General features: G+C 36.4%; 3 protein-coding genes and 1 long non-coding RNA gene across 9 annotated transcripts; all 4 read right to left on the bottom strand.

Moving 5' to 3' along the window:
* Positions 1-6,792: 6,792 nt before the first annotated feature.
* Positions 6,793-17,319, bottom strand: LOC119779118. Its single transcript, XR_005280184.1, has 3 exons — positions 17,194-17,319; positions 11,728-11,796; positions 6,793-7,632 (listed from the first exon to the last, which is right to left on the bottom strand). It is a non-coding gene; the product is annotated as an uncharacterized LOC119779118 (long non-coding RNA).
* Positions 17,320-19,916: 2,597 nt separating this feature from the next.
* LOC119779171 (chondroadherin-like protein) lies at positions 19,917-23,917 on the bottom strand. Its single transcript, XM_038278731.1, has 3 exons — positions 23,795-23,917; positions 22,720-23,717; positions 19,917-21,003 (listed from the first exon to the last, which is right to left on the bottom strand). Exons 2-3 carry the CDS (start codon positions 23,713-23,715, stop codon positions 19,984-19,986), a joined length of 2,016 nt encoding a protein of 671 aa, XP_038134659.1. The 5' UTR covers positions 23,716-23,717; positions 23,795-23,917; the 3' UTR covers positions 19,917-19,983.
* A 4,266-nt stretch (positions 23,918-28,183) lies between these two features.
* Positions 28,184-72,642, bottom strand: LOC119779147 (rho-associated protein kinase 2-like). Of its 4 annotated transcripts, none has more exons than XR_005280188.1 (34): positions 72,157-72,642; positions 64,059-64,140; positions 61,721-61,821; positions 60,993-61,130; positions 57,495-57,755; positions 56,197-56,341; positions 55,976-56,114; positions 52,908-52,999; positions 49,187-49,346; positions 45,529-45,625; positions 45,368-45,447; positions 44,872-44,920; positions 44,636-44,771; positions 44,452-44,543; positions 42,213-42,459; positions 41,481-41,587; positions 41,236-41,395; positions 40,344-40,504; positions 38,531-38,715; positions 38,315-38,384; positions 38,036-38,139; positions 36,127-36,313; positions 35,093-35,186; positions 34,153-34,247; positions 33,687-33,878; positions 33,027-33,195; positions 32,642-32,854; positions 32,149-32,216; positions 31,946-32,034; positions 30,989-31,067; positions 30,639-30,903; positions 29,887-30,163; positions 29,447-29,537; positions 28,184-28,709 (listed from the first exon to the last, which is right to left on the bottom strand). XR_005280188.1 is itself a non-coding variant. In XM_038278687.1 (34 exons), the coding sequence occupies exons 1-33, from the start codon at positions 72,250-72,252 to the stop codon at positions 29,154-29,156; spliced, it is 4,521 nt and encodes a 1,506-aa protein (XP_038134615.1). In that variant the 5' UTR covers positions 72,253-72,642; the 3' UTR covers positions 28,184-28,709; positions 29,139-29,153. The 4 variants fall into 4 exon arrangements, 3 of the variants coding, with proteins under 3 accessions (XP_038134615.1, XP_038134616.1, XP_038134617.1); XM_038278687.1 differs by lacking the exon at positions 29,447-29,537 and adding an exon at positions 29,139-29,244; XM_038278688.1 differs by lacking the exon at positions 29,447-29,537.
* A 5,872-nt stretch (positions 72,643-78,514) lies between these two features.
* LOC119779146 (sine oculis-binding protein homolog) lies at positions 78,515-90,403 on the bottom strand. Of its 3 annotated transcripts, none has more exons than XM_038278683.1 (6): positions 90,070-90,403; positions 87,488-87,617; positions 87,027-87,221; positions 84,193-84,344; positions 83,124-83,219; positions 78,515-82,965 (listed from the first exon to the last, which is right to left on the bottom strand). In XM_038278683.1, the coding sequence occupies exons 1-6, from the start codon at positions 90,160-90,162 to the stop codon at positions 81,025-81,027; spliced, it is 2,607 nt and encodes an 868-aa protein (XP_038134611.1). In that variant the 5' UTR covers positions 90,163-90,403; the 3' UTR covers positions 78,515-81,024. The 3 variants fall into 3 exon arrangements, with proteins under 3 accessions (XP_038134611.1, XP_038134612.1, XP_038134613.1); XM_038278684.1 differs by having other exon boundaries at positions 78,515-82,944; XM_038278685.1 differs by lacking the exon at positions 90,070-90,403 and adding an exon at positions 88,081-88,605.
* Positions 90,404-120,400: the final 29,997 nt, after the last annotated feature.

Raw genomic sequence — 120,400 nt, 5'->3', positions numbered from 1 at the left:
AATGCCCCTGCGTTATAGATTCTGAAAGGCCTTACATCAAAAAATACTGCAAGCGGAAAGAAGGTAGTGGCTAAAGAAAGCGAGATAGGAGGGCAAAACAGGTTTAGCGCCACCGCAGGAGCAAATGGATAAAAATAGACCGGAGGGAAAAAAAAAATGAATCGATACTCTTGCGGACGAGTCGATGCATCGGATCGTCGGCTGTTGGATCGATCCATGGATACAAAACCATTTTTATTTACACCCCTAATTGCAATGAGTTATTTTTGTTTGTAAGACAATCACTTTTGCCAAAAGGATTTGCTCCTTTAAGTTGTTACTTTGTAATGAATATATATTTTAAATGTTTTGGTGTTTAAAAGCCTAAATGACTCCTTGTGATTACATATTGCACAGATATATACTTAACAGTAGGCCGATGCGGTTTTAGCCTCATCTGATTAAAGCCAGCTTCAAACTGTGATCGGTTGATATCTTGGCAAAAATCTTTTGCAATTAAAACTACAAAATAACATTTTGTTAGCTTTGTCTGTGGTTAATTGGAGTGAGAGAATCATCAACAGCTTATTTAGGAAACACACTATTGAAGGCAACCTATAACAAATACCAAGCAGTATAATGTTATTTCTGGAAGTATTATGCATTGTCTGATTCTTGTGTTCGACAGCACGTCCAGTGCTGTCTCCTTTACCTTCTTCCAGTTTGTGTCTTTTCAACATCCTGCTCTAATAATGGTCGGATCTACAAGATCGGTCAGACACCGTTCTATACACCATTCTTATACACTGATATCTTTTGTTGAACATTGAAACAGAAGTCACTATCACAAAATGAGAAATGTTCCCATCCTGAAAGATTTGAAGGCTTAAAGCATGCAGTTCCGTTTGATTTCTGTTTAATGCTTAGCAAACTCCACATGGTTATGTTTTCGATCAGTGGTGGATTATGGAAATTTGGGGCCCTAGGCAAAGACAGGCCCTCTGAATTGAGAAGACAACACATAAAACTGTTTGAAACTGGTTTGCTTCCGTGTGTCTAGACCTTTCTGCACGTGCGCAGAAATGGACTGATCCAATGTAGTGGACACTGAAGAGGGGGCCCCCGAGACACTTAACATAATAAGCATTCTAATGGCATTTTAGGAAAGGAATTTTATGAAAAAAATTATTAATGTGCACAAATAAACAGCTGTATTAACCATACATGTAAAAGGAGTTTTATGGGGTCCCCCAGGAACTCTGGGCCTTAGCCAACTACATATGTTTGCCTAATGGTAAGACTGCCCCTGTTTGTGATGGTAGAACAGAAGATATATTTTTAAAACTAACCCAAACAGAAGAGTAGCACAAAAGAGGCTGTGACAAGGAACAGGAAGTGTACAGAACAACAAAACCTAAAGAATGGGTAAAAACAACAGCAGTTGTGGGGGGTAGCATGGGATGAGGAGCAACATGGAATTTGGGCATGCAGGAAACAGGAAAACCAATTAAACACAGGGAAGTACTGTACAGAGTTAGATATCAAACACAAAGATAATCTAAAACATAAATCTGGGAATCATGTTTATTACTTGTAACGGTTGTTATGGACAACCCCTCCTGGACCCCCTACAGTTTGCCTACAGAGTCAATAGGTCTGCAGACGGCTGTCAACTTGGCTCTTTACTACATCCTCCAGCACCTGGATTCTGGCGACCTGGTGCAGGGAGAACAACCTGGAGCTCAACTCTCTAAAAACAGAGGAGATGAATGTGGCCTTCCGGAAGAACTCATCCCCAGCGATCCCAATCACCCTCTGTGACCCCACAATTGACACTCCTGGACCTAAAGTGGGAGCTGAACATCAACACCCTCACCAAGAAAGCCCAGCAGAGGATATACTTCCTGTGGCAGCTGAAACATTTCAAACTGCCAAGGACAATGATGGTGCACTTCTACTCCTCCCTCATTGAGTCCATCGTCACCTCCTCCATCACCATCTGGTACGCTGGTGCCACCGCCAAGGACAAAGGCAGACTGCATCATGTCATCCGGTCTGCAGAGATGGTGATTGGCTGCAATCTTCCATCTTTCCAGGATCTGTATACCGGACTCTGAAGCATGCAAGGAAGATCGTGGCTGATCACACGCACCCCAGCCAGAAACTATTTCAGTCACTTCCCTCTGGCAGGAAGTTGCGGTCCATCAGGGCCAAAACCTTACGCCACCAAAACAGTTTCTTCCCATCTGCTACCAGCCTTAACAACAAGACCCAGAGACCCTTGTGACACTTGACACTGCTTCTCTCCCTCCCCCCTTCAGGAGCTTTAAGCTACACCAACGTAGTATCTCCAGACCTCCTGTGTTACATTATGGCACAGTCTACTGTGTATATAGTATATAGCTATGTACTATATATTTTATATAATATATTTAATGTTTTATATTGTATATAGCTATAGAATCTGTATTCTGCATATATATATATATATATCTAATTTGTCTCATCAAATAGGTCAAATCCCTTTTAATGGCAAACCTACTTGGCCTGATTCTGATTTTGACTCTGATTCTAAGATATTGCATTTTTTTTTACAGTTCTTTAGCAGATAAAAAACAAATGGTGTACACGATAAAAATAAAATAAAAAGTCTGAATTTTTTGCAAGTTAATGTGCATTCTTAATGAGAGATTTCTTACTCCTTGGACAGGTTTGTTTCCATCAAAGGTTTTGTTTTTCTAAATCATTAACTGTGAGATACTATAAGATTAATGTGCCTGACAATACATGCAAAAGAGATTTAGCACAATTTTTCAGCACAATAGAGGATATATGTACTCAATTAACCTGTTTCCAAAAGGGTTCCTGTGAAAGCCCCCACATTTTTTCACAACACACAAAGGGGTCCTTACCTTCAACCTTAAAGGGGCAGCTTAAAACATCTATTTTAGTATTTTCTGTGACAGTGTTTGCATTTGCCTGTCTTAGATTTCCACCGACAGGTGCATGTAGAGAAGGCTGAAAGCAGTCAGTGAATGCATGTGATGTTTGTTCAGTACCACACCACTTCATCACACTTGCACGTGATACCAGTTTGATCTGTACATAAACACTAAACCTTAATGGTTGTATGCTGTCTGCATATGTATAGTCTAAGTAAGCAGAGTATCATAAAGAGGGATAGAAGTGGTTGTCTTTCAGGAAATCGGAGTGATTCCTGAATTGTCAAACATTGTGTCCCACCGAGGCTCTGGGCTGATTGTTGAGCGCTGATGTAGATGGTTTTGAGTGTCACCCAATAGTTTAGATGACAGATTGGAGGCATAGACATGTTTCCCTTCTTCTCAACCTTTAGTAGAGGAGGATTGTCAACACCTGTTCCCTTCTAAAAATAGGGAAACCCTCCATGCGCAGATAGATGGGAACAGACAAACAGAGATTTTGTGTTGCAGAGTGGTGCTTTTTGTACGATACGGAAAAGAAATCCATCATACTAGTTTAATTTAACAAACTTTAATATTATCATACAGTCAGAAAATAAAACCTACCTTATATAATGCCTATGGCTTAGCTGAGTGCCCCTCTTAGCCATTTCTTCATTCAAAAGATATTCACAGCTGCTGGTGAGCCAGAAAGTAATCTCAGATTCTGAAAGCGACCAGAAAGAAATTTTTTTTTTTTTTTCCTGAGATGCTGTTGCTTTAACAAGGAATGTTTTTAAAAGCTGCGTAGGTGCACCCTGAAGCACTTAGATTCAGGAGGCGGCTGCATCAAAATTGCCTGACAATAATTACACAGATTAAATATGACCTTTTATGAAGTGATAGGAGGAGATCCACTGAAGCCAGAAAAACACATCTCCCCAAAGTGGATTCAAATCTTTATCTTCGCCTCTAACCAGATTAATTTTAGAGCTTCTACCTTACAGAATGTTCTCCAGGAAAAATAAATAAAATAAAGTCTGCATATCTGATGTGCCTGTGGGGTTTTGGATGAGGGGATTAAAAATGTATGAAATGCATTTGATATAATACATCCACTGGTGGGAACTCTAAAGTTTAAAAGCAGTTATTATAGACACTTTGCTGCATATACTGCAGCACTTTGAACTGAAGCAAAGAACAGTGCGTTTATCTGAAATTTGCACATTTTGTTAATATGTTATTCAAAAATGGTTTTAAACAAATGCTCACCCCGGATTTCATTCGGGGGTATCAGATGAAAAGAAAAACAAAACATGTATGATTTTCCTTCCATCTCACAGCCATACACTACCCTGAGTGATTCATCAAATAAAATAAAAAAAGAAACAATATAGTTTATCTTTGTGGTTTAAAAAGGTTTGTGTGTGGATTGTTTTTGGATACTTTATAAATGATCTGACCTCGCCTTACTTTATAATCATAGCACAATCAGAGTGAAATATTTACAACTTATTTTGTATAAGCAGCAGTTTCAGTCAGGTGAATGCACTGAGAAACATCAATTGAATTTAGGTTTTAACTTTGACTAGGCCACTCTAATAGAGCAACTTCTGCCAGAGGGTTGTCATGTCCACTTCATGAGTTGTGGCAAACCAAAATTGTAATTTACTTTTATGGGTTTTTTCCAATAATTGTTTTTTTCTTGCCACCCTCCTATACAATATATGTCCATTTGGAACTGTGGATATATGTTGCTCCTGCAGAGTTACCATTAACCTCTTGGCTGATCCTCTAATTAACAATCCTGCCAGCTCTGTCAGTGTATAAAGACCATGTTTTGGAGGTTTTCTAGTTGTGCTACTGAAGGAAAGCTGTCAGTTTATGGCTGCATTGAAATAAATTAACAAGTTCATCCATAAACTTTTTTTTCTTAGTCCTAATGGTGTCATTTGTTGACTAATAATCTATAATATACCCTCATGCCATTCACAGAACAGCTACATCTATAAATAGATTGAATTGCATAAGACTTTATCTGGCGGGATCGGGGGGTTGGGTGTTAAAAACGCAAGCCACACCTACATATTGTTATTTTTAGAATAAAACCACAACTATGACTGACTTTTTGTTGGCTTGCCACCAACTGTAAAAAAAAAAAAAAAAAAAAAAAAAAAACTTGATGAATGCACGGTTTTTGGTTCTTATGTTGAAAATATATGAAATATATGCATTCTCTTAAAGGGTCACAGAACAAAGTAGTGAAGAGTAGCATTTTATTCATTGTTCCAATAACACTGCAACTTCCTATATTAATAATGGAGCTTAAACAACTGAGGGAAAGATTTAACTTTCTTTATAAGAAAAGAAAAATGATCTGCATGAAGAGTTTCTCTCACATGTAAATTTTTATATTACACAATAACTCAGATCTTGCAGGAAGCTGAATGTGGGTTTGCATTTCAAACTAAAATCTTCATCTTCAAGAAGACCATGAGGGAGAGTACTGGTAATATCCAAGTGACAGTTTATCATGTTATCATAACATCATAATTTACAAGAACAATAAGAGAATTGAGCGAAAATGACTGAAAACACACTTGCAATACTGAAATAAAAGAGGGACAGTGTCGGGAGTGTCAGTTGGTCTAGAGTTTAGTCTCAGTATCCGGAGATTTGACTGTGAAATGAGGATCTCATTTGTTCTGGTTGTTAACCGCCTTTGTGGGGATTTTACATGAAAAACAGGCTGAGCACCTCTGGGCCATCAGTGAATACTTGTTGGGTTTGTGGTTTATCACCATGAATAAAACACCCACTCAACAACATCTGTCCTCTGTTGATAATAACAAGTGAAAGCTGAGTAAATTCACTTCATGTCCTTTATTCTGATGCATGAACATCAGATCAATAGTAGAAATATAACTTTTATGAACTAATCAGTTGAATCAGTTACTATCTCCTTTAATTGTTTAATTGATCTTGTAAGTTATAGTTAATTAAGTCCAACACTGAAGTCTTCATTTTTATTTTGTAGGCACAGTCAGGCTATTTATATGATTTTTAAAGCTCGTTGGTCATATATTTGCTTGATGTACCAAAATTTTGAATATTAAAATGAAATGCTGACAATGTGCTGTAATAGCATTCAGACTAAAGGAGTCTTTATGCTAGAGGGTACTAACCTAGCTTGGTGAAACATTACTGTGTCTGTAAAACTCATGAACATTAATGATAATTGTTTATTATTTAGAAGCTAGTTAGATTTTATCCTTTGATTAATACATAAACCTGACTCTAACTTTGCCCTTTTTTTGTTTTCTATTTTAAAATACTTTTCTTTTTAGCAAAGTTTCAGCCAAAGGTGCCTAAAGGTTTAGACATCCTTGGAGTTACCACCACAAACCTAAATAACATGCATCTGTCTGTCTGTTCATACATTGAAAAAAAATGTATTATTTGTACCATTTACTTACAAAAGACAGGTAACTTTTTCCACATAGAAGTTCTTTGTAAATTTTATTCAATAAAATCTAAGTTGATTTTTCTTACTAAGAAGAAAAAAGACTCCAGTAAATTTTACTACCAAATTTTAACAAAATATGCACCTTTTTTTGCTAGTAAATTTTACTTAATTCATATTTTTTTTCAATTCTAAAACATAACTAAAAAATTATGATTTTTCTTTGCCAAGTTAATTTTATCTAACTAATCTAAATTTCAACTATTTGCTATTTTCATTTATTTTTCATTTTCAATATATACAACTCATTGAATAAAACTTAATAAAATAAATAATTACAAACTTTATTTCAATTTAAAGGAGCAAAAAAATCAACAAACCCAAAACAGTTTTAAACCATACAGAGAATATGTATATGTAACTGTGCAAATCAAGCTTGAGCTATATTAAAACAATAATTTCTAACTGAAAGTGAGAACAGTCAGTCACTGATTGACACAAACAAGAAATTCAATTTTCTCCCACTTATTCCGTCAAGGTCACAGTGCCAGCAGTTTTGGGGTAAGAGTCGGGACAAACAACCAAACAGCGAATATCTAGAGATGCCAGATTTCTTAAGAGTGATGTTTTTTGACTGTGGGAGGAAGCTGGAGTACCCAGAGAGAACCCATATATGTACAGGGAAAACATGAAAGACTCTGGGGTGGGGATTGAATCTTCTTATTGCGAGGCAACGGTGCTACAAACTGCAGCACCGTGCAGCCAACAGGTACACAATATTTTTCATCTCTCACCTAAACATTGTCCAGCAAAGGAAAATAAACACCCTCGATATTCAAGTACATTTTAGTTACATCTGTTAAGTTTGGAATTCATTGAAATACCTTTGTTAACACTCTGTTTTAGATTAATTAAAAGTACTTGTCTGTTGATTGAAACAGTTTTACAGATTAACTCTAAGTAACACCAAGGATAACAGGTATAATTTTGGATGTAAAGGCACAAAATGGTAATTTGCAATATATTTTAAATAAAAACCAAGGCATTATTTGCAGAACCAAAAAGTCAGTTTTTAGTGTATAAAGTTGGGCAATATTTTAAGGTAGAAGCAGACTTATAGACAATGCAAATTTTCTAATCTAATCTCATGAGAAAAAAAGAGATATGTTTAGATTTGTAAGGCCCTGTATGTGAAAAGTCTGGAGTCAGAGTGTATTGAAGAAGTGAATCTCTTGTAATCCGCTGGGATTCCTAAAGGTAAGGCTGTTCCTGGAGGAAAAAAGAAAAAAAAGGTCAGACCATGAAATAAACTGTGTTGTCTGGAAACAGTCTTCATTAACAGTGAACAGATCAAAACTTTAACGGGTTCTTTGGGATTATATCTGGTTATGCTTAATGCCTAACACCTTAGGAAATTCCCTTGTCATTTCTCCTTGTAAACAAAGTCCCATCAAAAGTAAAAATTAAAGAAATAAGTAAACGTTCAAATTCAGCTCACTCATGGTTCAACATTAATATATAATCGGATTTTTGCATTCCTCTCACCTGGCTGACATTGCAGAGTCCTCTGAAAACAAAAGAACCCTAATCCAGCAAGTGTGCATATGTAGTGTTTGATTTAAAATTCAGAGTCTTTAAATATTTATTCATGTTGTTTTTTCACTTTTCAGTGCTTTGCAGGGTTTGGCCTGTCAGTCACATGTTTTGTGTTCTATGCCTCGCTGCTGTACCAAGCTCCTTTGATCAGGCCTCGCAAGGACGGGACATTTCAAATAACTTGTTAAAAGCCAAAGCTGCTTAAAGCCGCCCCGAGTTTATTTAAAAATCAATCCACCCTTTGCTGGGTTTTTACAGCAAATGGATTTAATTAGGGAGTTATAAACAGGAACATAAAAAGACAGCTCTTTCAAGCCTAGTGGAGTTTGCATATTGAGGAGCTAAAGCGTCTGTCTTTTTTTTCTTTTTTCAGGTCTCATTGCATACCCTTGACCCAAACACCATAGTTTCAAAACAGCTAGAACATTTTTCAATTAATCCCCCATGACATACAGTACATGCCCTGAGTAACCTCAGCTAATATAGATATTATTGCTAGTGGTCTTGTGTAGAGATGTCCCGATCCAGGTTTTTGCACTTCCGATCCGATACCGATATTGTTTTTGGACTTCCGATCCGATACCGATACTGGCCGATACCAGCCTATCCGAGCATGTATTTAAGTTTAAGTTAAAGTATTTAGCCTTAGTTGTAAGACTCATGTTGAAAAGGGTTTTAGTACTCTTGATAACATCTAGCTAGCTGAATTAGGTGAGATTGAATAAAACACAATGCTTGGTAACAACAAACTTACCTGTTTATTAAGAGATAAACACAAACTGGACAAAATTATGAATAGCAATCTGAAATTGTACAGTGAACAGTAAAACCGTAAACAGTTAAAGGTGCAATTATTACTGTAAGTTTTAATAAAAATGCAAAACAGGGAAACACTGGCGCAAAATAGTGGAATGGATCGTTTCAATCGGCGAAACTGGAAAATACGGACCCGATTTAAAAAAAAAACTGGATCGGCAGTCTGGATCGGCATTTTACATGCTTTGCCGATACGCATTTTTTTGCCAATATCGGCGTCCCGATCCGATACGTGGATCGGATCGGGACAAGCCTAGTCTTGTGACACAAAAGATGATGGATCTGACCTTATGACCCACCAACCATTTTTTCAGTGATAGTTTATGAAGTGGATGATATTTAGCTTGGTAATTACTATTAGCCTAGGCTTGTATTACACTATATTGCCAAAAGTATTTGCTCACCCATCCAAATTATTGGAATCAGGTGTTCCAATCACTTCCATGGCCACAGGTGTATAAATTCAAGCACCTAGGCATGCAGACTGTTTTTACAAACATTTGTGAAAGAATGGGTCGCTCTCAGGAGCTCAGTGAATTCCAGCGTGGAACTGTGATAGGATGCCACCTGTGCAACAAATCCAGTCGTGAAATTTCCTCGCTCCTAAATATTCCACAGTCAACTGTCAGCTGTATTATAAGAAAATGGAAGTGTTTGGGAACGACAGCAACTCAGCCACGAAGTGGTAGGCCACGTAAACTGACGGAGCGGGGTCAGCGGATGCTGACGCGCATAGTGCGAAGAGGTCGCCAACTTTCTGCAGAGTCAATCACTACAGACCTCCAAACTTCATGTGGCCTTCAGATTAGCTCAAGAACAGTGCGCAGAGAGCTTCATGGAATGGGTTTCCATGGTCGAGCAGCTGCATCCAAGCCATACATCACCAAGTGCAATGCAAAGCGTCGGATGCGGTGGTGTAAAGCACGCCGCCACTGGACTCTAGAGCAGTGGAGACGCGTTCTCTGGAGTGACGAATCGCGCTTCTCCATCTGGCAATCTGATGGACGGGTCTGGGTTTGGCGGTTGCCAGGAGAACGGTACTTGTCTGACTGCATTGTGCCAAGTGTAAAGTTTGGTGGAGGGGGGATTATGGTGTGGGGTTGTTTTTCAGGAGCTGGGCTTGGCCCCTTAGTTCCAGTGAAAGGAACTCTGAATGCTTCAGCATACCAAGACATTTTGGACAATTCCATGCTCCCAACTTTGTGGGAACAGTTTGGAGCTGGCCCCTTCCTCTTCCAACATGACTGTGCACCAGTGCACAAAGCAAGGTCCATAAAGACATGGATGACAGAGTCTGGTGTGGATGAACTTGACTGGCCTGCACAGAGTCCTGACCTCAACCCGATAGAACACCTTTGGGATGAATTAGAGCGGAGACTGAGAGCCAGGCCTTCTCGTCCAACATCAGTGTGCGACCTCACAAATGCGCTTCTGGAAGAATGGTCAAAAATTCCCATAAACACACTCCTAAACCTTGTGGACAGCCTTCCCAGAAGAGTTGAAGCTGTTCTAGCTGCAAAGGGTGGACCGACGTCATATTGAACCCTATGGATTAGGAACGGGATGTCACTTAAGCTCATATGTGAGTCAAGGCAGGTGAGCAAATACTTTTGGCAATATAGTGTATGTAAAAATCATATTAACCTTTAAAATGATTCTCTACCAAAGGAGTTGGATCATGCAGTGTTTACATTTAAAAGTGAAATGATTTGCAGAATGAAAATTTGCAGCCTCCAGCTGCTGTTTGAGCTGCTGTGGTAAAATGTGGTAAATTGAGATGCAAATATTCCTCTTATAACAAATGAAGCACTCTCACCTCAGAAGACAGATTCATATTTCAACTCCACACATTTAAGTCATGTATAGAGATGAGTGCAAAAATATAAGATTTAAAATTAGGTCACTTGCTATTAAAAAACAATTTTGAAATAAACCAACACATCTTAACAGAAGGTTTTATTCTCTATCAGAAATGTAATGTTTGTGTATTGAGACTAAATTGGAGGAATTTGTTTTATCTTCATATGCCTCCAATCACGCAGTAAATCTGATTTAAATGATAATCCTGCACACATGGGATTATCAATTATATCCTTCAGGGTCTGGGAATCAGTCCTTTCCTCAAGTGAAGGAGTTCTAGTCTCATCTGATTTATCGACCACAGCTTTGGTCTGTAAAGAAATAGCTACACCTAAAATAAGAGCTTTTAATTTGCCAGTCAGCCCATTTTCCAAATTTCACCTGTGGTCCTAAAACTGGGATTGTAATCGGATGAACAGAGTCCCACATATAAGTGGCTGAAATCAGCTTTCTCTGTTACCTGGACTCCGCCTTAGATACAGAATGGGAAGTTCACATATAAGGGGCAAACCTGAAATGCTGCTAAAAGGATTTAGAAGGAGGCGTCCACATGAAGGTTTTTTTACTACCTAATTCCAGAGGAGGATCTGCAGAACAGACAAGGAGAAGTATAGAACCTCTGAGAAAATTTGTGGATGGATGGATGGATGGATGGATGGATGGATGGATGGATGGATGGATGGATGGATGGATGGATGGATGGATGGATGGATGGATGGATGATGACTTCTTCTTACAGCTTGATAATAACTCATGATCTTATATGAGCCATTACCTTTTTTGAACATGCTCGGAACGAGTTTCGGGACCTACCAGCACCTCATTGTGACTTCACTACAACCATGAGAACAGGTATAATTCTGGTACAGAACCCCTCCCTGAATTTAGATGAAATGTTAACAGACATTAAAACTTTTGCTGTAATGTTTGTGTCTTGAGATAATGATCTCTAATAATGATCTAATTTGCCTACTGCATGGATCACTGTGTATAATTACATATGGATGATAACGGGAAAGTAAATCTGCCATACACTAAAGGAGAAAAAAAAACAGGGATACAGAAATAGTGGTATATTTTAGCTGTACTTACTTTACTCAGTAGGATATACTGCATTAGATCTTCTTTACAAAGGCAGCACCTCAGGCAGAACAGGAGAAACTGGAGAAGCAGATAAGAGTCAGGCATCTATAATGAGGAGCTGAACCCATTAAACAGAGGTTTATGCTTTAAAAGGGTGAATACAGAAGCAGTTAAAGAGGCAAAATAGAACCCAAGTAAGAGTAGGGCAGTTTAAAATTATTTTACTCAACTACAGGTAAAAATTGGTTACTTAAAAAATAATTTAGAAAAAGAGTAAACAAAAAAAATTAATAAGATGGCTACTTAAATGCAGAATTTATATATAGTTTACTCTGTGAAAATGGGGTTATTCATAATTTAGACAAAATATAAGGTTGTCATTGTTAATAAGGATGAGTTACTCAAGTAAGAGCAGTAATACTTCTTGAATAGAAGTACAAGGTATAAGCAGTAAAACTACTGCTAGATTTTTTTTTTTCTCTAAAAACATGCTTTGGAAAATGTACCATTATAAATGAGACCATGTGAACCTTTGTCATTTACGGGGGTTATAACAGATAGGGATTCATAAGTTTATTACAGAGATGTAAATAGATTTCTCAACATGCTTATAATGCTTGCCACATGTAAAACTCTATTTGTGTAGAAAGACAGCAATATTATACGATTGTAGAAGAAAAATCTTCAAATTTCAGCTATAAACATTGGTATAGGAATTATAGAAATCATGTCAGTGTTGCTGTAAATTAAAAATATAAAACCAACTCAAAACAAAGAAAGTCAAACTAAGTTGCACTAAGGTAAAATGCCAAAAAATAAAAGCTGTAAAAGTATGCAGAGAATGAGCCTCTCTAGTGTTTGAGCTGTTACAAAGAAGATGAGCAGCAATAGAGATTTATTTCATAGGTACAATGTTGGTGTTTATTGCAAAAACATGTGATGTAATATATGTGAATTTCTAAATTTAAAAAAGACCATTTAACTAAATGTGTCTGATTAAAGCACACTGTTCCAGTTGATATCTTAGAGAATTTGTGTCTGTAGAAAAATTTGGTTATCTTCTTACAATCCATATAATGTGAATGGTGGAAACCTTGTGAAAAAAAACAACAACATATTATTCTTTATATAGATATATTTGGTAGGCATTCTGCAATACATATGATTTAACATTGTCATTCTGAAGGGTATCAAGGAAGAATAGGGCTTTGTGTCATGTCATGTATTAATGCCTGAAGCTAACAGTAACAACTGATTCATAAAGATTCATATACATCCTTGGGAACTTGAATAAGTATAGTTTTAATTATTAACTTGCTAACAGTTTGAATATTGGTAGGTATGCCAATAATTGATAAAATGATTTCTTAACACAGCATTGTATTCATGTTAAAGTTTGAGTTTTTACAAAAAAATTTATTGTGAGATGAAGCTACTTTATACAACATGAATTATGTTTTGAGGCTTTGTAAACAACCTAACTGGCTTAAAAAATGAGTTCTGTAGGTGGTTGTACTTGAACTTTTATCCAAGCTTGAAAGCATCACAAATATCCCTCATAAAGTATATTTGATAGAATGTCTGACAAAATAAGGGACACCTAGTTTGACTGAATTAAATGTGACCTGCCCAAAGTCGGCCCTCGAGGGCTGCTGTCGTGCAGGTTTTAGAGTTTTCCCTGCTTTAGCTCAGCTGATTTCCTTTGATAGCTGATTAACAGGCTTTTTATCTGCAGTCATCAGAATAACCTGTGCTGAACCAGGGAAACCTCTGAAACTTGCAGGACAGTGGCCCTTGAGAACCGACTTTTAGCAGGCCTAGTTTACACTGATCCAATTCAAGTTTTTTTGCACTATATGGCATGAATATTGAAAATAAACACTATTTGTTCTATGAGTACATTTCTCAGGATAATGCAAAAAAAAAAAGTTAATTATTTTCTGACCCTTTTCTTCTACAATGTCCCTCTGTACTATTGTGCTTGATTACATATATATCTACATTTTCCCATGATCTTTTCATCCATCCATCCATTTTCTAGCACGCTTATCCCTAGTGGGGTCGCGAGGGGTGCTGGTGCCTATCTCCAGCAGTCAATGGGCGAGAGGCAGGATACACCATGGACAGGTCGCCAGTCCATCGCAGGGCAACACAGAGACAAACAACCACTCACACCTAAAGGGACTGTAGAGAAGCCAATTAACCTAACTGTTGGAGGAAGCCAGAGTACCCAGAGAGAACCCATGCATGCTCAGGGAGAACATGCAAACTCCATGCAGAAAGACGCCAGGCCGGGAATCAACCCAGAACCTTCTTGCTGCAAGGCAGCAGTGCTACCCACTGCGCCACTGAGCAGCCCATGATCTTTTCAGTTTTTCACAATAGCTACGAACATTTCACCATTCAGAAATGTCATTTGCAAAACAGGTTGCACATAACCTCCAAGCAGGATTTCAGGTTCTCAAAACAAAGGCTTTCCTTGGCAAAATGTTCTGTTATTAGAACTCTTAAATTATTTTCTTAAAAAACAACTATTTTAATCAAAATAACCAAACTCTGATCAGGTGACAGAATGTTTGCATTCATTCATATCTCACTGCAGCTCAAGCTTCTAAGTTCTGCTCCCAGTGACTGCCGTTCTCACTGCTGTGAACATTTACGGTTCATTGTATAAAAAAATTAATAACCAGAGTCTGTAGATGTTTTCACTGCCTCAAACATGACATTTTTCATATTGAAACAGTAAATATGTAGGCAATATATTTTAACATACATATATAGTTTTTATCGAATTCCTTTACTTTTTTTACTATATTGTTCTTTTATTTTTTTTTTACACAATTCTTTGGTCAGGGTAATTTGCTATGAGCTTGCAGTAGAGTATACTTTATATTGTAATATGCCAGCTTTGTGAAATAAGCATTATAGTACAGCATACTGAACCACGCACAATGAGCTTTATTTTTTAAACTGACATCTTCAGTACCATCAGTGGAGCACTGGGAACAAGAATGAAAATATATGTGTTGTAAATACAACATAAATAACACATTTTTATTTAACCAGGAAAGTCATATTGAGATTAATAATCTCTTTTTCAAGCGAGTCCTGGCCAAAAATAAATTCATAATAGCAAATGCACCTATCTACTGCATGCGTTCCTGAAGATCAGGCCAAAGATTTGCATCGACATTGCACTAGATATCTTCTCTCGCAAGATAGCCTCTTATGGCACTTGCACTTTTCTCCTTCAACCTTCTTGCTTAGAACAAGTGGAAGGTGTCAACTTTTATACAGGTCCAACTAATTGCTATTAGCCCAGGAATGTCTATGTGATGAGAAAGGTTCCAAAGGGATTTGTAAACAGATAAGACTGTTGAAATATAAGTTTAAAGAAATTGATAGACTTAAACCAGGTCTCAGCAAATGAAATAAAGCACTTGAGAAAAAGTGTACGGTAATTAAATAACCTTGGTCAATTATTTCTTATAATTAGTGTAAATATATGTTCTGGTTAATAAACAGATGTGTCTTTGAATTTTGCCTCTCAGGTTAAAAAAAAAACTTCCATGAAAATTGCTTCAATTTATTAAATGTAACACCCATCACCAAAAAGCTCCATAACAGCTTATATCCTTGGAGACTTTGAGATGCCATTTACAAGAACTGGTTACACGGCAAGGGAACCTCTGCTCCCCTTTCCCATAATGAGATAATGTACAAAGGCAATAGCACATCTTTCCTCATGTGTGTCATTATGTAGAGCAAAGATTTATGAGACGGGGAAATAAGATTTGTAACATTTCTGAAAGATTATGATAAAGGAAGATGCATTTGAAAGCTTGTTATCATCCCTTCCATCCACTCACCTTCATATATATTGATTATGTGCAAGCAGCAATACTTGCAAGTCTGATACCCTGTGTCTTCACAGTTGTGGGTGAAAAGCTTTAAAAGGCTTTGTTGGAACGTTTTATGGGGATTAAGTGTTTCATAATAATAGCCTCAAGCTTCTAAAAGCAGAAGCGGTGTGACTTTTCTCGCCTACCTTAAGGATAGCTTTTAATGAATCTAACGTCTTTCTAACTGCAGCCTTAGCTGAACTTTAAAAGGTTAGTTTGACCGAAGAAATGTCAATGATGAAGGGAAAAGGGTGCAGTGCAGAAGATACAAAATCATTTTTTGTCTTGTAGGTGTGCTTTTGTAAATGAGTTTTCTTTGTTAATAGTTATCAGCTGACGTATTACACAGCCTCTGTTTAGACCAATTAGTGTATTACCTGTGTCTATCCATAAGAGCACATTTTAGTGTCCTTTTCACTTCATCTTTGAAACCACACCAGGTGGTGCTTAAAATAGTTGATGGATTGATGTGACCTTCCTTTAAGAACATTTTGTTTTTTCTTATTTCCATTTACATTAAACTATGAGTTTATATCTGATTTGTCAATCTAAAAAGTCCCATTTTGCTACATACCCAGGGTAAGAGTGCCCTCTAGAGGTTGAGCAGTTATGATATAAAATTAATTAAAAATATCTCAAAACCTACATTTCTGTAACTTCACGCATTCAGTAAGCAATATTGAATTTAATTTCATTGGTGCAGACTGAGGGTCTGCAAAGGATAACAGATGAGGCAGTGGCTTTAGTATCCTTGTTACCATGTTTAAAAAAAAATAAAATAAAATAAAAAAAGATATGTATGTATCCTCACAGTGTATTGTTTCAGAATCAGATATATCAAAAGAGATTCTCCTTTGGTAGGTCAGAGGTCTAACATTGAGGCAACAACATCAACCTCATGTTATATTTTGTAATATGCACTGATAATCTTGTGACAGGCAAAGCAAAGGTAAACGAATCTAATTCTTAAGGAAAAAAAGTTTTCTTGTTAGATATTTGACAAATACCTACTAGATTCATGCTATCAAATACCAAAAATCTGACGAGTGCATTTTCTTTAAACTTATTTGTTTTAAAATATTAAGAATTTCATGCTCATGATTTAAAATGTTAAAATTAGAATGTGACTCTCCTATATGATCTAAATACCACCTGAGGGTGAGCCAGAAGTGGATGACAGACATTCAGAAAGAGGCATTTAATATAAAAACACAAAGCTTTTTGATCTAGATAAATAATTATTGCAAATTGCTGACTAATTTCAATTATTATCTAAATTGACAGAAACTTTTATGGATATATGGGACTGTCTGGCCATGGAGGCCAGTAAAATAGTTGGTCTTGCCATTTTTCCCCTTTTGCCCCCTCAGTGGTGCAACAGCTGGGTTGTAGCACAAATCCCACCAGGGCAGAAAAAATGGGCTCTTAGGTCCAACTCTAGAATGCTTCATTGCAAAAAAATTAAATAAAATAAATCCCTGAAAGATTTACCTAATACCTCTTAGATTTCTCTGTTATTCAGTAATTATTAACAAATACCAAAGCACAGACTGCCATCCAGAAAACACCATACCTGTATACTGGTGACTGTAATTTATCCAATAAAGACAGAGTTGTCCACTCAGATGTCCATTCCTGGGGTTTGGAGAAGCACAAACAGATTAAATGTCCTACTTAAGGGGAAGTTACAGGGGTTCTAAGGAAAGAGGAAAACACTCACTTTACTCAAAACAGATGTTCAAATCCAGAGGGAGTTCTAATAAAAGGCAATTAGGATTTCAACCATCCAGCCCACTTCCTCTACCTTTAACTCTCGGAATACAATTAACACAAACATAAAGAAAGACACATCAAACATATCAGGTTTTCTTTTTGCATTTTGGGGAGCTGTTTCCTTTTTATGTACCAGTATGAAGAGACTGCAATAATTAATCTTTTATGAGAGTTTTTAAGGGAGTCCTGCACACCTCATTGTGAGCAAGTCTCCAGGATCAGTCTGTCCACACATACAATGTACAAATATACAAGTTGAGGGAGAAAAGAGCAAAAGAAAATAGAAAGAGGGAGACATTTAAGCACATCCAGGAGAGGTCAGTTTCAAGACTCAGCCATTTTCATTGCCCACACACACACCCACATACTGAGCATCATTAAAAACAAAAGGGCATCATGGAAAAATGCAGCAATCTGTGATACAGCTGAGTTAGACAGATCTGTTGTTGTAACGCTGCACTCCAGGACTATCTACAGGGAATCTTAAGAGAGCTTAATGTTCAAGCAATTCTTCACTAATATATGCAAGGCTTTATTACAGCTCATTACTACTGCTTTTTTAAATTTTTTTTACTATATTTAGTTTTTGAATATAAAAAATGCAACTCTTTAGCCATTTTACAGATCAAATAAGATTAGCATGAAAATGATCCATTAATTACCACAGATAACTAAAAAAGCTTTTGTATTAACCCTCTCATGCATGAATTATGATAAACTCATTCAGGATTTTTTTGTGTTTTTATACATCCTTAGGGATGTAAAGCAGTGTTTGATTTTATTCTAATCTTTATTTTATAAAGAAATATTTATCTGTCCACTCAAGTGCACTTTATGCATTTTATACTGTAAAACAAAATCGATATAACAACAAATTAGTTGCAATTTAGTTGTTGTAATGTAGTTGTAATTTAGATTTCTAGTTGTAACATGGAATTCTGTTAAAATGGTGGTCCCTCTTCCCTGCAGAAACTGAAATAGCCAAGTTGTTTGGTCTTTGTGTCTGCTATCTTGGTTTCACTGAAATTTCAATGATCAGCAAATGGGATTTTTCTGTAGGGATGATGCAATAACATCCACTAGATTGGACTACATACATAGGTGGTCCAAATTGAAGAAAGCACTTTTAAACAACTGTACATTGTAGTGATCACTGTGCATACAACCGCAGAATGGACCAAAACCTTTTTAGTAGTGGGATGAAAATGACACCTTTTAGGACATAAATAAAAATTAAAAACAGTATATATTTAGATCCCTTTGCAATAACACCCATATTATAAACTGTAGAAACAGCTCCCAGCATTCCATTCAGTTTTGACATCCCACCATAAGTGATTAAAAGCAAGAGGAAGCTATAGGTACATGCAACTGAACCATATTGTGCTGCATCCTTGCCTGCAGAGCCTGCTTACCTACCATTTCCTCATCATTCCTTTGAAGCAGAAGCTTGTAGAGAACATCAGCAGAATTCCAAAGCCACTTTATGCCATTCCCATTAAAGCTACTGGCTCTGTTCCTAAAAGTGAGCAGAGAGGATCCTAAGAACTATTTAATATTTGAAATTCCTCCCCTGAGTCACCTGAGCCACAGTGAACCACCTGAATGGCAACCGTTCCCTGTTTGTCCTAAACTGATCCGGCAGCCAATCCAAGGACCGCAGCTGAGAACCAAAGCAGTCTGCCTTCCAAAAAACCCAAAACTAACAATATAAAAACAACAACATAAAAAAAAAATTTTTTTTTTTCTTTTTGCTACTTTAATCACGCGGGCATTTAATTTTGTCATATTTATATGAGCTCTAAAATAGGCAAATACCATGTACTGTAGAGACAAAGATTATCATTGCTATCACTAGTATTAGTGTTAATATGGACGTTTACTCACCTCCACGGCGACATCTGAGTTCCTCCACAGCTTTGGTCCCAGCATCAGTGACTATCACTACTGGAATAAAATATTTGTTTGCGGACTATCGCTCTGGATCTTAGACTTTTCTTACCTATTTTCGCAATTTTGATGGAAGGTGCTAACTGACCAATCCCCGGTACTCCCTTATTTGCTTCCTGTCCATTTGTGGACTATCATACCTCTGTAAATCTACAGGAAGGACTACCCCAAAACAAATCATACACCCGCAACACATGTTTATCTTCCACAGAAGCTCTGTATGCAACCAGAGTGAGCTATATCCTATAACATAATTACGTCATTTTGGTTAAAAAATATTAATAATTTGAATTTTCATTTATAATTAACCTCTAAATAAAGTAAAATTAAAAACTAAATAAAATAAAGGTGCAATTATCTTTCAAAGTAAACTATGTAGTGAAAATCATCAACCAGTATGTTAGTATGTATTCTTTTTAAGAACCAGTTGCATCATTGTGAACAATGAATACATCAGACCGAGCAGGAGTAAAACTAAACTTTACTCTTTCAGCACAATAACCCAGCAGCATCATACTAATCAAAACTAATACATGTCAATTACCTTTCTGCAGGAACTAAAAAGTATTCTTTTTTTGTGATATAACCAAATTGAACCAAGTTCAATTATTTACCTCTCAATATTTTCTCATTACACAATTTATTGTAATCTTACACCAAGCTGACTTTCAGTTAAAGAGGAAACTTGTAGACTTTTCAGTGGCTTTGGCTGATCACAAGTCACTTCATCGTCAAAGAGAACATTTTGGCGATGGTTGGTGAGCCACTTCCACAGGTACTCCATCTTCCCATCACAATCCCAGGGGTTCCCTGACAAGATTATTTGCAAAGAGGGATTTATCCCATCCAGTAGGCCTTTTGGGAGGTGGCGAAGCTGATTCTGGTTTAGCAGCAGAAGCTCAAGGTGTTGCAGTCTATGCAGGAGGTTCGCTGGTAGATCCTGCAGCTGATTCTCCTGCAGGTACAGATATTTGAGTTTAAGATTGTGAGCAAATATTTGAGGTTTCAGGGTTATCAATTTGTTTCCAGCGAGATTAAGAGTCTCTAGGTGATCCAGGCTCCTGAACACTTCAGCTTGTAGCTCTTGCAGATTGTTATTGTCCAAGTCTAGGGTTCGCAGAAGGGGCATCTTATTGAACAGAGCTGCAGAGATGCTGGTCAGACGGTTACCAGACAAATCTAGATAGAGGAGGCTGCTGTTTTGAGAAAACCACGCTGGGTCTGCTTCCCCTAGCTGATTATTTTTCAACACCAGGTTGCTAAGTGAGCGGTGGGTGAAGACATTTGCAGGCAGTTTTACTAGCTTGTTTCCTGTGAGATCCAAAGTTTCCAAGTGAGGTACGGATACCAGCAGATCTGAGGTAAGGTTCGCCAGGTTAGAGTGATACAGCTGTAGGTTGTTTAGGAGTGGCACGGCACTCAGATCCCCACCAGTAATGTTACGAAGGTTTGTGTTTTGGATGGACAATATTGTGGTGGCGGAAGGAAACCCAGTTCTTGGAAAAACTGTGAGGCCACCATTGCTGCATACCACCTCAGCAGACAGAAAAGAGCAGGAGCACCGATCTGGACACGAGTGTACACTTCTTCGTTTGTAGTCAAAGTCAGGTAGTGCAAAAAAGGTGACAAGGAGCAACAACTTCATGTCTGTAGAGAAACACTGAGAAAAAAACAACAACTTTAAGTATGAAACAATGCTTAATCATAAATGTTTTCTTTTTAATGTATTCCTACCTTAACAGAGTAGCAGGAACCTTCTGCTTCCAACTATGGGCTGTTTTTTTTGCACTAGTCTGAGTGTATCTCAGTGATTCAGGATGAAACGTTGCAAAAAACAAATAGAGCAGAGTAAATAAAGTGGATACTATTTTGCTGTACTTTGTAACAGCTAAAATGTCGCTCTGCAAATCAATATATTTTCCACACTATCTCAGAATAACCCTCTGAACATGTCAATGCATACATTTTCTTCTTGCAAACATTTGACAGCAAATGAGAATCATGGACAAAGTAAATATGGTAATTCATATATTTTCTTATTATACCAGGGATGTTTGGGTAACAGTAACAACATAACACCTCATGCTTTTATACTTTAATGTGTAATTTAAGGTTGAATTTAAAAAAACAAAAAAGCTAAAATCATATTCTCAGCTTTTTTTTTTTTATCTGACCACATGTTGAAAATAAGTTCTTAATTAAGGCTGATTATGTTAGATTTCAGAACCACTGTCATGCACCTATCAAATATAGAAATGTGTTTGACATGTGCATGGTTAGGTTAATCCTAGTCTGCCTTCTTTAATAAAATAGACACAATCTTTTGACTAAAACTTTGCTTTGCTTACTTGTGACAGATCTACCTTTAAACACATATGTAGATACATAAAGTTGTTTCTGGAACTACATTTATATTTACTTTAACAATATATAGATTTGTTTCACTAAAATTGGTATTTTAAAGAGTTTCTTAATATTGATAATAAATATTTCTAAAATATGTTCTAAAAAAAAATAAAAATAAATATATACATATATATATTTATATACATATATGTATATATATATATATATATATATATATATATATATATATATATATATATATATATATATATATATATATGTGTGTGTGTGTGTTCAGAAAACATGACTTAAAAAAAAGTTATCCACAAATAAACAGACTGACTTCCAAACCGTATCTAATCAGGTATTTATTGATAAAATTGATGCTTAAGGGATTAACACAGATGTTAGAAGTAAGGTTTTACTAAAATGTCATACAGATTGAATAACTTTATGTCCAGATTAAAAAGTTAACTCTACATCAAAATGTTTTAGAAATTTTCATATGAATTAATGAATCTTTACATTACAGAAATTAACACTAAAGCCAGTAATTGTTTTTACAGGAAAATGGACAGTGAACCTCCAATGATCCTGTGTCGAAGCATCCAATAAGAACTAACATCTAGAGTTCTTCCTGTTACAGTTACTTTTAAACTTCTTTACTACTAGTAACACAGTATAATTGAAAATTCTTTGCTCATTACATTTAGGTTTTATATGGAAATATCCTGAGTAGAGCAGAAACAAAAAAAACTATAGATTTGTTTTAAATGACCAATTGATCAAACATCATCTTATAAAGGCACATTAAGTAGTATTAACATGCAATAATTAGCTTTGGTATCTTAAAGACTTAAGTTGTTTGAAGGGGTACAGGTCTGCTTCAAACTCCTATCAGACTAGACTTTAGCTCCAGCCACTGTTTTTCTTCTCATGTGGCTTTACTAACTTATAGTTTAACAGGATCACAAAAAGTTCTGAAGTATTACTTGTATACATTAAATCACTACAAGCCCCAGGAGGATTAAGACCCTATGTTAAGATCATTTTCTGTCAGGGAAATGACTGGGTGCCCTGTGAGAGACTGAGGCAACATACAGATGATGTTGTCTACCGACAACACCTTCTTCTTGTTCTTCTGAAGCCATCTCCACAGGTATTCAATACGGCTGTTACAACGCAGGGGGTTAAGAGTCAGGTCCAGTCCACTCTCCTCGAGGGAGCTCAGCGGATCAAACCAACCTATAGGGATGTGGCTCAGCTGGTTGAAATCCAGACTGAGATGTGTGAGGCTGGTAAGTCCCTGAAAAAGGTTTTGTGGGAGCCAGTTCAGCTTGTTTTGAGTGAGAAACAAAGAAGTGAGGTTTTTTGTGTGCTGAAACACAGATGCGTCTAAGGACTCAAGCTTGTTGTTTTGAAGGCTCAGCCTCTTGAGATTGCTCAGATTTTCCAAAGAGTTTGCCGGTATCTTTTCCAGTTGATTGTTGGACAAGTCAAGATTCTCGAGGTGAGGGAGCCTCTGAAAGAAACCAACTGATATCTCTGTTAGACTGTTTCCAGACAAGTCCAACCAGGTTAAGCTGCTATTATCAGGAAGCCATTTTTCATCGACTCGCTTAATTTGATTGTTCTTTAACACCAAGTTTTTAAGCGGTGCATCGCTGAAGACATCTACAGGAAGATCACTGAGCTTGTTTTCTGTCAGATCCAATGTGTGCAGCTGAGGAACGCCTCTGAGCAGATGAGAAGAAAGGCTCTGTAGTTTATTCCCGTACAGATGGAGCTCTTGCAGATGTGGTGTTGCTTTAAGGTGGTGTTCAGAGAGGGAGGTGATGTTTGTGAGCTGAACAGTCAGCATGGTGGTGTTCTCCGGAAGGCCCTCTGTTGGGAACTCTATCAGGGGAACCTCACTGCATACAACCTCCTTTCTTTCGCTGTAGCATTTGCACAAAGCAGGACAGGACACAGCACAATGGCAGAAGGATGCCAAGAAGAGAAAAGCAGCAGCATGATGGAACTTCATTTCTAAAGAAAACAAGAGTACTGTGATTAAATACATTAGAAAATGCAGATTAATCAATTTGGCAGGTAGGGAGACTTACTGCTATGTTTCAGTTAAGTATCAACCAAACTGCTCCGTAGGTCCGTTTCAGTACTGGTCACTTGCATATGACTGTCATTTAAAGGAATAAACTGTTTGGTGCAATCATTACTTTTTGTGTAAATAAAAAGCTGTTCTTCACAGTGGCTTTTCAAGGACACACTGTTTCAACAAGACTAAACCAAACATGCAGGGAAAGTCCAAAACTTTGTGACCCAGTACTAAAAAGTACAGAATTTTACTTTAACGGCCAATAAAAATGAAAGGGCTGCTAACAGCCAATACATAAAACTGTTATTTACTGCACATTTATAATTCAATATAAATTCTTGTATAAGATACAAAAAAAAAGAAACAAAATATTAGCATTGCAGGTAAAATGTTGGCACCTTAACCACAGAGAGTGAAAACAGGTGTTGAATAAAAAGAGCTCTCGATCTTTTTTGCAGGTTGTGTGCCGAAACAACAACAACAAAAACACTGGAACAAATGTCACCCTGTTTCTACTGCAATGTACTTTTTCTTTTCCTATTTTATGAAAGCCTGTGATTGCTTGTTCTTCACATTTACTCATAATCTTTCAATTTCTTTCTCTTTTCCCGTTAAAATGCATCTTTATCTGATTCGCATGACGTGTTTAAAAAAAAGCAAAACCCTAAAATAATGTAACAAATTTTTTTTATTATTTACATAAATTGGAGCCTATTTTTCTAGTTATACACATTCTCCATTATCTTAGATTTTAAACCAAAGAGAAGCAAGGTTAAGTAAGGGAGATAAAAAATATTACCTTGTCTCACTATTAGAGAGTGTCAACGAAGAGTGACTTAAATCACCAAGCCTCCATAACAACCAATAGATGCCAACTGTGTTTTGATCATTGCATCGGTTGACATAGAGGGAGAATAAGTGAAACTAGGTGCTTTAGTCAGATAAGCTCTGAGATTTATATCACAAATAAAAGCCTAAAAATATGGATAAACCACTTTCAAATATGGTGTAGGACCTGTGACACTGTGGGCCTGTTTCCCCAGTGGAAAAAAAAGTATCCGGTGTAATCATTCATTGACGTACACATATTATCTTATCTTATTATATATATATATATATATATATATATATATATATATATATATATATATATATATATATATATATATATATATATATATATCCAATCTATATTTTAATTAACAATAAAACAATATTTCTACAAGACCTTATGTTGGTCCTAAGTTGATCTTTCAGTATGATAATGATAAAAAAAGTAAAAGCCATAATCAAAACAGAGCTAGTCAATCAGAATCTTTTTTATGACCATCTTAGTTCCAAGACATAAAACCTCTATAAAAACTGAGGGGAGGCAAAGTTGGTGCAAAGGGGAATGGTTAAATGTCCCATTCTATTCATTGTACCATTGTAGAGTTTAATGTGAGAATAACTGGTATCATATTGGGACTAGGTGATTGTATAAAGTAGGTCAGCCAAAAAGCCAAATACCTGTGTCTTAAGTAATACTATTGAGAATGTGTGCAATTTCTTCCATGCACTGAATATTTGTTAAATGAGGGCCTGGATTTTTAAGCGATTTTTCTGCTACAATAAAACACTTATTAATTTTTAGCCCTTTTATATTTCATAGAGTCCCAATATCAGGTGAGAATGTTTAAAAACAACTTTGTACACTTTTGGGCCACCATATTACTTTATGATTATGAGTGCAACAGCTTTCTAACATAATTGCAGCTACCTCTCCATTAAAGGCTTTTAGATGAGACATCCGGAATGATTATAGTTTAAAGATTTTCATTGGTAATGTTAATACAATGCACCTGTGGCACAGTAGGTAATTGTGTCCCCATTTCCATGTAGAATCTGCAGTTTTGTTCTTTTTTTTTAGATTCAGAGAAAGCCTCTTTTGTTAAGTGTAGAGAAGCACAAAAAAACCCCCAAATAAAATAAAGAACTTACCTCAGATGAAGACAGACACATTTTTAAAAATGTACATGAAGAGAATTTACAATATAGAGGCAGGAGGAGCAGGTTTTATCTGCTGGAAATTATTCAAAACATGGAGTCACACTCATATTGGATTAAAACCTGAAATATGGGATAAGATAATAGCATCTGGGAAACAAATTAACCATTACATTGTGGATAGAGGCGATAGTTGGCTTTGGGGTTCCCTGAAAGATTGATTTCAGACCAGTCCACATGCACTTGTAAACTACAGTCCCTCTGAAATATACGGCTGTCAGTGTACAAAACAAAAGGTGATATATTTGATGCATTGATAATAAGATGTAATTATCTAATTTGGGTTTAGTTTTTTTTGGTGAAATGTAATTTAAAGTATACGAGGTACACTGCAAAAGCGATCTAGAAATAATTAAATGTCTTACCATTAATATGAGTAGGTAAATGAGATGATTTGGCAATGGACTGAGTATTTTTTACCCCTAAAATAAGGTAATTAGATAATATGCCCTTGAAATAAGACAATATTTGCTCTTATTTAAACGTCATTTGTCTTGTATACTGTCTCACCTACCCCCTCAATTCAAGACAAAGTGCACATATTTAAAAAAAAATACTCTAGATTTAAATTTTTTGCAGTGTAGTGTACTGCATGACTTAAAATAAGACTGTCTGTGTAAATACATTACCAGGAACGTAAGTCTCTAGAAAATATTAAAGGTAATTCAGTAAAACACCGACAGAGCAAAACCTGAATATTTATTATCTTTATAAATTCAGCTGAAGAAATCAGAACAAACTGTCTGTGTGACAAATTTGAATTGTTAAAGGCTGCTTAAAACAATGTGCCTAAGAGTCTTATTAAACAAATTATTTGCCAAAGGGGTCACTTTGAGACAAACCAGATTCATATTTTCAGTCCATAGGCCTTTTTTATGGCTTAAAGGTATAGTGGAGGATGTACTTTTTCTGGGTGGATCATCATAACAAGTGGTACTGCTAAGTGTCAATCATTCTGGTGATATATGTACGCAGAGGTGTCAAGTTTGAAGTACAAATACTTTGTTACTGTAATTAAGTACACTTTTTAGGTATCTATACTTTACTCCATTAGTTATTTTTCTTCCTACTTCTGACTTCTACTCATTATGTTTTCACACAAGTATCTGTACTTTTTATTCCTTACATTTTTAAAACAAATGTTACTCGTTACTCTTTAATATTTATAAATATATATTTCCCGTCCTGTGCGCCATCCGATGCAGATCATTGGCATCGTCCACATCTAGTGAAAACTAGTGTAATTGCATGAGTTATATAAACAAAAAACTCATTGGTTAGCTAAAGGAAATCATCAGAAGCAAGCAGGTGTTCTTAAAACTGCAAACGTGAATTGTCTATGCCATGCTACAATGTCGGATTCAGAAAAAGATGTTGAAATGTCTAAAAGGTTGGACGCATGGCGCGAGCGTATCGGGAGATGGAGACCAACAAATCTCCCTCATCCATGGCCCTATCTCAAAGAATTTTTTTAAAATAGTAAAAAAAAAATTGAGCTTTCAATTCATATAGTGGCATCTGGCTGTTTTTTTTTTTTTTAAGGTTACGTTATACTTTTATACTTTAAGTGTTTTTTTGAGCACATACTTTTTCCCTTTTACTTGAGTAAAGAGGTCAAGTTGATATTTCAACTTTTACCAGAGTGTTTTTTAACTGCAGTATCTATACTTCTACTTAAGTAACAAAAGTGTGTACTTTTGACACCACTGTATGTACGTAAGGCCGTCCTACGTGCTCGTCCCATTTTAATTTGAAAAACTCACACAAAGAGAAAAGACAATTATGAGAAATTTATTGATATAATTACTTTGTCTTTGGCGCTCAGACCTCTGCAGGAAACATAGCGCTTAATTTTGATAGATTTTCAGTTTTTGAATGGAAAGCAGCACATTGTTATACTTTCTGTGAAAACATGCTAAATAAACACCTTTGACTTAACACTGCGAAGCCATTTTTGTATGAAAATGGACTAAGAGGAAAGGGATCAAGAACAGATTCAAGCCCAAGTGGGAAGTGGGACATCCTCCATGGATGATAACAATGCCTTTTGGGAAAGACATTAAGGTCGATGAGGAGGGTTTGAAGATTCCAATAGAAATGAGGCTGAAGGTTGTTGGTGGCTACCAAAGGAGGTGGTTTCTCTGGAACCAATTTATTAATATCAGAATTGTTGTATGCACATAATAGGGCTTGCATATTTAGTCACAAAATTCACAGCAAATAACTTGTGCATAAACACAAAGATTGCTGAAGTTGAAGTTTTCTGGATCTTTTTTCTCTTACAGTCCCCATGAGATACTCGAATCTGAGTCAGGCAGGTTTTGAGGTAAGACATAAATAGACAAAAACATCATAGCATTTTTGTATGTTTGTTTTAATGTCCTGAATATTGAACTGTGAGAAGAAATACATTTCACATTGTTCTGTAAAGCTGGGATGTCTATATTTAGTGTGATAAAACATCCACGACAAAGGCTCGAAAGGATAAAATCTCCCACTCTAAAACTCTGTTCATACATTTACAGGACACCCTGTATAATGTGCCTCTACAATACCCATAGAAATATAACAATCCTATTATATGAGCTGTGCTTTGTGTTTTTCTACTGTATGGGTTTCTACGGAAAAAAAGGAGCATTTTGCAAACGACTTTAAATGAGTTCAATAATGATTCTAAAAAAAGCAGTCTCATTATAAAGATGTGGTTGAAGCTCCCCCTGTCAAAAATGACAGAATACATTCCAGTTCTCATGACAACAGCCGGTTAATCTGAATTTCTGTCATGTGTTTTTTCTTTTCTTTTTCCTTTTTATGGACTTTTCATATGCGGTCAACTGGGTCCAGACGATCCAGATGGATGAAAACAGAGCTGGGGTTAACTGAAAGAGAGATGGGGGAGAAGAAAAAAAAAGCAGAGTGAGAAAAACTTGGTTTGCAAGCAGCAGAGTGGCAAGATATCTAAAACAACGCCCACACGAAATCCACACATACTAAAACAAGAAATCTACTCTGCATTCAAACGCATCAGGGCTTAAAAATGCAGACACATGCAGGGGTAGGCTCCTTCTGCATGTTTGCAAGGCACTGTTTTATAATGGAGGATTTTATCCTTTTGTAGAGACTTGTAGAAGGATGCAGCATACAAGGCTTGTGGAAATTCAAAAATCAAACATTCTAATTCTAGTTTTGCACTAAACTGTTAAATTTGTGAATCACACAAAAACATGCTCCTGAAAAAAAAAAAAATAATAAATAAAAACTGCCTAATTTATAATGTTCAAACGGTTTTCATGCAGAGGTGGAGTTACCCTCTGTCTCTCCTTTCAGAAGAAAATATCATCATCCCCACCATTATCACCATCATTATCATCACCCATGGACCAAATCCAGTCTTTCAGGTCAAACTCAAGCAGCCTGAAAAGATGAGTTTCAAGGAATGACATCAAATCTGTTTCTGTCAAGGCCTGCCACAGTCACCAGGAGGAGGTGTTGAGCGAAGTCTAGCTCACGTGTCACTATGCATGTACATGCTGCTCTATATGTGGCAGTGGTTAGTTGGCACTGCAGCACAGCAATGAAGCAGGCGGACAAGGCTTACTGGGCTCCTTCTACTTACAGTCTCCAAGCGTGAGAGATTTTAGAAATGTGGGGTCAGAGGTGAGGAGATCAAGGGTCAGTGGAGGATGATACGGAGCATAGGGCCAGAGCTGCAGGATGAAAGCCAATTAGGGTGTGGCTGAGACTATCGAGCTTCATTACAGACGCAAGATATGTGATTAGTGACTACTCTATTGGGTCAGGAGTAAGTGCTTTTTTTAGTGCTGCATTCTGGTGTTTTGCATGTGAAAATGACTCGAGAAGCTTTCTGGGGAAAAACATACAACTTTTCATGGCACAATAAAAAAAAGAATGAAAAACAACAACAAAAATACTCTGCCACCTTTTAATGATACAACGATGTGTTAAAAAAATTTTTTTAGAAAGACATTTAAATTGGTGGTTAAAACGTGAAAATGTTTGACTGGTCTCTCAAAGCCGTATGCCTGTACCCCTCACCTTGAGTTCTCTGATGTCTGCTGGTGTCTGGTGGACTGGACCTTAATGGCACGGCGGTGAGACAGGCGAGGGGAGGACCTCGGAGAGGAGTGCGGGGACACTTGTGGAGAGGAACGCGGCAGAGAATCATCAGAGATGTTTCGAGCGGCAGGGGGAGGACTTAGTGTTGAGGTTTTCCTCGGGATGCGCTTGAGGAGATGTCTGACCCAACGCTGCTGTTCCGTCTGGGAGCCAGTCAGCAGGAGTAGGTCTTTGGCGGTGGACACATCGTAGTTCACTAGGGAGGATTTACAAAGTAAAGATGAAAAGTTCAAAAGATGGAAATTAAAGTTGTTCTTTTTCTTTAAAATACTTTTTGACCTGAAATCTTTTCTTTATAAGATTAAACATCAAACAACAGATATCTTGATAGAACATTTAATTAGTTATGGGGTTCCACCTGTTAAAAAAAAAAAAAAAAAAAAAAAAAAAAAAAAAAAAGAGTTTCTCTTTCGGAAGAAGTTTAAATGTTAAATTCTATGGGGATTATAACTTTTACAAGGCCAATTAAAAAATGAGAAAACTAACCTATTTTATACAAACTTTAACTTCTTACAACCCCTATGGCTCTAAACTAATTTACTACATTAACGTCTAAACAAAAATGTGTGAAAACAGGTTTTCTCAACTATTTCTGTTTTATTTTCTAATTAAAAATACATTACATATATTAATAGGTTCCAAAAGAACTCCCGAAAACAAAACAATGATACCTTTGCAGGGCGGTATAACTTCTTCTTTCTTCTCCAGATGGTCTCTATGGAACTTGGCGTGGCAGCAGCGGCACTCAAGTGCTGCTGGAGGCTTAAAGACATTCCATAAGGGCCGTGAACAGGCATCACAGCTGGAGGGGAGGTGGTAAATGGTGCCAACAAACTCGTGGCCTTTGTGGCTGACAAAAGGGGAACGTTCGGATGGTGAAGACTCCTCCGCCTCCTCCTGCTCGCGTTTGCTCTCCCCTTCGTTGGCATACAAGATCTGAAGGAAAAGGTGAGATGAAGGGACTTTATTATAAAGAAATATGCACAAGAAAAAAGGTAAAAGAATCATAGTCACTTATTACCTGGAATATTCTAGGGATTTCTTTGACATCTGCTCGGTAACAATCTGTCTGAGTTATGGGTCGGACATGGAACAGCTTTCTAAAATGGAAACAGAAATGAGAAATTTATAGGAAGCTTTCAAGATACATTTCTGAACAACCTTGCATTTAGCAAACAGAAAAGATATTTGAAACCCCATCTGTCCCAAAATAAATTAATAAAAAGTTAAGTCAGATTTTGTTTCATAAAAAAAAAAAAGAACTTATTAAAGGGGACTTTCATAAAGTTTCATTTTGGTTGAGTTTATCATGTCCCTAATGCTTTGTCACAATATTTCAAACACTTGTTTCTCCATATAAGGAAAAGAAGAACATTTACTGTTATGTTTTAGCCTTTCTTTAAGTAATCACAACTTTTTCTACAGTATTGTGAAATAATACGGAGACCCCCATAAAACTAGCAGTGTCTGATTCTTTTAACTTTTATTCATGTCTGGGAAAGAATGATTTAACTAAAAATAAACCCAAAACATCAACCTTACTCACAAAAAGCTTTTCACTGAAGCATGTACTCCAAACAGTGAAAAGAAGAGTAGACAAAACAATGACGCCTCGTGTCACCACAATAAGCTGAAATAGCTTAAGTGAGGAGATTCTTGTGGCTTTCTACTTGTCCTTGTTGATGTTGTTTTTTTTGTTTTTTGTTTTTTACATCTGTCTCTCGTTTTTCGTCACACGCCCACAATACAAGCTATAAAAACCTAGAAAATGCTGATTAGTTTGTATTAATCACATGAACTTGATAGATATGAAATCAAATATCCCTATTTCTAAATATGTTCAAGAAACACACAGACTGTAATAGGATTGATTAAATATTTTTTTCAATTTTGTCCAGTTTTACTGCCTTTTCTTTAAGGTTGAGTTTTGCATTGCTGTTCAGAGAAAATTTTAGATATTCAGGTTGTAATGACTCACTCAATGTCAAGCGTCATGAATGGCTTGGCTTGTTCTTTGTCCATCTCACTGTGGTAAAACAGGATTTTTTTGCTGCTTACAACCACATACTGCAAAGCAAAGGGAAAGGCCGATCAAAGCAGGTCAAATGAGGAAAGGACTTTGCTGATAACAAAATAAACATAACCCTTAAAAAAAAAAAGAAACACTGTCGGACTGATTACTTTTTTGTCCCAGCCAATTCTCTTTGTGTTCTTGGAAGGAAGCGAGAGCCATCCCTCCAGCCTGGAATCTAGTGAGCAGAAAGAGAGAAAAAAAAAAAAAAAAAAAAAAAAACAGGAAGATGGTGGCATTAAAAGGAGAGCAGCCCTCAATCATAGAACTCACTAAAAACAAACCTTAACATTTTTAAGTGTTTGGAACGTGTTATTTATGCAAAGTGCTTGTCATTCTGGGAAGAAAGAATAAATTATGCAGTGAGATTAAATCATGAGTTTTGAAAAATCTCAACATCAATTCAAGTCTGTAATTGTCTTCTATAAGCAGATTACATTTAGGACAGCTCAGCAAGACCATGCTGTGAGTTTTAATATGTCAAGCAAACACAAAAAGTCAAAAGAAGGAGAAAGATTAGCAGCAAAGCCACAGAACTTCTTTTTTTTTGTTGCTAAGAACATGTTTGGTTGGAGTTCAAACTTCCACGACGTGCAGGGTCACCTCCGGATTCAGGCTCAGGGGACTGTGGATAGGTCAGAGGCAGAGGGCCCTGGCCCTGCTCTTCAGGATAGTCATTTTCCTCATCATCAGGCTCGGAGTCCAACAGAGCCTGAGCTGATCGAAGGTTGGGCCGAGTATCAATGCAGACAGATTTGTGGGAGCGCTGATAGGTAAAGGACATTGACTCGGAGGTACGAGAATGAGTAATGCGCACTGAACAGGAGCATGAAAGCCAGGTTGTGTGGTAAGAAAAGTGGGAAAATGGAGAAAGAAGTGGAAGTAAACAATAAAAAGAAGAGGAATCCATGCAGCAGTATCTTTAAGTGTTCAATAATATAGGGAGAAATCTGAGAGATGTTGTGAGGAGCTTAGATTGAGGGCCTACCTGGGAATCCATCAGCAATTTCCAAATCGTTGTTGCTGCTGATGCTGGTGGTGTCCAGAGAGTGAACACTAAGCGTCGTGAGCTGACAGCGAAGATGCTCGATGTCGCTTTCTCTGCTATCCAGAATCATCTGCAACTCCTGGCAGTGGTGGCTCTCATCCACCAACAGCTGTGCACACAGACACACATACCTTACAAAAAAATACTCAATTTAAAGACTAAGACTAATCTGAAAAACTATTTATATAAGGCAGATACTTAGAAAACACATACTATACAATGTTGTGGTAAAAGTATTTTCCCCTTTAAAGATTTATTATATTTTTGCTGTTTAATATTCCTCAGATCCCTAAAAGAAAATCTTTTTAAATGCATGGTTTAATACCAAAAACAAATATATTTCTGGTCTGTGTATTTAAGCTTTTGACTTGACTTGTGCATGTAATTATAGGCCCTACAAACCTAATTTGTCTGTCGTCTACATTATACACTTAATGTTCTTTGCAAATAACGTATTATTTGTAGCGTTTTTACCCAGAAGGAATCTGTGCAGTAAAAAGATACTGCAGCTTTTTTTGGTGTGTCAAAAACAGAGGTTTTCTGTTAACAAGTAGCCTAAATGGACTGCATATATTTCAGGCATGGTGTGGGTGCACTGACCGCCTGTACGTCTTCCAGCTCCTTCTGGTGTTTGAAGAGGATGCTGTTAATTTTTTGCCTCTCTGCTTTCAGATCCTGCTGCAGCTTCCTGTTCTCCTGCTTCGTCTTGTGCACCTCAGAGTTGACAATCCGGATGCCTCCTCGCTCCTGATCCTTCCTCTTTGCCATCACCTCAGACAGCTTGTTCACAGCCTGGGAGCAAAAACAAGCTACATTAAAAAAGAAAAAACTCTTTTTATGGTAAATATAAACTCTGAGGCTCAGTAAGCTGGGAGGCTTGCAGTAATCAATGCTGCTGTGAGAAAAGGCGTATTTATGCTTCCTTACAGATGTCCACAGTTCAATACAAGCCTGAGGCAGCGAGATGTTCTTAACGAAAGATGACAGAAAATAACTATTTTTTGTTTTTAAGTTCAAGAGTAAGAGAAAATATGGACAATTTTCAGACCTGTGTAGGTGGACGCACCTGAATTTTAAGAGTCTTTTCAGTCTGAATTTGCTTTTCCAAAGATAGTTTTTGGCTTTCAATCTTCCTCTCCGTCTCTTTGGCTTTCTGGAGTTCTATAACAGGTAAACAAAATTATCATTATAGTTTAAAACTTACATTTTTATGTAAAACACATTGAACATCATTTTAAAGCTAGTGATACACTGAAAAAAAAAACAAATGTTGAAGTCTCCATTTCAGGAAATACCTGACTAAGAATTTTTCATGAGATTTAATTCAAACTGGACATAATAAAAATTATTTAAAAAAATGCAAAAAAAAAATTCTGTCACCATTTTGTTTCCTTCACCGTACAGCAAAGTTACAGTGGTTACTCAACTCTGGTGCAATATCTAAATAACTTCACAGTAAATGTAGCCTTTTTAAACATTTAATCAAAAACCCCACTTGGCTAATAAATGTCACACAACCCCAGATGCCACAATTCAGTCAACTGCTGCATTTTACATAAAACAAATTGTAAGCAGTACAGAAAAAACATCAGAACAAGCAAAACAAAGAATAATAAAGGAAGAAAGGGAACTCTAATCTAACTGGTATAGATTAAATGCTATAACTATATAATGTTTTATGTGTTTATCTGTTTCATTCTGAGTAAACTTTATGTATTTGTAGATTTTCAGTGATGCAGAAAGAAAAAAAAAAGCTCAAAGTTTTAGATTTTCCGTATTTTTTTTTCTTTTAAAGCTCCTTTACAACTGTGGTTTTGCTTATAAAGAAGTTAGTGCAGAAAGCGGAAAAATGCATCCTGTTATTTATAGTTGTGCAATATTGGAAGAATGAGGCAACAAACAAACATACCTGGCAACTAGTTACCCAGGAGAGCTTTTGGACATGCTTCAAGGGATCAGCTGGAATTGTAATTTCTGTCATATTCACATTAAAATGCAGGTCTCACCTTGTTCGAGCTCTTTCAGCTGGTTGTTCAGTTCTTCCTTCTCACTGGCCAGGTTGCCTACATCCACTGTCAGTGTGCGGTTGGACTCTTCCAGCTGTGAAGAAGGAGATAGAAGTGAGCTGATGTCAGCCACAAATGTAAGTTATTTAAAAAAAGATTCCGTGGTGTTTCTGGGAGGAAGCAGAAATATATGGTATTTTCTGTTATATGTACCAATTTTAGACTAGGCCTCCAGACTTAATACAGACGATTAATTTAAAATATAATGCAGGCAGGTATTTAGCCTCCTCTCCTATTATGTATCACTTTCAGTTAGTACTTGTCAGTACTTTGCAGTTATCTTTAAATTAATTTAGGGATTTCCATCTAAATAAGAGGTGTATGCAATTAATGCAAAGGGTTTCAGTGTTACACTGAATAAAAACATATTTTTGGTCACATACAAGCTATATATGCATTATGAAAATAATGTATTGTGTCTGAAATCTTTCCAGATTTAATTTTTAACAGAACTAGAGAAATAACCATGCCACTCAATTAGGTGGCAACAAAGAGAGCATTAAAAGTAACAAAGTAAAAAGGAAGTGCACCCAAACAACGGTGAGGCATACTCCAATAATCTGCCATTACTTGCATTTTTAGAGTGCTTTTAACATTAAAGTGCTCAAATTCATTAAATCTATTTTAATTTCAATATTAATCCAGTTAAAATACAATGTTTAAATTGTGCATAAATAGAAATTAAAACCTAAGTATGGTTTTTAGAGGAGCATGGTGGAAAATCAATCCCTGCAAGTTCTGCAAGTTAAAGATTGTATTATCTGTTTAAGAAGTCTTTCTTACTACATTGAACTGTGCTGCTGGGATCAAAATCTGGTTGTGTTTAAATGCAATGAACTTTTTTCTGTTGCTTAATTTCAATAAAGATGTTTAAAGTAATCAGTTTTTTCATAAAAAGAAAAAAGGATATACTTGTTTTAAAAGTTATTAAATTGGATTAAAGCTCAGCTATAATCCATGTAGTCATATCTCACTGAGGTGATGGTGGCCTCCTTCTCATTGAGCTCTTGTTTGTGTCTCGCCATCATGTCCTTGATCTCCAGCTCCTTCATGATCTTCTCCTTCTCCAAATCCGAGTACTGCTCCTCGGCGACAGAGCGAGCAAGTCGCTCGGAATCTGCTTTTTTCAAACTGCTTTCCAGCTGCGCTGCCATAGAAGCCCTAAGCAGGAGAGAGAAAAACATGAACCCTTATTAGGCTGCTGGAGCTGAACAAATCTTTGAATAGAATTAACTTCATAATGCCAGTTAGAACTCCTCTGCTGCCTGTAGCATGTTAGAACATAATCAATCAATTACATTTCTGTAATTGACTGGATTTTATAAAGAATGCAGAACCAGATTTTCTAATAGAAACTATTTTTTCTTTTCTTTTAACACTTGGGACATTTTCTAATTCAGTTTGGCTTCCATATTTTTGAGAAACCCATAATCTGCTTTTTGGCTACAAAAGAATTCACAGGAGAGCATTAGCACTTGTTAGGAAAGCCTGTTTCATTCTTTAAGGCTTAGATAATATATGCTTTGTAGCTTTTAGCAACAGCAAATAACCACAACAACTGAAAGTTACAGTGCAAGATCAATCATACAACCTTGAACCTTGAATGCCTTTACGTTACAAACCTCAATACATTTTATTAGATTTGCAAAATATAAAAACAACACAAAAATATATATAAAAGAATGCTAGTAACACTTGAAACTGTGAGAAATCTACTGAATAATCAATAATTTGCTCAACTTCCTTTCAATGCAACGAGAGCAGCGAATCTCCTGGGGCATGTCTCTACCAGCTTTGCTTACTGTAGGGTTGTACAATCTATTGTTCTCACGGTACTGATGCAGGCAGTAGAAATACCACAAAGAAAACATACTGTATATATCCACTAATTTAAGCATATTCTGTTTAGTCAATCTATACCTGTACTGTGTTAGTTGACTACAAATTTAGTGCATAAAAAAAGTCTAGAAGATAAAAGATGCAGGAAGGTAGTAAAATTATGAAGAAACTACAGTTACATTTTTAATAGCTGGAATATTCTTGTAATTATGATGTAAATCAATTTTCCTAGTAGCTGGGTTGAACTTCATTAGAGGTTTGTTTGCCCCTCGCACCAGAGGCTGAATGCCTCTCGTTACCTAAAGGGTAACGAGAGGCAATCAGCCTCTCATGACCACCTCCTGATCAGGGAGGTGGTCATGGAGGAGGTGCAAGTGAAATGGAGTTCTTTCTCTAAAATTGACAGAACATAGTAGACATGTTTGCTCAGCCATGTCTTTGTCCAAATACGCTGGTCGCCTTGGCACAAATTGCCAAGGCAGCACGTTTCACTGTAGTGAGCTTCATATTCCGCAGCCCTCCATTGACTGCTTCCCCAGTTAACGCGGCCCTTGACCATGCTGGCCAGGTTTGCATTTTAATATGATGGATTAAAATGCCAAAATTTTACCATTAAAATCAGCTAAACTAAAATAGACACTGCCATACTGTATTGAGCAATAATTTTAATTATAAAAGGGCAACTGCTTGTTCAGGATTTTGCAGGGGTATTATATCTATGTCGTGATTTATTTTTTATTTTAGTTCAAAAAAGATTCTATAAAAATAATACATAATTGAAGTTTAAACATATGAGTTATAACATAAAATTTTCCTTTGAGGTCAGTAAAATATTTTTTTTATTGAACTGGATTAAATTAGCCACAAAGGTCCTAATAAAATAGATGGAAATTTGTGTTAGTAATATGATAAACATTTATTCTTTTACAGGGAAAGTAGTGATTGAGTTTCCCCATTTTCTTTTTTTGATTTTTACTACAGTTATAACATTATTTTATGTTTGAACAGCATTTACAACATTATTATGTGAAACTTGACTGTTACCTTTCTTCCTGGTATTCTGCCAGTTGCTGCTGTGCCTCTTGGTACATCTTATTCTTTTCATCATTTTCATCCTTCAGCTCATGGATCTGTTTTCTGTACAGGGTCTGTGGTAAAAAGAAACACATCATTACAGATTTTACATTGTACATTAGTGCTTAATGATGCAGATTTATGATATTTTTCACTAAGCTGAACAGTCATGCTGTTGGAGCTGTTACTGACTGTGAAATATTCGGCTGTCACTACTGTTTGACAGATGCACTAAAGAGAGAGAGTTACATTAAAATTTTGTTCGTCCTCCAGCTGGTCCATCAGGTCCTTCAGCTGGCCATCAGCCTCTTGCTTTTCCCTGAAATAACACCAAAAGTCTGTCAATCACAGCTGAAGGCCAAGCTTGAGCATGAGAGCCAAAGCAGCCAAAAAAACAAGACAGACATCAAAGCTGCAGAGTGTGCTTGAAAATTGGGCTCATTGCAAATTTTATGCGAGTCTGACCTGCGTAGCTCCTGGTTCTGCTTCTCCAGACTCTGCTTCATATCCAGGAGTTGGTTGAATTCCTGTTTGAGCTGTTTTTCTGAGGAGGTGAGCACAGACACCTGCTGTTTGTGAGCTTTCAGTTCGCTCTGGCTTTTACTTCGCTTCTGGATCTCCTGCTCCAGGCGTAGAGTCAGGTCCATCACCTAGACACACAAGCAAACAGAACAGCCTGTTAAATAGTGAGCATTTTAGGAGAAAAGATCTATATCTACACAACAAATAATTTATTAGCTTTATTTTCTCATCTTACTATTGTCAATAACTAGGCTGAAAAATCCAGTTCTTATAATAAGCTTCTGGGAGGACTAGGTTTTATTAAATAACAGTTTAATCCAATGGCGTAATTATCGGTAAGCAGAGTATGCAGTTGCTTAGGGGCCCTGTCGCTGTCACCTGTTGGCCCCAACGCAATTGTGGTCTAGGACGTCTTTTTGCAGATGTGATGGTGTGAAAAATTCCTCTTCAACCCACCTGACACTAGGTTGACTGACCGGACCTTATTTATACCCCAACATAAGGCAGATTTCAACATGATGGTGAGCCGTTTAAACATGGCACCAATAGCAGCAGACAGTGGTACTTTTATTCAACATGTCAACTGTGTATATTTCATTAGACGTTTGGTAAAAAAATACGCTCATATATGTTTCAAACCGCAATAAAGATCTTAAAAGAACGATGTATTTGAGTATTCTATTTTTTACAATACGACTTGGAATTATGGGTAATCCAGAGCATAGATTGAAACCATAACCGTTACGTACAATGTGTTAGCGACGATGGAGACCAAAAAGAGGTACTTAAGCGGATTCCAGAAAAGAAAAAGGAAAGAAAAGCTGCTGGAAGAATGGAAAAAAACTTTCTTTCAAAGAACCGAAGAGGGAGATGTTGCTGCTACAGCAAGTGAAGATTGCGACCACAAAACTGATTGTGACCGTGAAACTCAAGGTAGCTCGATAAGACTGCTTTTACAGCAGATTATACTAAAGTATATCCATGTCTAGTGAATGTAAAAAATGATTAAATGATCAAGTGTGTATGTATGGGGCACATTTCGGGTCGGTTGGCTACGGCAGCGGCTGGAGGGGGTTGTTGGCGCGGTGTGAGGTGTTGTACTGCATATGGGCCCCACCCAGATAATGTTGCTTACGGGCCTTTTGTTGTGTCATTACGCCATTGGTTTAATCCCAAATATATTTGCACAAAAAATGTATTCAAACATCATAATTAAATAATGACAATTTTTTTAAATGAAATTATTAAATAATGAAAATAAATAATGACATAAATACTTCCCAATTCAAATTGATCATAGTTTAAATAAATCTATCATAAAAATAATTGTTTTCTTTTTTTTTTTTTTTGTTCTAGGCTTTGCTTGTAGTTTTAGCTGCTGCTGTGAGCTTAGATGTGAAATTTAATGTAATGTCTCACTGTGACTCCTCAAATAAGATCCTATGTTCTGACTTTTAAACTGGAAGTCCACTTCAGGTCTAACTTTGTGACTTGGACAGCAATAACTCCCCCATCATTGATTAAAAAAATTTATAAATAATAAAAAGAAAAATTTGATGCTCTATGGCCTATTAAAGTTTGATAAAAAAATGCAATTATTGATTATTTAATGCTAATTTATTAACGATATTTTATGTGATATATTCGGAGGAACAATATTTCCCGATCTCTCAATAAACATGCAGATTCTTAAATGCAACTCTTGTAACCCAGGCAGATTTTTCAGTAGCTCATGCTTTTCTACTTCTAAAGTCACCTCTTCAGAAAGCTTCTCCTTTTGTGCCTGCAACTCATCCAGCTTTTGCTGAGCTTGCTTGTGATCCCATTCTAGCATCGAGTGGTCCTTCTTTAGTTGTAGCAAGTTTTCTTCCACCTGCTGCTTCAAGCTGCGCTCCTCCTCCAGAGTGCTCTCCATCTCTGCACCAAAAAAAAAAAGAGGACGAAGTTGAATTTTATTTCAAAATACAGATTTTATTTACGCCTTAAATAGACATCAATTAACTTTTTTTTCCTAAACTGATTCATGGTCGGCATAAGTCTTCTAATATAGTTAAACTATACCCTTAATATCTACAGTAGCTCAAATTTAAAGAAAAGCTCTATCGTCCAAAGCAGTACCATAATCACACCCCAAAACATTTATTTAAATACATTGAATTAGAACAAGAAAAAGACGGTTTCCAGAAAACTTCATTTAAAGTAAACGTGATTGAAACTTTTTCAACTTTGAGTGTAACTTTGTGTTTTGGTCAGTTGACACTACAATGTCATTTTTCAGACTCTACAGGGGTCTTACATTATACAAAGGAAGATTGTGCATAAAAGCACCAAATCCTCGAAGTTAATTAGAGAAAGATCTGTGAGTGCATAACAGCATAAACCTTTGAAATAGCAGGTTATTCTAAATAGAAATGTGTTCGCCACAGACGACTGCCAAAAAATAAAAGATAGGCAAAGCTTAGTACAGAACATGTCCTGGTTAGATTTTCCAACTTTAATAAACATTATCAAAATGAAGCCCGTCTTCTTTTTCAGTTTAAGGGTTACATTAATGATAAATTACTTTTCTATGTGAACAAATTTTACAAATCCTTACTATACCAGGGGTTCCAGCTGAAAATGTATATTTATCTTCCTTTTTTCCCCACCTTTTAAGGCCTCAGATTTGGCCTCCTCGATAGACTGGTAGGTTTCCTTTTTATCTGAGAGCTTTGCTTTGGTGGCCTTATGCTCTGCCTCCTCCTGTTCCAAACTCTGCTGGAGCGACTTGAGCTTGAAAGTTAAGTCAATCTCTTGCTTGTTCTTTTCCTGCAGTCAAAACATTCATGTTATGTTATCTAAAACCCAATTTATTGAACTCAAATATATTCACAAAGAGAACATATTGATTTACCTTTTCAAGATTATTTAACTTTGTTTGCAGCTCCTTCTTTTCATCTTTGACCTTGGAAAGAGATGATTTCGCCTCCTTAACTTCGTCTTCTAGGACTGAAATAGTAACTAAGGTGAAGGAATAAAAAATATAAGTTAGAAAAATAAATAATGGGACCGCAGAGGGATTGTTTATGTCTCTCTAAAATTATACAACACAAACACAAAATTATTTAACACCTGACATGCCTAATTTTAGACATTTTCTATGTCATAGCTCATGTTTTGCCCAAAGCAGACAAAAACACGACACTTAAAGTTTATTTTTCTTTTCCATGAATCCACCCAAAAAGAGTGATGAGTCATCACAGAAAACAGGTAAAACTTTGTCCCAACACATTCCCCTCTGACCTCACAGAAAGGCCTCTCAATATGGACGGAGAACAGAAAGTTTAAGGCCACCTCTCAAAAAGAAAAAGTGAAATTCTGGCATCTTGCTTCCCTCTCCACCTCCCTCAGCAAATGTTTCCACCTATGATCCAATATTTCCCAAGACTGAATCCAGAAAACCATTCATATCTAATCCTCCGTGCAGCTATAAGTTATGTAATGCCTTCTTTTCCACAACTGATGGGATGTTTACTTCATGGACACTGGAATATCAGGTTTACTAGATATTAAAAAACACAGGTCTAGATCATATTTTGCAATATGAATATAATAAACAGGCTATTTAGTTGTTTCCATGCCTCACCCTGCAGGTCAGCGAGGGCCTCTGTGCTAAGGTTGCGTTCTCTCTTCTCCTCCTCCAGTTCAGCTTGCAGCTCCCATATCTGCTTCTCCTGCTCCGCTTTGTTTGCTTCAAGACTGCTACACTTTTTCTCCATCTCCTTGAGGCTAACTTCAAGGTTCTGGGCTTGTTTCTGTGCTTCTGACTGGCTCTTCTTCAGAAGGGCAGATGCCTTCTGCTCAGCCTGCAGGGCACTGTTGGCCTCCTCCAGCTACAAGGGAAAAAAACCAAAACAGATTTAGTTCATCTTCATTTACTGTTAAGTTATTTTTCTTTCCATTATAGCAGAACATTTAGCAACATAACAAGAGGAAAAAATCTGCTATGTCTTGAGTAGAATACTGAATATACTTTATTGATCCTCAGGTGTTAATTTGAGGTGTTCTGGTATTATAACAGAATGAAAGAATAAGAAAATAAGAACGATAGTCTGTAAAGTATGTGACTTTGTGTTCCTTAATGAAGATAAGAGCTGTGCTGCTGCCATCAACACCTTTGTTTATAGATGTTGGAGCTTGGCCTGTATTTTTCAGTGTAGTCCTGTTTCTCTGACTGTGACTGGCTGGATGTGCTCTCTTCATCCTCTGACATGGGAGCTGACTCGGAGCTCGTCTGCCTGGCTGTGTGTTTCCTGGATGGGGCCGCATGTGGAGCTGGTTTACAGTAGCTTTTTGTATCTCTGCTTCTGTCTCCTTGAATCCCAGTCGGCCTCAGCAGATGGCCGCTCACACTGAGCCTGGTTCTGCAGGAGGTTTCTTCCTGTTAAAAGGGAGTTTTTCCTCTCCACTGTACCTACAAGCATAATTAGTGTGAGGGATTGCCTTCGAGTCAATGAGTCGATGCAATCAACTATTGTTCCTTAATTGGAAAACTTTAAATCAATTTGACTGTATGATCCGGTTGAATTGTAAAGTGACTTTAGATGACAAGTGTTGTGAATTGGCGCTATAGAAATCAACCGAATCGAATAGAAGATGTCAGGAGAATATGAAGATATTTTCAACTTTGTAATCTTAAGGAATGAAGTTCAGTTACTCTGTGGTTGCTGGACTTTATAGTACTGTTAAGCTATCTGTTACTCAGGTAAGGAGGAAGGAAAGTCTACATCCAAGGGTACTGATTAAACTGTTATGTCGATTCAATATTTATGCCAAGGATGTTGATTATGTCAGCAGAACTGAAGATGGAGGATGGACAGAAAATGGCGGTGCATTTAAGACAATTATGAGTTCATATATAACATATATCTAGAAATATAGGCTGCTGACCCCTGAAGGCGCTTACACCTCAGGGCTTATTCCCAGTTCTATATACCTGGAGTGATCAATCTTTAAACAACACTTCTTATAGTACAAGACTTTCTGGAAAAAAAAATAAAACTTTAACATTATTTAAGTTTGGCATAGCAATGGTACAGTTATAGTGCTTTGGCTCATGATTTCCTCAGTGTCAAAAGAATATTAATGAGGCCAGGACAACATTTCCTGATTTCTTTTTATACCTCAGTGTACTCCATGTCCATCAGGTGGGCTGTTATCTGTCGTATGCCACCATTAGACACAGTAATCAAATCACAAACCCTGCCTTCTTTCCCCTGCTGGATCTTTTAGCCTAGAGATATAAAACTGCATCTACTTTATCAGTCTGGACCTTGAAAAGATTAACTTTATAATTGATTTTCAACATAGGCTGTTATATCTATTTAGTGTGCTCTGTATCTTTCCATTAGCTTGTGATTTTCAAAATGAAGATAATCGCTGTAATCCTGACAAAAGGGTTTCTGCATTATCTAATTTGAACAAATACTTCCTCAGGGACATTATGCAAAACTCTGGAATACCTTATAGTATAAAACTATTGGTAGTAAAAACTGTATAATCATTAGAGACGTATAAAGATCTATAAGGCCTATTAAGCTTTCTTATGATTGATAAAGAATGATTCTACAAACATTTTCTGTTATTAGAAGGCTTAAATACCGAGTTGCATACAATCATGTGCATAAGGCAAGTTTTACTTTTTTACTCTAAAATTTCAGAGCAAATCTCTCCATAAACTTTGATGAAAATGCTTGTTTGTAATTCAACTTATCTTCTAAATACACATTGTAAAAACAAGCAAAGTTTGACAACAAGTTCTCATATTTCTGCAAGAAAAGCAGATTGCTTTGTGATGACTGACAACAAAAACGCTTCTTCCTCACTTGTTTTTGCAGCTGGACGTTATTCTCATTAAAAATGTGTGAGTCACGGTTCTTCTTCTTCATGTCCTCCAGCTGGTCCTTCAAGCAGTTTACTGTAATTAAACAGCCAGTCAAGACAAACAACATTAAAAGTTTTGGAAAATCAAAAAAGCCAAGAGGGAGGTAAAGACTACTAAATACTCACTCTGGTTTTCTAGGATGCGCTTCCTGTCCGCCTCCATTTCCACCTTGCGGAGGTTCTCTGCACTCTGCTGCTGCAACAGAGCTCGCTCTCGCTCCAGCTGCCTCAATGAGGCTTCCACTTTCTGCCGACTGTTCATCTAACAAAGCAGGGATGAAAACAAACTTCCTTAATTCAGTCTACTTTATTATACCAAACTGGGTTAAAACACATGCAGATATTCTTAAGTCCATATTTACCTCTTTATCCAATTCTTTGACCAACTTGTCTAAACGATTGGTAGCGTTTCTGGGAACCAAAAGAAGTTTCATTACATAATTCCTGTCACACTATAGAGTAGGTAGGAATCTAAACAATATTTTCTATACAACACTCGTCATAATTAAAACACTTTTTAGACTCAATCTTTTAAATATTCCCTTAACTTCTACAAAATACCGGATTATCATTTATAGAAAAACTAAAAAGAAGCTAAAAATTACCAATCAGATTGTTTTTCTCCATTAACCAACTGCAACATCTCTAAGAATATTAGCTGATCATTGTAGCTGATTCTGTCGGTTTCCAAACACATACATGAAATTATTGATTCAAAAATGAATTTTGTTTATTTTCAAGAAAGATTTTCCACTTAAATATAATTCAATGTCAAAAATTCTAACTATAGTTTTGGATTGTACAGGAAGTACTAAAATCCATCAAAGTAAACTTTAATGTCTGCGTCTCAACTCCTACTTGCACTTCTGCTCCAGTTCATCTTTGGCCTGCATCTCATGATCAAGCTGCTCCTCCAGCTTGTTAACCTTTTCCAGCAGCTGTTCAGAGGGAAAAGAAAGAAAAAATGTCTTCTGTGCATCCTATCAAATAGGTTTAAGAGCTTGCTCACAGACACACACCTCTTTCCTTTGGTCCAAAGACTTTTCTTTATCCTGAGAGTCTTCCTTACACTTCTCTGAATCCTCCTCAGACCTGTTGCCTGTTTCGCTCAGTAGCCTAAGGGCAGAGAAGAGCTTTAAATGAAAAATATCAGACAATTCCAAAGTTCAGGAATTATATGAGGTTCAAAGATCAGCAATATTACAGATTACAGGCCTCATCTTTAATAAATTGTGTGGGAAAAACATCCACAAAAAAGCGTGTTCAGTAAGTGGGTATGTTTCAGGTGATCTACAACTGGCAAAATTAGCCAAAGAGGTTTGATTTGGTCTTATTGAAATAAGTAATTTGCTTATGCTACTGGCCGTTTGAGTGTGGCTGTAAAAGAATAATGAAGTTCTAAAACAGGATGGAGGTAATAATGACGATAATTATCTAACGATAATGATGATATGTAGTATTTATGCTGCACTTTACAGAAACATCTCAAAGTGTAAGAGAACAAAACCGAGAAAAAAAAAAAAAAGTGAAAGGGCTCTCTTTGTCTGCTCCATCCTCCCTCTCCAACCTAACAGAGAAGGAGCAGCAGTCTAATTTACAGCTCTAAACAGCTGGATTTACCTTCACCAACTTGTCACAACAGCTACAAATATTGCAAAACAAGCCAGACCCATAATAATTTCCCAAAACATAACTGTGCTTCTTGTGGAGCACATCTACCTCAGGTTATGTAAAAAAAAAACACACAAACTGTAAAGTAAATTGTATTTTTGTAAAGTCTCTATAGGAAATTTGGGCTTGGTAATTAATTGCATTTACAATATAACTTCAATTTACAGACCGTAATTTTTAACTCGCAGAGACTCTCAATTTTGGCCACGTGCTGTATTTAACAAGATAAATACAGCAAGTTTGACACTGTGGCCTATTAAGTGGCAGTAATGCACTTAAAATGGGAAAAGAGAGTTGCTGCCAGCAAAAGAAAAAAAAAAAATAAAAAAAATAAAAGAGACCAATGCATGCAAATACCGTAGACATACTTTGTCACACAAAGGTTACAGTATAGTCTTGTAAAAATTGATTGTGGATGAGCAAGCTTTCAAGGTCACGATAAAACTGATACCATTTAACAAAACATCTATACGCTTGTGGTTAGTGCAAAGGAAACTGGAATAAAATAGGGTTTCAAATATTGGTTAAAAAATAAACACAATTTTGTTTTTTGGCAAAATCGTTCAACCATATAGGAAACTGTTCAGTCATCATTTTTTATGTTTTAAAGTAAGGAAATACATGAAACATTTAATTAAGAAGAAAAATGCATATACTTCTAAAGGATGTTTTCTTATTAAAGACCAATTAAACAATTTCCAAGGCAATGAAAAGAAAAACAGATATAGAAATGTTTGGATGCTAATTTTATTGTCCTTTTTTCTTTAAAAACAAACAAAACAAACACTCCTCTAAAACTGGATTTTGTTATCATAATTTTTTAGCCACTGTTAGGAGCCATTTTAGAGGGTCCAAAGGGCAACTGTAGCTCCCGGGCTGCAGATCCTAGTGTTACACTAATGAAAACAAATAAATATATTCAAAATATTCTGTTAAACTTAATGTTGGATTTTTTAATTCATTACATTGTAATTTATTTTAATAGGAAAAATAAAAGGTAAAGTATTCAAGATTTTAAATGTTTTTTAGGGATGCACCAATCTGGTCCAATACCAATATCCAATGTTAATATTTGCATAATGGATGATAACCTATATTCATCAATATCCTATAACATATATTTCATGACCCTTTGGACACCATGAAAGACTGAAAACAGTGATGAAACTGGGGTTGTCAAAAGTATCGATACTCAAAAAAGTATCGATACTGAAATGTTGTATTTGGATACAATACTCATTTTTAAAAGTATCGATACAGTGCCACCACCAGTGGCACCCAAGCAGTCATTCTTCTAAAGTGCAGAGTAGAGGACAATGCACTTTCAGAACACTTGTGTGATTAAATAATTCTGTGCACTTTTTAATTTTCAGGCTTTTTTTTTTGTAAGAGGTGCAGCTGCTGAGAATTATTTTTGTTTCTTAACCGGTTTGGCTAGTGTCATTGTTATGTGTGCAAAGCATAGCCAAGGAAGGAACACTTAATTTAGATTTTTTTTAAAGTTTTTTTTATCAAGCTTGCTTAATATTGTGCACAACATACAACCTTTATTGTATTTATTTATTGTATTTTATTTATTAATGAAAATATTTCAGTAGAATTTTGGACGCTTTGTTTTTATCCTCGTAGTATCGAAAATGGTTTCGAGTATCGAATATTTTCCTTAGTATCGGTATCGAGTTGAAAAGTTTAGTATCGTGACAACCCTAGATGAAACTGCTTCTCTTTTTCAATTACTGTCAGGAGTCAGGAATGCTTTACAATAGGGAGGTGGGAGATAAGCATAGACTGCACCGGGAGCCGGGGAGCATGTTGGGTTAGGTAATGCTGGATCGTTCTTACGTTAGCAGTGTGAAGCGATAAGATCGAGGAACAGTAACATGATCTTTAAAGGCCTGCTGGTCATCACTCATGATACCCAAGTTTCTAGCTGCCTTTGATGGAGTCAGAGACAGGGGTCCAATATGGATGTGAATATCGTGGTCTCAATATTGATTGACACCACAATATCAATGTCAATATGTCATAGAAACAACTAGATTTGATGATTCATGGGGATGTACTTGAGACTGTATGTGTGAGATTAATTGATTTAGAGCTCAAAATCATACTTGTATCCCCAGCTAGGGCTGAACAATTTTAGCAAAACTCAAAATTAAAATAATTTTTACCCAATATTGCAATTGCAATTCTATTTTGATTTTTATTTTCAATAGAAGCTTTTCCAGACTCTGTTGATGCAGTATTTTACTGCAACCTTTGTGTGAAAAAGTGCTAACTTCTACTTGCATCTCTCTAGCTTTTTGTGTGGGGACAAACCAAATTTAAGCGTTTTACTGCCGCCCAAAATGCTTGAGTAAGAAATTTAGTGTCTTACTCTTGTTAAATGCAATGTGACTAAAAGTTACTACCTTTGCAATATGAAAATAAAATTTTTAAAATTCAGATTATATTGCAAATGCAAGTGATTGCCCAGCCCTATCCCCAGTTTTGATTTTTCTCATTAAAAATGTTTCCAATTATTCAAGGCCTACAATCAACCTTACATTTATCTATAAGTAAGGGAATGCTGAAATAAAAATGCAGAATTACTGCATTGGCCATTTGGGCATAATTGGTTTAAACACAAATAGCGACACATTTATCAGTTTTCAGGCGATAAGCTTGTATGATTTAGTGACATAAATTAAACAAACCCGTTTTTTTCTCTTTAATTTTAGGCTAAGCTTACATGACGGAAATTATGATACAGTAAATCAGAAGTGAAAAGGGCGTTTAAAGAGGCTGTCAGAACAAGGCGGCAGTATAAGTCTAAAACAGGGATACAGTGTCTGGCTGCTGTAGAGTTAGCTTTAAGCAGTTTTTTTTTTTTTACCTTCAGCTTTAAGCATAATGCTATGTTTATTCTAATGGAAGAACATTAAAATAAATCAACCACAAAATTAATCGACCATTTATACATATAAAGCAACATTAAAAACTCCATACGATTAAAAAAAAACTTACTGATCATCCTTGAAATAAGTGAAGCCAATAAATGGTAGTTGGTTCCCTGCAAATGCTCTGGGAGTAGGAAAAGTCTCAGCAGCTCCCTTGTCCACTGCTATATCATCAAAGTTACTGGTGTCTATGTCGCTGTGCAGCTCTGGAACCACTGGGGCCACAGCTGGAATACAGAAACAGAGGGCGAGTCGTTGAGACACATGGGGCGAGGAGGAGGTGCATACCAAGAGGGTTAGAGCAGGAATAAAGATTCTGTTTAGTACTGTATAGCTCTGTTGGGTTGCTCAATAGTTATTAACTATGTTTAAGAAAAGTATTTATATGTTTCAACCCTTTTTGCATTCTATTTGTTGATGTGCTATAGACCAGCAAAACATAGTGCATTTAAATGGAACAATATTTTTTCTTAGAAAAAATCTAAAAAGTGTGGAGTGCATTGATATTCAGTCTTCCAGAGTCAGTGTTTTATGGATCCACCTTTTCCCGCATTACAGCCTCCTGTTAGTTTTTAACTCCATCAACCTCCCTCTCAACTCCTACCATATTCCCTGTCCCTGTCAAACAAAGCATCCCCACAGCATTATGCTGACAACTCTGTGTTTTACAGAGGGGATTTTAAGTTCAGGATAATGCTGAATGTTCTTCTTTCATGTCTACTTTGTGCCTTACAAACATAAAAAAAAAAAATCCATGATGCTGGTCATCACAGATAATACCAGGTTTAAGTTGGACACCAACAAGGTGACTTCCAAAGACAATTGATTTTAATGATGATACTTAGGAGAATTGATGTAAGCTGCCTGAATACAAATGCACAGCACAGGTTTTAGAGTTTCATTTGTAAAAAATAAAAGAGGGGAGGGGGGAAAATGCATAAAAAAAAATACATTCTGCCTCTAAATTAGTTGTGTTGTGTAACAAAATTCCAGAATATTGCACTGAACTTGACAAAATGTAAAGATGTTCCAGGGGGCACTGGATATTTAAACACCCTTCTTTAAAAAGTCTTTAGCACTGAATATTTTTTTCACCCTTTTAAACCAACCCTGCGCCAACCTTGGCAAGGCCAGTAGGAGCAGTACTTTCTCTAGAAGTTGGCGTGAGCTTGACACCACTCCTTTTCTGCACACAGTGCCTGCTTTGACCAACCCCCCCACCCCCCAACACACACAGCTACCTTCCCCAAACAAAATCTGACCACGGCAGCTGAAAGAAAATACAGCACCCTCTGCTCTCCTTTCACAAGAGCAAACATTCTTTAGAACACTGCATGCAGACACAAATCCATACGGGAGCCAATCAGATAAAACTGAAACTGCTCCTTTAGTCTATATAAAGATTCCAATTAAAAAAAAAACAGCAGTCGGCTGCAGACCAGTGTAACTTTGGCTCTATGCAAGGAGCTCAGTGCTGTTATGTTGAGACTTGTCCATGAGCATGATGAATGGGACTCAAAGATGGCAGAACATATACACAGGAATGAATTCAATGCAGGAGGCGATATGAAACAAGAAACTGAAAACTGGAGTTAAAAATGTGGTTTCACAAAAAGAGACATAGATGGCCTTGTGGCAGGCCTTCCCAGAATGCTCTCTGATAGCGGGAGCCTAATGACAGGCAGCGGAGACCACAGTGAGAGTGAAAGAGAGAGTTGAAGCCTATGGAAACGGGGCGCCCCTCTCATTACACGAGGCCACATGATGGGCCCTGCCCTCTGCTACGGAGGATGCGCCTTTCACAGCCCCTGTGTCCGCCGCACGTTTCATCCTTTCATTGCACTCATGCATCCATTTATTGCAGTAAACAAGAAAACAGCTGGTACAAGATAAAGTGTGAACGCAGAGCGCGGGTCACAATTAGCACAGATTATTACCCTCCCGTTCAAACCTGTGTGTGTGTGTGTGTGTGAGCATGTGTTAGTGTTTGCAGCAAGACATGCATCTGCAGCTAGGCAGCGGCACAGAAGTGGTTTCATGTTCCAGACTGCACGACTCTGATCAGAACTTGAGTCTGTCTATATAATCAGAGCCAGGTGCAGGGGAGGAATGGAGAGGCGAAAGGAAAAGAGTATGAATGTAATCACCCACAGACACAAAGGTGCTCTTCATAATCCTAATATAGAATTTCTAATTTTCCTTCCCCCCACTCACATAACCTCACATATTTAACATGTACAAAGAGCTTTCTGTTACGAATATTTCATTTTTTTTTACAAAACAAAGCAAACTACCAAGAATCTCACTTAGTCTTACTGACCTGTTTAAAGCTATCAAAAACAGAACTTTCATCCTTAATGTCATACCTACATACTACATTAAATTACATTTGTCCAACATAAAATAATCCAAATACATTTGAGGCAAAAAAATATGCTACCTATGTCAAAAAAAATAAGGATCATAAGGTGAAAGGTAGAGCAAAATTATAGCCTTTGATAACAGAATTAACATAAAAACAATAATACACTTCCTTGCAGAAGAAAAATGTTATGAATATTAAGACCAAAACAAAACATGTAAACCAGTGTTCAAAAAAGCAATGACAGCATGGGATGAGTACAAATGGGAGGGTTACCAGTAGTTCAATTTGGATTTTTTTTTTCATCATACCTTTTAAAAAAAATTTTAAACGAGTGTTTTCCTTACCCTACCCTTTGCTGCACACTGCCTGTCAGCTGACTCTTATGGTAAAGCTGCATTAAAACCCAAAATAATGAGGTGTGCCTGTTAAGTAAACGACTGCAGGCTACTTACCACACATGAAGGAAAAGTAATTAACTGAGAAATATGTAATTTTGATACCAGTTACTCTAAATAGAGCAATGACATAGACCTACAAGTTTGATACATTCATATCAATGCTTCAGGGTCTTATTCTAATACTTTTTTGAAGATTTGTTTTTTTAATCAGAAATCAAAATAACAGTAAAATGTTGTAGTTTTAATTAAATAAAAATATACCTCTTGTTCACTTGACCAGCAGTGGAAGTCCCTGATCTCAGCCAGCCTATGTCTAGGATGTGGTCTTAATTTTAAAACCTGAGGTTTTTGGATCATTTGGAGAAGAAAAAAATTACTTCCTTTTTGAGTTGTCATGATGACTTTGACTCAAAAAACAAGGCCCCATTAAAACTCCTTGGCTGTTGCCCCTCACTGCAATTTTCCTAAATAATGCTAACTGCTGATATTTTACAGGTGTTTTACCGGTACTCAATGCAGTTTATTGTTTTACATAAATTAGTAGACTTTTATAAAACATTTCCCTATTGCACAATTTAATTGCATATAACACATTGTACAACAACAATAATGTAAAGATAAGGAGTTGGCTTTACCTCACAGCAATCGAACAATAGAAACTCACTGCTGCTTGTTTTGAAAATAGCTTGCCAATTCTCTTTAATGTATTATTTGAACATAATGTTGGATTTCCAGAAGGATTTGAGTAAAAACATGATTTCCTCCTCCACAAAGCATTCCATGTTGTGATCTCAAATTTGAGATGTACATATGGAGAGCATGTGTGCCACAAGTGGGGCTTAGTGGTGCAGGAGCTGGAAATAAACTGAAATAACAGGCTAAAGCAGAGCAGATCTGGAAAGGGAATGGAATGAGCTGTGATAAGGCAGAAATGGTAACAAGAGTTTAGTTTCAGATGACCAGAGATTGGAAAAGAAAAATAAGAGAAAAAAACGTCACCTGCACAGGCTCAAAGGATCACTTACTATCACGGATGTTGTCAAAGTTCCACTGCTCATTCTTAAAGAATGGGTGACGTTTGATTTCATCCACTCCGGTGCGGCCCAGTCGATTGTTCCTGCGCACAGCAACAAGGAGGAGGCAGAGAGTTACTGAGAAGCCAGTCGCCTTAGTGACCCTGCAAAACGCCCCTCAACCCCACCCACCATCACCATCATGTCATCCCAAAACACAGGGTCCATCGCACTGACTACTTTGACCAAACTGACCAGAATGGAGCCAGTGCAGAGAACAGTTTGTGTTCAGCCAGAACTAAAGCAATACAGTCACTGTCAGTAACCCAAGACTTTACTTCATCCACCATTCCCCCAATGTCTCCCCCTACTTCCACCACCTCTGGGTGCTTGGCTGCAGAGGGGTGCGGCAGTTTGGGTTTGCCACGTGGGGGACATTCCAATATCAAGAAGCGACAGAGAGAGGTGGTGGGGAAGAAGAAAGAAGAAAATAGAGTTTTCTGATGCCTGCTTCAAAAGAAACAGCAACATGCAACCGAGCCAGGTTTGAAAGCACACAGGGACAACTTATGGATGGAGAGGGAAAAATGGAGACATGGAAATTGGCACAGATGAGGTAGAAAATGTTACACATTGCTATATCAATTAAAAAATACAGAAAGGAAAAAAGAAATAACTCAAACAGAGACTGTGGGAGGAGTGAAACAGCAAGATTGAAGACAATGACAGTATGTGGGTTAAATGCATGCAGTGATTAGTGTGAGTGTTTTTGAGGCTGCCTCAGCCACATGTCTGATTCTGTCTATGGTGAGAGAATAGTGAGTAAGAAGGTAAATAAACTGAATGAGCAGGGAAAAATGAAAGGCGGCTCTGTAGAGAAGTTTGAAGTTTCTCTGGGGAGGGGCCGGTAATGTAAACAGGAAGTGGTCTTTTCCACTAAAAAGGGCCACAAAGCAGGACCACTACTCCTTTATCCATTCATTGAACTAATACTTTAAATACTAATATTACAGAGGAGGCCTTTATACTGATTCAGCTGTTTTTGGCAAAAAGACTTAAGTTTAACTCTCCTTGGGGGATTATAGCCAACCCTGCTCAAATAAAGAGACATTAATGTATGACCTCTGTTCAAATGTATTATAGGGCTGAAACAATTAATCGGATTAATTGTTATTAAACAATTATTGAAATAATCATCAATTAATCTAGTAATCGATTAATTGTTAACTGAGTAAAGACTCTAAAATATGCCTTTAGCTGATAGCGTGAGAGAGTATTTATACCAAAACTGTAAAAAAATATGTAAACATTTTGCATTTCAGATAAAAAACAAAAACACTTTATCTTTTGTCAATTTGCTCCATCTAGGACTCAAGTGTAAAAGTTTCAGTGTAAACTGGTTTAAATCCGCAAAAAGAGTTCTTTAAGGAACCTTTGGCTATCTGATTACTCTAAAAAAAATTATCATCAACAATCGATTTGCAAAATAATTGTTAGTTGCAGCCCTAGTTTTTTTATCATTATTATTACTAATAATCATAATATTTAGATTCAAAACATATTTTTTTTCTCTCAAGGAAACATCTCTTGTTGAGTTATGCTCTAGGTAAACAGCAATGACAACATGGTTTTTATTTTTTAATATAACTTTATATAAGAACTTTAGGTCACTGTTTATTCACCAAATGAGGAAACTGGGACTACTGAATTTAACCCATATGACTATAATTCATTTAGAGGCATCGCATTATAGTGGCTCAATAAAACTTCTGGCCACACTTTTTAAATTCTATTTTCATTAGTTGATCACCTTTTAAACCATCTGTGGTCTTTTTTTTCAGCATGCATTACCTTCTCTTGTTTAATCAGACATTTAAGTTTGAGGGTATAACAGGGAAAAATGTGGGACAGTTTAAGTCTAAATACTTTTACAATGTACTTAACAATCAACCATCTACATGATAATTCCTAATAATTGCAGCCAAACCAAAGCATATCTAACCTAAGACTCATAATATTAATTTCATTTAATCTGGAGTGCTCACATAGAAGCTAAATTCAGGTGTGGTTACTTTTTGCAACATATTGTCTGACTAATCAACACGGTTTGCAATTTGGGAAATTTGTAACAAACTAAACAGTCATGCATGCATGTTAAATATTTAATAGAATGAAAACAAAATATGTTTACTAGTATTCCATAAAAAAAATGAGCACAGGGAAAATGTTTATCGTTTTCTGTGATCTAAAGTTAGGATAGATAATATCAGATATAGAACCCAGTGCAGTTTACTACAGTAATCAGAAAAAAAGGATTTCTTAGATAATATTCTAGGCAAACTTTAGATTATGTTTTTCTTCTTTTTTAGTTAATAGAAATTGATAATAACTGAAATGTATTAATCTCACACTGGAGAAATTCCCCTCTGCATTTGACCTTTCCCCTTGGGTAGCAGTGAGCTGCAATTTTGAGGCGCCCAGTTTGGGGTTAAGGGTCTTGCTCAGGGACCCAGAGTGGCAGTCTGTGGGAGGGGGGCTTTGGATTCGAAGCGCAATGCCCTAACCACTAGACCACCTCTCCCACCTTTGTTTTGGCCAATGCATTAACTGTTTTCTAGATTTAAAAAATATTAGTCTGATGTTTTCTTGCAACAAGTTCCAGAGAGATTGTCGTTAATGATTGGGTAACGCAGAGAAATATAAACCCTAACATTCTCAGACACTTTGGAGTCAACAGTTACAGTCAGTTTGGCAATTCAGAAAGCATAAAATCTAAAAAAAAAAGACTTCTGCTAATCATTGTATGTTCAGACACAAATCATATTAAGCGTGAAGATCTTGCCAACATCATACTGCATATTAGTACAAAGCTTTATCAATGTTTAGTAGGAAGAACGATTTTGCCATGTTACTTTTAACTTCTTTCTAAAATGCGCTGAGTGAAGAGAACACTGAAATCTTCACCACCGTAGCAAACTATGCTTGCTGGTCATATAAAACACAGGATTTCTTTTGACACACCCTTCAGAAAGTTGAACATTAATTTAATTCTCATTTAAAAAAAGGATTGATGTGCAAACCTGTCAGTGAGAAAGGCACAGATGAGATCTTTAGCATCCTGGGACATCTCTGCATCGTCCGGAAAGACGAGAGAGTTATGGTGGTTCATGATCTTCCCATAGGTTCCAATGAGAGACTCAGCATAGAATGGAGTTTCACCTACAACAGAGATGAGAGTTTAAAACCTCTGGAGGAGGAGCGATATATTAAAAAAGAAAATCTGCTTTTAAATGTAACTTACCAACTAACAATTCATATAGAAAAACTCCAACAGACCACCAGTCACATTCCCGACCATAGATACCATCACTGCCCTGAGACTGCAGCACTTCGGGGGAGATGTAGTCTGGTGTACCTACAGCTGTCTCACAGTGCACCATACCAGTCTGTAGACAGGAAAACACACAATATAACAGAGAAAACAATGAGTGAAGGTTTAGACAGAGTTTAGGCGAGGGGCAACCATTAATGCATTTTAAAATGATCAGTGTCAGAATGTCTACACAAACTCAACCCTGTCACACCTTGAAGTTTTAGCCAGCTTTTTAGCCAGATTTAGACACTTAGAAACTTGCAAACAAAGTCCAGTGGATTGTTTTTTACCTTTTTTGGAATGTATTTAAATAACTTAAAAGCTACTGATTTTTTAAGCATGAACATGTGATTGGTGATCGTAATTCTGATTCTGATTATTCTTTCATTATCACTTGGTTGCAAGGAAAAAAAAAACGTCTATACAATTGATTAAAATCAGTCTAACAATGATCTATTTAATGGTAACTAAATCAAACCATTTTCTAATATTTCACATACTTTCTTGAATGTGGCATAAAGAGGATTTTTATATTTCTTTTTTCACATCAATATTTTTTTCTCTGAGCTCCAACTTTGAGTCATACTGCACCAGTGAAATGTTTTGTTTTCTTAATTTGAGATAAGCTTTATTTATTTAGTCATTTTTCAATATATTTTTTGCGATTTATTACCTGCTTCAGGTATTTAGGTATTTTCTTATAGTCCTGATTTAAAATGTTTCTCTTCTTAAGTAATTTAGTAAAACACTTTCTAACTTCCATTTTAAAAGGCATTGTATAACATTTATTATGCAAATAAAACAAGCTTTGTTGTTATTCTAGAGTTTTAAAAGAGTAAAGGATATTCCCGAGTCATGAATGTGTGTAACCTGCTATTAAAAAAAAAAAAAAAGCAATGTTTAAAAAAAAGAATAAAAAAAAAGCTGAAAAACACTTCCTGTTTTGTGACTAGAGGCAGAACCACAGCAGCATTTTGGTTGGTAGCTCAGCACAACAACTACTGAGCCTTTTGAAAACAACCTGATGAGTGAAGCGCTGGTCGCCACTTCAGCCATTTGAACACCTGGTGGTGCAATAGAGCTTTAAATGAAAAAAAAAAATCTCTGACAAAGAAACTATGTCCATTTTTCTTTAAGAAATGTCTAAAATGTAGTTATTACATAAAAAACTAGAAATCTCTAATCGCTTCAACATATAAACCACAACAACTGTCAAATAAGCCCACCGAGTCCATCCTCATGCATGTGCCAAAGTCGGCTAGTTTGAGATGTCCCTGCTGGTCCAGCAGCATGTTGTCCGGTTTCACATCGCGGTGAATGAAGCCCATGGAGTGGATAGCATCCAGCGCCAGCACCACCTCGGCCGTATAGAAGCGGGCCCACTTCTCCGGGATGTCGTAGTTTATAGTCAGCGTGACCAAGTCTCCTCCAGGCATGAACTCCATCACCATATAGAGGTGTCGATCATCTTGGAAAGCGCAGCAAAGCTGCGAAAAGGGTAAAAGAAACAAGAAGATGTCATTTCTAAGTGTTAGAGATGATGTCAGACCTTCATCAGAGATACCTTTTAACAATCTGTGGCAAACTGCTTAACAGCAGATAGTGAAAAGTCTTAAGTAATTAACGCACGCTTGATTCCATCACAATTGTGTCAGCTTAAAGGAGCAAAATCTATAGGTTCAAATTATTTCCATCAAAAATACATTTATTTAGAATAAATTTACATGTTTAAATAATCATATTTACATTTTTATTGGGTTTATCATGTAAATAAAATCAGACTAGAACCTCAATATTTTATGATCCAATAAATACAAAATGGTCAACACAATCCAATAAATCTTTATATTTTTTAATCTATAACATGTTACAGTTATAGAATTGCGATTTGCTGCCAGGTAGTTATTTAACTGCTATCTTAGGTTAACAAGACAAGAAGAAACCTTTGTTTGAAACCCAGATTCTTGTTTTATGTATTTTTAATGGCTTAGCAACATTATCAAAACAGGCGTTGCCTGTACACAAGTGAGATTGCTTTTTTATTGTTTTTTTTTTTCCTCTGTGGGATCATATTACCAGTGGTAATCCTACAGAGATAAAGGTGTGCCCGACAAAAAAAACAAGAATCTCGAAGTGAAACCTTGGGCAGCTCTGATGCTGCAGAAAAACAACCGCTGTTAACATGACTAAAACTTGGGTCAACCATCTGGAGAAGGCTGCAATAATATTACACAACTAAAGCTGCAGGATACTGAGGAAAACACCAAGTTATTCCTTTTATAACTGTTTAATTTCTGATTAAACTGTTCCACAAAGGTTAATTGGAACAAAGTTAAGTTGGAGAGTTTCCCATTTCTAATTTATAATTCCCAGGTTTGCTTCTTGAAATAACATAAGGTTTGATAAATTAATGGATAAATAATTGGATAGAAGAGTAGATGAAAACAGCATTGCCAATTACTCTCTTTTTTAACAATTAGCCTGTATGCGTCTGTGGTTTGTCAGTAAGGAATTTAAATAAACAAAGCCTGTCAATTGGACCTGATTAACCAACAACTAATAGCTTTCCTGTCAACATATTCTACTTTGTCAGAACTGTAGAAAAATGAATGCTTGTCTTGTAAGTCCTTTTAGTTTAGAGAGACAGTTGGTTTATATCTGTAATGTTCATTTGTGCATCATTGATTGAAGACTGCTCCAGAAGATATTAAATAATTTGGACATTGATTAGCTTTAAAAGTTTCTGACCTGTCTGCTGTGTAATGTTCTATAAACAAAAGCTAGGAGGCCTTTACTGAACAGCTTGATTTACACAGAGATTAAAGCACATTCTCTATTGTTCCATTTGACTTCGACACGCACTTGGGCGGAATTATTTGGAAGAATCATATAAAGTATATAAAGTAGTTTATAATATTAAAATGGAAAAAAAATAATAATATATATATATATATATAAATAAATAAAAGATATCAATTTCAATATTATAAATTACTTTGTAAAGTCCAATAGAACACAATGAAGTCTGAGCTTTAAACATGAAAATTTTAGGATTAAAAGGCGTACATAAGAACACACCCAGAACCAAAACCATAGTTTTTGGCAGCCCTTATCATGCTCAGTCATCTCCCATAACCACAATCATCTTCTTCAGTCAAAAAAAATAATAAAAATCCCACTCTCCCTCCCCTATATCAACACTGATAAAACTTGGCGAAAGACTTGAACATCATCTCATCATTTTTTTTTTTAAACCTATTTCTTCAATCTTAAAAATAATTCCAAACTCCATCTCTCTCAGCTTCAAGTGACATAAAGAAACTGTTCCATGCCTTTGTTAAAGCCTTGAACAATGGGATTCCTCCAAAGATTATCCAGAAGCTGTAACATATCCAGGGGCCTCAATTATTGATATTGCAAATACTGACAAAAGCAGCCTGAAACTTCCATAAGCCACTTCTCATGCAAAGGTTATGATCTTTCAAAAAATAATAAAAAATCCTTCATTTAAATGTGGGCATGCAGAGGTCCAAACATGAGATGAATTGTTGTTGTAACTAGGGCTGCAACTAATGACTATTTTGCAAATCGATTAATCTGTTGATTATCTTTTTGATTAATCCATTAATAATCGGATAGCAAAAGAAGACAATGTTCTTTAAAGAAGACAGTGGATCACTGCGCCTTCTGTTTAGCTACCCCTCACTTTGAGATGTTCCTCTACGACCAGCTGAAGGCTCAACATGTTCCTGCTGCTTTCAAAGAAGCCTTAAAGGAATAGTACACCCAAAACATGATTAGCCTTCATTTTCTACTCACCCCCATGCTGAACAACACTCTGGAGTACTTTTTTGATATCTCAAATGCATCTGGAGATCTGGGAGGCTTCTTGCTGTCTGCTCACATTCAAATAATGGAGGTCTATGGTGACCGAGGCAGAAAGGTCCATAAAAGTCCACAAAAAACGTGTCAATATTCCTCCATACTGCTCGTCCAATGTCGACCAAGCCGGCAGACCAAACCAGCGCATTCAGCTCGGCAAAGAACTCATGCTCTTCCTCAACACTGAAGTCCTCAGACATTTTTCTTTCGTTGTTTCTTTCTTTGCACAGGTAAACAGCACATTTCTTCTTCTACGCTTGCATTATTGGCAGAGCAGACGCTGAATGCGCACTTTCATCTGGTTTGGTCTGCCGGCTTCCGTAGCGTCGTGAACGCGGATGTGCGCGCTTTCAGGAAATCCTATACACTACTGTTTATGCTCTAAAAACATTCTAAATGACTTCGTTTCGAGTAAATTCTGGATGCTACCCACTCAGGACACTTGGAATACATTGGACGAGCAGTATGGAGGAATATTGACACGTTTTTTGTGGACTTTTATGGACCTTTCTGTCTCGGGCACCATAGACCTCCATTATTCTAATGTCAGCAGACAGCAAGAAGCCTCCCAGATCTCCAGATATTTTTGAGATATCAAAAAAGTACTCCAGAGTGTTGTTCAGCATGGGGGTGAGTAGAAAATGAAGGCTAATCATGTTTTGGGTGTACTATTCCTTTAACGGCGTTTTTTCTTCCTGATCACTGAGCTTTGATTTTGTTGTGCTTTTATCATTTTTATCTAATAGCACCCAAAAAAAAGTACTTAAAAATGTAAGATATTATTAACACTTTTAGATGACACTTTACCTGTAGGGGGGGAAAAAAAGCATACACATCCCAACCTGAACTATCCATGGACTGTTGGAAAATGCCATAATGTGTCTCTCCTCCCAGAAGAAGGCTGATTCCGACCTTTTGATCATCTCAAACTTGCTGAGCTGCTTCATGGCGTAAACCTTCTTCGAGGCCTTGTGACGGACCTGTTTGTAAGGTAATGGGGATGGTAGGAAGGGGTGAGGAAAGGAGATTATGCTGTAATGTAAATTTTCAGTATAAAATCAGCTCAAAGACTATGACAAGAAAAGGTTTTCTATGTTACAATGACAGCATATAAAACATTTAACTTGAAGCGGTAAGGGTTGTACACACCCATTCAGAGACATGTTTACACATGCACTAAACACAAAAGTACCCCCACACCATACTACATATTCATACCCCACACAGGGCCTGTCAAGACCTATCCCTACATCCCAAAGTCTTATCAGATACCTGATTCTACAAGCACAGGAGAAAGGCAGGTAAAAGATTAGGTTAAGATGGGAGAAAATATGACTGCTGGCTTTAAGCATACGGTTCCCTATTAAAACTGCATAAAAAATAATCAGTTCTATGTATAAAACAGATTAGCTTGTAATTCTGTCTGTAATTTGTCTTGATTGTTGCTCCCTCTAGTGGTTCTAAAACAATTCAGGAAAAGCAGAAAAAATTGTCATATTTTAATAGAGATATGAACTTCAAACAGCACAACAAAGGAGGAGTAAATCACATCAACTGTGAAACCTCTTACCAGCTGCACTTCTCCATAGGCTCCTCTCCCAATCAACTTCACTTTCTCAAAGTCGTCAAGCTTGACTTGCAGCTCCCGCAGCTCATTCACCAGCTTCTCATCTGCAGACAAGAGGCAAAAAAAACTTAATCTACTACTACCTCCATTAAAAATCCTCTTACAGGAGGTTTTAGAGAATTTGATTCTTTGAGGTCTGAAGCAGTGATTTTGAACACAGTAGTTTATTATTTAAATTTTAAATAAAATAGAATAGGTTTTAAAAAGTGACCAGAGAAGAGAGTACACTGCCTTTCTCAGCCTACTGTTGCAACTGAAATATTATTTGGGCAGGACAGACAAATCTGGCTGTTTGTAAATGATACAGAATACAGATACTAAAAGAACTCCAACTATGCATCGCGTTATGCTAATATTATTTTAAAAAATCTGATGGAAATCAACAAACAGCATTTTATTTAAGCAGAAAAGCACACTGCAGATATAAGTTATATTCAACAGGTTATATCGGCTTAGGGCTGGACAATACGGCTAAAACTTATGATCTATTTTTTCATTTCAGACAATATATATAAATCAATATTGAAAATAAAATAAAAAACTCAGAAAGACTACCAAGAATGGATAAAACAGAATCCTGTACATAACAATTATTTTGCTATGTTATTAAAACTCCGATATTAAATACAAAAAAAAAAAAAAAAAAAAAGGAAACATTAAACCTCATAAAACTTGAAACGACTGTCATGGACAAATACAGTAATCATATGCTGCAAAGTATGTTTACATTTGCAAAAGTCATATCATCATTTTTGAATTATAATGAGTAATGAATATGTTAAAAACAACTAAATTCTGCAGATGTCTATGCTACATATTTCTGATTCATTTAACTCAAATTCACATTAAAAACTATTCACTATATTAAGTCTACAAATTAAAATGAATATATCAATCAACGTATGGATAACACGTTATACATGACTATAAAAAAATTCGAAATGTATTTTTACAGCAGACAAAATACTTGCTATGTTTTTCTTTCAGACGAAGTTATAATATGTGTAAACATTATAATACTGTGAACGGAATGTCAGTCAAATAAGTAAGACCTTTTGTGGAACTATGGGGCACATTATCTTCCAGGAACTTAAGCAAAAGTCTTTTTGAGTTACATGAAAACCTGAATGAGAAAATAAGGCAAAACACAAATTAAAACCAGTCTTAAGCTTTGTTGTCATAATCATGTTCCAAGTTTTAATACACAGCATGTTTCATCTACAACGCTTTCAGTTAGTTTCATTCTGATTCCTCAAATTGCATAAAGTAAACTGGAAATATGACTGAAATTCTAAGGAAAACTGTAATTTAAATTTTTGCAACCACCACCTCACCCTCTGGGTATCCTACGCCTACAGGTTTAGACATTATTAACATGCGCGGGCCTCTAGATTTTGACAGTCACATCTTTTACATGTAATACCTTCTTTAGCCAGGAAAGACATGGCCAAGATGAACTTTCAGGACATATATCTATTGTAAACATAGAGATGGGTAGTAGCTAGTCACATTTACTTTTAGAAGTAGAAGTACTTTACAGAACTTTTTAATTTTACATGTGAGTGTATAACGACTCTTGCTAGGTTACATATTCTGGTTGTTCTACCAACCATGAGTAACTTGAGTAATTTGGAAATTAGGTGAAAACAGGTTGAACCGTAGACATTTTAAATAGGAGTTCTTTTTCCTCTCTTAACATATATGCAAGAGCTGCTGCTAGGATTCATTTAATAAGTTCATGTTGATAGTTTAATTTTGAAAATTGTTTCATCTGCATGAGTATGTTATGCTTTAATCATGTGATTCATTAGTATTTCTTTATATAATTTCATACTTCAGAAAGCCAGAACTTGGACATAACTCTGTCTGATTGCAGAAGTTTCTACCTTATATCAGAAGTTACCAGCCAACAATTAACCAGCATTTGAGCAGCCATTTTATCGTGTACTTTCATACCCTTTAGTCAGTTCTTGAATTGCTACTTTTCACTTTTACTTGAGTGAAAAAAAATTCAACTCTTACTTGAGTCAAATTTCCTCTGGACAAAAGCAATATGTTATTTAACAGCTTCGCCTGAAGTATCGACCCATCAGCCCCCCGAAAAAAGCATTTGCCCAATTTAAAAAAGACAAATACAACAAACATATGTGGCCAGGAAGTGCAGAGGAATAATTATAGCGACTTAATTTTCTTTTAGAAGAGATTCTGTAGCATTTTTAACTCCATCATCGCAGCTGTATTGAAACAAAAGAGGTTTAAACAGTAACAGAGGAGCTCTTACATCTCTTCAGAAATTCCTCAATGTTCTTGTTCTTCCGCAGCACAGGGTAGTTGAGATCATGAGCTAAAGCGTTCATAGAATCCTGAAAGACAAAACAATAAAAATGAAAACATTTTTTAAGTAGAACTAAGAAAGAAAACAGGAAAGCTTAAATGAATCCCTAATTATCAAAGTTGCCAGTTTTGACACATTTTGCAAACCAGTACAAATTCAGTAACAGCACATTCTTAAAATTCTGATATTACCATGTTACAAATATATGTGTTCATAGAAGGAAGACCGTTGTGCACTACAACAAACATTTTCTCTTTTTCAGGTTATCAATTTTCATCTTCCAAATTATCTCACAAATAGAGCAGTTTAACAAAAGAAATAGGTTTCTGTGAAACAATAGAATATGTTAAACACCTTCGCTAATGTGTTTCTCTACTGTTGATTAACTTTTAGAACATACTAAAGGAAATACATTTTTATACTACAAATTAACATGGTCTGTATGGAGCTTTCAAAGAACAAGAATCCTATCAGTTGTAGTCAGGAGAAGGCAAAACACTTTCTAGGTTACTAAATATACCAAGGACCATGATGACAAGAGTCTTTACCAACTGGAGACAATATGGCACAACAGCAACATCACCAGAACTGAACATCACTGACAATCCTGGACACAAAACTCATAATAAAGTTTAGGTTAGCTGGGTAGCAAGCTACCCAGATGTCTAAAGCAACACTGAAGGAGCTGCAGGAAGTTCAGGTGAACACCATTTGGATCTTTTAAAGGGCTTTAAAAGAAAGCATAAGACATTCAAAGTCTTCCTTAATAATATAAAAAATGCGTTGCCTAGTGGTTAGAGCAGTGCGCTTGTGCTCTGAGATGGTTGCAAGTACCTGGTTTGATTACTACAGCCTGCACTCTGGGTTCCTGAGCAAGACCCTTAACCCCACACTGCTCCACGGGTGCCACACAATGGCAGCCCACTGCTCCCCAAGGGGATGGGTTAAATGCAGAGATTAGTTTCTCCACTGTGAGATTAATAAAGTTCAAATAATATTATTATTATTCAAAAAGGAAAGTTTGACACCGAGGTATCTATGGAGCTAGTTTACCATTATCTTTTACAACATAAAAAACAATTTCTGACCAGTGCTTCTACTGTATGTTCCATTTTTTCAGTTCTGATTTGAACCTTCTGATGAAAGTTTAAAAAAAAAAATTTCTTTCATTTTCCACTGTTGCTGCATGGTATGATGGATTGCTGCGGTCAATGGCACAAGGCAAGCGAATGGGTTTCTTTACATAGAAAACATGTAGCTAATCTGCCTGTATGATTTGGTGGACCTGTCTCTAAAAAGTACCTTGAGAGGACTTTTTTTTAAACTGAATCTTTTATGTTAAGTATTTGAGCTTTCTGCCCCTTTCCTATACAACGTGAAAAACTATACAACATGTATATTCTTGTTGAAGACTTTATAACACCAAAAAAAATATTAAGCTCAAAATAAACCATTGTATGTTTTAATTCTGATGTTTGCTTTAACATCTATGCTTTTTTGTGCGTGTTTATTCTTCTTCTGGAAATAAAAATGGGGCAGCTGAGTAACCATGACCTTATTTTGGCTGATAACAGCTATCGAAACCAAATAGATGGACAAGGCAGTAAAAGGTAGAGGAAACACTTTTCCAAACTGTATTCTCCAAGTTCATAATAAACGAGAGAGAGAAAAACTGAAGAAAATAAATACAGCAGTATAAAATAGTCAATAGACACATCTGACATGTCATGTCAAAAATAAAACTAATCACATGAGATTTACTTCCAGAACATTCAGACCGTTTCTGTGCCTGAACACAGAGGGTTAGTAGGAGCATCTGACTAACAGCCGGGGTCTCTATGGTGTCATCAGAGCTTAAATTAGGGGTTTCAAGTTGCATGTAAATCCAAAATGTCTCTGTGATCCAAAACCTTAAGGGGCTGGAAAGGGAGTTGGGCAGGTGGGTGAGGGGGGTTAGAATGCAGAGTGACCCTCTGTTCCCCCAAACAGGGGTCAAGTTGAGTCATCCTACATGCATGCGTGTGTCTAGGGAAGTTGAGCCATGGGTCTATTTGTTCGGGGACTGATGGGTGGGTGGGTGGTGGGGGAGGGGTGAACAGGGACGTGTGGAACAATTCTGCACCTTTAAATGGCAGTGGCGAGGGGAGATCTCCCTCACCGCAGACGGATAGAAATAGACCTAAAGGCTCAGAAGCTATTGAAGGACAAAGCGCTTGGAGGTTTGGATTCAGTGTGAGCGATCAAAGATCTGTGATCATTTTTCACAGTGGGTATATGCTAGGATATATATGACTGTGGTGTAGCTGCAGGGGAGAGGGAAGTCTGCAGATGTATTAAACATGTTCAACAGAAACAAGGAAATTATAAAGTTGACAGCTGCAGTAATATTCTTTACAGCTACAGTAATATTCCTCTATGTTAACTATGCAGAGACGACACAGTTTAATGATTTTCAAGAATCATCTTGTCACAAACACATCCTTTCCTTTCAAAGCCTGAGCTCAGATTTATTCAAAGCTATTTAATTACAATTAGATGAATATTCCATTCAATACAAATGATTGTAATTAAATTTTAAAGCTACAGTGTGTAATAATTACAGGGATATAGTCAGAAATGTAATATATTATACATAACTATGTTATTTATCATCATCTATGAGCTCAGCCTCTTAACCTTAATATTTGCGTTGCCTTAGAATTCGTTATTTATAATTACATAGGAGCGGGTCTCGCAGCCATGGAGGCAGACATCTTTGCGCTACGGCAGCGCAGAGCCAACAAACTAGCGATTGCGAGATCGCCAAAACGTCACAACGATGTAGAAAAAATAACGGGTATATATATTATCTTAAGTCTACATGAAATATATACCCTACACAGACTAATGAAATACTATCTGTAAAATTATCTATGTAAACAAACCTCATCACTTGAGAAGGTAGGTGATGCGGACGTCGTGGAAGACATTTTGTCCCGTAACGCTCGCCGTACTGTTGGGGGGGAGAAGCGGTGGGGGGGAGATGTTCATGTTGCTGCAGTCTGCAGTCTGACCTCTAGATGTCGCTAAAAGTTACACGCTGTAGCTTTAACTGTTTACATGAATATTTTCAGTGGTCCAAGGCACTATAGTGACCTCTTCAGATGCCAATCTATAGAACCAGGTAAAGATAGATTGCATACCAAAAGTATAAAGTATATAAAAAAAAATGTTATCCAAACATCAAGACCCTGATCGAAATGGCAACATGGAGTAGATCGTATTGTGGGACAGACAAGACAAGCCAAGTTTATCGATATTTTAAATTTTAGTAGCAAAACAATTCAGTGATTAGCATAAAAAAAACAGTTATTCATGTTCAATCATTATTTAATTATCATTGCAGTGACAAAGGTAATGAAATAATTATTAAACATGATTAATTAAAGAGAAGAAATGCAGAATAAGTGCAAATGCTCATATAATGCTTGCATTATGTATAGTCTGTTATATGGACTAAATTTTAAAACTCTGCCAGCTCCTTCAACTAAACCCTTCATCTCATGAAAGCAGCACAAGAGAAAAGTTACTATAAGGTTGCTATATTGCTCTATTATAATTCAGTGAATGGGTCCCTGGCTTAATTATAATATTAATAATAAAAATATAATCAAAAAAGTTAATTATACAGTGTGACACATACTGGTTGAAAATAATATCAAATTTATGACTTGCATTTTAAACAACCCTTTAGACAACAATAACAATAAATAGGGGAGAGGAAAAAAAGTACCGTATGTTACAGTGTATTACCAATGTAGAATACATACTTTGGAAATGACAAAGGTTTTATTTACAATTGTGTGTAAAAAACCCTATTTGAAATTTGGTCATAAATTTTGGCTCATTATACAAACCCAATAAAAACTCTGAGGTTTTCTAGCCATCAGATTTCACAGATGGCACAATATAAAGAGGCTCTGGCTGTCTTTTTAAGAGAAAACAAATTGCCCACATCGCCATGATCCTTCATGACATTTGAAATTCTCAAATTCTCCACAAGTTTTTTTTTTTTTTGGTTTATCCAATTAACCTCTTTGTTTCATGTCAGACATAACTAACAATGTCTTTTACTCAAAATGTCAGTTTGGTCTGATTTGACCAAAGAAAATCATTTAACAAAAGTTTACACATATTCTTGGCAGTAGGACGGAAGATTTTTTTTTTTCCTTCTTTTTTTGGCATACTGCCAAAACAATTGATTGGTAAACAGATGGGTGACCTTTTGCGACACTTAGAAACAACTCAAACAGCTGTAAATCTCTAAAAATCTTTGATTTGTTTTTTAAATCCTAATACTGTCCTGCTGACTATGATTTGTGACTAAATAGTCTGGTAGTTTTTGCCCCTGTTCCAATTATTTAAATCTTTTAAATGTTGTTCTGGCTAACAGGGGTGCATTCAGGCTAGGATAGTTTATTTTAAAGAGCAAATTAATTCCGTTTTTGACCAGTGAAGTTTAATAAATCTCTCCTTAACTTGCATGACATGTTCTATTATACTTTCCATTTAAAATATGAAGAAGAAAAAAGGAAGTGCTTCACATCATACATTTTCAATCGAATGAGCAAGATGCTATGATGTGGCACTTTACTGCCTAGTATGAGCAGGGAGGGGTGAAATTAGTTTCACCAACTTCAAATTGCTGTTCAGTCTGTCATCAAGTCAACAATAAAAGTCATACTACAGTGAGAGTGGTTCAGACGCTGGAACAAAACACACACATATATATATATATATATGTATTGCAATAGACTCCTGATTGAGATCAATAAAGAAAAACTACTAACTAAAGTGTTTATAACTTTATAGAACTCTGATCCAGAACTGCACAGCATTCTGGGAGATGTAGGCAGAGGAAAGGCCAAGCTAAGCAAAGTTGGTGGTTCAGCTGATCTATTTCTAAACGTTAAAGGATAATTATAAATATGGTTAAGTCTGCTATAGATTTCAGCCAACTTTTTTAGCAAGGCTTTTTCACGAATACATCATATTATCAACTTTGGATGAACCTGTAGTGTCTATTAAAAGCTTACCAACTGATTTCTTTCTAATCTCATACCTGTAGTTTAGTGCTTTAAATACTGAGACTTTAATCATTTCCAACAAAAGTAAGGAATTAGGTGGGACGTCCTTATAGTCTATAATCCAGTAGCTCTATAGAGTCGGATAAATAATTCAAACTTGTTCCAACAGTGGTACATTGTATCATCTACCCTGGAGACATGTAAAGGCATAATGCTGTCAAAGCAGGAAAACAGAATTCAGGAAATGTTAACCCCACTTTTTGCATTTCTGCTGTTTGCAACCATGCATGTTGAACATTTTCTTTCAACGCAGAGGAGTAGAAAAATAACACGTTTAAGCAGTCATCCTAATAAGGAAGAAAAGAAAAATGGATCCAAATGGTTCATTTTTGAGGAATTTGGACAAATCCAAACATGATCCGGTGGATACGGACTGCGTGTCCTAAAAATGATACTCTTTCTGTGACGCAGGGTATGCAAAATGATACCACTAGGGTGCATTTCATAACCAAAGCCTTATGATAAAATTGAATTAATAAAAAGAGTGTCTACAGTGGTCAGAGCTCCATGAATATTGTTGACAACAAAAAGCTTCTGCTATCCTTTAGCCATCAACATGTTCACCAAATCAGTAAGACAAGTACTGTACATAAACACCCCACCTACACTAAGAAATTAAACAGCAAAAGCCTTTATATTTTTTTTTTTGGCTTATCTTGGGTAAAGATATAAACATGCTGCTTACTCCAAAGCAACAAACACAACTGGTAATGCAACCCATTTATTTTGAGTATGTTTTATATGTCAGGGTATCTGACAAATTTTCAAAGTAAAAACTTTGCTTTCCAGCAAATAGGTCTTAGTTGTTGAATAAGCTCCCTTATAAAGGAAATATTTTTTAATAAAAATTAATTTATTGTTACATTCATCCAACAATACATCCATACACATCTTAAATCAGGTCACCAGGGCAACAGGTCCAGCAGGAAACTTTAAACACCCAGTTCCCCTACAGCTTAATGGCATCCCCCATTATAAACTGGAGGAAGACCTGTGGGAGAACCGATTTTTTTCACTTTATAAATAATTTTTGCCCAAGTGAAAATTATCCATTTACATATATCCTGAACAGAGATCAAAAGGTGTATTTTACTCTCTACTATAAAATAAAGAAATCTATACAAAACACAAACCAGTTGTAGACACACAGGAACCAGTGAGCTGAGGTCACGGCTAATTATCTCCGACTCAATTCTAGGAAATAACTCCAGCTTCCTGCCTGTTATTCCCCAGCATTAGGAAGCATAGTGGCCATTGTTATTTTAACCCACAGAAGCTCTTAAAATTGGGAGCCGGTTCTGGCTGAAAATATTATATATATTGAACATTTCAAAGGATGAGCAGTATATATGTGGGTCATTTGAGTCATCCGTTTATGCAGCAATAAGAGCCCAGTTGGAGATATCAGCTATCAGAGGCTTTACATGACTTTACTTGTGAGTCATCAACCCCAACAATAGACACAATCCTGTAATTTCACACGTGGAGTGACCACAAATTCACATTTAGCTCCCTTATTTGTTGGTTACCATTTTTCTAATAATGACTACAGCTCCAGTTTCTTCACCCCAAATATAAACCCTGAACAAAATGTGTTCATTTGCATTTGGAATTTTCAAAATTTTGTCAAGCTGAACTACAAACCTTAAAAAAAAAAGCAGATAGTTTTCATTTTTTCTTTTTCTTTTACATCCGTCTGTGTTTACCAATTTGGAATTCCAGCCAATCAAGAGACATGGAACAAAACCTTTGTATTATAGCCTAGATAGTATAGTATGTTATGAGTTGTTACCATGGAGTTCAGCATGATAGTACCACCACTGTGCCTATGCTTTCAGACAGAGTACTCAGGTGTGATTCTTTCTTTCATTAGAATCATTTTGTATGTAGACCAAAAAGTTTGCTTTTGATCTAATTTTACCAAAGCACCATCTTTTATACGTCTGATGTGTGTTCATAAGCAGCGTTTGAAAAACTGTAAACAAATCATCTTATGGGTTTCTTCCACATATCGTTTTCCTTCCGCATCAAATGCTAATTTGTGCTTCAATGTTAAATCCAATCCCAATAAAACACACTGAAAGTTGTAAATACTTGTTGTAAATCAAGGGACCTAAACACACAGATAACAGTAGTGTTTTCTAGATTCCAGGTGTGAAAAATCTTCCTCTAAGAAAATCAATTACAAAATTAGATGTTTCTCTTAATTAAACATTTCTAACCAATCATATATGCTTTGTAAAATGTTGTTAACAAGTAGATTGAAATGCATGCTGATCCAGACTTATCAGTCATGGTTCTGCAAGGTAGAATCAGACCCCCAGGCTTTTACTTTGGTATGCAAAACCTGTCATGGCAGAAGCCAGTTACACCAGCAGGGTTGTTTAAATATTGCAGGCTCTTTACTTTGAACATGTAACAGGCTTGTGCCAAGCCCACTGATTTCCTTGAAGACTTTTTCATTTTCAATTAGTTTATTGCCCCCAATTGAAACGAATCACAATGAATCATCCAAACACTATCGTGGTGTAGTGTGTAAAAAGGGAGTTTTGCATTCCATGCAGGGGAAGCTGCTGAACATTGGATTTAGGTGGGGCTCCATCTGCTTTTCTCTTCACCCTAGGTTGATAAGCTTTTATAGAAGTGTTCAACTGATGTTAACCAGGCTTTATATATATATATATATATATATATATATATATATATATATATATATATATATATATATATATATATATATATATATAGTTTATTCTTAGCTTGTACTTTTACTTTTCCTAAGTTTATTACAGCAGTGTATGTTTAGATGTTTAGGGGACCCGTCTTTCAAGAGTATAATTGCTCTGAAGTATGCGCGCAGTTTGCTGGGTCTCACGCCTGTACCTGTGTGGGGCCCCCAGGGCATGTTGCTCACTCACCAGCAGGGTTGATAAGTTAAGAGCCGACTGTGGATTCCTCATCATGGACTCCAGCTTCTTTAGCCGGCTTTCCACTCTGCTCTCCGCTCCAAGCATGATTGCAGTTGAGTTTCTTCAGTTCAAATGTCATAAAAAAACATGAAGATAAATTAAAAAAGAACAATTGCAGGTCTGACTTTTGTGTTTCCCTTGTACTAGTTGAAGGTGCGCTCTTTTCCTTGGCTCAGCTCCTCAGATCATTGCTCCTCTGTGCAGGGCTTGAGTTGTCAGGTTAATTATTCGTCCACAGAAAAATAAAACCTCCCGACTTTCTTTCTCCTATAAATAAATCACACAGTCAAAGAAAAATAATACAGAACCCCCCTTAAAACGCAAATTAAAAAATGTTGTCTGGAAATTCAGAGACGCGTAAGTTTGTCCCAGAAGCGCCCTATCAGCGCAGCAAACCAGGTAGTTGAACAAAACATGTAACACCACAAGGGGGGGTGGGGGGGTCTAACCTGTGAGACGGTAGTCAAGGGTTTAAATACAGCGGTACTACTTCCGGTTAAAGACTAATTTACCAGAGTAAAATTTGAATAACAGTAAAGAAAGAAAGAAAGAAAGAAAGAAAGAAAGAAAGAAAGAAAGAAAGAAAGAAAGAAAGAAAGAAAGAAAGAAAGAAAGAAAGAAAGAAAGAAAGAAAGAAAGAAAGAAAGAAAGAAAGAAAGAAAGAAAGAAAGAAAGAAAGAAAGAAAGAAAGAAAGAAAGAAAGAAAGGTTCCGCTTCTTGGACTATTACTGCAATTGAATCCAACATAATTGGAAAAAAACAAAAAAAATATATTAGTATTTGTAAATATTAAACACATTTATGAAAGATGCGTAATTTCATTCATTTCAATAAAACCATTCTCTTTATTCTATCCCCTCCTATTTTAAAATACACAAAATACACCAGACCAAAAAATCTCACCTGCTTAGCCAGGACAAAAACAACCTAACAACTCCCTTTTCAGAGGCATGGGCCAGTGTTGGGTTTTGCAGAATAACAAAGACCTCAACGACTTACCATTACTAAGGCACAGACCTGTTTTTTCGGTTCAATTTGCATGTTTTCTAAGCCACAACAAGGCTTTTGTTTGGGCCACCCTACAAGCCTGGAACTCAAACACTATTACAGACATTTCTAATTAAGAAAAGCTTTCTGGATGGGATGTGAAACATCTTCAGACTTGGAAAACAATTTCCAGCAGTTCGTTTTTTTAAATTTTTCGGAATTTTTTATACACTGTAGGTGCTCTCTAGGCTGGATGTGCTCTCTTCATCCTCTGAGATGCAAGTTGGCTCGGAGCTCATCTGCCTGCCTGTGTTTCCTGGACGGGGACGCCTTTTACAGCTGCTTTTTGTATCTCTGCTTCTGTCCCCTTGAGCCCCAGTCGGCCTCGGCAGATGGCCGCTCACACTGAGCCTGGTTCTACTGGAGGTTTCTTCCAGTTAAAAGGGAATCTTTCCTCTCCACTGTCGCTACAAACATACTGAGTGTGAGGGATTGCATTTGAGTCAATGAGCAATGCAATCAACTGTTTTTCCTTAGATAGAAAACTTTGACTGTATGATCTGGTGAACTGTAAAGTTCCTTAGGATGACATGTGTTGTAAATTGGCGCAATATAAATAAACTGAATTGAATTGAATAGGTGTCAAACAAAAATATTGTATTCAAATCTCAAGATGGTTTCTGCAAAGAGTTTGTACATTCTCCAGCTGCATACACGGGTTCTCTCCAGGTACTCTTTCTTTAATGTCCTATCACTATCGTTAGGTAAACTAACTCCTCTAAACTGCCCTAACGTACAAGTATGATCTTGCAGGTTTTTTTGTTTTTTTTTTATCCTGCCCTCTTTATCCTTTTTTTTTTTATCTTGCTAATCGCCCAAATGGACAGATGAATATAGTCCCAAAGAGCCAAAGGCTTTTATTTTTTAAATGTACTTTACATCCTGTTGTCCCTTGAAAATTATTTATGACTTGATGTAATCTTATCTCACATGGTGATTTCCTCTTACAACTTTACATTTCCCAGTTTTCTACCTTTAATACATTTCCACTGACTTTAGACAAACTGTCCTAGGACAAGAATACCAAAAAATAATATAGAAAGTATTTTCTACGACTATAATTAGCCGGAATACCCGATATCTTATCTCATCGACCAATTTTATCTCACAGTACATAGAACAGCTCAGTATTTTAGGAATGTTGACTGTCTGCTATTCAGACTAGTTGATACTAAGAATAGACATTTAGCCTACAGAACAGATCCATTGTGCGTCAGTTCCATGATCTAGTTGCTTTATGGTTTCATAAGACAAATTTAAAGATGACATTGCACATTGAGTAAAGGACCAGGATAAAAGAAAAAAACAAATCAAAACAGCACATCCTTGCTCAGAATAACTTTTACTTGTTTTACTTTACAAATAGATCTGAGTTACATACATATTCAGTACAAAGAAGATGGCAGGATTTTCACCCGACTGAATGGCGACTGCAGATCAGAATATAGGCCAGGCTACAAAGACAGCAAATTTCTGGGTTGTGTCCAAATTTAAATAATTTAAGAAAGGAACTACAGGATAATACAAGATGCAACTGTTTTGGCATCAGGTTGGGGAAGCGGTTGTTTACAGTGCAGCTGTTTGTTAGAAGTGATGTCACCAATGACTCACAGAGACTGTTGACAAAGTTTCCTTACTGGAGCTAAGGATGACTTTGTCATTATGGCATGAGGTGGAGGTGCCCTAGGATGGACAGAAAAACAGAAATATACTGCATTTGTTGGCGTGCCTACATATGCACTCAATCTTAGGGTTAAAGGCCACAATGTCTTTGAGGTGATATAACGCAAATCCATTTTTTTTTTTTTTTTTACAACTCCTAAGAAATCTTCCGCAAACATGGACCTATCCTCACATGATTTCAAACAGTATTCCTTGTCTTGGTTTAATGAAACAAAGCATGGCCCTGCCACCATCATACCTTAGGCATGAATGGTGAGTTTGTGGTGACCTGTAGTATATATTCTCTACCAGATTTCTATTTATAAAAGATTTTAATTTCTTAACTTTTACCCAAGAATTGGCAGAAAGGTCAGTGTCTACCAAACAGGGTTGATAAACATAACCCCAAAAGCACCTTAGAGCAGCAATTTGGAAAAAGGTGGTTATTTCCCCCCCCAATCATATACAAGACTCACTAAGTAGACTAGTGGTTGTACCATGATATTGTGGTAAAGTTAAAAGTGAGTAAATTGTCCATTTTACCTTATCAGAAAGCATTGAAAGGGTGCTGATGGTAGTATTGAGACTGAAGAGAAAAAAAAATGCAAACTGTATGTATTTGGCATTGGGTATTAGTAAAATAGCAATAATTTCTACAGACTGCAAAAGGGACTCTAGGTACCGTGGTGCAAGGTAAAAAAAAAAAAATAAAGGCAAATACTGCCCTCTACTGGGGGTTCATCGACATAATAACATTAAAGTACACAACAGGGTTTCAGGCACATAATATATTCAAATAAAAGTACAAATACAGAAAAAATGCATTTAATAAAAAGTTACTTATGCATCTTCTATAACTTAATATAAATTCAAATTGTACCTGTGCAGAGTACAACTACAAAATGAAGTGTTGACAAGCCTCAAAGTGATCTGTTTGAATCAATGAGTCCCCAACTGCGGCAACTATAATACTGATCACTGTTTGTTACAGCATTTAATGCTTTTGAGTGTAATACCTCAACTGGTAATATTAAAAGGCTGATCTTTCTTTACAAAATGTTCAGATAAGAGCAAAATATTGGAATCGGTTACCCTGTCAGGAGACATCAAGTATGCATGGCACTCAGTGCTACAAGTCGTTCTGAAACTGTAGATAAGGAAAGGAAATAGGGACCAATGTGTACCAGCATCATTATGATGATCCAGAATCAAAGACTATCAAAGCTACTGTGCACTGGTAAGTGCATCCCCATACATTGGGTTTAGTTTATGTTTCCTCAGGAATTCTTTATCCCAACTCTCGGACCATTTGGAGAAACTTGCTCAAGTTTTCACCTCAGCAGACATCTCTCATTTTTTTCAGAAGAAGCAAACAGGCTGGTAAATCTTAAAATCTCAGAACTGAGAGAGTTTAGCAGGTCTTGTATTTATATTGGGTGGATAGACGAAAAAGAAAAGGCTATACTATATTCCTGGCTTTTACTCAAAAAAAATAGAAAGAAAAAAAAAACCTGCTCCTGAAGTTTGAGCCCTGATCGACCAGGTAACTCAAAACCTGGAGTGGGGAGTCAGCGTGGGATATGAGGAGAGAAACAATGTGGCTCTTTGTGCAAGCGGGGCAGAGAAAACAAACCGTTTCCCCTGGAAAGAGATCATGTTCAGCCTTCATCTGAGAAGACCACACAAGGCTGATCAGAGTGCTGTCTGCTGCGTGGAGTAAAGAGAGTAGGAGGAGGAGCGCATCTGGGTAGTCAAACTAACTTGTGCACATATAAACGCTTGAGGGCAATGTCAGACAGGATGAAGATCCCTTTCAAGCTTTCAGTCAGCTCGATGCAACACTCAAGCCTGTGATACATTTTGGTCCAAGGAAAAAAAAATATGTGTGACTAAGTTGTGTGTTCTTCCACGTTGTTGACTTGTGATGTCTTGGCCATCTGGACAGCTTCCTGGGTTTGCAATCTGCTGGTCTGGCGGGCAGAGAGAGAGGCTGGCAGGCAGGACTGCTAGCTCTGGAGTTGTCCACTTGATGGTATGGTACTTGACATGGCACTGCTGGACAAAGTCAGATAGGGAGTCTGAGGTGATGGAGGTCCAAAAAACAGGAGAAAGAGAAAAAGAGCAGAGAGATGTTGAGTTTCATTTCTACCATATGTATCTTCCAACAAGATCCACAACTCTGGACACTCCTTCCTATTATACCCATTCCACATAAACACTTCGAATGAGGCTTTTAGTCATGTCAATGCTGTTGCATCAGGTACAATCAAACCAAAAACATCTGGCCTCTTTTCTTTCAGACACTTTAATTCAAGCACATATATTAAAGTCAAACACACATATACATGTACGGACCAAACCTGGGCTCTGTACTCCCTCTGTCTCATGCGTTTTAGTTTCAAACACTCAGTAAATACCCATGTGGTGGGATCAGGTTACACGGAGCTATAAAATATCCCAAATAAAGGCAAGGCAAAATGAGATGAAAAGGGGGGGGGGGGGATGGCTTTCTGGTGAAGTGAAATCCTCCAGTTGGCTGCTGACTTATGTCAGAGTGGGTGTTTATTTAAAAATACCTTTTACAGTTGGGACAATGAAGGGGGACAGCAGTGTTTATCTGAGAGGACAGAGGTGGCAACCTTAAGTCATCCACAAACCATAGCCAATACATTCAAAAAAAGACATGAATTTTTTTGGATCATATAAGGCAGAACATTGATATTTCCAATATACTAGTTAGCATTAAATGCCTTATCAAAGTATTTAAGTGCTATTAAGTTTTTCAAATTTACTCACATTATAGCCATACACTTTATCCAATTTTATTTATTGGACAGAAATTAAGAAGTGTATGACTGTAAAATGGGAGGGAAATAATTCAAATAATTTAATTTCTTGTAGGATTTGCACCCATCTTCTCTTCAACGCTGACTAGCTTCCTTCTTTCTGCTGAAAGCGAGCCCATCCACACCATGATACTGTCACCGCCATGCATCAGCATCAGCAATTTCCCTCCCCATAAGCAGTTTCATATTAAGGCCAAAAAAGTAGCCAGTTTCCAGCGCATGCTGCTTCTACCACCGTGTTTTATGATAATTGTCTCGGTGATGCATTGCTAAATTTATACCATAATGGTATTTGGGAGGAAAAAAGGTAAAAACACACTCTTTTATGTTAAAACCTTTATGCAACTTTAAGTTGGTCTTCCATAGTTTTTAAAGGATGTTATTAGGTGTCTATCTGATTTTGCTTAATGTAAAAGTCCCATTAGAGGTTAAAATCTGTGTTCTAGGAATATATCCAATAGAATTTAAACATTTGTAGAGGATAACTAGATTGATAGACTACGGACTTCTTCAAGCCAGAAGATCTGTTGCACTAGGCTGGAGTAGCATGGAAGCCCCTTCCATGGGACTCTGGAGAAAAGAAGTTGCAAGCTCACCCGGACTGGAAAAACTAAGATACATTGCCAAGGGCAAACAATAAGACTTTGAGAATCTATGGGAGCCATATATGAGGATTGTAGGGACTGAAAGTGGAGCTTATTGATGGGAGTTTTGAATGGATGTCTTGACTACAGTTTTTATTCATATATTGCTCCTTTTTTTATGTCTCTGCCTTAATCTAAAGGGCTTTGTATATTTTTGGAACTAGACAAATGCAGGTTTAAATGGTGAATGCATGAGTGAATGTAAGTACATGTTAAAAGGTTAAGTTTGTTGTCTGCAAGTTTTGTTGTATCAAGAGAGAGAAAATTCAATAGAATATATTGGAGAAAAAAGTTGGTCTTCCACATAATATCTCAATAAAGTACAATTAAATTAATAGTTGTAAAGAGAATGAATGTCTTGCAAGGCAATTTTTTAGAAACTTAGTGGAATAATGCTGCCACACAGTCATTTAAAACCTGTGCTCCTAGATTCATGTTGTTCTTTCTCTATTTAGCAGCTGTCACATTCAAACACAATCACTAACACGACCCCTGGCCTTTGGAAAATAATATGAGGAGAAAAACAGGCAGGTTGAAATCGAAGCCATCTCTGTGATATCAGTGGATTAATCTCGGCACATACAGTAAACCAGAAACATGATCTTGTTATGCTGAGATACAGGCGGGTAAGGATAATGGGTAGAGTTACAGCTATTTGGACAAGCGAGTGAAATCAAGATGACCCTTTGATTGGTTCAAAGTAGGAACACTCCCCTGCCAAATTCTAACGAAACAATGTCTTTTGGGGAAAAACATTGAGAGATGATGCAGAAACTGTATTAAAAACCAAGAGTAGGGCACAAATATACTGTATACATGGGAAAATATAAAACATGGCCAGACAGCCATGGTATGCAAATACTGAGGCCTCTACATCAGTCTCTGTTCTTTCTAAAGAAGTGCTTAGCTCTACCACAACTTCAGACAATAACTGATATTCCCAGCACCTCACAGTCTCCCACCACAGCCTATAGAGAGGCCTCATAAAAATCTTTATACCAATTTGAAGTTCACACTTAAAGGAGCATTTCAGGAGGTAGTAGAATCAGCCAGACAGCTAAAGCAAGTTGTCTGAACAAAGATCAGAATTAATCATAGACGCTCTAGAAAACTCTTATATTGAAGATGACACGATTAATTTTTTTCAAATGCTATTTTATACCCTTTAAACGGTCTCTTTGCATTGAAGAGTTATTCAGACTGAGATCAGTGATTATTTAAATGGAAAATAGGGATATAAGGCAATGCTCCATTCAAGATTTTCCAGTGCAAAACATATATTTTAAGAATGAAACGTCTAAAGCTGTCCAATAAACTTTTAAGTTAGTGGTGTAGTAAAAAGGTTATAAAGGTAAATAAACAGTTTAAAGTTTAATAAAAGTGTATTCACACAAAACTGTTTGATGTTTCTTGAGCTGCTTCAAAATAGTGGAAGCCTATCATTGTTTTAATTTCTGTCAAACTATTAGCTTAAGTCTCCAAAATACCACTGATAAATTTGTGCTAAATAAAGATGCCAAGACCTCTAACACCTTTTAATGGAACATCACTTCGAATTCCCTCTGAACTGAAGGTTATTTCTGAAAAAGTTTTAAAAACTGTTTTGTATAAGCAGTTACAATGAATTAAAAATTTTTTGTTGCATAAAGTTGCAAAATGCTCCGGATTAAGGCATACCCTTGTTTGATTTAAGCCTAAATGTTTTCTCATTATCTTCAATAGTCATATCCTCAAGCAAAAGCAAATCTATGATGCAGGCAGCCTTGCAAACACAGCATTGTGACTGTCAGGCTGTGGTGAAGTGATCGCCTTTCAAAGTCACTCTCACTGCTTGTGCCCTCCACCTCCTCTATCTGCTGTAACCTTAGCCCACGGAAAGGTGCCAGGTTACCGGGATTCTCTCTGGTTGGCGCCATACTGTTTAGTGACCATGTGCACAATATGAGAGCTGTGATTAATCCTGCCCTATGTATGTGGGAATCTGCAAATGCAAATACATTTTTGCACAACTCAGCGATATATGTTTTAGAATAACAATGTTTGTTTTTCTTTTACTAATCATGCTTGTGAATTTAAATTAGCCTATAAGAGATGCAATAATTATTTGGCCATTGATTGGAATTCAGCGTTTTTTCGTACCTGGCTCTGAGCTGTTACAACAGGTCAATTACTGAAAAATCTATTTTTATTTTCTATTCTTTAAGTTGATTTGAACTAGTAATTCCTTTCATATTTAGTTTTGATATGCATCAGCTAAGAGCTTGTAGTTTGTGTTTAAAGAAACTGATAAAGGTTAGTAAAGGTTAACATGGTCACGGACTGATGCACAAATAGGGACAAAAACGTTTTTTCTTTTGTATTCAAACTACTTCTAAAAAAATGCACAATTTTATTTTATTTGTATTGTGTTAGAAACCTTAAAAATAAGTTCAAAAATTTAAAATTTTCTTGCAACATGTAAGGCAACACCTGTTTATCAGTAAGTGCCAATAAATTGAAGATTGCAGTTAAAGCTAGAAAATACTACAAATTTATTAAGAGACAGTTTATGGTAACACTAGGCAACAAGGTAACAATGCCCTTTGTCATATTCCAGCAGAAATACTCACCTCTTTTCTCTATTTATTCTGATCTCGGATCCTAAGGCATCGCCTCTTCAGGGCTGGCTCCATCTCCACTGCGGTGGGCATATTAGCAGGACTCCGCAAGCTAACTTTGTCCCTGAGCTTGGGTAAGAGTAATGGGGGTGTGGTCCCACCTGTCTTTGGTACTGTGGGAAGGGCATAAGCGTGGTCCTCATCTGGAACATGGGAATCCTCCCCTACTCCCCCACTTACTGTCAAGGGTCCTTCTAACTGAACAACTGGACTTTCAACCAGCACTCTGCTTACAACAGAACACTTGTTTTCTTTGATAGCTTCAAGTTCACTAAGTGCAGGATCCTGGATTGTTGCTGGTAACTTCTGGGGTACTGAGGTGTCCAAACTTGACGGTTTAGGGGAGGATAATGTACCATTTTGGGGATGGTCCTGGGTAGAGGACTTGGTATTATGTGAATGGCTGCTCTCCATGGGGCTAGATGGACTGTTTGAAGGAGGAGTAAGGGGATCGGGTGTTGGGAAGTCATCAGAAGGTGACTGTGAAAGATTAAGGTTTGGTCTGATGATATTATGGAAGCCTGATCTGTTAAACTGACTAGGTCCAGACTCTACCAGTGCTGTGGGATCCACCATTCCATTGGCATTAGGCTCTAACTTCACTTGGGTCCTCTGGAGAACCCTTTGAATGACTTGGCGCTCTGTCTGCTGATGTATGTTTTTATAGTCTATCAGTCTCTCAGAGGTTTTGGTTGGGCAGGGTAATTCAGTACATTGTGATTTGGGGGAGGGTGTTTTGGTTTGTGGTGTTGTTAACGGAGACAAAAACTGCCTTTCTGATTTAACCCAATCTATGTCCTTTGGGCTGGGTTCAGTTGGTGAGGTCATGCTTTGGGAAATGTTCGCCTCTATTTGTTTTACCTCCACTCTGCTTACATCTTCAGATATTTCAGGAGATGCAGACTTAGTAGTCCTAGATCTACCCCTATCTACACCTTCTGGCACAGGTTGGATAACTCCACCATGATTTGGCATTTCAACAGCGGCTTTAGGAGGGACTGGAATGGGAATTGGAATAGGTATGGGGACAGGTAATGGAACAATAATAGGATAAGGCACCAGGACAGTGGGATGGGGTAAAAGAGGACTAAAAGAGGGGATACCATAGTTCATTATTGGAGGGACTGGGACAGGTCCTCTTGGCATTAAGTTTAGAGGAGGTGAGTGTAATCCAGGGAAATAGGCTCCAGGGAAAGGATGCACAAATCCTGGGGGATTCATTGAAGAAGAGGTGGGGGGCTGCAGAAGAGGAGAATGTGGGGGTCTGTGGATAGGACTGGAAGGGGGACCAACATGTCTGGGGGGATTGGCAAGGGGACTTTTTAGTCCCTGAGCATGAAGAGGGGGTCTGATGAAGGGAATAGGGAGTTGAGGTAATGGCTTTTGATCCAGAGAGGGACGAAGAGGAGGTGGAGGAGGAATAGGAGATGGATGAGATGGGACATCCATAGTAGGTAGGGATGGCTGAATGGATCTCTCCATGTTCTTAAGCCCTGAAACTGTGACCTTTAAAGATGAAGAGGAAGATGATGGTACATCTGAGGATGACACAGATGTAGACTTCAATGGTCCATGGATAAGCGCCGGCCCATTGGGTGAGAGGTTTTGATTGCGTGCTTCCCCTGTAGTGCTGGTGCTGCTGTTCCAGGACTCAGGAGTAAGTAGGTTTTGAGCTGATATGCTGCTGTCTACTCTCACATCCTGGCTGGTTCTGTTTGGACTGGAACTAGTGCTGGTGAGAGCTGCGCGGGCTTCTCGATAGAAAACATCCATCTTGTACTGGTTGAGACATTTGATGCTGCAAAACTGAAGACGCTCCTCACCAGATCCAAAGTCCAGGTACTCTTTTGTGTGGCGAACATGTTTGCACCAGTCACAGACCTGTGGTACAGGTGAGAGAGACTACGGGGGGTCAATTAAATATTTTGCCTTGAACATTTAAAAACTTTCAGAGCAAAGGATGTAGCTGCATTTCTGGTTTTTTTTCCTGCATGTCACACAGAATACCTATCAATAATTTGCAATTAATATTAAAGAAAGCACTAATAATTTCCCCTTACTCTGACATTAGTGTTTATCTTCAACACTAATCTGGGTGAGTCCTCTGGATGGGGGTGCTGAGGGGATGTCTCAACATGGAGGTCTTCATCCCTGGCCTGACAAGGAGAAACAAAGGACATGAAATTCCACTGGAAATAATTATGATCACATTTGCAAAGGCTGCACCGTAATCACTCTAAGGTCAAAACACCATATTTAAGCTTCTTACATCACCTCTTTATGAAGTTGCAATAGGTTTGTGCATAGGACCACAATACAAAGGTCATTTAAAGAGTAACAGTGTCAATCTATTATGCTGGTACATATTCCAGACAATGTATCGTTTAATTTTTCATGCGTGTGACTGTACCGATATAAGGAAATTCCTCCTGATTCATGTAAGGTGATCTACCGAGGATCTGAGTGCTCCCCCATCTCTGTGACCCAAAGAGTCGTGTTGAGTTACGAAACATGAGGCAGCTGAAGGTAAGGTATGCACTGAAAGTGGACACCTCGCCCCAGGCCTTCTGGCCTTCCTCTCAGACAAGCAGCAACACGCCAACAGAAATGCTTTCCCCCCTTGCCTCAAAAAAAAACAACAAAAAACTAAACAGCTTGTTGTAATGACTCTGCTAGCCTTACGTTGTTTATTGGTTTTGTCAAAAAACACTGGAGATGAAACATTATGCATTAATAGATCATTCTCCAATTTAATCTCTTAAGAAAAGGGGGAAAGTGTCTATGTGCAACAGGGTTCTCTAAAGCTCCAGCTCTCTTGTCCTCAGGACCAAAAACACTTAATGACCAGCCCCTTCTGCATTAACTTGAAACTGATACGAAGTCTCCTGTGCAAAGTTTGACCTCCCTCCAACCAGTCCTCAAAAAGATCCTTTAAAATGAACTATTCACTTATGACTTCTAAAGATCAGATAGATATGTTGCAGAAAGTCTGTGATCTGCAAGAACTTATCCAATACTTAATATCCCTGTCCATTTATGCTATGGTACGTATAAAAGATTGTCTGTGATGGCGCTATACATTAATTCATCAGCATGTAGATCTACAGGTTCTTTATGTTCAATACTAACCTTGTTGCGCTTGAAGTAAGCCCGTCTGCAAGCAGCAAAACACTTCTCACTGCAGAAGCTCTTTAGCTCTGAGCCCATACACAGTGAGTAGCGCTTTACCCCCTCCTTCTGGCACCAAACACATACTATTTGCACATTCTGTACATCTTCCACTGCAGAGAGAGAGAGAGAAAAAGCAGAGTAATCATTGCTTAAACTTTGCAAATTTATGTGTGCACACTTTAGTGCAAAAACTGTATCCACACTGCCATAATTCTGCACAGACAGAAGTATAAAGACTGTTTCATTTCCTCAGAGCCTATTGAAAATCTAAATATGTTAGACATGGAGGAGAATCACAGATCATTTACTTAGAACTGGATGTGCTCCAAGGTTTCTGGCGATGTATCCAGCAATGAATTAATTGAAGGTGTCTCTGGCTTGTATTTTATCAAGAGTCCAGGGATCCTGTTACATCTGTGCTTCACCTAATTGTCAGCTGGGATTTATGCAGGTTTGGTGCAGTGAGGAACCACATGGACAGTGATATTATGTTTTGACTAAACTATCTAGCAATCAATGATGAATTCTGACTGTCAGCTTTAACTGAGGTAATTTTCATCAATGTAAGGTGAATACTATAACTCATGTATCCAAAGAATTGGAAAGAGCATATACTCATCTGAGATTCTCCCTCATAGATCTTTCAGGTTAAAACCAAGGTTTTGGATCATATGTGCCTTTAACAGGGACATTATGAGTCACAAGAATTCATAGGGTTTTTGGATCTTTAAATGTGATAAACACAACATCAGTTTAATAATAATCTCTGAATTTAATGTTATTAATCTGCTTTTATGCTAAAATTTATATTGCTTTAACTAAAAAAGAAAATTGCTTCTAATATCTGATAACAAGAAATGGACAAAGAAATTCTCATGACTAGTTATTGAAAAGTCTGAAAATAAAAAGTCAAATCTTTTTTAAATTAGTGAAGGCAACATATTTACTAAGTGCTACCAGGTGATGCTTAAAACAAAACACTAAACATGGAAGGTTCTACTATAGGAAAATACCCAAATTAACTATTTCTTGTAGTAAGAGGTATTTAAAATTAAGAGGAAGTACAGAGATGTAAAAATCTCTATAAAAGGAAACTTTTCGTCATATTCAGGCTGCTACAGCCAGAGTTCAGTGGCTATTGGCTGCAGTTTTATTGTTTTGGTTCTGAATTTTTAAGTAAAAAAGGGTAATCTTCTGCAATTCAAGCCTGCTTTCTTGCATGAAATTTGATTGAATTAGACAATAAACAGTGTGGGAATCCACCACAATAGATTGGAGACTGAGTTATAGCAAAGCTGTTGTGTTTTATTATATTGAGCTGCTGTAAGTCAACATAGCAGATTTTCATCAGGAAAATGACAGCCCTTAAGATAAAAAGTAAACACAGTTAAAACAAGAAAAAAATAAGACATGTTGTACATAAATTGTATTTTAACCAACAAATATCAACTTATATTTCTCTGACTTTAATTGTATTGCCCAGTTGTTTTGCATATTTATACAATATAAACAATATATTGCTATACGTGATAAAGACTCTTATAAATGCAGAAGTGACTTCTGGTGAATCCACTGAGACACTGACTTCTAACCAGAATTGGAAATCTTCCTCATCTTTACCACGCAGCCGGAAACTCAGAAATCTGTCCTTTTTAAAATAGTACATACACCATGCTTAACTACTGATATATGGATAGCCTCCCAAGTGGCATTATTTTCTGAAGGAAATAAACGAAAAAATAAGAAGTGTTTCAAAAGAGGCAAGAGGATGTATTCTTAAGAGCAACATAGAACATAACTATATTTCCTTCAAATGCAGCTCATTAATTTATTCCACCCTCTGCGTAGAACAGAAAGGCAGACTTTGATCTGTGCTTCTTAAAATTTGTATTTTTCTATTTCAATTTTGCTTATTGTTTTCTTATTTTTGTTTCTTCTTTGGTTTTGGTTTCTTACCAACATTTTTTGTTTTTGTTTTTCCAGCTCAAGGAGCCGTCTGTCACCGGATGTCCACTCCTACCTGGGGACATTTTGTTAAATAAGTAAAAGGCAACATTAAGAAATTATTTTGTTGTTTCTTTCAACTTTCCACTTTAGTCTGTAATTGGAACAGGATGGATTCAGACATCATGGAAGACTTTTGGATATCTGAGATTTAAGGTAAGGGTTGCAATTCTCTACAGGGATTTCACACAGAAACTGTTGTTTATTGTTATTAAAGCTAACCAGGTTAATCATGCTAAATTCTTACATTAGATAAAGTATTAAAGTAATATTTTAAAATATAAATCAAAATATTTTTGTGTTTTTCTTGATGAAATCCTCTTTCAGAGCGAATGCTTTGTCGCACATGTAGGAAGTGAAAAATACGGTAATCCACAAATCCTCATATTGCTATAATTTTTACAAAGCATGAAAGGCATTTTTTTATTAGTGCATTTAAATCCTTACTCATGGTTTTGTTGGTATTTCACTAAAAATATCCCATTTGGTGTTAAGGAGCTTAAACCGAGTGATAAGCAGCGTGTAACTGAAGGATAAACACACATGTCATGTAACTGCAGCAGCTCCTTACTTTCTCCAGAGCTTCAGTTACTTCTCAGCAATGAACTGAAACTCATACCTCTTCCATCGCCTACAGATGATCTTACACTCTGGCCTTTCAGCACATAAAGTAAAGATCATGGATTATCAGCTCTGGTGTGCTATGCTTGTAAACCAAAGACATATTTTAATGTGAAGGATTAACAGGGCACATTAGGTTCCTTATTCCTGCAGAAGACCTTTCATACCTGCTGATGGCTTTATGAGAGGGACGATGACAGGGGCATTCTTGTGCTCCTTCGGGGTGGTCAGGATAGAGCATGTTGAAGAAGAGGATTGTGAGGAGGAAGGGATGCTGGAGGGGTCCCTCTCTACACTTTTCATGGCCAAGACTGAGTGGCTGACTTTGGCGTCCAGGCTTTTGGGTTTTGGCAATGAGTTTTCTGTAAGATAGACAGAAAGCTAAGGAATGCAACAGTAATCTGGCTTTGTAAGATAATATATCAACATGAAACCACACTAATGCTTTATGCGACACAATAATAAGTTCTGAGCGAACAACAGGCACATCTGGTTTAATGTAACTTGAGGACATGCAGCCACAGGAGATGATGTCTTGCAGTGACTCAAGGTCTGCATTAAAACCTGCTAAACCTGTTAACGTAGTGCTGCTCTAAACAGTGACCTGTCGCCACCTGTCCCCCCTTACCTTTTAGCACAGACACATGCTGTCGCCTCTCCCTGTAGTTTCTGATCTCATTGGCCTCAGACTCTCGGAGGTCCACCTTGTCATAGCCGTACCAACCCAGGAGCTCATTCATGGTGCTCTCTGCAAATGTCTGCCAGAAATGAAAAGTAACAGGAGTTAGAATTCCACGTAATGTCAAGTCAAGGAATAGGAAATTGTGAATATGCATCTTGGGGTTATTACTGGAAGTTTTCATCCTATGGTAAACATAATCAGAGCTACTCAGTCTGAGAAAGAGAGGGATTCTTTCTCAGTCCTGGTCCTGTTGCGAGAAATGAATAGGGGCATAGTGGAGTACAGTGTGACTCTTTTTCCATGATGTATTCAACTGTTTAGCTTTGCTTAATCTGAGACGGAAAGGTTTATAACCCAACACCAGTGTGAAATCTATGAATCATCCTTTGTTTATTTCTTTTATTAAAACAAGAGACAGGAATATTGTCCTACAAAAATTAGACGTGTGATCTCAGCTTTTTTCTTTATTATTGTGAACAGATGAAAAAATATTGGTTAAAAAAAAAAAGACATACAGGTCTCAGTTTTTATCCACCCACCTCTCTCTGTGGCTTTACCGGAGCCGGATTGGAGAAGAAACCCGATCCGGAACTGGCAGAAATCAGGGCGGGACACCTAACACCACATTGAGGTCCCACGGTTCTCGGAAATGCTCCTCTCCTCTTCTCTTTCTAATTTCCACAACTCCACCTCTCCTACTCCAGCGATTCGCTACCTCTCATTTTGCCTCTTTTAATTTTTTCTTCCTCCCATCATTCGCCCCTGCCCTGTCCTCCCCTCTACATCCCGGCACCTTCCAGGCCTGACACTCGACACGGTGCTGCCTCTCGGGTTTCAGACCCTTTTCCAGCTCAGCCAGTATGCTGTGGTGTTGCAGCGCTTGTAGTACTGACTGCACATTCTTTCCTCGCTCCGACCTCTGCTCCGCAACCCGGGGCCTCCAACAGAAATGGATCTCTCCCTATTTGCCTGCTCACTTTCTAGCTCTGTCTGTTCTGGGAGTGTGTCTGTATGAGTGGGTGAGTGAGTAGAAGCGGCCGTATCACATACCGCTAAATATGCCTAACGATGATTAAAGTCAAGGATCCAATGTCTGGTGCCTGCGAATCAGGCTCTGACGTGGAGGGAGTGGGGTCCGAATGTGGTGTTGAAACAGATGAATTACAAAGAAAACATTGGGAGAGACCTCAGTTGAACTAGAAATCAGTTTCTCTAACTGTTCAAATATATATATATATATATATATATATATATATATATATATATATATATATATATATATATATATATATATATATATATATATATATATATATATATATATATATATATATATATATATATATATATATATGTGTGTAGTGGTGTCACTTTCACTTTTTTTCTTGTATTGAAAACAGAGTTTTCTTTTTCCCCTCCTTCAACTTCCCACAATGTTGTTTTTGTTTCTTTTTGGCAGTTTGGACAAACATCTGCTTTGTGAGAGTGACAAGCCATATCCCAAACCAGAGAGAGAGAGAAAGCTGCAAGCCAAAGGCAACAAACTGGGCCAACCCAGAGATCCAGCCCAGGCATGCTTACATCAGACTGAGAGGGATACTGTTTCAAGTGTTTTGATTAAAATTAGTTAAGATGTAACAATACACCTTCTGTGGATATCAAACGCTGCAATCCAAACCACTTACGCACAAAAACAGCAGGATTTCTCTCTAAAGAAGGCCACTTCCTGCCCTAGGAAGACGTCTTGCCTTTTCTTGCTCAGGCATCAAGGATCCTCAAATATCATTTTAAAAGCACAGTCAAGAGTCTCAAATAGCCAGAGTCCAAACCCAAACAAAGCACACAATCCTGGGATTGGTTTCCATGCAAGGGGCTCATAATGATGGGAGGGAATCGTGTCTGTTACTGTGATTTAACCAAGGACCCTGATGAGAGATTCCTAACGCCTTGTGTATGTGTGGGTGTGTTTGAGGTGCGGGTCACCATGCATGTTTGCATCATTACAATTGTACGACAGCTCTGAAGAGTTTTCCCATTAAAAGGCTGCAGAAGGCTATTTAAGGAGCACGTCTGCCCTCCCCTCTCTCCCCGTCTTTCTCATGAGTCTCTGTGGTGCAGCGATTGAGCGAACCGCAGGGAGCGAGGAAGAAGTGACGCACATCTGGATCTCCTCTGGACATTGGGGAGGACGCGTCCGGCCACAGCTGGCCCACCATAGCGTCACTAGACCAAGTGTCAGCTTATTCCTTTCTTTTAAAGCGAATACTAATATATTTAACAAGAATATATAAAGTTTATTTAAAGTAGGGGTTTTATTTTTGTTAAACATTGTATTTACGTTACATATATATAACCCAAGTAGAACTTAAAATTAGCAAAATTTGAGAAATGATCTGATGATTTTTGGCTTTCAATAAAATAAAAAATAAGAGTGAGCGGTCTGTGTCTAGATTATTCCAAACATTGATTTGTGCGCACTTTGCGCACTGTGCGTAAAAGACGATGCCAGACTTTTCACTCATTCCTACCTTCATCTCCTGGTTGATCTCCCTCTTTACTGGGTGCGCTGGTTTCCTGCTGCGTTTATTTTCTGGAGGTCTGCCTTTCTCCATCTCGGGCATACTGTAGTACCGCTCTGGTTGGATCCAACCCGGATCTGTGACTCGCCTGTCAGCTGAGTGGGAAGTTTTAGTCGCAGAGTCAGAGGTGGAATCCGTCAGTCCAGTTGACAGTGGCTGTCATTCCCCGGACGTCTGCCTTTCTTGTATAGAGCTCCTCTCCATACGAGTCGCACTGAACATGCGTGTGTAGTCCCCTCTTTGGAGGCTCCGCCGTTTAACAAGCCCCTCTCCTCTCTCCACAGCTATCAAGTTGCAACTGATGCACAACACGCACCTTCCTGTTAAAACTTTCAAAATAGACTACTTACGAGAACGACAGGTGAATGCAGTGCACTAAAACGAAAGACTGAAGTTGTATTTTTGTGTCTTTTGAAGAAGAAATGTATCATATTTTATTTAGATCACATTATATTATATTTTAGGGTATTTAATATTTAAATACAGACAACATGCTGCATAAAAACCGATTTAAACTATAGTTTAAGTATTTTAAGTCTAAGATTCAATGTTGTATTTCATTGGGATTTACAAAAACAATGATCATTTCTCATAAAAAAAAAAAAGCTGTGCATCATTTTGAAGTGGAATGAGAATCTTGAATAGTTTTCAATTTGATTACAAATAAATGTCTATAAACTGTGGTTTGCATTTGCTTTCTTATCTCCAGGATAGTTTTACCTGCTGCAGAATTTAGCTGCACCTTTTAATTAATCAGAGCATGCTGATAACTCATTCATAATTCCAGTTCATTTAAGAGCTCCATAGAAGAATCTTTTATTTGTTCCTAAATATCAAGACAATTTTCCCTCTCCCTATTTGACCATTTCCAATTACATTACCCTTCTGACAATGCAGGTCAATGCTTCTTTTGAATGTGCCCATGATATGGAGAAGAAGAGAATAGGCCTTTTCCTTAGCAGCTCCAAGACATTTTGAAATTACTGCCAGTTCACAGACTGACTGGTTAATTGTGTTTTTGAAAACTGACAGCAAAACTTATCTTTTGTCAATTCCGATTAAGCATGAGAGACCTGTAATTCTTATTTGTTCAGCTTATCAATCATCTGTGGTGGTATGAAAGCTTTAATAAAAAGAAGTTAACATGGCTTCACTTGGCTCCCTGAGTTAATACTAACAGCTGCATGTCTTTTATGTACTTCAGTCTAACTCATCCATTTTCAAGTCTTGCCACAAGTTTTCCAGTCAGATTAAGGTCTAAATGTATGCTTATTCATTGCAATAAATTATAAACATCAATCTGAACCATTCCACTGTAGCTTATGTCAAGGTGTCATCCTGCCAAAAAGGTAAACCTCTTTCCTGGTCTTTTGCAATCTCTAAAACATTTTTCTTCTGGATTTTCATCGATCTTTTACTAAACTTGGATGATCACTGGTATCCCAGCTGAAGAAAAGCATTGTTACAGTATGATGCTGTCATGGTTGGGGTGCTATGTTGATGATTAGACACAGGGTGATAATTTTCCAGCACTGAAAGTGTTTGGCTCATAGGCCCAAATCATCAGGAAAAAAAGTATTTCACATTTTTGTTGTCTGGTCTAAAAGGCACAGTGCAAATATGACTGTTTTCAACAGATCTGTGCAGTTTATAACAAATAGTTGTTTGGCTTGGATTCGAGAAATGGTTATCTGCAGCTCAGCTGCCTTTTTAAATAATGCAACTTTTCTCAGCCTGTCAGTTCTTTTAAATATAGCCTGGAATATTATGCTAAATTTCACTCATCCTTTAAACTTCTCCATAACTATATCACTGACCTGCCTGGCATATCTCTTTTCACTGATGTTCTCTAAAAAAGCCCAGAAGCTTTTGGAAAAAAAAGATTTAAACTAAGATTAAATAATACAAAGGCGAATGGGTTTGCTAGATATGTTAACTATAAATGCACCTGGGATTTGATTTGTTTAGGGGGTACCACAATAAACAATAAGAAAAAAATACAGTGTATAAATAAATAAATAAGTTATATAGTATTTTTAAATTGTAAAATAATACAAGGTATGGTGTTTTTGGGCTACTGAGATAACTCAAGACTTCAGAGTTTGCTATATTATCTACTCTTTTTCATAATATAAGAATAATCTTCGGATTTTGTTTAATAATAGAAACAAAAGAAAATTAAAAGAAAAAAAAAACATCCATAATAAAAGGTTCTCTTTTTGATGAACAACATAAAATCTCCTTTCAAAATGACATGATGAAAGCATTTTTTTCTTAAAAACCTAGATTTCTTGTTCTACAGTTGAATACAATAGGTTACTGATGAGATATGAGATAAGGCATCTTTTTACAATCTCAAAAAGCATTAAAAGGCTTTTTGCTCTCCTTGATCTCCGGGTTTTCAATGCAGAGACAGTTACTACATTTTTTATTATATTGTTTCTTCATTTGTTTGACACCTGCATGTAAACATGCATTGATAACTAGCAAAGATAGGTGCCTCTCACCAACATGCCTAACCCACCCGCCGCTTTTATTATGAAAGGCGGCTCATTTGACTGCCGGCTCCATCAGTCCATGGCCCTCTGATTTGATGTAACCCAACACCTGGCGCCCACCCCTCCTAAATCTCAACAGATACATTTCATAAGGAATGCAAAGACTGTGTTTTATCTGAGGGGACACAGTGCAAACACTGTCTGTCTGAACGCTCTTGTCTTAAAATAAAGAGATGAAAAGGGGCCTGTGAGTTAAATGATATCCATGGCACAGGGTTCGGAGCTTTCTCAGATGGCATTTGTTTGATCAGGGCTCTGTGTGTTGAACCAGTGTGTACACACTACACTAAACACATCTGAAAGGTCCACAACTGGCTCAAGTCAAGCAGCCTTGAGGACACATGCCTCAGGCCAGAGTTTAAACAGCCAGGAAGGTGTGTTCCCCTGTCTCTGTGTGCAAACTGAGGCTTTCAGCATAAACATTACTTGTTCGGTTATTCTTAAAGCAAGGCCAGTGAATTTATTACTGTATCATGTTTAAACACAGCTGATGACACTCAAGGGACATTTCAATGGGTTAGAAAAGTTCAACTGTTACACCAAAAGCCCTCATCTTGCAATACTTCCAGCAGATCGCTAAACCTCATGCACAGAAACAGACAGGTAAACAATTGCAGGACAGCAATCCCTTTTTCTCCCTGCCTCTCTCCTGCCTCTCTGTGTCTGCTGTGCTTGGAGAAGTCCAGAGACCACGCTCGTATAAACAGAAACCTGATCCACTGCTGAGGGCTTCGGTTTCGCCCCCTCGTAGACCCACTGGTGATACTTGATCCAACCCGGCTTTGGGAACAGGGCTTATCTGATGCCTCACAAAAGGCCCCTCTCTCCAAGCTCTCCATAACAGCGCACATCTGGTACCTCTGCAGGGAGCGCTGTCCCCTAGGCTTCCTCTGGGGCTGAAGACTAGAAATGGAGAAGTCTCAATGTTTCTTCAGCAATCTACTGGAGTAACACAAATGACAGGGGACAGGAGACAGTTGTCAGGTCTTAAGTTACAACTCGCAACATCTGGGCTGAATTACAAAAATCAGCCGCTTTGTGTGTAATTGCGTGCTTCACTGTAAACAGGCAAATGATTACAGCAAACTTTCTCTGCCATTTAAAAACTGAAAAAGTGTCTGTCTCTGTTAGGCTAAATAAAAGCATACAGTCTGTGTGGTTTATAGTGATATACTGTCACCAACAGAGGGGGATGTTTACTCATAACTGGTTTACAGGCTTGATAACCTGAAGCTTTTTGCTTGATGAAATCACATCACCTGAGAAAATATCCCTACTTTTAATTTCCTCCCTGTTCAACCGCAAGCTTACATTAATTTTACTGAGAATGCATTTTCCATACAACAAAATTACATAATTTATTGGAAAAATCATGATTAACCGCTTGTCTTCAGAAAGCACCTAATCGCTCTACATTGTCAACTGCTGTGTAATTTTGTCTGTGTATATAATACAGCTGTTGTGTGAAGGACTTAGAGGTTTAGAAAAGACTGGAGAAAAAAAATGATTCTAGAGGAACACAGGAGGCAGGGTTAATGAATTGGAGAAATTGAAAGCAGCAAGAGTTATAAAACAATATAAACTTTGAGTATCTGACAGAACATTGTGCATCCTGTCACTTGAAAAAAGCAAAAAACACACGAGTGGCCATTCACAAAAATTGATAAGCTTAGGACAAAGATTTTTATTCCTAAATGGAGACCAGTAGTCCTTGAATCCGGAGATCTGTAGCTTAGGTAGAAGAATTTATCAACTGAATGGTACTAGTAGTGCTTTTCAAAATGCTGGCTTCACAATGCTGCTTGTAAAGAGAAGAAAGCCTATATGAAAAGAAAGCTATGGGAAATATGATTTGTAGTTTGCCACAAGCCTTGAAGTGGACAAAGCAAACGTTTAGGAAAACTTACTCTAGATAGATTAAACAAAAGCTCAGAGTTATTCTAACTCAATCCTGGCAGAAAACCAGTTAGAGGTGGAAAACATCTGTAAGTTGACCTTTAACATTTCAAATCATATTGCAATGTTAAAATAGCCTAGTCCAAGTCAAGATTTAATTTCATTAGTCTTTAACATTATATGAAGTTTTTTGTGTAGAGATGCTTTTCATTCTGATTATACTGAGCTATTCCTTTTTTTACATATGACAACACTGTCAGTGTCTAGATGTCCGAAACCAGAAGATTAAAAAAACATTTCAATGCATTGTGATGCAGGGAAGCATCAAAACAGACGGGGAGAAAACCATGAGTCAATTTGATGCAGTATTATGTTTTTGTGTTGATCTGACACATAAAATTACATAATGATATGTTTCAAAATTAGTAGCATTAACATGTGAAAATGCAAAAATGTTATACTGTACAAACACCTCACTGATATTTGCATGTTAATCACTAAGTTTAGGTCTGTTTGGTCATATAATTATGCTTAACAGGCAAATACTCCAAAATATTATTATTCAGTTCATCCATTTCCATCCATCTTCTGCAACTAAATCTGTCAGGGTTACGGTGGGGCTGGTGCCTATCTCCATCTGGCAGTCTATGAGTGAAATGTGGGGTACACTCTGGACATGTTGGCAGTCCATCGCAGGGCAACACAGAGACATAAATCGGACCCAGGACCTTCTTGCTCCAAGGTGACAGTGCTACACACTCCTACAGTGTACAGACTTCAATTCAATTCAGTTCAGTTTATTCATATAGCACCGATTCGCAACACATCCCATCTCAAGGATCTCTAGAGGATGAAATTTGGGCACGTGGTGTGATAATACTACCATTTGTGAGCATGTTTAAAGTAAAGAGGACTGACCCTAGCACTGAAATCAGTCAGACAAATAAGATTTAAACAACCCTCATACAGTTCCCTTAATTCCTACCAAAGGTTAAAGCTTTTCTAAGGTTGCAATCGACTGTATCATATCCAGCACTGATATCTAACAGAACAAGTACAGATACAGGAGAAAAGTCCATTAGAGAGATATTATGTTTAACAAACCACATCTAATTGTTTTATTGTTGGCTTAATTTGAGTCATGTTAATTTTTATTAGATAATAATAATGTTCTCCTTTAGTATTATTTACTAATTTATTTAATTTTAGCCAAGAGCAGGACACTGTTTGGATGATAATGGATGGGTAAAAGAAAAGAAGCTGCAGAGAGGTGCGTGAGATTATGACTTCCTGGTCTGCACCCCGTGCTGTAAGGGTTTTAAAAGACCTTTTATGTCGTTCAACAACTACTGTCAACTTCAAAACATATTTTAGATCTGAAAGAAGTCCCTAAGGCTGATTAAGCTGTGTGTTTTCAGGGTAGGTCCAAGGCATAAATAGGTAAAACTGATACTTAGTCAGCAAGGAATATATCACAAACTACGGTATACTTCAGCTTTAAGGCCTTGTTGCTTTCAGTAAGTGTACAATTGCAGTTGTCCACTTCATCTGTGTGCATGTGGATTTTAGGTAAAGCAGCGATAATCTTATGTTATTGTACTTATCAAGGTTAAGAATAAACAAATATTGAAAATGACAACATGTATTGTCTTCACTAAAATGCCATGGACATTCCCATAGGAAAAATATGTTGCTTATCTGTTATTCAGTCTCATCTCTCGATATCATTTTGTACGTCTCATAGTTGTATAGTCCCTCAGGAGTAAGAGATAAGCTAAATAGAGACAACACATTACCAAGACATAAAGAGATTGAGTTGAGAAAACCATTTAATCAGTACTTGAGAAGCTACAGTTCATAATGGTATGTCTCTTCATGAATTTAATAGAAACAATGTTTAAATGTTGAGTATTTTAAAGGAAAATTAAAGAAATTAAAATAAGATCAACTAATGAGACTTTTTCAGTAGTAGCATTTCTTTTTTGAGTATGCTGAGAAGAACTTTGGGTGAATTAAAGAGAGACTTGCAACAAAGGGTTTACATTACAAGCCAGGATCTGAACCTGCAACAGCCACACCAAAGATTAAGGCCTCTATCTTAAGCCCTGCAATACCACAGACTAACAAAAATAATGCTTCAAAATGAAGATATAAAACTAAAACATATTTAAAGTCAGCACAATATGTATCATTTTTCTTTTAGCTGCGATCAGTTAAAGAGAGAAATATGAGAGAATTTTGAGAACTTTCAAAATGCTCACTGTGAGACTTTTTTCTCAAGAGAGAAATTTGAGAAGAATCAGAAAACCGCTTTAGTCTCGATTGGTGCTTACTTATGTTTAAGAGATATAAATGTGACATAAATTATATCTTGTCTTCAATTTGCTTTGCAATCTGATTGGTCTTTAACAAAATAAAACAGTCTAAAATACAGGAAGATTGCATAGCGAGCCATAATGGGTTTTTCCAATTTAATTCATCAAATTGTTTTCTAATTACTCTTTGTTTGTAATTAACTGGTTCCCTAATTTACATAACGTTTCCTGAAAAAAAAAAAAAGCAATTATAATTTAACTGCCTATTTGCTTCAACATGCCAGGACTGGACCTTAGTTTCACTGACTGGTGATAAATAATGTTCAGCTTAACCATTGTATTGCATTTATAATCCTGTTCGTTTGACCATTACATCCTTGTAATTTTTCTTTTACTTTTATAGCACAATTAAACTCGGCTTATTGATTGAACAGAGTTTAAGACACATACAGTGTCTTAAACTGTATATCTAGTAATATTTACCTCATTTTTTTTTTTTTTTCAACACAAAAATTTCTCAGGTTCCACCAGTGGTTATGTACAGAAGAGGATTAGGGCCACTCAAAAAATAAAAAAAGTTGACTGATTTAAAATTTTTATTTCAGTTTAATATGGGAAAAAAAGTCAGAATTCTGAGATTAAAGTCTGATTTCTGACTTTTTTCCTATATGAAACTGAAATAAAATTTAAAAATCAGTTAACTTTTTTACATTTTTTTCAGTGGCCCTAATCATCTTAAACACAGAAAAATAAACAGAAAAAAGAAATGCGTTGTTCGGCATCTTAACACTAGATGTCACTGTTTACTTTCAAACCCTCTTGGAGCAGATAGATAAACCCTTTATTTTAGTTAAATTGCTTACTTGCCTAAAAAGGTGACATGATGCAGACATTTGTGATTTTTGTATAAAACGATAGAGTCTGTATTTTTACATCTAAACGATCACGAAAACGCAGAATAAGGCCTTCTGATGGTTCCAGAGTTTATCACCATAGCAACAGAAAGGTAGGACGCATTTAAGGTGGGTTGGGGGCTCTACACATTTAAGGAGGAAGATGAATTACCTTCAACACACTGGCAGCTGAAAAAGCAAAAACCGAGCATGTTTAGGAACTAATTGAGGAACTCGTTTAAACTGCTATCAACATTATATCCGTGATTTAAATTTACGCAATATAGATGACCGCCGTTATCAAAAAGAGTTAATAATGGTACTGAAATCATAGAGTAGTTTTACAATCTTCCGGACTTTGTTTGGGCTCCTCCTTCGGTTCGTTGGTATAAAAGGCTTCAGCTGATGCTGAGCTCACATTACAGAGAAGCAGCGCCTCCTCCAGCTGGACAAAGCACATCAGGACAAAAAGGAAGAAAAATAAAATATAGATAAAAATGTCCAAAATGACGATCGCTCACCTGGGGATAGTTGTGATCGCAATATGCTTATCAACCCAGGTAAGATGACAATCACACTGTTAAAAAATGTATTCAATATTTATTGGCATTAAATTATTACATGTCTTGAGAGCATGGTTGTTTTTACTTGGAATAATGCGACTGGTTGACTTTTATTGTATTAATGAACATCGTGGCTATTCAGGGTAAACTGTTTGATTTTAATACATTTTAAATCAGACCTATATATTTTTATATTTTCTTTTGAAACACTTGAAAAAAATTTTTTATATGTGTATTTGAATCTCTTGTATTTATTTTAAATGGGGGTCATATCACACTTGATTAATGATTTATGTCCTGCCTGTCTGTCTATGTGGAAAGGCCGAGCAGGAATCTAAAGTTTCTTTTGGGTGCAATTTGCCAAATGGCGGTGTCAGATTTCGGAACAAGTCTCCAGTCTTTTAACTGACCTGCAAGTCATTATTATGTCGTCACATAGTATAATAGAACCATAACACCTGAGATGAGTGGTTTTACTCAGTTTTGGTAAGGATATCAAAGTCTAGGATGATTTCTTTTGGTTCTTAATTCTAGGACACATTAAATTATCTTTGTCTTGTCTTTTCTGCCTTCTCAACAGGTCCTCTCCCAGGAAAAGACAACCGCAATGAGCAACACAACATCCAGCAACTCCACCTACAACCTCACCACCATATCCCCAGAAACCTTTAGCGGTTCATCCAACACCACCAAACCCACAGGAGTGGCTGTCTCGCTGAATGCAGGTGGCCTTTCTGTCCTGACTCCAGTCATCATGGCAGCCCTTCTCCTGCAGCCCTACTGCTAAATGGCCTTTCACTTCTCCTCTCCTCTGCGTCAATGCTCCACTTTGCTTCCTGTCAACCCCACCCAAACCAGCCTCTCCTTCCCTCTACCAGAGACCAGGAGACTCACACGGATGCACTTAACAACTCTACTCCTCGACCTCCTTAATAATGTTAAAATTTTGTCACTCGTGACAACTCTTCAAAAGGGAGTTTAGAACCCCTCCTTTTTTTGGCCCCTCTGCACAGAATCAGAAAGGAATTTTGTTGCATCCAGCCCCCCCCCCCTTTTGGCTTGCGTTTCCACAGCGACGCCATGAAATGCATTGGAGATGCTCAGGGCTGCAGTTTTCATCTCACTCGTTTTGATTGAAATATGGACCACTTGAGTGTAAAGAGTGTTTTTTTTGCTGCTTCAAATCCAGCTGGAAATCGATACATCAAAATGGTCTCTGTTAAATTATAGTGAAGTTTGGTGCATTTAACTGGGTTTTCTCAAACTTTGCCTCTCTGGTCTGTAAATATATGTAGCAAATTTGTCGCCACGAGGTTTGTGTTAGTTTTTCCCTGTGATTTTTAAAGAGTTCTGGTCTTTTTAAGATGAGGGTGTGGCATCCATCCTCCACTGCATTCATGGGTATAGGCCCATTAAATGACTGTATGTATCACAATATGGGAAGGATGATGTTCGATTTTTATTCCCCCTAATAGTCTATATTTTGTATAAATTGAAATGCACATGTTTATTAAAGATATTACACAATAATTTATCAAACAAACAATTAAAAATGCCTCTTGTTTTGTTACAAATGTATTTATTTACTTGTTTCCAAAATTCGCTCAGGTTTTGTATGTAAAATAATTCCACTTGGACTAAGGGTGTGGTGATATATTCATCAACTGCCAACCAGTCTAGACAGGCAGCTGCTAAGCTGCAGGCCTCACTATTCTTCCTCTGCAGATCTCATTTGGAAGGCAGCCAGATAAGCAATAACTAGTTCTAGCTTGATGTTTATCCCCATACCCCCTAACTGTGTAGCAATTAAGAATTGGGTTCTTCTTTCCTACAAATGTAAAACTATGAAATCTGGAAAAAATTAAACTCATGGTAAGGTATGAACATGATCTAGTTTTTTATCTTTTTCATTACATATGTGATATATATTTCGACTTCCGAAGGAAAACATTATAATTTTTTTGAATAAATAGGCTTTAACTTGTCAGCTTCTGTAAATATGCAAACCCTTAAAATTTGTATATGGGTTGAATAAGCTACTAAATGTCTACACAAAGTCCAAACCTAAAATTTAAAAACTTATTTCTATTGGTAATATTCTCAAGCATTTTTAAAGACACAATTTTAGAAAACCCTGAGAATCATACTACCTGCCACCAGAAACGAGAAGATAAGGCAATATTTTCCTCTTTGAAATTGAAAATAATTGAATAATTAATACGAATAAAATGACATATATATGAAAACATTGCATGGGACAAAAACACTTTTTTAATCTCTCCTCATTGTTCTTTCTTTCAGCACAAGTCTTACAGCAGTCAGTATATAATTTAGTATCTTTAGTATCTACAGATGTGATAAAGCTGAAAAGGAGATGGAAGACAAAAAAAGAAAACATATATATACAACTTATTAAAGAGTGCCTGAATTTAGAACACATGAAAATCTAGTTCTGCTTTTCTTTAATTAACATAGTAATTGTGCCGTAAATATTTATTTTATATTACTTTAAACAAAAGTTAATTTAACAAATTTCATAGTATAGATTACTTTCATGACAAATACATTTACAAAATATTTGAATTAGACGTCCAATCAACCATGCATTTAAATTATCCCTGGGGTTTGTTTATTTATTTAATAATTGTTTTTTTGATTTTTTAAACTGTATATTTTGGATGATAGACCTAAACTTAACCCATTAATGTTGCACAAAATACTTTGAAAAAACTCATTTGTTCTCATTATATATAGTGTTGCAGTATTGGCAATCCATTTACACATAGAAAAAAAAGATCTTTTATTTTTAGGACATTTTTTTTGTAAATTGCAAAAACATCATATTAGTTTTCATGTATTTCTCTGTTTTAGTATATTCTAAAGTACAATCATAAAAAAGATAACTATAACATACATTTTTTTTCTAAATATGTAATGCTTACTGTAATTGTACTGTGTTTATGAAACTATTTTTTAACACAAATGTCACCAAATGTTCCTTTGTATAGAAAGGCGTCCAAATAATAAAACAAACCCACAAAATTCACCAACATAATAAAAAACGAAACTTGAAAAATAGTCCCATCGCATTCGTAGTCATTTTATAAAAATGTACCTAATATGTATAGCATTTTTAAAGAATGTAGGAAGATTTGTCCTTTATTTTCAGTGGATCTATTATTGCTTCCAAATTTTAGAAGAGAATCAATACTTCCAGCCAGCTTAAGGACCCACCCTGATCCATAGATCCCTAAGAGGTTTAGCCTCACTGAAAGCGATGTTTTTTGGCCTGTTATCCAATCAGGGCTCTACTTTGTCATTCATTTCCTCAATAGACCGAGGCTCAAACCTCAACAGGAATATTTCTCATAGAGGCTGAAAGTCAGCGTCCTGCTTCCCAAGAGAGGAGGAGAGATCAGGTCAGAGAGCAGAATAACGAGCTCATTAATGAACAAAACTAATGAAATCAGGCGCATTTATGTGCATATTGATTGACCTTTAATGACTAGATTAATGCATATTTTCCCAATAATTTTACGAATTCTACAGAGGAGGTTTAGCCTCCTTAGTACTCAGTGAGAAATCAGAACTGGTTTAGAGGATGTACTGATACATCAATAACAATAGAAAAATTTTGGTTAAGTCTTCAGATTGAGATCCTCATTTCCTCTTTAGCACAGCTTCGCTTTTCACACACAGCCACCTGCTCTGCTGTGTGAGCTGTGACACCTAGAAAGCCTTTAATCATTGATTGTCTTGATGAATTATTCAGATTGGTGCCACAGCTACAGGGACAATGTCAACTGCATATTATGCTGCTGTCCCTTCCCACACTGACAATGTTTTCTCTCAAATGTTTTCATGCTGCATATGAAATCACTTGTAGGGTGGTTATTAGACCACATACTGCAAAATGGGAGGTTTGTAATGTAAGAGACTTCGGCATGACTCGTGAAGAGAAACTGAAGTGTACAATCTTATGTTGGGTTTGTGTGCATGTAATACCTGATATAAGATACAGAGACCATTAGGTCATTACGGGACAAACCTCCCTGCCTTGTGTCAGGTTTTATTACTGCAAGATAAGGAACACAAGAACAGGAAGTAAAATGTAACTTTTTATAAGTAGATCTAAGCGGTAATTTCAGTTTTGATATTTAGGTAAAGGTTCAGGGGTCTCCTTGTCTCAGTTTACTTTTTCGTCAAGCTCGCACAATGGACATATAATTAAATGAGTTGCTTGAGTAAATTGCCAAGAGCTTTATTTACCTTTCCAAACTAAATCATGATTGGGTTATATTACATGGATATTGTGTTGGCTTAACTTTTGGGGGGGTCAAACCTAAGTTAAAGAACTTTTTTCTTGAGTTTTATGGATCCAAAAGCACAGCATTGTAATCTGACGCATGAAGTTGTCCAGAAGAAGTAGGTGACTTGATTGTTTTGTGATGAATAGGGTATGTAGGTCCTGAAGGAATCATATCTCATTGTTCTGAACCATCTTCTCATGACCAAACAAGGAAAAACATCCATAGTTAAATACTGTGTTGAACTCATTACATTTAATTAAATTTATTAATTTCCAATGCTTTAGCAGGGGTCATACTTTATGCTTGCTGTGGTTATTTTAAATAGATCATAGAGTAAAAATCTAGATTTTTTCGAATGCTAATATGTTAACAAAAAAAGTTGGGAACTACTTGAAGCTGTGCTCCTTATGGAGATCTGTTCATAAACTCCTATTTCACTCACTTTGGTCATTTATTTAAAAATAAAGGTTTATTACCATATTTCTATTTTTATAGTCTAATGTTTTGCACTGGCCCTAATACATTGTAAGGCCCTCAGAACCCTATGGATATATAACATGACTTTTTTTTATTTTTTATGTAGAAATTTGTTAACGATCAGTTTATTTGTAGTATAGAACAAATTTTTGTAACCATTCAGCATTTTATTGAATCAGTGATTGTTTTGAGTGAGTGTTTTTTAATGTCAGATTTCTTTTGTCTGCTTTCGTTTTTTGTTAGATGTCTGACTTTTTCTAATAACTATAGCATATGGTGGTATATTAGCCTGTTATACTTGCATCTATATTGATTTGAATAACTTCAGTATTTCCTCATGTCACTAACTACAAAAGCCAACAATATAGCTATTAAGAAACAAACATAACCAAAAATATATGTCCAAATCCAAATGTGTTTTAGAGGAATTTAATGTTTCTGAGATTTACTTTACAATATCATGGGATAAATCAAATGCCCTAAAATATCTCTGTGTTTTGCATTTAAGCAATGATTTTACTGTGTATTATAAAAATACATTTAGATCACACTGTTCTTAGTCTTGAAATAAATTAAGCAGATATCATTGGAACACGAAAGTACCAACAGAGATAAATTTTCTCATTTCGGAAAAATAATGTAAACTTTAATTATTAAGATTAATGAAGAACACAAATAAATAAAGAGAATACAAAATAATAAATAAAGTAAGGTGATTATATTAAAAAAGATAAAATGACTGATGAAAACTGACAGGAAATCTGGATTTAAAAGTATTTATGTTTTGATAGAAAAGCAAAGGTCACACCAAACAGATACGTTTTTAATCTCAATTAGAGCAACTTTATGGTTTCAGTGCTTTTATGAAAGTCATTTTTATGATCGAAATGATCCAATGATCATATATGATCATATATGAAAGTTTACTTTTTTTAGCTTTTTTTTCTGCCCTCACAAAGTTGTACTGAATGATTAGAGTAAAAATTAATTAATGTGAATTAAAGGGACTGAAATTAACCTGACAAAAGGTACTTATGTGTAACATTATTAAATGATAAAAAAAAATACCTACAATGGTTTAAATTTGTTCTCACCAATTTATGTAAGCAACTTAGAATCTTATTGACCTGTCAAAGCAAAATCATGTGCAGTTTTAAAATGAGGATCAGCCTGATCCTCATTTTGTTTATCAGTTATGTTCTCTGTTCATGTAAATCATCTGTTCCTGTTAGCATTTGACTTTCATAAGCAGAACACTCTGCTGCCCTTCCTGCCTACGAGTACATCACACTCTTCAGCCTACAGGATGTATTGACACACAACATAAGCCTGTAAATGCTCTTTACAGAATGTCCCATTACCGAAAAAAGGATTCTATGAGTTGATTATCAAGAACAAACAAATGTTTATGGTAAAACATTCTTGAAAGTAATGCTCAGGTCTATTATTTTTTTTCAAGACGCATTGCCGTATTTGTGGCAAATCAAGATGGCTTGTTTGAGAGAGATTACAGAAAATAAATAAAATACATAAATCAAACAGCAGTTACTTTTTTTTTTTTTTTTAGCTTGAATGAGTTATTTTTGTGTTAAAATGATGGGTTAGAAATGTATTATAGATCTTCTGATAAATGATTATAAATTCTAATTGTGTTCTGTGTGTGATTTTCTTACATTTCAAAGGGCATTACATAAATAACGCCCCCTTGACTTGGAATTCCAACTGAGAAAGTTAAAGGTGTTCAAGCAGCTTCAAGTTTAGCATTATATATAGTCAGGGTTTCTGTTGTAGAAAATAATATTGTAGATATGCTCTCTTAGTTTATGAACACATTAAACATATATATCGTGAAGTTTTTTTGTGATTATTAGCTAACACAACAGCACAACCTGAATGTTCTAAGCTTGGGTTTAATATCATTCCTAAAAGTGAACACAGTTTTCAGAGAAAACCTCTTCAAAATATCTCACTAGCAAGAGAAGGTTGCTGTCATAGTGTCCTCATTTACTGTAAATTCAAATTAGTTTAACCCTGATGCTTTGTTCATGTTTGAACTGGGATGTTTTGGCTTTTTTGTAATCATATAAGAATTATTTATACAGAGAATAGGGAAGTTAGTCATTAGAATCTTCCTGTTTTCAGCACCTACTGAGAACAAAATACATAAAGGAAAGTAAATACATTGGAATAAAGATAAAGACAGGTAAAATCACAGAAATGTTATAGAATACGTGTTCTTTTTTTAGTAATTCTAAAAAGAAATGTTTTTGAGGATTACAGAATAAATTACTGTAGATGTTGTCAGTCAGACCAACTAACTAATAGAAAAGTGTGGCAGTGTAAAACAAAAGAAAAATTACTTACCCTTTTGTTTTACATTGTTTGCTTTTTTATCAGTTACACTTACCAAATATTTTCCACATTTTAATTTTATCAGTACATGTTTCATTGAGGAAGATCAGCACTTCCCCAAGCTTCCATTTCCTGAAAAATATCACTGCTGTCTGTCTCAATACAGCAGCTTATGTGTGCATATATTAATTTGCATAAATTGATAACTTTTTTAAGATTTAAGTTGTTTTAATGCAATAAAAATATGCTCTGCTTGTAGCCCTCCTAGAGGTTACCATTAACTTTAGCTACTAGAAACAGCAAACCCACATTTCCACTAAATCAAAACAAAATAAAGGTAATCTACTGCACTTCTCTCACTAAAAATCCTGAAATACCAATTTAAGCTTACAATACCAATGTTCATTCAGTTAAATGTTTTCTGATCATGCTGACGTCTTTTAAATTTAGGTTGTTTATATTTTTTTGTTAAAAAGAGGCTGCAGGAACATGTCTACAAGGACATGCAGTGGATGAGTGAAAAGGTAGGAGATGGCCTGGAAATGAGCCAAAAAAATCCATCCTGCTAGATAGTCTGCTGTGCTTAGATTTCATTTTTTCCCCTACACTACTCCTTGGAGGTTATTTGTTTTTTAGACAAAAGAGGCTCTTATTTGCTTCAGCTATAATCATAAGAGGTGGATCAATTGGCACACAGGTAGCTGGATGGGTTCTTGCTCTTCTTTTAACTAATCCCATGTAGCTCATTAATTAGGCACACTAAGGGATCTGGGGATGTTGCAGTCACCATGGAGACCTGATAAAATAAAGTTTTCTTAACACCAGTCTTTTAATGAGAATGCACCTGTTTGAATGAAAATGTCTTTAATGGATGCCTCTCCATCACTTGTCCTCTAAATAATCAGCATAAGGTTAGGATTTAGCATCTTTTTCAAGTTAAAATGAATGAATGTTTGCTCAGTATGTCATCCTTTCATACGCACTGAATAACCTCCTCAACATGACAGAAGTGAGAGCCCTTAACGCTAACCTGATTTCAAAATCAAATCAGATGGTATCCCACATTCACTACCCTGATGTCGCTGCTTCCAGTGGCTACTGAATTCAGATGCTCCTAAGAGAATCTGTGGTCTCGCTAACTAAAATATAGGACAACCCAGCCGCCTCTCTATTAACATTCAGTGCAAGGGCAACTGACGCTACAACATAGCATCTGCTCCACCTGGAAGCCACAAAATGACTTCAGGAGGCAGAGTCAGTGCAGTATGATTTATAGGGTATCACAAAGTCTATGCTTTAGTTTTGCTCTAACATGTCAGATGTAACGTGTGAGCTGTTAAAGCTGACAAAAATCTCCTACAGATATTTTTAGCAAGTGAAATGCAGGCAATGCCAAGCATTCCTGAGTGTAACTCAAGATTAGAACATACCTTTTAAAGTCATTTTATAAAAAAAAAAGAAGGAAGCAACATTATTTACAGTTGTGCTTGAAAATGTACATGCCCTCCCATTAACCCTATATAGGTCAAGTTAGCGTTTCTGATCACTTGCATACCCCTTACAAATGGAGTCCCCCCCGTCTCTCAGTGAGGTCTAGAAGCACAAGATCTATATCCAGCCATTCAGCAAAGATACTGCTACATGGCTGTACATCTTATTTTGGCATTTGACCAATTAGATGAGCCCTTGAATTATATATTACCTACAGTACTGTACATTAATAAACAAGTCAAGAAAAAAGGTAAAAAGCTAAGTTAAAAGGTTAATAAGCCTCGTTAACAATTATATTTAGGTTTATAAACTAAAAAATGTAAGTGCCATTATCAGCATTAATGCCTCAAAGGTTATGCTGGACCAAAAAAAAATTTTTCTTTCACTCTCAGAGTTTTTTTAATGAATTTCTTATAAAAGCACTTTTCTTATTTTTCTTAATATATTCAGGCAAGTTGGCGTTTGTTATTACATTGACATTAATTTTTGCTATCAAAATATCCATTTTTTTTATGTTACAAAGGTAATAAGGTCTTGTCCTGCATTCCAATAACACTATTGGCTTTAATTTTGGACTTTCAAAGTATTTCACTGAGTGCCCTATAAAGGGTTAAAGAAAAGGATTCCAATAACACAAAGCTGAAAAGAGTAAGGATTAATAACAATTTTCTAAAGTATAATTCAGGGATGATGCTAATGTCCCATTATCCTGTCTTACTGTGAACTTCAATACCTTTCAGCTGTTTATTTTTATCTTGTCTTTGTTATATGTAATAGACTTGAAATTTGTTTAAATAAAACTAAAGATATTTTCCATGCACTATTTGCATGTTTTGGCACAAAATCAATCTAATAATAGAGGAACTGAATTTCTTGTAATAGGATCAAATGTTTTTGATTTAAAAGTTTGAAAAGAGAGATACCAATTTTAATATTAACTCATAAAAATAACTGTAATAAAATGAGTATTAAATAACTACTAGCATCGGTCACCCTTATGGAAAAAAAAAACTTGAATAATGGTGACCCCATGTACTATCTAAATACTGCCAAATTTATTTTCTATGTTGTTTAAAGTCTACCGTACTGTACATTATCTGTTCTGACATCGATAAATACAATTTTCTGTTACTGGGTAATTTCAAAATTGTTTTATTGTCTGGCTCTGCTTTGATAAAGCATATTTTCATACTGGGAAATGAAAATATGCTGATTGAAATGGTGAATGGCTTATGTGGTCTGGTAGATGTTAGTGATGTGAATGATTCTTTTTGAAGGCCATAACAAGTGAAGCAACTGATACTAACAAAACCCTTTTTCTAGATGCATCGCACATTAGGTCAAATTGTATTAGGACTGGTTGAGTTATAATAGAAATTTTACTAATATTAACACAAAGGGATATTCAATGTTTTCGTCATAGAAGATGCTAAGCTAGATTCATATTAAAAAAACAAGGCCCTTTCTCTGCCTGAAAAGGAAATACTGATACATAATGAATGATTATTTTTTTGACTGTAGTCTCTCAAAAGCAGTTTGGTCCAGGGTGAGTTGACATTATGATTGTGTGGCAACTGACAAACAATGACAAAGACTATTTACACTTATTTGAATGTGTTCTGTTTTTTGTAAACTGACACCGTGCAAAGGACAAAAGTCCTATTTCTGGGAGCAACAAAAACCGTTAAATACTGATAGTGCGAAACATAAATAAAACATAATAGGAATTTTATAGTTCAAAGTATATAAGGAACCACACACTGACAAACAAAAGGCCTCTGTTTTCCCACCTTTAAAACTGGAAGTGAGTACAGGATATAGATGATAACGTGTTATCTACTACTGTTACAGATATGACATGGACTAATTCATTTATGAAAGTTCTTTGCAAAAAAAAAAAAAAAAAGCATGCTAATTAAACTCATGGTATTGAGGATAATGATAATATTTGTTTCTTCTTTGTTGCAGTTTATACAACAAATGAATTCAGTGCGAAATAAATTATATGTCCCGTTGTAAATAATGTAGGTGGAAACTAAAAGTATTTCCCTCCTACTGATGTTTGATAAGAAGAAAATACATGATATAGAACAACCTTGCCTACTTTCATGGTGTGATTTATGAGAAAGGCTACTAATTACTTTCAAGAAAAATGGTTGGCTATGCTTTACTAAAACAGTTGTTTTATGACAATGAACAGCACAACTAAATTATGTTTACTACTTATTATTACAAATAGGTTCAGTTGAAAGCTGAACATTTACTACAAAAAAAGCCTATCTATCAGTTGATGTCATATTTGTAATTTCAAAAATGCATACAAAATGCTGTTAACAAAGTGCTAGCTTTAGTATTTGCTGTTGTATTTGATTAAAGAGAATTTGTATAATTACATGTAAATGTTACATTTAGCTAACTGTAATGATGGAAAATGAGAGAACCGCTTACTCAAGAGGAGGTATAAATATGATATGCTTCTACAGAAGCTACTAAAATAGCATGCAAGCTTGGCAGGTTTTCTTTGCATTTCAACCACCGAAGCAAATTAACTACACTTTTGTCCTGGAACTATTTTTTTATAAAAGGATTTTAACATCAAGATATCGATAATAAATACTTTCATTCAGAAAGATTTGCCGAGCAACAATTCCTTTTCTAACAATACACTTTTAAGTTTAGTCAAAGATGCAGTACATGTTTGATACTCATCCTCATTCCAACTGCTGCCTTGTATACAACCAGCCCAAGAAGTAAAAATAATACAAGAAAACATTAAATGTTGGTGTATAATTTGTGTATAAGGGCTTTTCTAAACCATCTTGAAGTACATCGTGTTAATTTTTCACCCAGCTTGTTTGCTAAATTTGTGCCACTTGAATAGATTGAAGAGCCTATTTCCTCTACGATCTCTCATTGACAGACTATCAGCTCAACTTGCAGCCCCTCCACACCTCATCCAAGGCCTCTCTCATCATCCCACACTCCACCAGCAAGCACTGACATTTCTGTAATGAATGTGTCTCATTTTTCAGAATGTTGCCCAATTAGGTGCAAGACTCTCTGGGCTGTGGGAAAAGTTTTGTTGTGTTTGTGCCAGAGTGATGCACTAATTAAAGATCCGAGTGAATTAGACTGCATTTCTAAAAAGGACAATGTGGATGGTTAACTTGTCCTTTGAAAGGATTGAGACAAATTCATTCTGTAAATATGCATATATATGGATTCCAGCATGTCAAATATCTTAATGTTATCAATGACAGAATCATTAGACTGTATATTAAACATTGTATTTCATAATATTTGTTGTACTGATTGATTTAATCTACAACTGAAAAAGAAACACAATTTTCTGCGACATAAACTAGCAAAAAAAAAAAAAAAAAATGCAGACTATATGTTGGAATCTATTGGTGTTTCAGACCCCCAGATGTAAATGCCATCAATTTGGATTATGAAAGATCAGCAAATAAGTTGGAAAATGGTTAAAATAATATTCCAAATTTTGGTAAATGACCAGTCATTGCTGAAGCTTTCATCTCAAGAATGCAAAGTGTATGGTCTGACTTTCAGCGTACAGAACAGAGGGACTGGACTTATAACAGCCCTCACAAGAACCGCATTAATCAGCAAAGCAGCCAATAGTATCTATGAGGGAGACGCAAAGATCCCCACTTTATTAAGAATCTATAGTAAGAAGACTATTAATTGCATACTGTGCAACTCTGATCTATTTGGTAGAAAAGTTAAGAAAGGAAACAAAATGCAAAATTAAAGGCTGTAAGACGTGTGCCATATATTGTACAAATTAGGCAACATAGCAAACACGTACAAGAAGGTGCACTGTTTAGATAGAGTGAAATATATCTTGGTCTACACAGACATTTTTGAGGAAATATACTCAACAGAAGCATATTTAGGTGTGGTGGCAGCATTATACTGAGGGGTTGCTCTAATTCAGCTTTAAATTTTACCTTGTAGAAGAACGAACCTAAATAGAACACACTGCATTAGTGTTCCAGCTGGAGTTTTCAGAAAAAGACTTTCAATAATAAAATATTGTCTCATCGATGCTGAAGACAAATGCACACTACACTAGATTTCTATTTGCATGAAATGTTAAAAAAAAGTTCCATCGATAAAATCATGCACTGTTTTGTGTTGGTCTGTAGAGGTGTCCCAGAAGACTTTAAACAAATGAATGTCTCACTATGAGACCCCTGCAAAATCTGATCACAAACTGATAATTTAGCTGTATTGGAGCATGGACACCTGTAAAACTGCAATTTTAGCCTGTCTCCCCTTGAAGGCTCTTACGTCTCTTGACCTTATGCCAGTTCTGTTTGCTTGGAGCCATCACTTTTCATATATCTATCATATAATACACAACTGGCAAACAGGACTTAAACTTTAACATGATGACTGTTTAACAGAGAAACAGTAGGCAGAGTTTTACAGCACTAGCCTTATGTTGTCGATCCATATCAAAAGAATGAAGATGAGTCAAGAAAAACCTTTTCTGATGCTTTTTATACCTCAGCGATGTCTGTAAAGTTTGTATGTCACACCAGGTATTGCCCAATATGATAGGGTGTCTCATTACTTAAAATCCAGCCTTCCTCTAAGTGGTCTGCTGCTATTACAGCCATGATTAAAGACATGCTTTCCCCTTCATCAGCCTGGCAAATTTAATTATTTCACATTTATGTGGGATGTTATATCAAAAAATGTATCTTTGCTGTAACCTAATTGTCTTCAGAGAGAGATTAAATAAAACACTATAACTAACACCTTATATAATTATACTACAAATCTGTCTAATTGATGGCGAATAATACTATTATATTTAGCAACCTAGATGATTTAGGGTTTTAAAAAGCCTTTTCTTGAAAGATCAATAGTAAACATAACAAAACATAGAGGACATGAACTGACTGCACTGGTTTATCATGCAAAATCTCAGTAAAACATTAAATGTTGTGGTTGCAATGTATGAATGGAGTTAAACTGGCATGGATATCTTTAAAAGACATTGTATATTGTATCTTTTGAGGATATGTGGCATGTTGGAATTCCCCACTTTGTTGCCTACATGTGCAACATTTGGCCAAAAAAAGCACAGAGCTCCTGAGATGCTTATCACACAATGAGCCCAAAGAGGACTAAGCCAAACTTACAGAGAGAGTCTCTTAAATCCACATTGTAAAAAAAAAAAAAAAACCTATATTCATAACACGAGACCTGTGTAGTTGTGATCTTTGTTCTGCTAAAGATTAATGAAAGCCAAACATTTACCCAGCCTTTTCCAATAAAAGTAACTAGGTTTTTAAAATGAAAGAGTCAATAAGGTGCTTTCCAAACTCTGCATAATGTCTCCAACGCTGCATCAATCCCCAGAGTAAGCAACTAATTTTACCTTCACGATTTATCATTTAAAACCATCAAATCCTTTAGCAAATTTGCTGCTGCCCAAATATTCATGATGCAATTACAAAAAACAAAACGGGTTGGGAGTTAGATACAGGTCAGCCACCAAATTGGTTAACACAAATCATGTTGAATTTTGTATGAAAACTATACTCTGCTTTGTGTAAAATGTCAAAAATCTTTTAACAACATCCTTTCATTCCCACTCTACGTTTAACAACAGCAGCTCATAACCAGAAGTTGATATTGCTCCACATTTTTCAAACTGTAGTATAAACATGATCAAACTTCAAGTTTTTGAGTTCTGTGCTTTCACCAGATTTTAGAGTGTGACATTTATGCATGCATCGATATTATCCACTTCATCATAAGCAAAAAAACAAAAAACAATTGCTCTTTTAAGTCACAAATAATGATCCATACTTAGACAACATAATCTAAAAAATATTAAAGCAGCTTTCATTATTTTGGTCGTTGGTATTTCATTATAGGACCAATGTGTCTACAATAAAAAAAGTAAAAACTTTCAGGGGTAGCTGTGAATATGCAATGCTAAATTCAGGTTAAAGTCGGTTTTCATCTTCCAAAAAAATAATCACACAAAAAAAACTGCAGTTCATTTTAGACATCACAATATAATGCATTTACATAGTGATTTAAGATATAGAAGTATGTGGTTGTTTCCATGCTGCCCCTAACAGACAGTAACTTTGACAACAGTACGTATTATATTTAGTCCTAACACTCCAGATAAATTGATTGAATAAATCAACATGTTTCCAAAAAACTCTTTACACTGGGGAGGAAGCTGCAGATAAGATGATATCTGGGACACAAATAGGATGAGCTCTCAATTTCCTGTCCAACACATGTACAATAAATTCTATGTATGCACCCATGTATAGGCCCTTTAAAAAATGTATAACTTTAAAATAAACTCTAAAATTAAATTATAAATCTATCAAATCAATCAATCTATAAATGACTGTGTGCTCTGTAACATATTTGGATGTACAATATAGATATTTAAAATGAATCTAAACAATACTGAAAATATAACATGAATTAGTTCTTTACAATATAATACAAATTTTAATTCTGCAAAGAAAGAAATTAGGATACCCACAGTTATTACCACTTAAAATGGTTATAGTTACTCGAGGGTATATTATGTCAGGAAAACAGGATTAAAACATCACTTCTCAGCCTCTTTTATGTGGTTTGCTCTATTTAAACCTCAGACATTCAGTTTACCTTGTACACCCAACTGTTAAAGTAAGAGAGAATAAAAATTGCTGGTTTAAACCTCCAGAAAGAGGATTTTTGTAACTTATAAGTGTTGAAGACAATTAAAAGTTATTTAATAGCCATGTCACTTGAAAAAGAAAAGAGTCTACAGTATATATGGTGAACATTCAAAACCAGGGCTTAACATAGACTATGCAGTGGCACAGTTGGTAGCATTGCTGCCTTGCAGCAAGAATGTCCTAAACACAAATTTTAATCCCTGCAAGTACTGATTTTTACTTCCTCCCACAGTTAAAGAATATGTTCATTAGTTTAATATTTCTGAATTTCCTTTAAGCACACATCTATATGTGAAATATCTGTGTAATATTTTTTTTCTGTTTTGCTAATTAAGAACCATCACCATGGTCTCCATATAAAATTTGCATTCATTTAATGTAGATGTTTATATTCCCATATTTATTTAAGTATCCTGTATATTTGCATGTTTTTGTACAGCACCTCAGAATACTTCTTGGCAACAAAACATTTCTGATTTCTTAGTGGTGTGGACAGGAAGGATTCTCTTGTACTAATCTGGAGAAGCCTTTTCCCAAATACACGGTGTTACAGTCTTCTGAAGAGGATATTCAGGGTTTTATTATATTCAGAATTTGTTTTTGTAAGACCATCTCACCAGTTTCTAGAGGAGTTCCAAGAACAGAGCCATCCTTCTTTACTAGCTTGTTGATCTTCTTTACCTCATTTGCTCTTATGCTGCTACGCTAGCAGATGATGACAGAAGGGAGCTCATTTTACACTAAAGACGCATAGAAGGAATGCAGCATCTTACTGCAAACACTGAAAGACCTACGCTTAAAGTACAGTCTACTGTTGTATTCAAAACCACACTAACCAAGACCAAGGAGTAGGGAGACAAGGCCAAGATCTTTAGGGGCCACAATCAAGACATTTAGAGGCAGAGAACATGACCAAGACCAATTCCTCATATAGGATTGTCTTTGTCCTGGCCTCTAAAGGTCTTGGCCTTGTCTCGGTACTCCTTGGTCTTGGTTGGTGTGCTTGACTACAACACTACAGTATACGCTGTTCCTTTTCAGCCTCAGTATTGAGTCTGTTGTCCAGGTAACCATTGAAGTATTTATGCTCCTTCACCACCCATGAATTCTACTGTATATCAGAGTATTATAAAGTAAATTTGAGGGCATCTGTAAAGAATTTAAACTCAAGCAAAACTGTAGCCTGTAACATGACATCATGAAAATATCCTTAGAAGGGAGAATTAAGAAAAGGAAACTCTTGGGCAAAACCCAAATCTTAAACTAATTGATCTTTTGACAAAGTTCCTCACACCGTGACTAATTGGAGGCAACAAAAAAACCTCTAGATAAAATATATTTAGCAAAAGGGAGAAAGAATTACTATGCAGGGTTTCTCACAGGAACTGATTTAACTTGCAAGGCAACCAGACTTTTGATCAGTTTTATTAGGAGTTAGTTTATCCTAACTTTTACTAAACTAGATGATGCATTTCTGTTGATCGGTTTTGTATAAATGCATAAGTAAAAGTCAATTTTTTTTTAATTCAGTGGTAGTTGAAAAAAAAATATTTTCCAAAAATAGAAAATAAGATGAGACATTGATATGTCTACATTGTCTTATTTTTATTAAACTAAACTTCTAACAGTAACTTAATTTATGATTGCATATATAAGAGAAAACTTATTTGCAAATGCAGTTTAAGCTATTTTTCATACAGGGCACCAGAAATTATGTGGTTGCGAAAAGACTGAAAAGACAAGCCGACATCTGCTTTCCGATAATAATGAAGGGATATTCAAAAAAGATGATTAACTTGGAACACAGTGAAAACCAGGGAGACAAAAGTAGGAGGGGACGACAACAGAGGACAAGACAAAGGGCAAATGGAAAGCACAGACTTAAATAAAATGGGAAGTTACTGAAATAAAGTAAAGGATATTCAACTGGATTATAACATTGGATCTCTAAGTTATGGTAGAAATATTTTTTTTCCTCTCCCTTAATGGTCTTTTACAGGCTATGTTCGAAAAAGAGCTATATGTTGTGAATGTATTATTGGCATGCATTGTGTTTCAAAATACTAGGTATATCATCTTTTATACATGTGCACTGCTGTACACATGAGGAGCATACAAATAGGAAATCAAGTCTCACTCAATATGAGAACTCTGTGTGACATAATGGTCGAAGTCATTGAACATATCTTCTTCTGTTTACATCCAGCACAAGTGAGCATTGTAGTCTATCTAATTCTTTCTGTGGGACCTTTAGACCGCTGTTGTTTACAATGGCTACTACCTTATCTAGTAATTACAATGATTGTGATCTGGATCCTTGTTGCTAGTGAAAAATTTCTTCCTATACTTACAGTGTCTTGTAAATATAAACATGTACAATAAGCCTTTTCATATATTGTGATGTTATTACCTTAAATATTTGTGTATCTTATTCAAAATATTTATCTAAATGCAAAAGAGTAAATAATTGTGAAGTTTAAAGAAAAATATACATTGTTTTCCAAGTTATTCTTTGTGCATTTCTGGTCACTTACCAAAAGGCTTTAGAGGTATGTCCCTGTCAGCTTTACATATCTAAAAGTATTTTTTTTTTCACCAATTCTTGTTTTTTTTTTATGTCATTTTCATTTCAACTTGAAAAATTCACAAAAGAAGAAAGGCACTTAGAAGAGTTTTATTGAAACAATATGTTAAGGCTTTGGTGCTCAGGCCTCGGGCTTAACCAACCATGAAATTTACTTTGATTATCTGCAGTGCTGCTAAATGAGAACAGGGATAAAGCCTTCCTAGGCCTAAAATTGGTGGTGGAACTCAGATGGTATGAAGATGAATTGCATCTGGAACAAGGTGCAGGTTTGTATGAACCTCCATGATGAGCAAGCATAGAGTAACAGTGGAGAGAAAAACTCCCCTTGGGAAGAAATATCTGTCAGAACCAGGCTCAACATGGCGGTCTTCTGCCAAACCGGCTTGGGGTGCAGTCTGAATGCAGCATGAGTCAAAGATATGACTTCAGTAGAGGCAAGGCAGCAATTTAGAGAATGAGCTAGATGGTGGAGGAGAAGGGGCTGGAGGAGGGTTGAATCGGGGTCAGATGCTTGTGGGGGAGCAGGTTGAGCTGTTGATTTGAAGGTCTTTTTAGCTGGACTCTGGATGCTGACTGGATTACGAGAAGGTGTGGTTGAATGCTAATTGGCTTCTTCACAGACGGATGAGCCTCTGATTGCATGAGGGAAAGTGATCCAGTTTATTCAGTTTAACTTCCACCTATGCTTCATTTAAATCTAGGTCTCGGCATTGGGTGAACCTACCACAAATATAAGCTTTAAAAATATTTCCATTTTTGATTTGGTTGAACCACATACTTTTTCTACTGTAAAGTAATTTTCTACAAGTCTAAAATCATTTGCCTAAAATAAAATATTTTCCTTCAATGCCATCTTGCTGAGTCAACATTCCCATCAACTTCCCAGCTTGCAACCCTTGCAAGAGAAAAGCACGATGGCACTTCCACCACAATGTTTTGATGTTGTCGTTTTACTATTTTAGTTACAATAGTAAACTGAATGATAAAAAGAAAATGAGTACAGAAAGTACAGAAAATCAGTTACAATGTAAACAAAATAGATTGTTTTTTCTAATTTAAGAAAAGGTTTGTTTACGAACCACAATGGGGTGGATATTTTATTTTTTCATGTTTCACTGCGCCTGGTTTACTAAGGCTCAGCTAACACATTCTTTCTGAGCATGTTCCCTTAGGAATGAAATTAATAAGACAGAATCTAAACAAGAACAATATCTTATCATCTTAAAAACAAAGAGAAGCAGTGCACCTTGCTGTTGCTTTGTCCTCTGTTGTTCAGAGAGAACTGGCCTCTCATGGATTAAACAGTGCCAAGGCGATCCTTATCCAGCAACAAGTGGCCTTTCATACCCAACCTGAACATGGGCTCAGTATTTAGCTCTGATGTGCACAAGACCTGCAGATCTGAGAGCTATTTTACCTTAGTAAAGTTGATTGTAAAGGAACACAAAAAAACAGGTCTAGAATAAGTGAAGGAAAAGAAACTTGCTTTGGTTTTTTATTGTATATTATCAAAAAGGCATTTAAAATGTCCCTGTTTAAATGGGCCTTTTATTGAATGCTTATTTTTCACCTGTGTTATCTTATTGAGTCATTTTATCCTATTTGTATTAGTATTTAATTTTAATTGTCATTTCGTTGTCCTTTAAGACGGTTCTCTCTGTTAAAGGTTCTTAATAAATACTTTACTGACTTCATTTCTGACTTAAACTTTCTATTTTGATAATGGTTATCCTGAGCTATTTCCATAGTTATTTGTCTATAGGCTTAGGCTGCTGTTGTTAGGATCTCTGGGGTTTTGCTGTTTTTCTGGTTTGGGTTTTTGCTCTATCTGGCAATCTGTTGAGGTGTGATACATCACCTGGGCTGCTGCTGTCAATGACTCCATATTTTAGATAATACAGTTAGCCCTGTTATTCAGTGTCTAGTCGTGTCTCTTTTCTAGATAAAGCTATCGGCTGAGCTTTCACTGCAACTAACACAAAATCCCTATTGTAGATGTAGCCACTTCTGGACCTAGACTGTAATTACACTCTCTATCAAAGAAATATTCTTAGATCAGTGCTTTATATCCAAAGTCAGTTGTTGCAAATAGAAATTCACACTGAGTCTGGTTTTGCTTGATTCCTTCCACTGAGTTTTCATCTGCATTGCTGCTACATGCATTTTTGGTATGAGGCACAATTAGTGACACTAAATAACTGATTCAGAACCATTGCAACATGCTCATCCAGCAGGAGTAAATACCTCTATTCTATGAAAAATGTGCAAAACTGCTAAAGCCTATATATTTGTAATATCAATTATCATAAATAAATAAATACAAATAAAAACATGACATGGTTCTTTAACTTTTTTTGATTCAACAAAAGTTAGAAGTTGAGTCATCGTGGGATGTCAAAAAGCCTTTTGATTCAAGCTGCAGATGGCTGGCGTCATGTGTGGATCTAGAAAATATTACATGTGAGGCAAAAGAGACACACATATACATATAGGCAGAATCAATAAAAGATTTTAAAAAGCCTTTTAAACTTTCCATTTTTCTTATCGAAGACACAAAAACAACTTATGGGCTTAATGAGAAAGGCAAATGATCCACAAAAAATAAACATTGAGGAAAGATTCTGAGAAATAACTTCAATTACAATACATTACAGATTTTAGGCATCACTTTTAGGGGAACTCAAGGTAACGAGTGCCATCCTATTTTCCTTCAGCTTACTCTGCATTATAATTTTTTATCTCTCTTTGACTCTGACATATTCTCATCTTCACCATTTATACTAACATACCAACATAATTTTCCTCATCCTTCTTCACCTGTGACCCTGGTCTCTCTATCTATTATTTCTTCCTCTAATCTAAAAGTATTTTCTTATTTCTAATTCCACACAGAAACTGCAAATGTCTCCACTTCTACATATTCCTTTCATCTGCAATGTCTAAGAATTGAGATTTGGAAACTTTTTGCCAAACAAATCTGAAGCAATATAAACCAAGATATTATATACAGCATGACATTAACACATGTCCCAGAAGTGGTAGTATTTAAAAACCTTGTTCTCATGGCAACCAAAGGATAGCTAGTATTTAAATGACATAAAAGTAGGGGGGCAGTTAGAGGGCAAGGCTCTTCAACAGCAGGCGGGCAGTTGTCCCCAGTTTCTCCTCAGTGGATCTACCCCTTTATCAAAAGCACATTCATGTTTTTGAGTTGAAGATCTGCACTAAACTGATTAAAAGCTTAAAAATTTGCTGCTGAGACACACTCAGAAATATCCATCTGAGCTTTAGTTATTTGACAAAGAAAAAAAAATCTTAATTTTAATCTTCTGTGTAAGCAAAGCTGATAGTTTTAGAGGCTTTAAGACCATGAATCATTTTCCTTTTAATTTACAATTATGTACATGTTTATACTATTAGACTAAGATAAAATATAGTCCATTAAATGAAAGCATGGAATATATTTGGTGATAATTCTTAGTTAAAAACTGTCCAACCTTTCCTCATGACCACCAAATAAAATTAGAACAAATCTGTTACATTTATAGCCAGGACACAATATGGGCCACAGCTCTTTAGACAGATAATGGACCTAGAAAACTCCACTTGGTGTTATTTTTTTTCTCCTCTGCACATAACCATCTAAAAATAAGTTTACATTTCTATAAATAAGTGTTTGCCCTTAATCTGAGGAGGTAAATAAGCTGATTCCATAATAAAATTACGGTAACATTGTTGCCCTTAAAATATGATCATTTGATATTGTGTACCTGAAATAAGACAAAGCAGCTGTTTTTCTTTTTATTATTTTAAATGTGAATTGTCTTATTCCTTTGGCAATGTGTCTCACTTAACTCCTTAATTGAAGAAAAAAAAAAATACATATTGTAAGATTAATTTGCGTACTATTATATATATTTAATATTTAAAACACACAATTTAGGCCCACTCTTTTAATCATACATGACAAAGAATTTTTAAGTTTTTTTGTTTGTTTTGTTTTTTGTCAGGGTAATATTGGTAAGGTAATACATTTTGCCCTTAGTAGCATGAAATTAAGGTTTTATAACGCCCTGACCGACTTTGTGAATCATTAGACAGCAGAAC

The sequence above is a fragment of the Cyprinodon tularosa genome, unplaced genomic scaffold (genome assembly GCF_016077235.1).
Source record: "Cyprinodon tularosa strain WSP-4 unplaced genomic scaffold, ASM1607723v1 ctg143, whole genome shotgun sequence".
NCBI lineage: Eukaryota > Metazoa > Chordata > Actinopteri > Cyprinodontiformes > Cyprinodontidae > Cyprinodon > Cyprinodon tularosa.
This window is presented reverse-complemented; position numbering and strand designations above follow the sequence as displayed.

Bases quoted from the DNA above. Each gene is read 5' to 3' on its own strand.
- LOC119779171 (XM_038278731.1), bottom strand. From the start codon at position 23,715: ATGAAGTTCCATCATGCTGCTGCTTTTCTCTTCTTGGCATCCTTCTGC. The intron at 21,004-22,719 runs TAATCCTCCTGG...TTTTTTTCTCAG, and splicing joins ATGATCTTAACATAGGGTCT to TGTTTCTCTACAGACATGAA.
- LOC119779147 (XM_038278687.1), bottom strand. From the start codon at position 72,252: ATGCTTGGAGCGGAGAGCAGAGTGGAAAGCCGGCTAAAGAAGCTGGAG. The intron at 44,921-45,367 runs GTAGGAGTTGAG...TTTGGTTCCCAG, and splicing joins GAACTGGAGCAGAAGTGCAA to AAACGCTACCAATCGTTTAG. The intron at 44,772-44,871 runs GTAAATATGGAC...CTGCTTTGTTAG, and splicing joins TCAAAGAATTGGATAAAGAG to ATGAACAGTCGGCAGAAAGT.
- LOC119779146 (XM_038278683.1), bottom strand. From the start codon at position 90,162: ATGCCCGAGATGGAGAAAGGCAGACCTCCAGAAAATAAACGCAGCAGG. The intron at 87,222-87,487 runs GTAAGGGGGGAC...TCTATCTTACAG, and splicing joins GCATGTGTCTGTGCTAAAAG to AAAACTCATTGCCAAAACCC. The intron at 83,220-84,192 runs GTTAGTATTGAA...TCTCCTTGTCAG, and splicing joins CTTACTTCAAGCGCAACAAG to GCCAGGGATGAAGACCTCCA.